Genomic DNA, 121,896 nt, shown 5'->3' on the forward strand with positions numbered 1-121,896 from the left:
ACTGGAAAAAAAAAAAAAAGCAGCTCCATGGCATTATGTATTCTCTCTTTCATGGGCAGTCATTCTTAAAAAGAATTGCCCACTTCTTTCTGTGGCCTACAGAAAGTACCTAAATTACTGATCTGGACTATACTTACAGAATTGAACTTCAAAACAGATCAGAATTTCCCTCTAGGGTAAAGCACATGACAGATTTCTTCTACTCCAGATATTCTAAACCAATAACTAGTATATCTCATTCCACAAAGTTTGTGTCCTTTAAAGGATGAGAGAGCCATTTAAATGACCAGCTGTGCTTCATGGTATTAAGTCACTTTCCTGTTTATCCATCCCTAAAGATAGGCTAAACTTTTGAAATCACTGATTTGCAGTAATTGCTGCTCCAAAAAACAGTGTGGCCTTTTTAATAATTAAGCAGTACAAAAGTTAAGAGCCGTGACAAAGGGCATTATATCTTGCTTTGTAAGGGGAAACAAGCATGTGGAAACAAGCATGTTGCTCAATGTACAAAGTGTACTCCTTAAACGTTCGTGTTTATCACAGAATTTTACAAGTCATTTATCTTTAGCTTCATATTGTGAGATTTTACTTATGTTTATTTTATGTGTTAGATCTCTACAGTTTTAATTCTAGCAAGAATCTTGAAACCTGGGCATTAGCTCTGGCTCTTCTTTACTGTAGTGCAGGCACACTGACTTACCATAGCTTCAAAGAAGGCTTCCCTGGATGATCCGAGCCCATTCCATAATTACTCTTTTGATGCAAGTGAGAACATACCTGGCTGTTTCTGGATCCTTTTAGATGTATCTTCTCAATTTATCATAAACTTTGCCTTATTTGATGAGCATACATAACGGATATATCTTGTTAGGCATATCCTTCCAGAACTACTAAAAAAGAAGATTTTTACATTATAGAGTATTAAAAAAAAATTCAAACTAATTTTTTATATGCACCAAAATTAGTCAGTTACTTTGAAGATGTGTATGTATTGTTAGGTCATATTCTAAAAGTTGTGGAGGACATGGATAAAAGCTAGTTAAAAGACAGTGGTAATATCCAGAAAGCTTGAAGAAAACGGTACAAACAATGTACCTTCCAGTGAGACCTTTGTGACACAGGTGATCACAACAGTGATAGAAAAGATACTGCGTTAGACACACTTCCTTCTTCATGCCATTTAAGCCTTTAGATCCCTTTTAATTCGTCTCTAAAGAAAATTAGCAGTATTACCTACAACACTTTTTTCTTGCACTGGTTTCCCATAGGTTCTATTGGGCTCTACGCGCACTTGAATTATTAAACCAAGAAGTCATGGATTGAATGCTAAAAAGAAAAGAGAAAAATCTTTGATTTCCCAGTGTTTTGTCTGTAGATCTAGTGGTTTTCCTTTATTAGTTTGATTCAGTGATTATTTGGCAGGGAACCGATCAATTCATAAACTCTTAGTTAGCAAATCTGCTTGTAGAAGCACCAATACTTTTAAGTAGACCATTATAGATATGTTTTCTCTCATGTTTTCTGAATATGCTGGTTCTTCCCCCTGTTGTGGGAACAATAATCATTTATTTTATTTCGAGGTGATCTAGAGTACATTTCTTTAACAAGCTATTTTTGTTACTTAGTTTCTCCGTGAAAACCTTACCAATATAATAATCAGATCTACCAGACATGGGAATTTAAATCTCTTCTATTCAGGTAACTAGCAATTATACAAATAACATTCCCAAGAGGCAGAAATTTGCCACAGCTAGAGAAAGAGAAACTCAGACCCAAGAGCAAACTAGAAAGCAGAGATAAGAATTTCTGCAAAGCAACTAAGTATCTAAAACAGATAACCCTGCATTTAACTTGTTCCTGGTTCTTTAACCTGTCAAGGGCTGAAACTATTCCCCTACCACCCCACCAGCTAAGCACTTCCAACTCAAATGAACAAATTCACTCTAGATCTATCTTTAAATGCCCAATGACATCTTCCCTCCCATCCCTTAAAAATCAGAACACTAGTGAATAATTTACCATTTCTAGAGTGTTACTTTAAATACATTAAATTTAACCTAAATTTAAACCAAAAATCAAAGGAGATTTCTCAAAATACAGAAGCTAACGTTTTCCTGACTATTCATTGCTGTTATTTAAAAGGATATGGCGAACACACGTATTTAGAACAAGCCATACAAGATACCAGAATGAGTCTTGTACTAACGCAATGTGAAACCCTGCAATCCAAGTTCCATCTTGTGGATGCTGACAGACAACCCTAAAAAATAGTAAGACATCTATTTCACCAAGACATTATCTTATCCCTTTTTAAGTACTTCAAACAAAACAGGTCAGACAGTTACATCCCACATAAATGATTCATGTACCAAACACATAATAAACTGAGAAATAAAATTTATTCTACAAATGAAAAATATGAGCCCTGAATATCTGTAAACAGTTCAAACTAAAGCTGAAAACTGGACATATTGTCCAAAGTCACTGGAACATTAAGCAAAGTTACAAAGAATCCTGCAGTTTACTGCACATTTGTTTAACATTTCTAATCTCATACAAAATCTAAAATGTTCAGAAAAATTTAAATGAAATTACAACATTTCTGACAAGCATAAGATTCAGTTTCCAGAATTATTAAGCTAATATCTAACCTACATGCAATCTCCATAGGTCAATGAGTCCATCTATATGAATTCGTATGTAAATGTAATACACATACTCTCTACTTCACTCTACTAACTTTATATATACACACACAAGAAGTCCAAAGATTGAGCCACCAAAATATGTTTTAGTGAAAATATTTTGATATAAAATACTTTGTTTTATACCAAATTGAAATTAAATATGTATATTTTGACTTAAACTTCCTTTTTTTTTGGTTTAAAAATTGAAAAATCACTTTCGATTCAACCAGAATTCATTCACAAGTAATGAGAAAATAAAATTTCAGTATTTTTAATGACTTTTTATTTCCAAATTAATAAAGAGGAAAGGAAGAGGTATGTGTATTTTCTCATAAACTTCAGCACATACAAAAATATAATGCACAACTTCAGGTGAAAAATTCAGGCCTAGAAAAAATGGTTTCAATGACACTTAGGTGATAGCAAGTCTGAACCGACTCTTCCAAGATACATTTTTCTACTACAAATATGAGAACCACCTAAATGTATTTTGTTTCTGTAATGAAAACAGCCACATTCATAACATGAACACGTATAAATGGACAATATGGGCCTAGAATTGGCTACATATTTACAGATTGAGAGCATCTGTAGTAAAATCAATCTATGTGGATTCACATCATTGTATCGGAGAGCAAATTAGAGTCATTCATTGCTACTGGCCTGCTCACTGAATATTTGATTGACCTGTTAGAAATGGCTTTAAAATGTTACAGGTCGTAACGGCATTTTCTCAATAGCTACTTCAGTTCACTTTACATGTGTGGACACTACGTTGCATGATGCACTGTAATACTGAAATAAAGCACTTTTTTTTGTTGTAGTGATTTATCTTGGTAAGCTACAAAACATGCTGTTATAACCCATCTACACTATTTCTTTTCATTAATTTCTAATTCAGCTTCCAGAGGAACAAGCGTTTCCTGCCGAGGTGAGGACACAACGGAGAACAGTGCTACTATATACTACTACCATCAGCAAAAGGTGAGTCTCAAAAGAATCATAAACGAGTTGTTGCAGAGTTTGTACACCCTCGTCTCAGACGACAGGATGGATTGGCATGAGAATTGGTACCATGCCTACACCTGGGACATTAATTTTGATTTTCTGTTTTTAAAGACTGCTTGGCAGCACTGAAAGAAAAACTGCTTAAAAGCACAGTCTTCTGATCTCCAACTGCACCCAAATGATATTCTTCTGCTATGTTTTATTCTGCTCTGAATTTTATATATATATAAATAAAAAGATATATATTTAATCTTGCTATCATCTCAAGGTTGAGCTGCACTTCTAAGGACCAAGAAGTTAGGTCTTTTGCCTTGAGAAGGCTGAAGTTTCCCTGGTTTTACTTATCAATCTGATCTAGGAGCAACAGCTATCCAACAGTCTGATTCAGTCCATGCTCCCTTTCCACAAAAGAGACTGTTCCATTCGTGCTAACGTGATGCTGATATAGTCCACTGCCATTTTACTGAGTAATTTTAGTATCATTTGATATTCGGATCCCCTAATTTTTGCATGCAACTATTTTTAGTGCTCATAAAAATATTCCATTGTCTTGATGATGAGATCAAGAGACCTCCAATTTATTTTTTTTTTCAATAAGATTTTAATTTTACCTATTATGGGATAAACCCTACCCCATCTACAAACAAATATCTCTGGTGTTGCAGCCGACAGAACAAGGTTCGGTACAGCACATTCAAAACAGAATTCGATGTGTTGTATTCTATTGGGGATTATCACGCTATCAGCATGATACCAATAGGACCTTTTCGAGTTAATTTTTTATGAGATTTCGGAGTTCATTGCTTACACCAAGAGCCTTGATTTTACCATGTAAAGGATCCATGGTTCATACACACATTTCTGCTTAGTGAGGAAAGTGTTAAAGTTTGTCACTTGTATAATATTTTTAAAGCTGTGTAGGATGATATATCTTAACAATCTTGGAAGTTTAAGAAGCTGTCTCCAAGCAAGCAAACAAAGCAGAATTCATCTCTGCTTTTACTACAAAATTACATCTGTGAAACATCTGATTCAATGCTTATCTTTGAGTAGTTGCTTATGACAGAGGTCATTGTATGTTTTCTAATGTTTTAAAACTTCAGCCAAGATAGAGCTCATAGTTAAATGAAGAGATCACAAGGAAGAAATATTAAGGCAGAGACTTCTTAATCCATATACTCACGGGGAGAAGAAAGTAGCCACCATTTATCACTGCCTGAAGCAGGACAGATTTCTCAGACACAGAAAACGCAGAAGGCAATCACAGCTTAGCAATTTCCTGGTGCCTTTCATCTAAACACCACATAATACTAAATAAACATTAATGAATTAAGCTGCTTAATGTATCTACAAAGTAAGTACAGTAAAGAAGGAAGGTACTTACTTTTTTGGCAGATGTCCTAGTACCCTAAACTTGCTGATCATAAAATGATCCAGAGAAATAGTTGCAAGCCATCAAGAAAAAAAATTCATATAATTCATAATCTATGAAGTGTTTTGTGAGAAGTTGGGGGAAAAACACTCTCAAGATATTGCTGGTCGAGTAATTTTAAATTTGTATGGTTTCTTCATGAAAAGAAAAAGGCAAATTTTAAAAGGAATGTTCATGAAAAAAAATATCTGGTTTAGAATCAATTCTGTTCTTTGTTATCCATTTGTAAAATCTCCTTTGGTCAGCTCCAAGAGCTCCTAAAAGTCCCATTTCACAGTTTTAGAAATATAGGACTAGTTAGGAAAGCAAAAAAAAAGGAAATTCAAGTTACAATTAATTTATTTGTTCTGATTATTTAGTGTATGCATGAAGAAATTTCAGAAAAGTAGTAGTTTGAATATTTAAAGTATGTCTGGACATGCTTGCTTCCTGTCTTGGAAAGGAAGGACAATTGTCAGTGTAATGATTCTAAATCTTATGTGGATACCTTCACATTGATGACGTGTTTGATTTCATAAAGATTTTTCTAGAAGTCTCTCAATTTCTTCAGGAAATTTCAGTACAGGTAAATAAAAGAAGAGTTGTCTGCAAGCGTGTATCCTCTAATGGAAAACATCTCCATACTATTTCAGAACGTCCTCTAACATCATTCCAAGCCAGTATGTGAAAATTTTCTAAAAAAATTTTGTCAGCTAATCACAATTACACATAATTATATTAAAAAATAGCAACAGTTAAGAACTGGACTCAGATTGTAACATCCCTTTCATTTCAAACTATATACTTACACCTATAAGGATTATTTTTCTTCTAATACAACAAACGCATGAAACTAAAGCATTTCTTAAAAAAACCTACAAAACGTTCTAACTGTAGAAAAATACCAGTGATAAAATATTATTAGAAGTATTTAAAATCAGAGCACCAAATTCTTGGCTTCGTTACCTTGCTTCAACTCTATTAAACAAGACAACAACATTTGGTTAGATCGCAGTGATAAGGTCTGTTGATGTGTCTTGGTATGGCATGAAAACAAAATTGAAAAATTACCTTTGCAAACCACTGAAACAAGTTTGCTCACTCTGCTTCTTTGCTCCTACAAACCACATGGTCATGATTTTAAAAAATAAATAAGTCATAAATAACAATAGGACCCAAACTAAATAAAACTATGTATGTGTATCTTATTGTATAACTATCATCTTGATTATTTCTCAAAGGTTTTTGGCTCACATTTATACAAAGCTCTCTTCCATATTTGTGCATAGCAGAAAGGAATCCACAAGTCTGGGCTTCACTAGCTGCTGAAAATCTGAATCTTCAAGTCCATCAGGACTCATAACTGCTAGTCTTCGTAAGGCTGCCTAGAAAAACAAAACAACATAATATTAATACTGTTAAGGTTTGAAAAAATCTTCATTGCAGGAATCCATTATAATTATCTCTAAATAATAGCCAAGTCTCAAAACCGAACCGTGCAGGTCTACAGACTCTTGCACCTGGCTAATTGCTCGCTACTGCCTTCCTCTGTGAAACGAATCTCCCCTCAAATGCAGCTATTAACTGACAATTCCTTGGGGGCACATAACTCTTAGACCTGAGCAGCAGGGACAGTGTGATATTAAAGAAAAGAACAGAGAGGTGAGAGTCAGAGCACTGTGATTGTACACCTATCTCTGATCTGTTGCACACCTCACACTGCCTCTTTTGTATCTCCACTATCAGCTTTGGTCTTATTTATGAGAACTTTAAGCCATCTGATTCAGAAAATGTCTACTACTGAAGTTTTATGCTATGCCCATAACAGAGATCTTTTAAATATGAAGATATTCGAAAGAAGCTGTACATTTTAAAACCATTTGGGAACAAATAAAAATGTCAGTTGTTACGACTATGAGGCTGCACAATTCAAATTGCATTGATGATACTAACATCTCCCCTTCTAAGAAGTTACTTGTTTTTCTCACTGGAGAAAAATATACAACAATTATATACCTTCTAGCAACCTGACAAAACAGATGCAACTGAAAAGCAGACTGGCTTTCCTCAAGAACAAAAATCGTCTTCTATTAGGAAGGTCTGATAGTTGTCATCAGCTTTTATCTGTGCTGTTTGTCAATGCAGCACTAAAACAAGAGTTAATTTCCTGCTTCAAAATACACAAAAAGTAAATACCAAAATACCAAACAGTACAAGCCCTCAGACTTTAGTGACAACACCTATCAGAGCCTGAAGAAGCTTACATCTCAAGAACAATATTTTTGCCACATATTTATGAGAAAGTGGCATCAGCCATTTGCTAAAATATCAGGAGGAGCAGAATTGCTGAGACAAGCAGGCAGGTATCTCAAGGGATAGGCATGAATTCAAGAAATGTGCAGCAAAAACTTCAATGAGACAGAGCACCAGAAAAATCACAGTCTGGTTCGCGGCCATCGCTCCGTGACCTCTGCTCTAGCCATACAAGATTAACAAGCCTTCTCGGCACGTACGAAGGATAACCACAGCATTTCTTATGCCCACATTCATACCCTCTTCATCCTGCATGAGTCCTGCTTAAATGAACAAAACTTCGGGTACAAAGCAAGTACTTTTGTGCTGGTACAAAGCAAGCTGTTTATCAAAGCTGCAACAACCAAGTTTTATGTTTAAAATAACATTAACACTAAAAAGCACTGTCTAACAATATTCTTGTCTTCATTCATCAAAACCTATCTCCTAACCCTAGATCACCCATGTCCCCAGAGCACTGTCCTCTCACAGAATGATAGGCAAGATCACTCAACTCCGACATTTGGCTGTGGCTCACAGCCCATGCAGCACAGGGCCAGCAGCCAGGATCCTTCTCCTCAGCAGAGAAAATGTTAACCTTCTGTTAGCCACCCCTTGACTGGACTCTATATTGTTTTGGAGACTCAAAGAGAAACAAATGGACTGTAGTGAAAGCAAGACATCTCCTTTCCTCTTCTCAGCCACTTTACATAAATATTTCCATACCTATGTGTGTGTGCAAATAAAGGGCTGCTACTCCTGATTCAAGGCTCGTTTCGGCAAATCGAGCATCATTAGAGAAGGGAATTTAAGCATTACTGAAACCTTAAATTCTGAAGCATTCTAGTGAAATTTTTTAGTGTGCAATAATATGAAGCTGCAGCCATTATTTCTTATGTGTCTAAATCTTCAATCAAAGGATAAATAATTGACACTGTACAGGATAATGCTTAAGGGGAAAAGCAGGAGACCTGGCAGGAATTTAAAACATTCCTTCAATACTTACGCATTTTGAAATCTAAAGGACTGCTTTTTTCTACATTTTTCAGGATAAACATGAAAGAAAGATTAAAATGTACCTACCAGACATGCCACTAAAACAGAATCACTGTTGTTTCTTTCAGTTGGTGATCTGCAAAGTTTAATTAGGCGAGGAATACCTGAGTGCACAAAAAAATATTGGGAGAAATAATTTAGAAAAACAATCTCCTTATTTTGAGATGAGGTCTCTTTTTAGATATTTCATATTTATCTTCCTTAGTAGATACGATCTCTAATGCAAAGATGATATGTAAACACTTAAGGAACTGTACATGGAGCTATGCATTCAGAGCAGTCATAATTAATAGTTGTAAAGCATAAACAAATGCATTGTTTTTATCCACTATTGCTCTTTCAGAGTGGAAATTGTGACCTTCATTTCTTCCCATCAATCCTCCCACACTCCCTTAAAAAACTCCCTCCAAAAGAACACGTTGCTTCCCGTTACATTTATCACATCTAAACCTGCAGGGCTCCAAATTTTCTGTCCACCGACAGATCCTGCACAAGGGTTTAAGTAAAGGAATGGAGGAGGCAGCACTGTCAGTTGGCACAGTTTGCCACAGCTATGTGTTGAGTGGATGCTGCACCTCAGGTTCCTCTGGGAAATGAGCCAGAGTTCATTTAGCACAACCTCCTTACTCACTCTCTGGACGGACTGTATGGGGAATCTATTCCATAAAGTGTCCCAAGGGAGGCTAAAAATTGAAAAGAGCTATGACTGGCAGTTCCCCTCTCTTTTTCAGCCTGTCATTAAGCTAGTGATACATCCTTACAGCTGAGTTTTACAGCTGCGTCTGCCACTTCAGGATCTCGGCTGAGTCGTGCCAGAGTAACTGCAGATTTCTGTTGGACTCGCTCACAAGCAGCAACTTCTGCTGAATTTCCTGAAGATGATCTTTCAAAGAGCATTTCCATTAGAAGCTGAACACCTAGAAGGATGTAAGAGCCATTGTTATCCTCTCTCCAAAAAAAAATTCATTGCAAAAAAAGCAAAGGGAAAAAGCAAGCTAGATAAATACAGACCAATCACTGCTCAAACAGGGCATGAAGAATGCATAAATGTGGACTGCGATTTGGCCGTCAGCATTCAGGCACATCTGATCTGTGCATAAGTTTGTCTTCACTAGGAAGCTACAGAACTTCTGGAACTAGAAAATGAAATAACTCTTCCCTCCTCCAACTTCTTGACTCCTCTACAAGTTACTATTTCAGATTCCACAAATTTATTTCAGTCAAAGTAAACGTAATTCTTTATTTACTTCTAAACTAACCTGAAGGTAATCACTAACCTACAAACCTGTAGTGACATATTTCAGGCCTCTGCTTGAACTTTTATTTTGAAATAAAGGAAAGTAAAACTTTATTTTTTTCAGTTTATGTATTTTTAAACAAGCCTTCAAAAGTTCCCACCTCAAACTGTTGAAGAGTATTTTAGAATGGGGAATTCTTTAATGACAGAAATGATGAAATTCTGCCTCTTGAAGTTTACTGTGTGACTAACCCTTCACTTCAGAAGAGACAATGTCATCCATGTCAAAATGATTTCATCAACTTGTTGCCTGTAGGAATTGATATTCTTACTGTAGCAGCACAAAACCAGATGAGACTGCATTGATTTTTATTTTCTAGATTATCTTAAATCTAAGGACAATTAAGTGCTATTAGACTCCATATGTTATTAGGCTTTCAGATTACTTCATGTAGCATCAGAGGACTTTAACTGTTAGAACATTTGCATAAATAAAGAAGAGAATTACCATCAGAATCACACGGCTAGATGATAATCAATAGACATATAAAAAAAGTCAAAGCTAGGAAGAAAATGGATCTAAACTCTCCAGGATTCAAACACCCTTCTCAGTTTGTGAATCTGGCTTCTGAGCAGCATCTGATTATTACAATGTTAGCCAGCCACAAAAACCCTTAACGCACAAGAGGAGTGTCAACTCTTCTGAAAAGTTGGGGGTCAAATGCTTCTGTGTGAACTTCCAGTACTAGAAAAGACTCTGGGTAGGGAAGCCCCATGTGCCTGCACCAAGGGGTTCAGGACCACCTCTCCAACTTCTAGGAGCACAGGGATCTTGGACCAAGAGCATGGCAGGAACTGTCACATGGACCTGATCAACCTTTCTCTGGGGCTGTCTCATCCCTCTGATGCAAGAAGGAGGTCATATAAGAAACCATGACGCTAACTTGGCTTGCTCATTGCCCTCACTGCACTGTCTTCTGCACAGGACAAGGTAGTCAGGTAATATGTAAAATTGCGTATATCTGTGATTAAATTGCTTCAGTATCCAGATCCATTCAACCTTCACATTGCCATTTGTCAATTCTATTTCAAGACCTGCTTCTATGTAGATCCTTTCTGAAATCCCTTCTCCTACCTACAATCAACAATGTCTGAGATTCAAATGGATCCAAACTCAAACGATTTCTATCCAAATCCTAATTTAAAAAGTCTGGAAGGGATATTCCTAGGACAGAAAAAGCAGTAAATGTGAAGCTTCACTGTAATTTAATTTCTCCCACAGCAACAACAACAAAAAAAGGCATCTTACTATATTACTTAGCCACAAATTTGCTGGCAGGTGTATTAATAAGGCAGTTATGTCTTCCTATACTCTTATCCACTGAGTTATTAACCTAACTTCTCAGACTTCTGGTGAACCTGTAACACCTAGGGTTTTTTTCAACATAATGAATTTCTCGTAATATGATATTTAAAGAAGTGGGGAAAAAAATGGCAACTGCAGTATAGCAATAAAAACATAATGCTTAAAAATTCATATTACTTCCGAATATCTGTGAAAAAAGTGACACAAAATGCAGGTACGCATGGCTCAGTATCAGATGATGTCTTTCAATGTGTAAGAATTGCCACCTTATACAGTGTAATTACTAGAGTAAAGGTTGTTGAAACACTTTGTACTGTCTTGCTTTGTATCTATGAATGTCACACACACAGAGAACATCAGTAATATGGTCATACATGTGAAGTTTTCTAAAGCACTGGTAATTTATTTCAGTTACATAGAACCATCCAAGAACTCACTTTGCACCCTGCAGTAGTATGTAATATCCATTAGAAACAGGATGCAAAATGAAGTGTCATTAGTGAAGCCTGTCTCCTTTACCTTGCAAACCACTTCTTTCCCATCCAGCCACATTCTCCACAAACACAGAATATAATTCAACTAAAATACATACCATTTCCTTGAATGATTTCTGAAGCACACTGGTCCAAGACAGACATGTTTGCCAATATTGTTACCACCTGTTGTTAAAAAGAGAAGGAAGTATGAAGTATAGCCCTACAATTCAGTAATATTAAACAGCATTGTGGTTTGTAAAATTAGTATGGCAGAAATATGGCAAACTCGATAAAATTAAAAGCATTCTTGTAGTTGAACAGTCTATTCCTGCCTTTGTGATTTTCAAGGGTCTCTATTTTACACGTCTGCTAACTGAAATCTAGACAAGCAGAAAAGTAAAAGCTTTTATTCTCACATTTCTATACTCGTGCATAAAAGTCTATCATATAGAGCCTATGCAGCAGATTTGGTCAGCAGTCAAATTGGTAGAAAGAGGAAGATAAAAATTTATAAAACCCAACCAACCAAAAAAACCTTGGAGTCCTACAAAGAATTTAGCCAAGAGCTGCACACCCTCAGGAACCAATCCTGTAGTCACATTCCAGCTCAGGTGGAGCTCACAGTGAAGGCTAAGAACCAGCACATAATGTAGGTTCAGTAGCACTAAGTTACTGCTACCTTTCTGCTTCAGGGTTCAGCTAAAACGATAAATCCTTGCAACAGATTTTGAGTTTTGAGCCTTGATTCAAGGGAATATGTAAGGATTACTTTTCAGTTTTATTGAAGTCGTAAGCTGTTTGCATGTCAAAGCAATGTCTCAAAATGAGCTGGATTTAAAAAACTGTTTATATCTTTCCTGAGCTAAGGCCAAGATTAGGTTTTGTATCAACAGAGGCACATTTTGAGATCCTGATTTACAGAATTTCTTATTCAAAATAGCACTGTTTTCAAGATTAGCTGTAAAACTCAGCTTGTTTAAAGTGATGCAGCAAGCCATTGACAGAGGCTGGATCACGTGGAGCTTTCGATGACCCATTCCCTCATTGATATCATATACTTTCTCTCATACATCCTGCAAGATATTCTTTTTCACTGTATCCTTCAAATAACTTGCTTCCTGCATGTAAACACATCTCAATATTAACAGCATATATGAGAGACCAAATAATAAATGTTATAGATCATTAGAATAAAAAATAGGAATAATATTCTTTCTGAAGAGGTTTGAATTTTCTCTATTCTAGTTGAGAAAAACTGATCAGCCTCAAAAATAACGATCAATTTGAGAACTGGTTATCAGCTTTTAACAGTACAGTGTCAGTTCACAAACAAGTAAACTTCTTAGATGTAAGTAGGCATGAGATCAAATCCCCGTTCTGATCTCACTTTGCCATTTTAATAACAAGGATGACTCATCTTCAATGCTGTGACATAAAGGTCTTCCACTGTGGAAAGTAGTGTTACAGTGTCATCTCTCTGAATAAATATACTTACTTAGGATGTAAATGAGTTGCTGAAACTCTAAAGAGTGACAGGTAGAAATATGGTAACTCAGTCTATGTCTGTGTATTTATTCCATATTAATTATTAACTGTGTTTCAGGCAGAGTGTGTATGTTTTCTCATTCTAAATTACATCCTGTTAATGAAAATTGCTTCCTCTATGCAGAATCTGTACTCCATGTGGCTTTCTAAGCCACAGACGAAGAATTCAATTAACCACGATTTGAATACGTGCCAATTATTCCACTGCTTCAAGTTATTTTGTCTAATAATTATTTTCATACATAAAAATGCTTCGTGTGTATCTCTTGACACCAAAAGTTATTTAAGGTTATATCTATACTTCCTTTGCGTTGATTATGTGGCCCTGTATATTTTCCAATGGATTTATGAACTAGCCCAACAGGTTTATATGTAATCTTCTCTAGAGGGGTTTACAGAAGATCCTAATCATTACTAACTGCCAAGTTCTAACCATATTATCTTTTAAAACCTTAGTAGGACTTGAAAGGCAGTTAAAATATAGATTAGTTCACTCTATATGAATAGATTTTTCTTTCCCCAAAAAGTCACATTTTCCTGTGATGTAAACAATGTAACATGAAATAGCATAATGTAAACACATAATAGGCAAGCTGAATGAAGAGTTGGCTTGAAATGTTATATTTATCCTATACTTGCCTATTTTAAAATTCAGTATACATGCAGCTAACACAAAAATTTCCTCTGCAATACAGACCAAAGTTCAAGGAAGTTCAATACTAAAGATGAACTCTCCAGAGGAAAACACAAACTTGAATATAGACTCAATTTGCTTTGAAAAGCAACACTTCCATGAGCACTGGTATTAATGAAGGCTTTTTTTTATTATTTAGAGTTGATCAAAAACCATAAAGAAAACTTTTCCAGTGGCATCTCTTTCACTGTAGATTTTTTTGTCTAATGATATAGGCTCACACTGCAGTCTTTATCTTAGCATCTCTTTTCCTATTATTTGTCTACAAATTTCATAAAGCCTTAGGCAGTCTCTCAAAAATAACTGTGAAGTTCTGTTGAATCAGCAGACTAGTTAAGATGTTATTCTGAGACATGGAACACACAAACAGATATAGATAAAAGTGACTGCCTAAACCTCATTTCCACCAGGAAAATAGATGAAAATTACTTGAAAAAAAATAGATAACAAAACCTCTTTCAGAATTGAAATAATTTTGAGAGAATTGAAAGACTTGAAAAACATTTAACATGGAATCTCTATTGTTCAACTGTAATATTTAGTATCAATTTCATTAATTGTTCAAGACATTTCTTCTAAAAGACTCTAAGCTTATAAAGGACTGGCAGCTGAGATCATTTATGATTCTTGCATTTTTTTCTGGATTCTTAAGCCATGTAATGAACTTGAAGTCAGCTCAAAGTATAAAAAAGAAAGCTTTCTGAAGACAGAACACATGAGCTCTGATCAGCTGCTAGTGCTACCATACCATGCAGTATGATACAAGTCTCTTCTGGAGACATCCACAAATTCCAGTACCCTAGTGATATCTTGATATGTGGGATCTGTAGATGTGCTATTAAGCAAACACTGTCAGAGATTTTCCAAAGAAAAAAAGTTGCTTCATCATATGTGGAATTTTTTAATGAAACATCTGATCTCACATTCCACTGCCAAATCTAATGCAGGGTTGTAGTGGACTGCCTGAGAAATCATGTGCTGCAAGAACCGATCCCATCCAGCATAATTCCCTGCCTCAGTTTCTGTATGTTTGCTAGGCAGCTCTGTGAACAGCTTTCTCTGCAGGAACTGGTAGCCCTAAAACCACTGTACACTGAACACCACAGAAAAATAGACTTGATCAACAAATAATGAACTAGTACATTTGTTTGCCACCAGATGAAAGGTAAATTATTCAAGTCAGTGTCACATGATTTACACCACTAAAAACAACCAGAGGAACAGGTCTCTGGGATTTATCTCTGCGTTCAACACCTACCTGTTAATATGTGTTATGTTCTACACACCTAAACCACGTAGTAGTGAGACAGTAAAACACAAAATGCCAGGAAGAGACTTCTCGGACCAGCTCATATTTTAGCACCTTTTGAAGAGGCACCGACTTATCAAAATATTAACATGCAGATAGTTCCACTGGAGCGAGTAAGATTTTTTAAAAGACTAAGAGACTAAGGAGTTAACTTTCTGAACTTAAAAAACCATACCCAAAATCAAGATGCTTTGAAAGTTCACCTTTAAATGATTCATTGGTGAACTAAGTATGCAGGCATATTTGGGGAGGAGGGAGCTCCTCTTTAAGACCATGGAAAATTTCCTTATTTAATAAATAAATTTAAAAATAATTGAAATATTTCATAATTTTCAAATATCAGTATAGCATCATGTTGCTAGTCTTGCAGTTGCCCTGGAAATTAATCTAAAACCTAACTAAAAATATTTGTTTCTATAGGCAAAAGAAGTACACAGATAGTAAACACAGATACCTCTCTGTAGTGACAATATCATCCATTATTATTAAAATTGGCAATGTTGATCTTGTTGGTTACTCTAGTAAACAAAATCCATTTTTATAATTTGAAAAGTGGTTTTAGTTCCACATAGTTTTCTTCCACTCACCCAGCCTTTCACATATACTGATTTTATAAATGATGAACCTTCCTTTTCAGTTCTGTAGTCTGATTTGCACTGAATCAGAGGAATTTCAGTTGTCAAGCGTGATTTACATTTGAGAAACCATGGTTAATTAACAACCTTTGAAATAGTTTTGTTCAAACTCTTTTGAAGAACAGGAGTCATCTCGGAAATTCTCTTGCTAAAAAAATGTAATCACTAACACTGTAATAAAACTTTTCCTTCTAAACAACTAATAGTGACTAATGCTCATTAACCAGTGCACAAAGGTAATGAATGTTTGTTGCAAAAGTGAAAACTAGATGAAAACTAAGATACATACACCGAGAGCGCAAATCTCAAATGCTTTAGTTAAGAAAGAGATTTAAACCTAGAGCACAGAAGAAACACAGAAGGGGGCTTTGATAACTTTCCCTCAATGGGAGATTTAAGATGATCTAAAAGTGTTTCTCATTATTGTGAAACCAGCTACTCAGGAAGAAAGATGGAATAGGATTTGGAAGATGAAAGCACACATTTTAGCCAGTTAAAGGAGCAATGTCTTCCACATTTGACGGTCACTTACCTCACTTAGGGGAAGGGAAGGTGTCTACAGAGGTGGAAGATGTGATGCTAATGTACCTTTATTGATAATAAAGACACACTGTTCATTAAGCTTTTATTGATAGTCCCAACATAAATAGACACAAGCTCAAAATGAGAATTAGCAAGTAATTTAATTGAGTGGCAAAGTAGATCAATATAGAATCGTTAGTTCTCTTAGTTAATTACTCCTTTAAGGCTGATTCATCACTAAGTAAAATTAATTTTTCTATATATTACTAGAGTATTTTGTAATTTGTTCAAATAAATGACATAAGAATAAATCAGAATGTGTCTGCAAGTTCCAGATACTCATCTTCAGAAACAAAGGGACATCTGACAACTAAACAGAAGCAAGATGGAGTCTTTGCTTCTGAATGTAAATTGAAAACATCTGAATGTCATGATTCAAGATCAATCCACAAGGAGATCACAAAAAAGTACATACAGCAGGGCTCAAGAACATGCATTACATCAAGTCTAGGTAGAAAAACCTTTCAGGATACTATTTGTTGGGAGAAAAAGCTTTGCTAAGAAATCTCTAGAAATTTTCTCTGAGACATTGTATTGCTTAAAGAAGAAAATTTAATTCCCATTGCGTCTGATAGCTGTTTTTGTGGTTGGGAATTCAGTTTTCTTCCTGAAAACAGAGAAATAAACATACGCAGATAAAAACATCAATAGGTCCTTCCGTCACCTGATTGGAAGAGGCAAGCACCCCCATAAAATAATAACAGCAGTTAGAGACAGGATCTGCTTGTGAAGTCTAGGTCTACTCTGAGACTGTGTCAGGAAACTATAATCTTGGAAAGCTGAGACAGAGCAACAGAGACTAAAACTAAAGGAATCTTACTCTTTGGAATGAAGGTTGTCTTTACTATATTTTTATTTAATTTACTTCATTTCATATTACTGACTAAGGAATAGGCAGAATAACCAGATTCTCACTTTTTTTTGTTTTAAAGAAGCACATAGGAATGCCTCCTGCATGGGTCACATGGTGAATGGGAACGTCCCATAAACTAAGTCATATGACTCTAGAATAGTAATGGAGCGAGAGTGTCTCTGCTCCTTCACTTCTGAGGCCAAAGCTTTCTGTCTTTCAGATGAAAATCCAGGGGGATGGAGAATAATTATCTGTCAGATTTCCTTCATGGTATTAGAAAGCTTCTTAGATTTTGAAACTAACTCAATCAAGTGAAGACACCAAAGACACCTGGTCTCCCTAAAGCAGTGCACGATTTCGTCTAAGCAAATGCACAGTTGTAGGAAACAACTTGGCTTGTCTATTTAGTCTACTTGGAATCAGGTTTAAGTATGAGAGAGGAAACTTCTGTTTTAGAGGCAGAAAGTACAGAGAACTAGTTCAACTTCCACTAACTCAAGCGGAGTGGTCAGGAAGTAATTTCTGGTGCCTTAGAAGGTAATAGTTTTCTACTTGAGGAGGAAAAAGAAACAAGAAACTGTAATCCCTAGAAACACAGTTTATGAGCTCACCTGCTCAGAACCAAGACTGAAATCACAACCGTCACTGAGGCAGCGATACTGTTTTGGGAAAAAAGATCAGTGGCAAAACTCAGACACTGTTTGAAATCTGCTATCTCATTTCCTGACAGACTGAAGACAAAAAGACAACAAACGCAGCAGAACGCGTACATAACCATCTCTGGTTTACACCTTTATGACTGGTACAGCCTGCAAAAAAGTCTCTTTTTCGCAGTTTCTGCAGTAAACAGCCCTACTCCAGTGCCAGCCTGATTGTACTGTGAACCTGGCAGGCAAGGGCAGAAAATAAAAACTGCAATGAATAGTGCTGACATAGTATGGTTCCTCTAGAGAGACTTTACACTAAGTGCAATGTCTCCCAACTTTACAGATGATTAAACAAAAATGCAGAGAAGTTAAATTGCTTCTTCCAAATCAGAGCAGCAGCAATATTAGAAACTGATCCCAGGCTTAAAAACTTCACTACGCTATGCCAGCAAAGAATAGCAAATATTTCTTCAACTGAGCTGAGATTTTACTGTTCCAACTGAACTTCCTGCTTTCCAGTTGTAGCACATTGTCTTATCCTGCATCAAATCTAAATGTGAAAAGCAGATTTGCAACTAAACAGGCATTTTGTCTCAAAAAGATCTAGTATTTAAGAGAGTCGGTGCTGGACCCCTGAAATATAACAATCTATAACATTGACCACATAATGCCAGTCAGTACCATTACTTACATTTTTATATTTTTCAAATGTATTTGCAAAGACAGAGATAACCATTTAAAAAGAAAGAAAGGACACCAGGGAAGTAATTAGTCTTACACAGAAAACTAAGAAATCAATGATATAATGTCATGGTTAAAGTTCACATAGAGTCATGTGACTTTTGATCTAATTTTCATTTTTGCATCTGTTACTGGCAGTCTTGTTTCTTGTTTAATTTCTCAAGGTTTTTTAAATAACTTAGTTATGTATTTTATCACCTCTGTTTCTAGTTATATTTTAGTGGAAAACATGTTTTCTTAGTGTGATCTAGTCAATACTGGAAAGGATCACACAATTTTAGTCCAACTACAGTTCACAGCCAGAACACTGAGAGGGAAAGCAATTGTAACCAAACATCTAGTCATCATTATACTAACGTCAGAGCTGGATATTAAGGGAGATCTGTGCAAAAAAAAAGTGTGCAGATACCCTTTTATGACCTAGTTGTCCTTGTATAAAAGCTTTGTGTTGCATTTCTACTCACAGCATATAAATCTTCAAAAGAGTGTTGAACTGCAGAAAGGATGTGTGAGCATGCAATTAAACCATTAGAGACTGTTAAATATTACTTGCAACTGATCTTGAAAATAATTTTGAAGAGCTAGACAGGAAGCTTAGGTCTACTGAAGTCAGACTTGAGAAAAGCAGACCACCAAGCTTTGCTCCTAACCCTGTCACTGGCTGCTTTTGTAACATGCCATAGGTGATTGAGTCCCAGGGTACCACATGCATTTATTCTCTGGGAAAGACCAGTTGATGGCTCAGCAGTGGAAGGGGTAGTCGTCTTCTGATTCAACTGAGAGAGGGAGCCCCTCCTTCCACACTCCTTTTGCTCCAAGAAGAGAGCTTTAAAAACCATAAATGAGGACTCTTCATCAACCGCCTTCCCCCTGAATGGCAATGATTTTGTCTGGTACTTCTTGTCAGGTGTAAGGAAGATGGGCATCTAACATGGGCTGCACTACTCAAACTCTACTTCAAGCTCCCTGTTCTTGTTAGCCTATACTGGCTTCATTACATATGAACGTAATGAATGGAAAATCTTGACAGCAATTTAACAAAATGGAATCAGGAATCCTACAGTCTTCGTGACAACAAACAGAGAAAAAGAAAAAAAAAAAGAAGTTGGCAGGAGTAATAAATTCCCCAACATTCAAGAAACTCAGATTGAGTAGTACTGCAAGTTCCTTTCATGCAGGCAGGGATTTTCAAAAAAAAGTCTAAAAGACCTCTTAATATTCTTCTCTTAAAAACATTGCTCTTAAAGTCTTTCACTGGATGTTAGGCAACATTTAAAAACCAAAACTTCTTTGCCTGGACACATTCTTGTGTGATCTAATCTAGGTGGTCCTGCTCTGGCAGGGGGATTGGACTAGATGATCCTTTGAGGTCCCTTCCAATCCCTAACATTCTGTGATTCTGTGATGTTAAAGTAACATCTGTCTCTGTGTCATATTTTAGCCTGGCCGCCACACAGCCACTCACTCACCCTTCCCTATCCCCAGGGGATGGGGAAGAGAATTATAGGGGAAAAGGGAAGGAGACCCATGGGTTGAGATAAGAACAATTTAATACTAATAATAATATATTAGTGTGTATATATATGTATAATGATAATAATACATACCAACAAATGATGTACAGTGTAATTGCTCACCACCTGGTGACCAAGGCCTGGCCCATCCCAGCTAACGATCCTGAAACAGCTAAATCCTGGTACCCGAAGAGAGAGAGAGAGCACTCCCTGAGTCTGAGAGTGAGAGTCCCTGGAAGAGTAGAGGCCCTTCTTTCCAGTTAACTCTCATTTTTATACTGGACATGGTGTTGCATGATATGGAATACTTCATTGGCCAATTTAGCCCTGAATTCTAAATCTAAGTTCAAATTGTAAGGGGAGTTGTGGACCCTTATGCTCTCCCTTCAGCCTGCCATCCATCCTCACACTGGCAAAACACAAGAAGTTGAAAAGTCCTTGAGGCCTCAGTGCCAACTATAAACATCAGTGTGTTATCAACATTCTTCTCATAATGAATGAAAAACCAAAACCACAGAGCCCTTCTACTTGCTAAAAAAAAGAACTCTATCACAACTGAAACCAGGACACTCTGCTCTCCTTTTGACCCTGCAATCTTCCATATAAGAGAAAAAAGGGGTAAAAGGCAACAAAAAGGAAACACAAATGCCCTGAAAAAAAAATGGAAGAGCAGAGAAAAGGATCTGGAACCTAAAGGAAGAATAGTATTAATAGTTTCAAATCTTAAACGAGACAGAAGGTCTCAGATTCAAAGATGGCAGCATTTCCCAAACACCAAGAAAACAGGAAAGAATTTATCAGGAAAAAAGCAGCAATTGTTTCCATTTTCTCCTTCCAACTTAAAAGCCTTCCTCCACCTCAAACTTTTTTGAAACATAAGTCACTGATTTTAGACCTAGAAATAACCACTTTAAAATTGATGTCTTCACTGCACATTAATTCTTTGTCTGCCTGCATAACAGAAGGTCAGAAGCTGTTAGACTGTACCTCCACGGCTTCACAGGTAAGGTGAGAATACTAGCAACACTGAAGAGACAAGTGGGAATGCAGAGAGAAAAATTTTATTATACGTAAACGTACTGTGCACAAACATACATATTTCATATTTTTCTATGTAGAATCTATGATGATGGTTAAAATCAAGAAGGCTCTGAACGGTAAGGGTTTTGGCTAAACCCTTCTTCTGACAGTGCTTGAACTCCATTAAGACGTCTGACTGTATATATTATACTGCTGAATTTAGACATGAACTGTTCTGAAAGGATATTTTGATGTTCCTTTGAAGTAAAAAACCTGCTATCCAGAAAATAAGTATCTGCAGCAAGAAAAAGAATGTGGAACATTCATATCCGTTTTGACCCATAACTAGAGGCTGAGGTGTCTGGAAATTATTGCTTTATCTGATGACTTATACAAAGCATTTTATTATAAAACTAAGCAATCTCAATGTAAAACTGCTGGTTACAGAAGTAATACATGCTTCTATAAAGTGGACAATGATTATCTTGTTTATCATTAAGTCCAGCACTCATTTCTAGAATTCTTACCTGACCTAATGTAACACTGACTGGGAAATAAAAGAGGAAGAAGGTTGGTTTTCAAATAGTGAAAGCAGGAAAAGTTTGTTATCATTTGCACACAAAAACTTTTCAGGAGTCAGAAGACAGAACACTTTTAGAGGTGCTTGAGTAGGAAAATACTTTCTGCAGGAAATACAGAATTCATCCAACAACCAACTCCTGGGCTGAATGTTATTTATTTATACCATCATGGAGGGTGCTAACTAATCAGTCCTAGCTGTTCGTAGAAAGGCTGTGTCGTGGGTTAGGCTGCTCCGGCAGCTAAACCCTACACAGTCCCTCTCTCATCCTCCTCCACCCCCAGGGATGAGGGAGAAAATCAAAGAATAAAAAGAAAAGAGACCCGTGGGTTGAGATAAGAACAATTTACTACTACCGCTACCAATATATATATATGTACGGATATGCACAAGGATAAACATATACAAACAGGTGATGTACGGTGTAATTGCTCGCCACCCCTTGACCGAGGCCCATCTCTTCCCAAAGCTGCAATCCCGAAATGGATAAAACTCGATACCGCGATCCCGGATGAACGGGAGGCCCCGAGACAGAGCGAGAGAGAGAGAAAACACTCTGAGAGCCCGAAAGTGAGAGTCCCGGCAGGGCAAAAAGCCCTTCTTTCCGGCTGACCCTCACTCTTATACTGGGCATGACGCTGCATGATATGGAATACTAATTGGCCAGTTTGGCCCTCAATCTTAAGTTCAAGTACAAATCGTAAGGAGAGTCGTGGACCCCTTGTCCCAGCTATGCTCCCCCCTATCCTGTTGTGCTCCTGCACTCTGGCAAGAACCCGGCAAGCTGAAAAGTCCTGGAGACCTCGGTGCCAACTATAAACATCAGCTTGCTATCACCGTCCTTCTCAGAGCGAGCCTCTGAGTGAAACCAAAACACGGAGCTCTTCTAGCTGCTAAAAAGAAGAGCTAACTGTCCCAGCTAAAACCAGGACAGGCTGTATAGAAGGACATACTGTGACTTTAAGATGAGGTAAAATGGCACAAATGAAAACAAAACTCACTGTTCCTTTCTTGCATTTCAGCCATCTTTCTCCCATATTTGGCTTGTGGAGACCATGCTTCAGTCTATTTTAGCAAATTACAATTTTCTTAAATCAGCAGTAATGCTGAAGTAGTAATGTATTTAGAAATACTGGGTAGTTTGCTACAGAATAATTGTGTTTCTTAAATTAAAGCTCTGTGTGAAAACCAGGACTTTTAAATTTGAGGGGTTCTTTTATGATAATTACACTATATTTTGCTGTATTTGCTATGAATCTTATTCTTATGTTGTTTGGTTATTTCAACATTTAGTATAGCTTAATTCTAAGTCATCTATTTGACTGAACAGGACAACTTGATAATTCAGAATGGACATTAGTCCATAAAAATGTATTCCACAGTGGCTGCATATTCCAAAATAAAACCTTGAATCAGAAGATTTACAAACCTTCTCAACATTGATTTACATGTCCTTAGGCAAATGTCTACTGGCTGGGACATAATAATATATAAAATGGGAAAAGTTAGTAACTATATTAGATACCTAAAAGAAATTTAAAAATAGATATCAAAAGCCAAAATTGTAATTTAGAATACACTTATAAAATATGGTATTGTAGTGTTGCTTTTCTCTCCTGCTGAGTGTGTTTTACTCATTGCAGCAACTAGGCACAGAGCAAACTAAAAAGCAAAATATTCTGTAAAACTGTCATAACTGGCAGACACCCTTCTCCCCTCCAATATAACACTGAAACAACTACCTTTCTGAAAGGTGATCAATCTACTCAAATGCACACTTATTCAGGAATTCAAAGGAACGCTTCTCTTAAGGCTGTTGCATTACCAAAACTCCTTGACTAGCAACACTGACAGCTCTTAAAGACAAGATGAGCAACACTCATATTCCACCTGAGCATCAGGTGCTCAGTAACAGAACAACACAAGGCAGGATTTTAGAGTCCCCATTGCTGCAGAAATAACAAGGAGTAAGCTCAGAAACTTACTGCAGCACTCCACAGGAAACATCACACCTTTCAGATGTAGTTTTCCATTCCAAGAAGCAATGTAAGGGGTTATTGGGGATGAAATCTCCTCAATTCTTGGAATGAGGCCATTCAGTTCTCTGTTCCTCTAGCTAATGAGATGTCCTGCAAGCTGCAAAAAGCTTGGAACTAGTCTGTTACCTAATAAAGTCATATATATTTCTTCAAATGTCTGCTTTCCTCACACGAAGAACAGGCTTGCTATGCGACCCATAGAGCAAACTGCAGACTTGCAGCTGACAGTGGAATTAAGATTAAGTCATGAATAAATAAGGAAACCAAAACTAGGAGACCATACAGGAGGAATTCAAAAGAACATGAAGAATTGTACATGTGTAATAATAGTATACAGCCATATCAAACGCCACAGCTGATGTCCTTTACTTTGTTCAAAGAGCAATATAGTAATTATGGTTTATCTCCATCTTTTCATAAAGAGTCCTGAGCTGGAAAACTAATGAGTGCTCTTAGTATAAGCTAAAGCAGCCCTAGTAACCCCTTTAGAGCACCAATAATCAGTTTCTAAGGTTCCTTGTACCTTGATCTCTATGGCCTGAGTGCTGCTGAAGGGTACACAGAGTTTTCTGTGGCAGTGCGGTTCCCAAGTCTACCATAAGTCATCTTTTGGCTGCTTCAGAGGTGGGAAGGGGACAGGCTTGTGGGGCTTGAATTATGAACTTCTAGTTATATTCACAATGTCTTATAAAAAGAAGTAGGTTAACAGAGCCGACTAGAAACCTCCATCCCTTAGTAATAGCTACTGAAACCCTTGAGCCTCATACGTGTTACTTCGCTGAGCCAAAATTCATCGCTGAGAAGCCAAATAAGCATGCCTCTGTTATTGCATGGCAGTAACTGAGAGGAACAAAAGTATTCACTTTGACTTCATCTATGCATTAGCACAAGCCTTTAATTTTCTATGTCTCTTTACAAAAAAAAAAAAAAAAAAAATGAAGAAAGAGAAAGGGAAATGTAAAAGTACATCAGCAGTATTTGCCAGTGAAACTTGCAAACCACCTACCATGCAGTTAGGACTTGATCCAAAGCCCACCAATGTCAATGGGCTGAGGAACAGATCCTTACTCAGCTTCTGGAGCTAATTCATCTTTGAACTAACAATTGTATATTTAGGCTGCAGTTTCCATATATATCTTATTAATCTCGAAGCTCTGTCCAGTTAAGTTTTGAAAACCTCCAAAGATGGAGATTCCACAGCCTCTCTGGGTCTCTGTGTCACTGTTTGACCATCTTCACGATGAAAAAAAAAAATATTCTAGTATCTTAGAAATACAGAACTTCACCTTTTTTTAATTTATTTTGCAAAATCACATTAAAAGCCATCATATTTCATAATGCTTATAACAAAAAGGAACTGAAGATAAAGAAAAAGCCATATTTTGAAAGGAATCGAGAACAGAAGACATGAAGGCAACTTAGATTTGACTAGATTCAGACATAGAGCTGAAACCTGTTGACTTTTACACAAATGTACTTAGGAAGCATCTTACTGAGAAACCGCTCACCTGATCTCGGGAATATGGAGTATCCACTATGTGTTTGTCCGAACATGCTGCTAGAAGAATCTTCATTGCATTTAACTGGAGCAATATCTCACAAGACATGGTATCAAAGAAAGTAATATTGGCAAGAGCTGCTGAAGCCAACAGGAAAACTTCACCAGATGAGGCTTCTTGGCACAGCTCTAGGAATGCAGAAAATAAGTTGAATAAAAGTCATTCTTTCATTCCAAAAAAAAACATGGTTAGGTGTTTCAAAGCAATTTTTATGAATCTGCAACTTGCATTAGTAATCTTAGTATCTAAGATGAAGTTCATAGTCATCAAGATAATAAACAAAACAAAATCCTCTTAATTTGATCAATTATATAGTATGCCATATTGTTAAGGTGCTTTATAAGTGATATTAACATCAGGCACCTTCATTTGAATCACAAAAGCAGGGAAAGATGGTAAACATGAATCTAGACACCAAGTGTTTCTAGCGTTCATCTAATTAATGAGATCATCTACCTAGTATACCATTCTACAAATGGTACAAATGGTACAAATGGTACAAATATTCCACTGGAAGTTTTTCAACATAAAGATTGATATAACTAAATAAAATGAAACAGAAGAGGCAGAAGGCTAACAGTAACAGATCCATAAAAGAATAATTCTACTATATATCTTATTCTTTAAAACAAGATACACATACATGTTGCCTATCTCTAAACCTATTTCTCTATAGTCAAAGATCATCCTGCATATTTTCCAGCTTCAATAAGAGGTGCTGAAGCTACAGCTTCCTTTTAATTCTTTGCATACATGTATTTTAACTAAGATCTGAATCACCTGCCAATTGGATTTCGGCATGGTTTAAAAATTAAACATGTTACAGTAATTCAATTACTGAGTTATAAATATTATAAGGAGACTGGTGTGTGATTACTGAAAGGGCTCTTCCAAAGTTATGTGTGTCCTATTTTTAACACTCACATTTCTTGGGCAAAGTATGTACTACTAAAATTCCCATGGAACTTAAACATTGACAATCAGGAAAACGCTTCACCTGCTAATAGCTTCTGGATAGGCTATTCAGATTGTCTCTTGACTGTGGTACACTGTAATAACCTGGAAAATCATCTTAAATAAGTCAGGTCAGATGCCTCTAGCAGTCTAGCTACAGCAGAACCAAGCTAAGCACAGGTTAATTCCACCTACTGGATTCAGGGCAGGTTCAGTGCAGAACCTTCAATATTTGTTGCTGGACAATCTGGTCATTAGGAATAAACTGTTTCCTTGATTTCTGCAGCACTAGTTCTTTTGGGACATACCAAAGAAGTCCTAAATACATCTCAGATAATTCCTAGCCACTGCAGAATCCTCAAGTACTGGCACTACTATGCTCTTTTCCTGTTCTATTTTTAACAAAAAAAAAAAAAAAAAAAAAAAATGCGCATGAAAACGGAAGTACTGGAGTTTAACTGTAGCCATTGGGCTCAGTAGAGAAATACCCAGATGTATTGATCTATTATTATACATGAGAAATTAAACTAGATTATCCAAACTACTTTCTGACATAAAGCTCTGGGAAACTGAATTTCCAGATCAGAGAGAAGAAAGAGCTTGACTGAAAGCTTCTGGTATTTGACAGGGAGTGAGCACAGTACCAGAAAGAAGAGATTCCTTTCTTTAAAAAGTAATGAGAAATATAATCTTATTTTTCTGAAGTGTCCTCACTGATCCAGGTCAAGTAAAAGCTTGCTGTTACCTTTGCCTCATCTTACCATAGATCTGAGGCCTAGACAAGAAAGACAGATCTTTTATTTTCTTGTAACAACGCCCATAGATTATACTATACAGTACTTTTCCTCTGAAGTACGATACAAACGTAGACGCAGTGGTGAACTTGAGTTCTAGCAAGTTTAGAAAATACAACAGGCATAAAGGTTAGCAACTATTAGAAACAGTTCTTTTACAGACAAATATGGCACAGGAGGACACTTTGCTGTCTTTTCTGTGGCTCTAACAATAAAATTTCACCCAGACACTGTTTTGACATATATGGATAAATTCCGTTCAAATATAGACTGGAGTAAAAGATATTATGTAATTGCGGCACACCCTGATTCAGAAGTAAAAACGGCTGAGTTCTTTTATCTGTTATGGAAAGAATAGCAAACAGTATTTAGAGAATATTTGCAATGAAAGACAGTCCTACCCCAACTTGTCATTTTAACTGGAAAGACTCCCATAAAGAACTTACTGACAAGTGCTGTTACAATTTCTTCCATATTTTCCAGAAAGCTGCTGAGATGCTGAGTGAACGTGAGATGTGGAGATGTGATCTGCGCAATTACTGCCGCTGCTTCTGCATGAGTAGCTTCGGAATGGGTGTTATCGGTAAGAATGTCAGCCAGGCACAGTATCCCATCAACCTACGGAAAAACAATAGGTGTAGGTTGGAAATACTCTAGGAAATATTTCTGCAACCAAAGGCAGGGTTACAGTTCTCTTTTCTTGGCTGTGGCTAAACTACTCATTTTATTTTCAAAAATGACTTAAACTCGGTGGCATTTATGACATAAGAAGTTTCAATTTAGCAAATACAAATGAGTTCAGCATCAAAGTTCGTTGGCCAGCAAAAAGTCTTGCATTTCCTTCTCCCTCAATGCTTCTGCTGAATTGATTTTGGTCAAAAAAACAAATCTTCTCTAACAGACGTCTCAAGTTAAACATTAATCCAAAAATAGGCATTGATAAGCAGATGCTAAGTGCTACTATGCCACAGTCTCATTTAAGCTCTTGTCTCAGTGTGTCCCACTGCGAGACTGAAGCTTGAGGGTGCAGTAAGTTCTTCAGAGATAATTTTTTTTTTGCCTCTTTTTCCTGAATTTGTCACAAAGCCAATGCAGGATCAAAAAATACTATTAAGGAGACACCCTGGCCAAACTGCACCTGATGAGCTTGTACAGCTCTCACATTAAAGCTAAGTCCGTATATCCCTTGCTTACTTAGAAGAAAAACAGAAGAATAAGTAAAATGTACACAAGTTTATGCCTTTAGAGCATCTGAAGTGTTTTAAGCTCATTCCTTAGATAGTTTAAGCAGATGCCTCATATATGCACACTTTGCTCTGGATTATAGGAGACCCATTGACACAATGAAAGACTGCAACAGAGCATAGCTGTGGGACAGATTAAAGAGCAGAAACGTGTCATCTGTTAACGACCAAACCCAGCAAAGGGAGGCTCTCTATAGACAAAGACATAATCCGTGAACTTTCAAATTAACAGGACTATTTTTCTCCCCGTTTAACATATCCTTGAATAATTCATCACATTGTCAAGCAGGTAGGTAGATGTGCTTAGAGGTGACAGAGCATGAAGATTTATGTAATTTAATTAAGGACATGTTTATGTCAAATCCACATAAATTCACTAATTAAAATCTTTATATAAATGAAACTAATGCAACTATAGGAACAGTTTACAAATGATTAGAGATTTTACTAACTTGACTGAGTAACTGTTTTAAAAAATGACCTTATTTATTTATTTGAAGTTCTGAAAAAGTGTGGGGTCAATTGACTTGTATGTTATTTGGACACTATATAGACACAAAGAGGAGTATGAAGGCTTAGCACTGAAATATACTTTAACTTTAGTCAAACAAAAACAAACACACATTTGTGTTGCACACTCACCAAGACTCTATCTTAGGTCTCTTTTTCAGACTGCATGCCCTTTCTATTCAAAGCTTTCTCAGAGCATGCACATTAAGTCCTATCTGTTATTTCCACAAAGGGTATTTAGCAAATCTCTTATTCACATTTTTGTTATTTATTAATACAGGATGTTGAGTTATCTTAATTACTTATTCTGCAATGGGCATGAATTAAATTGTTTGATAAGCACTGGCAGTTACTGTATTTTACAAGAAAAGCTCTCAGATTGATGGGAGCGAAAATTACCCTCTGGAAGATCATTCATTGGGATGCACTTTTTAATAGGCAATAGACTATATCATTGAAACTCTAATAACATAGATAAATACAAAAGAAATTATATCTCTATTTTTCCTCAGATTACAAATGAGATTTAGTATAGAAACTCAAGTACTGGCAAGAAGAGGAAGAATAAATTTTCAACATTAAACTTTTTCTTGACAAGCTTTCAACATTAATCTACCTACAGCAAAATATTTCCTCCTAGTTATGGCAGAATTCTACAGCTTCAAACAGCAGATTCACATAATTCACTTGGCTTCAAGGTATATTAATAGATCTCAGTGTCAAGATTTAATATATGTCCTCACAAGATGATTTAGTAGCCAAAGTGTGCTAGACAATATCATATGCAAAAACCCCCAACTTTGTCACCTTGAAACCTCTCCAGATCACACCTTGTCTGGGCTCTGAAGGACACTAATAACAACAGTCAGTATAAAAAGTTAAATATATTCCAAGGCATTCAAAAAATACTTCACAAGAAACTTCTAAGATCTGGTAACAGGATACAGCACCCTTCAGCTCTAAATTTACTCCTTAAAATTCACTTGGCCAAATCTTATTCAATGACCTTGTCAAAATGACTTTACGGTAGTTTTATGCTATTTCAGAACAAGTAATGGTTTATGAAAGACCGGTACAAGCACATGGTTAGATTTTTTCCATCACCACTTATTGTTTACACTATAAAATACAAGCTTCTAACAATACAGGAGCTGTATTTAACTTCTAAAATTACGTATTTGATTTTTTAATTTACTAAGTAATTGTTTTTAGAAACTGGGAGTTGCTGAATTTTAAATAGAAGTGAATATATGTTTTTATTCAGCATAAAGATAAAATACATATTTTGGATCCATGAAAGCCAGCCCTAATTATTATTTCTCCTTTCTATTCAGAATCATGTAAAATACTAACAAATTCAGTCTAAAATTTGCTCTATACACTTTTGTCTCCCATCTTAAATATAGAAAAGAAAATAAAATAATTCTACTCCAGCAGGCAACACCATTTATATGTGTCTAGCAATAAATTTTAAAATGACAGGGGAACAATCTAATAAAAGCACTTTAACATCCAAAAAGAAATTGCTGCTCGAAGCATTTTTATAATTAGCTTTCACACTGAAAGGAACTTTGGATGGCTGCCCTGTTTTCTGTTTAATTTTGGTGAAGTAATCAGCTAAATGTCAAATCTGTTCATCACCTTGGCAATACAAAAGAACCAGTTAGCCAGATAATGCAAACAAATGAATTCCATGAATGCAACAAGATGTTGTGGAGATCCTGCATTTGAGGAATGGCATTCAGTAAATGCTTGATCACTAATATTTCAATATTGATAACTGGAAAAATGCCATGAACTCACATCCGTATGATCATAGCCCTGTTACAGAAACTTAATCCAAGTGACAAAATAAATATGCGACTGCTTTACTGCATAGATCAAGTCTTCTGGAAGGAAATAATTTCTTTTCTCAGCAACAGGAACCAATGAGTTCTGGGGTAGCCCTCTCTTCAGTATACCTGCTCTTCCTCCTAAAAAAATTTTAAAAAGCCTCTAGGCATCTGTTATTCATCCCAATACAGAACTTGGGATGAATTACGTTAGTGACTTCATGATTTGAAATATTACACACAACAAAAGTCTTAACTCTCTGCTTTCCACAAGGGGTATTCAAGGCAGGTTTTCCATGCTAGTCTGGGGACCAAGACATTATTTTTAATAATGTCTGTCTTCATTTGCATAAAATGCTGCCGAAGGCCTTTTCTAATACTATGACTTTCTCTAACATTTCTATTTGCCCACTCTTAACACTCAGACGATCTCTACACATTGGTAAATTTTCTTAAAGAGTTTTTTTTTGTGTTCTCTAAATTAATCTCCCAAGTCATCTTGCTGAGACTGGAAAGCCTTGCAGGCTGTCAGCTGATTTCCCTCTGTCAACTCCACGGATAACACAGTCTACAACTGGGTTCTTCTTGTAAGCAGCACCAGCAGGTTCCAAAGTAATTTTAAAGGAAAAATGGAAGAGAGATGTTGAGATCCAGATAAAAGCAAATGTGGAAACAAAATCACAAAGGGGATCACCTTAAACATTGTCTCAACCTTCCCAGGAGAGTAGAGGAGAATTTCAAAAGCAGAGGCTTCATCAAACAGTCAAGAACTGACAGATCAGAGTTGTGTTTGGTTTATACTTTCACACATGCTGTGTGTTAACACCTCCAACTTGAAGCTAGGACATTAACTATATAGGTGAAGACATGAACATTAGCAGACTAAATAGAAACTGCATACCTGGATAAAAACCGAAACACATTAAAATTTATGGGATGAGGAAGAGGGAGACAGAGTAGGAAGAAAGGAAAAATTATTGTATTCAGAAAACATTTGAATCCCCTGCCGAGCATTCTTTGAACACAATCTACTTCACTCCTCAGATCATTGCATGAACAATGAAGTCACTTCACTATTCTGAAACTCCACTGAAAATCTCATCCAGCAGAATCTATATACTGTTATTTTGATGCCTTTTCACTCATGAAATGAATTCCTGATCATCAAGGCTGAGGTATATCCTATGTCAACTTCTGTGACTTATTCTGCACCTATAGAAACACTACAAGTCTAGTTTAGTTTCTATGTTAAAAGGAAGGAAGGGGAAAGGAGAAAAGTATTCTCCCTTGCACACAATGATCTTTCATATTTGAACAGCTGCCCTGCCAAGTGCTCTGCAGATAAAAACTGCCTTAGCTCCACCAACTGAGAACTATGCTGATTTATACCAGTTGAAGATTTGGTCAGCTATTTTTAAAGTGAGATCATATATTAATAGAGTGATGACATTAAAACGTCCACAAATACTATTCCAAGTAATCAAAACTACTGCAGCAATTCTACAGCAGCAGCAATGACCAGTGAACAAAACAGTAATGATTTTTATAACTACTGCTGTACAGCAGTGGCCATGGAACCTAATTTATAAGCCATGTTATATGCACTACAGAATAGCATGAGGATGAATAAACATTGAATAGTTTCCTACTCAGTAGTTTTAAAACTGTTGTCAGTAATCTTACCTTTGTATCTACATTGGCTGTGAGTGGGTGCTTTGGTTTATGGCAACTTCAACTACAGCTTCCCTTTTAAACTTCCCTCCTTCAGAATGTGGTCAAGCTAATGAAGAGGTATTTGTTCTTCTTTGTGCTTAGCCATCAAGGGGCAGTGTGAAGAAAAACTGATCTATATAAGGAATATTGTTATATGGTGTGAAAAAAAACAACAGCTCAACTTTCCTTCAAAAGAAAAAAAAAAAAAAGGAGACAGTAGGCCGTATCAGCTTGAAGGATGCATTAAATGTGACAATGCCTAAGTAGCAACCTTGCAGCCATGCTGCAGGAAGAAACAAATTGCAGAGCAAGATGAAATAACAAGTTCCTTATTCTGGGCTGACTAGGAGTGAAAAAAGGATAAATAGTATGTAAACCTTTTCTCCCTATGAAACCTAGGGAAAGCAGTCAAGCAACCACCTCACAGTGCGTATCCTTTGGCACTCAGAGATGCTCTAAGCTTGTTGCAGACAGAAAGTACAACTGTTTGTCAAAGAGGTAATAAAGTTCTTTTACAGAGAGAATGCACAAAATCAGTAAGATCAAATCCAGACTTCTTTCTTGTCTTCAATTCAAGTATAAGGGAATAGCTGGCTTTGAACTTCCTCAATTTTGAGGACTGATATGAAGGGTAAGACAGTCTTTTAAAGCATTATTTCTGTAGCTGATTAAAGAAACTAGGAACTGCACTGCTATTAGCCTAGCAACTCACGTATTCCCACTCCCATAAATCACAGATTACATTGCTTCAAACTACCCTCTACAAACATAGGTGAAACACCCAAGGATACATCCAACTTTCCTGATCTAGTCCTCACATGCATCCAATTCTACAGGGTAGATGCAGAGTGGCTACAAAGGGTAGAAGGAGAAGAGATTGCAGATTAATTCACTTGCTGTTACGTAGAAGTCATCTGTAGTACAGATCCTTCTACTCAACCATTGTTGGTGCTTATAGAATTGGGATGCACTGATAAAACAGAAGGAAAACAACTAAGTCCAAATGAGTACAGTGGCGTGGAAAAAACAAACACATTTGCAAAGGCCTTTGTATTCAGCATTTGTTATATTCTCTTTCTCCTACTCTGTCACAGTTAAGATAATCACAATAATCACCCTGTTATCTGTAATCTCAGGAGCATATAAGAACAGAGGAGAACTATTTGTGTTCACATATGATAAAGTTAGAGATTAAATTCTTCAAGTTATGTGACACATGACAAAAGCCAAAGGTTTCTCAAATTATTTTGCCCCACATTTTGGTGGGCTGGGTATACTGGCTTGTTTTTAAGTTGCAGGAATCTATTCCTATTTGTAGGATTTTCTTGATATTTTCTGCATTACAAATTCCAGAAAGTATATGTTTGTTTCTTTTAAATAATGGATAAGGCTTTATATATCATACTTTGGGGTCTGAATTTCATTAAAATGAAGCCACATAGACAGAAAAGGTCTCGGCAACAAGATGAGAGGAACTGTCATGTGTTATGTAAGAATGCTGAACAAGACACTGGGACCTCAAGTCTGAACTAGGTAAAGACCATACATTAGTAGTTTTCACATAGCCCTCATTTTTATTTACCCTGGGGGATCATAGTTGGAGAAAAAGAAAAAAAAAACACCTCAACTATTCCTATAAACAAACAGGGGCTCCAGGGTTATGCATAGCAGGGCACTCCAGAAAATGAGATGTGCTTACTGAAAAAAACATGCTCCGATCATGTAGTTTTAAATAAATAATGTCATGGACACTTCATTGCATGAGGGCATATTCTCAAACACCTGGTATATGTCATTTAAAAACAAGAACACTCTTTCAACGTGTTTCATTACTTTGTGTTATTTAGGTTTCAGTGTGACAACATGGATTTTATTTTCAAGAAGTGTCTGTTAGTGTACCTCTTCATGAGAAAAAAAAAATTCCCATGAACGCCACATTTTTAGAGGACTCTCTTCATCTATTACAATAATGAGAAAGTGCCTCTATCCAAAAAGAGCAGCATGGAGGTCACAGTCAGAGAATCAGCCATTATCAGCTAATCTAACTCTTCACAGTGTCTTTCTTTTCACAGAGAAAATATCTGATAATCTTCTTGCTTGAATTCTGGATGTGTTTAAGTCGATACTTTCAAACATTAACATGATTATGCTAAAGAATTAACAAAAGGGCTTATTATTATTATTATTACTGTATTTTCGCATACAACTTCTCCTCTCATCAGATTAAGATTCTTGAACAGGTCATTATACCATGAAGTTAGAAACAAACGTAACTCTACCCTATGCTCAAAGTATGACAATGAAAACACTGCAGCAGAAAGTAGAGAATTACATTAGAAAGGTAGAGAGAGTGAAGGAGCAATGGAGATAGCATAGGACATCACTTTTTTTACTGTTACTTTAAATATGAGATTCTGCAAATGCATTCAGAGACAGATCCTTATGTAAACAATTTTCCTGCAAATATTTTTCATTTCAATGGCATCAGTTCCTTTAGCCTAAAAAATATCCAGAGTCTCTGAAATGCAAGGCCCCTACAATATTTGAATCATTTAGACACTAAATGCACCATAACAGTAGGACATTTATCTCATAGAATGTATTAAACGTATACAGCAACTTGTTAAGAAAAAATGTTTTTATGTCTAAATTCACATAATTGCCAAAGCCAACTCAGTGCTTCACCCATGTTCTTTTGAAAACTTTTTTTGCTTTTATGAAAAGCACTATGAGGCACCAAACATTAATATAATTGTTTGCTACATTCATTACTTCACAATGACTGTTCAATTATTTTAATAAATTAATTTAAATAAATTAGCTCCAGAACCGACCTTGTAAGTGCCAGATTTTTATTGCCGCAGAATTTTTACAAGCAAGTTATAGGGCTTTATGATAGCCATTTATAATGAAAACACTTACAGCACTTTAGCTATAAAACTTTTAGTGAGCAACTCAATAGGACTCCATTCGTGTTGTAATAACAACAGAGGAAATTGCTACCCTTATTCAAACAAGAATTTCAAAAAAGTAAAAAAGTAGTTTTCGTCTGGTGAAAAGTGATGGAACTTTACTGGCTGCAGCAGACTTTACCTATTTGGTCCTAAGATTCTTCTCCTGACAGTTAGGAAAATTTCCTTGGGTCTCCTACAAACATTGACTTATTTCTATGACTGCAGTGGCAATAAAATAATTTCAGAATTGCTTAAAGCATAAGAAATTCATGTTTAAGACCAGTTGTTTGCGTGGAATCTTTATAAGCTGTCATAGGTCTGCTATAAGCCATCGGGTAAAATGATCTCAGAGGTTTTTCTCTCCATTAACACCTCCAATACCACTCTTTGGTCAAATATAGTTGCTATATTGATTCTATGTTAGAAGAAATAAGGACAATGTTAAGAGGATGAGAAAATGGAATATTTTAATCAGTTGAATTTTGGTTTTTCTTCTACTCAATATTGTTTGCTGCCTTACCAGGTCTCAACATAAATAAGCATCCTTATTGAGGATAAGAAACATGTGTAAAGTTAAGCTAGTGTTTGAACACTGCATTGAAGGAGGAACGAAACCACAAATTCGGTTACACTTTCAGTAGAGATTATTTTTTCAGCAAGGAGAGGTAACTACAACATAGCACTTTGACACAGGGGCAGTTCCAATCTGCATTCAAAATAATATTTGCAAGTCAAGCTTATTTTCATAAACTGATCTCACATCAGAAAGCCATGTCAGAACTCACTGAAATTGAACGTACCTAATGAGCAGATTCCAGCTTCAATAGCCCCAGATCTTCTCCAGTTATTTCAGATGGAAAAATGTGTAAGCATTATGTTACGACAAACATAAGACCTCAATTTGTCATATTTTAACTAAGAAGCTGCATAGACCTCGGAAAATAAGCATGTTTTTGAGGAAAGTCCCAAATACCATTCTGATTGTGTCATCCAACCACTGCCTGTTTTCCAATAGTGTCCCTAATCTGCGAGCCAGTTTGTTCACTCTTTGAATAATACTCACAAGAGATGTTATGACAGAAGAAACCTAAAAACTAGTGAGTACTAAATATTAGAATTCCCCAATAACATTCAAAGTTCACTTCACATAAGCAGTAAAAACTCTCATTCCATATTCCAAATCGACCTAATCCTCCAGATCTCTAAAGCTCTGCACTAGAGATTTCATGTGGTCAGGCTTCATTCTCCCACCTGCCAGTCTGTAAATAGGAGAAGAAGATCCATTGCAGCTCTCCATAGACTGGTACAGGGCTTCCCCCGGCTCCAGGAGAGGCTCCCGGGGTTAGGACCTATTCTATTCTGTTTCCAAAGGACGTGCAGATAATGTCATGGGACATCTAGAAGAGATACCAGAAAAGCGTGACGACTAGACAACAGGGGTATAAATATGTCACTCCGAAATCAGAACTACCAAACACTTGCGGCCACAGATTGCAACTTGAGATCAAAGTATGCCAAACTTTTAGAAAGAGTTCAAATTCTGCTAAAGATCAAAGAGTCTGGGAGAAATAAAATGCTATTTTGAAGAACAGTGCCTTACTAGACACTAGAATGAAATAGCAGCCTAGTGGATTCTCTCCTGAGCCTTGCCTGAGTGCACTCTCCCATTCCACAGCACAAACAAACAGAGTAAATGTCATTTGCTTGGGAATACATTTTAGAATAATTCAGATTGTAAATAAAATACTAGAACGGAAATGTTTTTACATTTCTGCTATACAGCTGACAAAGAACAAAAGGAAGAAATAACTGTTAATGTATTTCTACTTATATTAAGATAGGAAGCTCATTCAGCCACCTCGCTCTGCACAGCTGTGTCCAGCTTCATTGGGCAGCAGGTAAATCCCTGTCCACATTTTTCTCACCCTTGAGAAAGTGTTGCAACGGGACTGGATAGCTCTATAAGCAATGATAGCAACTGCTATGGAAAAGCCAGCTCAAAGTCTGTGTTATATTACTTCCACTACTTTTTACCGGAGATGAATTCAGCATATTTTTGAAATTTACTTTGACTGATATCTGATGAAGAAAGTAAGCTATACAAAGCAAGACTCAATATAAATGAATTACGTCAGATTCAAAGCCAACAACTGTTCTAGGGGGAAAAAGATTTATCAGTGAAAATAATTTTTTTAAACAAGCCACACATTTTATTCTTGCTTGTTACTAGATTAGGAGCCTCTCAACAAAAAGTTCAGGCCAGTATCTCTAACAAATCTTCTGCTCTCTACATATAACTTATTTCGAAGGAGAGATGTTCTAGTAAAGATCATTCAAAACTTTTTCTTGGACTGAGTGTCTGTGCGCTAAGAACCACTGTCTGTCTCACTTTCCATGAAGAAAAAGCACACAAAAGTCTTAGTTTCAGACAAAACGTGTCAAATGTGCCTTGCAATTCAGGCACATTAATCATATGACAAACAAAAGTCTTATTGTTCCCCAGTGAAGTTAGAAGCCATCAATAAAAGTCTTTCCACAGGTTCAAGACCTAGTTGAGCTAAGAACTGTTTCACATCCCATATTGTCCCAAATTTCACTACAGGTCTTTACAGTTATGAATACTCTCAGACTGCCTAGACACCTAGATGTTCTGTTCACAGTGTCTGTTCTGAAGCTCTGTTTAATAACCTAAGCAACAGTTGTTACATTGAACAAGTGAGCTTTTGTTTTCAAAATATTTACAGAATTGTCAGTTCTTGAAGAGGGTTTGTGTGTGTGTGTACATACAATAGTGAACATCATGGGGTTTTAGTCTGTGACTATGCTTTTTCCTAATACCCAAATCAAATACCAATAGCATTTATTTCCATATTGCTCTCCAACAAAATAATTTCCATATTGTCAATAGCAAAGATAGCAGAAACATTGTTGGAGTACTCTAATTAAATGCTTTCACTCAATGCCTTCAAGCAGTTCTTCCTGCAAGTTGATGGACAAAAGTTTGTCACAATAATGTGAAATTTTGTTAACTGTGAGATCTATTAAACGACAGTATGTTTACTAGATGTGCCTCCACAGTCCCAAACCAGCTAGGTTACCATTTGTATGTACATGATATTGCACTTGAATATATACACATTTTAAATGAGTTTCCACTTTGCTTTTGTTTCCTGGCACTGCTATGTCATTCTTGGAAGTTACAATGACTGGTTGACAACTTTACAGAGCACAACTTTGACATTTATCATTTAGACCCTAAACCGAACGTGTATGTTTATGATAGCACTCTGGCTTCAGCAGAGCAATCTAGAGGCGGGGTTTAAATCTTTTTCTAAAATACTTTTTAAACTGCATTGTAAACTTTTAGTATGCATATGTCATGGTTTGATGTGGAGGGGGGGTGGTTCTGGTGGCAGGAGAGGGGTTTTGCTCCCTGTGACCTCCCCGGTTTTGGAACCGGGTTAGGCTTGGTTCTGGCCACCAGATCAGACTGCCATCCCCCTCGGGATTGAGCCAATAGGGCACCTCTGCGAATTGCCCTATTTAAGTCAGGACAAAGGGACTGGAAAAGGTGCTTCGCCCAGGATCGCGCAGAGAAGGGAGGAGGGCACTGCCCCCGCTCCCTGGCTCCCGGCCGGGCAGCTGCCTGCGTCGGGCCGGCGCCGCCCACGGAGAATGGCGGCGGCGGAGCCAGCTGGGGAACTCGGGGGCACCCCACTCCCGGGGTGCCCACTGGGCTGAGTTCACCTGGAGAGGACTGAGATCTGAGAGAAACAGCTGCATCGACACCAGGTCAGTGAGGATGGAGCGGGAGGAGGTGTGCCGGAGCCGAGTTTCCCCTGCGGCTGATGGTGAGATAGCAGGCGGCCCCCTGCAACCAGGACGGCCTCGGTGGAGCAGAGACCCACTCGCAGCCCGTGGGGAGAAGATGCCTGAGCCTGAGGATGGTCGTGTTGGGGTGCACGACAAGGCAGAGAGGCATCTGGAGTCTTCGTGACAACCCACGCCGGAGCGAGTGGCTACAGCTCCCTAAGTATCCGAGACTGTGGTAAAGCCCACACCGGAGCAATCTGTGGGGAAGGATTGTTTCCAGTGGGCTGGACTCACGCTGGAGAAGTTTGTGGATTTTTCCTCGTGGGTTGGGGATCCATTGGAGCAGGGGAAAAGGGTGTAAGGACTCCTTCTCCTTTAAGAAAGAAGCAGCAGTAACAGCACGGAACGAACTGACCTGCACTCCCCCAGTCCCTGCCCCCTGTGCTGCTGGGGGGAGGAGGTAGAGCCGGGAGGAAAAGGAAGGGGGGGGGGGGAGGTGTCGGTTTTAAGATCTGGTTTTGTTTCTTTCTGTCCTCTCTCAAGTAATCGGTTTTTGTTTCCCTTTGTCCTTCTAAGTAATCATTAATAAACTGTTTTGCTTTGAGAAAAGCTCTGCCTGTTTTGCCCAGGACCATGGTTGGTGGGTGCTCCGTCTGTTCTTGTCTCAACCCTCAGTCCCTTTGTTTTTTTTTTCTCTCCTCTCTACTTTACTGGAGAAGGAGAGACTGTGTGAGTTTTAGTTGCTGGATCAGCCTAAAACCACTACAGCATCCAAAATTTTAAAAACAACACATTTATTTCTAACTAACTGTCAATTTCTACTTAGATCTTCTCAGGTCCAAAAATCCAGTCACCATGAACTCTGAAGATTCACTAGTCACATCGCAGAGCAAAGTACTTTTAGAGCAAAGTAGATCCAAACTACCTTCTAGATGGTCCTTGTCATGTCAGAAAGCTAAGGCTTCCCACTCCTTCCACACAAAGCCTGCAGGGTGTCTCTTTGTCATCTACACTACTAGCCATTATGGACTAGTTGTCCAGCTGCAACAGAGATATTGGCAGGGCTTTTATTGATGCCTATGGCTTAGATCCTTTGTTGTCTTACTGAAGAGCACCATTAACCAGAGGTAAAATACAGAAGTCATTACAAACCAAGAAGAGTGGCCAAAGTAAATGCAAGACAGTACTTAATCCAAAGCCTGAAGGATTTTAAGAGAAAGCAGAATCACGTTTCTGTTCAGAACAGCTGGCCACAAACCATTCTGCTTAAAAAAAGAAAGAAAAAAAAAAAATCTAATCGGTCATCTTTTAATGAGCTTGAACAACCAATCTTTCTTAATTCAATTGTAAATCTTAATCTATGTTACTGAAAAGGTCTTTGACTGTTATATCCTTCCCCATCTCTCTCTCTTTTTGTTATTTTCTGTTTCCCACAACTCTGAAATGCCATTTATTGATATAGGCTTACCCTGACCGGCTGCTTAGGATTAGACGTCAGCACCCAGGTTTTTTAAAGAAACTAAGAGGGAAAAGGAAAGAAAAAAGCCAGCATCATGTCTACATAAAAATTACTTCCTTTTCCATTACCACTTTCAGCAATTGCCATACTCTGTGTCTTTTTTTTCTTTCCGTGAGAAAAATCAATTGTAATTACATGAGTATGTCTCAATTACCCGTCCTTTTTTGGGATTAAAGTCTTCATCTGATTAATTGGACTTCTCTGTCCTAATGCCTTCTCCAATGCCCTAGATCCTAGATGCCTTACCTTCTTTATACATTTTGTGGCAAGTCCTTCATTTTGACTAGTTCATACAAGACAGAAAACGTAGCAAAGAAGTGGTAAAACTTTGCCAAAAATTAGATGCAAGTGTGTTATTTCATGCACATGAAATAATGCACACAGGGGAACAGCGCACAGAATTTTTACTCAGAGTAACGTCAATATCATTGGCAATACAACTTAGATGGCAAAGCCAGTAAAGGTGCAGAGTGTGCTTCTCAACATAATCTCACGCAGTAGCACAGAAGTGCCACGGGCTGCGGAATTCAAACACTACCAGTTCCCTGGGGCACAGTTCCTCAAAAATCCTCGTCTGAGTAAGGGGAAAAGCAATTTGTTACAGCCTTTAAACACGTACAACAAAATCCTCTAACAGGAACAGGAAATCAGGAGACATATGGTTTCATCCATGAGTATTTCCTAGGTGAGATCCTGTGACTTGTAACTCAGTTCTTCTTTCAGGATACAAGATGAGATGGGAGCAATCTTTAGAGAGTAAGAAAAAAAGGTGGTTTATGGCTTTTAATAATCTTGCTAAGAACAAAACAAGTAACCAGCTCAAAAACAAAAATTGCAAACCTATTCTAACAGCTCTGATTTGCTTTTCCTGTCATTATAATTCCTTTCTCAATCTAGGCAGTAGCACAACATCATGTTCGGATCAGCCACGAAGTTCATGTCAAACATTTGAGGCAGCTTCTTTTGAGTAATTTAATTTTGCACTCACACCCTGTGCTATAAAATGAAGATAAAGATCTACTTACCTCCTGCCACATAATGCTTGGATAAATGCCATTGTAATGATGCTATCTATTATCATTAAAATAAGCAGTCATTTCTCCAGAAATTTTGAGACTGCATCTTACACTGATTAGTAACCTAATCAACAGAAAGTCCTAGTGACTTAATGGGATCACTTGCAAAATGTAGTACTGCAACAGCGACAGAGCATGTACTTAATAAGCAGACTCTTCTGCCTAATGACTTTTGCGCCTATGAAAACAAGTCCAAAGATTGTAAATAAACTGGTCCAACTTCTCGTTCTGCCTTTCTTAAACTCTTGACTGCAAAACAACAATTACTTCAACATGCTTTCCTGCATCCAGCCTCTCCTTGCAGATCTATAATAATTCCAGCATGGCCAAAATGCCAAAGCATCCAATGCTTACAATGAAATGTTAAAATAAATACAAAAAAGAAAGGGGAAGAAGGTGCTAAACTAGATAAAGATGAAAATTTGCTAGGAACTCAGATCATCCTCCTCATTAATCACATTTTTCTGATAATATCAGACACCGAGTAGGCACGCAACCTGGAACTGAAATCTGAGCTCAGTAGTACTAGGTGCACAGGAACATTATTCTAATTCATTCAATTCATTTTGGCACTACAAGTCAGTTACTCCTAAATCCCTGTTTGCCACAACTTTTGGCAAATGTAGCTCCTGAGAAAACAATAAGCAGAAGACAACACACATAGCCTCATTCCCCATGGAGCAGTATGTTGACCAGCCTCATAGTAAATAATATATTCCTAAGAAAAATCTGATATTCCATGCACATTGTAACATATCAAGGACTCCATGTTATGGGGGGTTTGATCTGCTTACAGCTTATTATTCATGTCCATTGATTTTTGGTGGTGCTACTGTTAGCTTTGCCTAAATTTAAAACATTGAAATATGCTTCCTAGAGAATTTCTTCCCACCAACATGACACACGTCTGGTATTCATAGATTCATAGATTTCTAGGTTGGAAAAGACCTTAGAGATCATCGAGTCCAACCGTCCCTAATCCCCATTAAACCATATCGCTAAGTAGATCATCCACCCTATTCTTAAACACATCCAGGGATGGGGACTCAACCACCTCCCTGGGCAGCCTATTCCAGTGGCTGACAACCCTTTCAGAGAAGAAATACTTTCTAACATCCAACCTGAATCTCCCCTGACTAAGCTTATACCCATTTCCTCTTGTTCTATCACCCAACACTAATGTAAAGAGCCCTTCTCCTACCTCCCCACCATCTTTTCTCAAGTATTTGTAGGCTGTAATCAGGTCTCCCCTCAGCCTCCTCTTCTCCAGGCTAAACAGCCCCAACTCCCTCAGCCGCTCCTCATAAGTTTTATTTTCCAGCCCCTTGACCAGTTTAGTCGCCCTTCTTTGGACTCGCTCCAGGAGCTCAATATCTCTCTTAAAGCGAGGGGCCCAAAACTGGACACAATATTCCAGGTGCGGCCTCACCAGTGCCGAGTACAGGGGCAGGATCACTTCCCTATTCCTGCTGGTTACACTATTCTTGATACACACCAGTATCCCATTGGCCTTTTTGGCCACCTGGGCACACTGCTGGCTCATATCAAGCCAGTAGTCAACCAACACCCCCAGGTCCTTCACCGCCAGGCAGCTCTCCAGCCACTCTTCCCCGAGCCTATAGCGATGCTTGGGGTTTTTATACCCCAAGTGAAGGACTCTGCACTTGGCCTTGTTAAAGCTCATGCCATTGGCCTCAGCCCAACGATCCAGTCTGTTCAAATCCCTCCTGTTCTCACTCCTCTCTTACACACCTTACAGCCTACTCAGATTATTGCATCTAAGCCCAGATTGCGACTGAATCAGGAGCCACGCTTGCTTCCTGTTCCCCCTTGCCCCTGTGCACACATGCTGCTCTGAACTTTCTCTCTGAGCCTTTGAGGCTGGTCGCTATTGAAGCAGTACTTTCAGGGTGGTAGGAGTAGAGGTCATTTTTCCCCCACTCACCAGGATGGTCTTGCATTACATGTTGCTTAACTTTTTGAACTAATAGTTAAGCAGAGGGTCTGTCCTGTAGGAAAGAGGTCCTCACGCTATCCAGAGTTTGTTGTAAACAGATAGATAAATGCTCAGGTAGTTTAAATGTTTCAAATTAAAAGTCCTCTTGACAGGTAAAAGTTTTTGATTTAGGAGAACGCTTAAGTTGTGCATACTTTTAGTCCTCATAGACCTACCCTTCCTAATCAGCGTCTGCAGTCCTAAACTCGAGGTAGATTTAGGCAAGTCTTACCCAGCAGCAACGGAAACTTTGCTATAATTCCAGCCTCCACTGGGTGCCACTATTGCACAACGCAACGTGTGGATTACACTGCAGGAGTCAACAAATTGGCAAAAAAACGACTTTCAACTTGCACTTCATTCTCATGAAATTTTCAAACTGTATTCAGAGAGTTATCACTCATTGTTTTTGTCATTAAAATACCATATGATAATCCTTTTAGAGATAGAAATACAAGGAGGATTTAATTCCTCCTAGATCACTACAGCTAAAAGGCTCGAACGCAAAAACGCTCAGATTCTTTCCTGATTTTGTACTTGAATAAGCCTTTTAGCCCCATAAGTGGATCCATTCCTCCATGCTGACTGATAGTCAACTTAGCACCTTATGTTGACCTATCTTTTTTAACCTCTGAAGTGACAATAACCAGGTCTCCATCTAAAGTGATTTGATGACAGCTTCAGTACCACAGGGTAAAAACTTACCACAAACCCATAGGTGACCTTAGCAACAGTCATTTAGTGAGTGCTCTTAAACTGCGTGCAAATCAGAAGGATGGCAGTAACACTGAAAAGACATTCTCAGCCAACTTTAATTTCATAGTAATTTAAGTATTAGTTTTATGGAATGGATGCAATCTCCATTTGATGGTTAGTGGATATCCAGGACTTTCACCAAATTTCATTCTGGTCACTTAATCTAGAATACAGAAATAGTGAAGTTTAATGCTATGGATCACTCTCAAAAGTTCTGACCAGACAATGTATTCACCTTTAGTCTGCCCATTTCACAGCATCCCCTGTTTTATTTCCTTTTCCCAGGCCTCCAATAAATAAATAAGTAAATAAAATCAAGATTTAATTTCAGTCTTACCTAATGGAAGGTTTTGAGAGCTTACACTAGACATGAAAAATTCTTACAGGCAAAAGCTTGTTACGAGGAGATTTCGTGTTATCCTTCCATACTCGAATCATTGGTGATACTATTCATTTGAGAGAACTGACATAACCACAGATGTTTCAAGTTGCCGAAGACAGGGGAAGCAGTGTCTCAGCATTTATGAAGCCTACCTTTACAACTCCTGGTCACTTTACAACTTTCCTCTCATTCTTCTCAACACTCTTGTCTAGTATACAGTGGCATCACTAAGTAGAGAAATTTCTATAGCCATTGATCTTTGAAAGGATCTTAGCATTTTTCTAGCAGAAATCCAAAATACTTTCTTGAAATTCTGCTGTTTTCTGACACAGATTTTCCTGCAAATAGAGGCTTATGTGACTCTGCCAATATCGGTTGTATGATCACAGAGATGGGCAAAAAAGAACGTGTAAACAGTTGTCTGGCAGTACAGACTCCTACAGGAAGAGAGAAAGAAAGAGACTATATGACAAAGCAGGGAAATCAACAAAAGCAAACAGTAAGCAGACTGAATCTTCATCTGACCCCACAGTTTTTTCACAACCAGTTAAATCATCAGAACCATGCAGCAAAACAAATCTGTGGTGCGGGTCTGAGGCAACAGACAAGCCCAACACCCTGAAGTCTGGTCGTTCCTGCATCGCTGAGAAACTCACAAGTGGCTGTTTGTGGCTAAGAAGAAGCAGTGATTCATTCAGCAAACAGCTAAGTTCAAGAAATTTACCCAGGGCAGGAAACAGAAGTACTTGCAAAAGAAGATTGAGACAGAGGCAGTGTTTCACTTTACTACAACAGGCCTGTTAGGGCTCTCTTCTCAGCATGCAGGCTGTTGTTCACCAGACATGGCAAACTTTGCAGGAATGACTATCACCCACGTAGTTGCTCCCATTATGTCTACTTATCGAATCATATTAAAAACAGCAACAAGATAAAACAACTATCTACCTGCTCTTTAAATTGATATGTGGCTATTAAACATGCATGTGCAGACGTAAAGGAAACGTCACAGATGGGAAGATCAGGTTTATAAATCAATTTGTGCTATCATTAAACTAGAAAATCCCTGTCTTTCCAGTAAGAGCTGAACTGAAAATTTCTCAATAGAAGAAAGGCCCAGTTCTACTTCCAGGAATCTAGAAAATGTGTGTTCTTTCCTACCTCACCAAGGGCTAGGGAAACTGCTTGTTCGCAGCCACAAGAAATACTTTCCAAAGGGGTCTTGTTCTGCCATCAGAGTTCTTCAGAGCAATGGTAAAGCTACTTCAACCTCAGCATTGCTGTCTTCTTTTACTTATAGAATCATAGAATGGTTAGGGCTGGAAGGGACCTTCAAAGGTCATCTAGTCCAATCCCCCTGCAAGAAACAGGGATATCTCCAACTAGATCAGGTTGCTCAGGGCCTCGTCCAACCTGGCCTTGAATGTCTCCAGGGATGGAGCATCCACCACCTCTCTGGGCAACCTGTTCCAGTGTTCTACAACTCTCATGGTAAAAAACTTTTTCCTAATATCCAACCTGAATCTACCTCCCTCTATTTTAAAACCATTACCCCTTGTCCTATCACAACTGGCCCTCCTGAACAGCCTCTCCCCATCTTTCTTGTAGGCCCCCTTGAGGTACTGGAAGACCGCTATAAGGTCACCCCGGAGCCTCCTCTTCTCCAGGCTGAACAGCCCCAACTCTTTCAGCCTGTCCTCATAGGAAAGGTGCTCCAGCCCTCTTATCATCTTCGTGGCCCTCCTCTGGACGCTCTCCAGTTGGTCCATGTCCTTCTTGTGTTGGGGGCTCCAGAACTGGACGCAGTACTCCAGGTGAGGTCTCACAAGGGCAGAGTAGAGGGGGAGAATCACCTCTCTCGACCTGCTGGCCACGCTCCTCTTGATGCAGCCCAGGATGCGGTTGGCCTTCTGGGCCGCAAGAGCACATTGCCGGCTCATATTGAGCTTCTCGCCCACCAGTACTCCCAAGTCCTTCTCCTCAGGGCTGCTCTCGATCCATTCTCCGCCCAGTCTGTATTTGTGCCTGGGATTGCCATGACCCAGATGTAGGACCTTGCACTTGGCCATGTTGAACTTCATGAGGTTGACACGGGCCCACCTCTCCAGCCTGTCGAGGTCCCTCTGGATGGCATCCCTCCCTTCCAGCATGTCAACGGCACCACACAGCTTGGTGTCATCAGCGAACTTGCTGAGGGTGCACTCCATGCCACTGTCCACGTCACCGACAAAGACATTGAAGAGGGCCGGGCCCAACATAGACCCCTGAGGGACGCCACTCGTGACCGGTCTCCACTTGGACATCGAGCCGTTGACCACTACTCTCTGAGTGCGGCCATTGAGCCAATTCCTTATCCACCGAGTGGTCCATCCATCAAACCCATGCCTCTCTAGTTTAGAGAGAAGAATGTCGTGCAGGACAGTGTCAAAAGCTTTGCACAAGTCCAGGTAGGTGATATCCATTGGTCGACCCTTGTCCACCAATGCTGTCACCCCATCATAAAAGGCCACCAAGTTGGTCAGGCACGATCTGCCTTTGGTGAAGCCATGCTGGCTGTCACTCACCACCTCCTTGCTCTCCATGTGCCTTAGCATGCTTCCCAGGAGAATCTGCTCCATGACCTTGGCAGGCACAGAGGTGAGGCTGACCGGCCTGTAGTTGCCCGGGTCCTCCTTGTTCCCTTTTTTAAAGATGGGGGTTATGTTCCCTCTCTTCCAGTCATCGGGGACCTCGCCAGACCGTCCCTTATGTGATAGGGATTTTTTTTTTTTTCTGTTCTTTTAGTTTTCATTTCTTTACATTATTTCGTAAACATTAGCTAATCAAGGACTCTGGTCATAAATGAAAGGACACTAAATGAATTTTATCTCAGCTAGACATGACAGACCACAGCATTACTCAGCAATAGATGAGGATTTGTAGACAATAGGTTGACCAGGGAATGATTTCATCATGTGCAGATGGATCCACTGGAAGATTAAGAAGAACCAGTGGAAGGGGATCCGCCTCCAACATGAACGATGAATTTAAGCTTCCTGACAACAGTGTGGTTTCTTCTTTGGATTTTGTGGATGCCAGGGATCTGCTAAAAGCAACTGCTTTACTAGTGCAGCAGAGCTTGACATCAGGAGCATGGTGTAAATTATGCCAGTGTAACTAGGTTTATTTTTAGAGTGCTCATCAGAGATATGCTTGTTTCTTGGAAAATAATCTTCCTTTCTCTTTTTCTTCTTCATTTATATCTGCCTGGATCTGGAGGATGAGAGCCCCTTTTAGCATTCATGCAAGCAGCCACCATATAAGAAAAACACACACAACAGGTTTATTACGGACGGGTTTATCACTAAGCAATGCAACTGTGCCATGCTTGCTGTCATCTGCTATGCAACAGTGCATGTTTTTCCCCGTGTGCTGTTTCCCACCCTGTGTGCTTGTCGCCAGCCAGAGGACAAAGCTGCAAAGACATGCGCGGAACCTTAGCAAAGTACCTGCAGAACCAAAGCCATTAAGATACAGCTCTCCTAACGCTGAAGAAAGAGCTCCTCCTGAAGGCAAAACCTGGACCTGAGGCTCTTTCAATTATTTGAACTTTTCATGTGTTTGCACTGCATATAAGAAGATGATGCTTTTTTATTATACTTGCCCGATAGTGAGCCCTAAGCCCAGAAAAAGGAACACACAATCCAAGGAGTGCAGTTACAGAGAAGCAAACAAAAGCGCAAACAAGCTCCATTTGCAGATGTGGAGGAACTCCAGCGTGCCAGCAAGGCAGTGGTATGTGCTGGGGAATGACAGTAGCCTGCTTTCCTGCCAGAGAATTGGCACACTGCTTGGCATAGCTTAGAGCGAGTAGTGGATTTCAGTATTCACTGATGGACTGTGGTGGTCACTGCTTATGTTGCATTGTGTTGGTAAGAACTCTGCCCACACCATTTGTTTCTCTCCTAAACAGCTTGATTTATGTGCAGATTTCTTCATGCTGATGACATTTTCACCCATTTATTTCTATTTTTGGTCTAATCCAAAGTCTTCTGGTGTAACTGAACCTTTCTTTCTAACTTCTGTTGTGTCTCGATAATGTCACACTTGCGTGTCTCTGCAAGAGTCCTAATGTCTTCTTGTTTTTGTTTAAAAGTGGTCTTATTTGGATCTCAAAATTTGGGCATTACTGGCATGAATACTCCCGAAAATTGGTTTTAGAAGAGAAGTCAAATTTTGCTCTTACATACGTCCCATGAAGCCTTGTTGGGGCTCAAAGAGGGGATATAAAACATCTATCAGTGAAGAAGTTGACCTTTTCTGTTAAAAGAGCCATCAAATTCTATGATGCCATTACTGCAACTAAACAGGGCATTTAGAAAAACAAAATGTTGCTAATAGTTGCCCGTTTTAAGGAATAATACTGGATAACTGGCTCTGCACAAGAATTAGCAAGTCACCCAGGGAGTTTCCCTAAGGTCTTACAAGAAACAAACCTCCTACAGTGGGCTACTATAAAACGTACGAAAAAGACAAATATTGGGGCTTTGTTAATTTTGTTGGTATCTTACAATTGCAAATTTCTTCTCTTGTGATTCAAACAGTTTATTTCAAATAAAAAATTTTGTACTTGGTGACAGGAAAATAAGATCAGCTGGCAGTGATATACAAAGTATAAAGAGAGTGCACATACACATCCAGTACGGCAGGATACGCAGTATTATGAGATTGTGTCAAATGCCTTACAGAAGCCTAGACAGATGACATCAGGAGCTCTTTTCTTGTCCACAGATGTAGTTACTCTATCATAGAAGGTCATTAGGTTGGTCGGGCAAGACTTGCCCTTGGTGAAAGCCAAGTTATTGAGGAGCCTTTCCCACACCTTGCTTGTGAGAACAAAGTGACAAAGATGAGCTCTTATAAAAACTGGAAGGACTTCTACCTTCTTAATTTCACCTGCTGGTCCCATAAGGATTCCTTCAGCAGGACCTCATCTCAGCTGAAGATCCTTGTCAGATCAAACTTTTACTTGAAGTCTAAGAGCTAGTTCAGTTAAGAAAACTATCTAAGCACAACAAGGTGTAAGAGACTCTTCAGGACTCCAGATCACTTCCAAATTGAAGAATAACACTAAACACCCAGCTCAGGTTTCCAGGTTTATGTCAGCCCTGATTAACCTGTGGACTTTACCTACCAAGATGCAAGCTGGAGGGGGAAGCCTGCCATTCTATGACATGCAGCAAAGTGTCTCTGAAAATTGAGACTGGTTTTTGCATGTCAGTATGCCCTAATCTATACAAAAGCTTGCTTGCCCATTCCCAGGGGCAGCAAGTAAACAAACTGAAAGCCTTCTGAAAAAGAAATCTCTAGACAGTACTGGCAAGGGAAGGAAAGAGCTATTGTCTGGGAACTTAGTGATAGGCAAAAGAAGTAAGATATAATAAATATATGAGCAATGCTGTTAGATGTTTAGTTTTTCAAAGATAGGATTATTATCTTAAACGGATGACATTGTTTTTCCAACAGCTCTTTAAATGTTTTCAAAAGATGCTTTATGAAACATGAAAGTTTTAGTATAAATCAGGCAGAGTGCCAAATCTAAGTGGTTTCCTGCAAAAAAGCCTAAGCAAAAAGACATTATACTGATACACAAACCTGTCTCTGCATCACCTGCCATTAATTATTATATAACCTTTACTTCTTAAGAAACTAGGAGACTCATCCATATCATGGGTGAGCTTCAGCTAAGCCACATGGCAGCTCTTAGCTCATTACAAACATCAGGTAAGAAAAAAACTTCTACAATTAACTTCCCTTGTTTTTGTTACGAGTACATGCAGGATATTTTACCTGAGTAATTCAATACTTCCAACTCTGACTTAAAATGCATGTCACAAGGAAAAGATACTGAGTTTCAGCTAATTAGTCAATCAGCTTACACTGTGTTTTATTTCCTCTGTTTCTATTTTACAACCAGCTCTGGGAAAAAAAAACAAACTCAGCTCCAGCAAGAGCTAGCATTTGGCCCATGCAACAGTCAGAATACTGGTTTGTGTTTGTATAATGCTGTTTGGGTGAGAAAGTTAAACTGCTAAGCACTCATTTAAACCAAGCAAATCTAATGGTAGAAAGTTTAAGTAATAGTGGCCAGCACTGGAACTGGTCAAAGCTGTTATCATAAAAATGTTTCCTCCATGTACCTTTTCCCTGCTTTGTAAAGCATTTTCTCACACTGTTGCAGTGATAGGTACTTGAGAGGAGGAAAGAGAAAAGAGATTTGGAACCGTGCGTTTTGAACATAATTTTGGCAAACATCGGGTGAAAACAAACAAAAACCACAAGCAATTGTACATGTATAAAATGAGATTTTGCAAAACACAAACCTGTGAATTTCTCTCTCAGTAACAATATCCATAGTTTGCATATTTTGAGAGCACTGCTGGAACCCAATTTGCAAAGAAAGGTTCCTTAGTACCTGCAGCTAGAAAAGATTCCTAGCTTACACCTGCGCTGAAGCCCATGTCACAGCAGGACTCTTGCAGCCTCACTTGTCTGAGCAAGTGTGAATTCACAGGGATAAGTGCTGTGATGCAAGAAGCTTGTTAACCCCACGTTGAACCCAATGAAGGGCAGTAACACTCATGGGAGCGCAAGAATTACATAAGTGGTTTTGGAAAACAGCCAAGGTCTAAATTAGGCGTAAGCTGAGGTTTAAGTGTTTTGCTACTTTGAATACTACTGAAAAACAAGCCCAGGGAAGTGGTCAAACTGAGAAGCTAGCTCAGAATACAGATGCTCTTGTAGGGAAAAAGAGTTTTCTGCAGCGCAGTCAAGTCCCAACTCACCCCAATAGATAATAAATATTCATTATCAGATCAAAGTAAGCCAGTCACTTTGTCTAGAAGACTCCATCATGTTATCCTCAGGTATGACTGAGACCAGCCTATTTACGAATGAGTTAAAAACTCCAGCAGATAGAACCTACAGAGCTATCTGCTTCCAATTGGCATGCCCCAAAAGAAATATAAATCAGCTGGAACCAAGAGAAATTAGTGGGTTTTTTTGATAGGTTTGGTCATTCAGTACTTCTATAACTGTAGTTTTATACTAGTGAGGAATTCCATGGCTGCAATTAGATGAAGGAAGAAAGGGTTTTCTCCTTTTGCTCTTCAGTAACGTGCATCTGTGAGAATTCGGTCCTTGAAAATTAAACGTGTGTAAAAATTTTGAAAGCCAATGTTATGTAAGCAAGAATAATGTGCAAGAAACCACACAGAGCACTAGAAAGCTCCAAGAATCATAGTTAATCCAGGCAGGAAAATAAACATAGCCTTAGAAGGGAAAATAATGCTGGTATCGAATTTTCAAGCCCTGAAGACATTTAAATCACTGTTGTATAACCAAATCTATGTAGGTATGCTTTTCTTCCTGCAGGGGTCTCTGAAACCAACGGAGTTTTAGGCAAACTCAAAGGTCAGCCAAACAAGATGGAGGCTCTGAGCAGTAAACTCTTCAGACATTTCTAATGAGTCACAAAAATCATCAACAATACCGAGTCATGAAGTCCATAGCAGGATAGGTCAGACTAACACATCTCATTTCAGCAGAGATTTTGTGAGGGGGGTGCTATCTAACATGTCTGTCTCATTTAATAGGTATTTTCACCTCTCCTCACGCTTTATCGTGGCTACAGCTAAGCTACTTAATGCATACAGCGCAAGCAAATTCAGTATATGTGTTTCCATATGGATACAAATGCAGATATGCAATGCAATGTTTTCCTGCTGAGTGAGAAGAAAAGAAGAATTATGAAAGCTACTCATCTGATAGGTCTTTCTGTAAGGCCAAGTCTTTCCAGTTTCTCTTCTGCCTCTGTTAGGGACAGGAGGAATACTTGAGGTCCAAAATAGCTCTCTCCCTGCACTCTTTTTAAATGCTTCAATTGATTCTCATTAATCTCTGCCTTCAGTTTAGGAGCTGAGTAAGCTGCTTCTTTCATCTTAAAATTAAATTTGCTTGATAGATTATTATTATTATTATTAGGTAGGAAAAACCCACCTGTCATTTGATGTGTTGGCTTCTGCTCCTTCAGACGTCATTCGTGGATCATTTGCTGCCCTGATCATTGTCATTGCTTTAAGCAATATTTTAAATCATTACAGAAAAATCATCATCTGGTGATTTCCAAATTATTTTTCATTTATAAAATTCTCTTAACATCCTGACTTTTGGAACATAAATTTAGAGCTATTTGGAGTGCCTTAAATAAAATACTTAGTGAAATATAAAATCAATAGATAGCATAAAATACCAACATAACTGACTGCAAAAATCATGTGTAAATTATATGGAAGCCAAACAAGTGCAGAGTGGTAACCTGGCACCAGCCCAAGTTTTCAAAATGAAGTTGGAGGGAATGGCAATATACAGGCACTGCTCCAGTTCGATCCTGCACATTGAGGTGTATACCTCAGTAACCTGGCATAGTCTGAGGACTTTTCAGCTTTCAAAATCTATTTTAATGAAACTTATCTTTTTAAAACAATAAGAAAAAATTCCAAAGACACTCTCTCTTCTACACCTCTGCTAAAAAAAGAAAATAGAAGTGTATAAACAGACAGATTTGAGGGATAGATGAGAAGAGAGCTTGTTCCTCCTACAGTGACTGCTTCATCTAGGGGGACTAAATGCCAAAGTACACCTAATTTTGTCAGTTCTCACTCTGCATGAACACTGCTCTGGAGTCATAATAGAAATACAACAAAGCAGTGGCAAGATTTACTCTCAGCACATCATTGATAACACATGAATGCCACTGCAATGCCTTCTCCCGATCAGGTCTTACTGAAACATGACAAAACTTGAATAAAACAAAGCTGCTTTGACCATTCAAAATTTTCGCTCATGGACATGTTGTCACAGATACATGCTTTAGCAATATGCCGCTTGAAGCACAGGACAAAGGGAAGCAAAGCCTAAATATGTGGGTGACGTGGAAGGACTCACACTAAAAGCAAAAGACTTAACATGGTCATCGTTGGGTTATAAGACAGCTCACACTTTTGTTATCAATTTATAGATAGATTTATATATAAATTCATAGATTGCCTGCTGTGCCTCTTATTGAAAAGACAGACAAGGCTTATCAAAAAGGTCTTGTACCTATTTGATTTGGCTCTGAAAGTGTTGCTTTGTTCCATGGCACTATGTGTTCAGTGATCACCAAATGAGTATTTACTCTATGAAATGTATTTCAGTCTGAAACCTCAATCATGAACAGATCAACCAACATGCATATCTGTTGACATTTTTAACAGGCAGTGGTTCTCTTGTTTTTAAAAGAAATTATTCACATGCTTCAGGCTAAGTGCATGTGTACATGTTTGCAGAGTCTGGGCCAGGTCTGATATCTAAATGAGGATCTGCTGGTAAACAACAATCCATATCCTCCAAATGACAGCTACTCACCAACTCCTTAGCTAAGTCTCACATTGTCCTACTTTACCAGTATTATCAAAATGTTTATCTTTAGTGCCTCACTTGCTGGCTTCTTTCTCTTCTAAAATCTGTAATATGATTACAGTGAAGCAGGATTTGTAAGGAGAGGTAATATCTTTTATTAGAGCAACTGATACATATCTCTTTAGACCATCAGTGCTACAACACCACAACCACTATAATTTAATTAGTCATTTTAACAGAATTGGAATAATGGCAGTGACCTCAGCCAAAGCATTTTGTGTATACTTTTTTCCTACAGAGATCTGGCAATGCCCCATGATCTTGCACTAACATGTCTGTCTTTATTCGAACAAATTCCATGTCTCTTGAATGATAAGTCCATCCAAAAAAAAAAAAAAAACCTTGCTTTTTTCTTTGGATGATAAAGTAGGTACTACCATAAAGCAAAATTTTAATCTGCTGTGTAACTGGCAGAAGGTTTCCAACAGATCAAACAATACTGCAGAGATTAATCGCCAGTTGGTTATGGGGTGGTGGTGGTTGTTGTTGGGGAGTCTTTTTTTTTTTTTTTGGGGGGGGGAGGGTCGTGGCTTGGGTTTTTTTTAAATATGTTTTCATACCAGTTTTCAGTATTCAGAAACATGTCCCTTCCATGACTTCCAAAGCATTTTGCCCTAGAACTGCAGCCTGTCACATCTGAAGATGGTCGAATTCTGCAACGTAAGAAGTCTTGCTGCACTGGCCTGGGATTGTGCTGAAAGAAGCTGCATTTACTAATTATGTATACGTAGCTGTGTAACCAGGAGGTTAAACTTCAAAGACCACCTAGTAGATACAAAGCCAGCAGTTGAGGAAGGGAAGTTTCTGCACTCTCAGATATGATTTAATGAATCTTGCAGGGTCTTTGACAGAAATGTAATTTGCCAAACCCAGCACATTTTTCACTGCCAATTAATTAAACAGGCTTACTGAGAAGAAGTGTCCAGTAAATTAAAGAGCTGCAAGCCTAAAACTTTACATTATCTAATTGTACCACAAACTCAGCTACTGAAATAGATTTGCCTGGTTATCAAAAAGGTTATGTAAAAATAAAGCAGCTTTCAAAAATGTTGTTCCCCACGCTGTTTCTTAAGATTGACTTATATTTCTGACTCATTATACCTCTTCATTCTCCTGTGACCTATACAATTACCCAGTGACAACAGCAAGATAGAGTTCCCCACTCCAGCTGTCAATGACACCAAGTTTCAGTGTGCTCTGAGCTATGTGTCAGAAGTTGCCTGTATTAGTCTTTAAAGGTTATCCTCCCCTCTCAAAATTTAGAACAACAGAAATCTCTTTATCCATTCCTGCATACTGTTTGTAACTTCACAAGTGTGATTTCAAAGCCTGGCTACAAACAGCCATGGAAGATGAGCTAAAATAACATTCTTGGACGGAAAAGAGTGCATTATGCAAACCAGAAGAGTTGACTTTTCAGCCAAAGGGTTGTGAAAGGAACGCATCACTTGAACTCTCTCCATCTAAATCGTGTCACATGCTCTTAGCACACAAGCCAGTGTTCTGTGGTTTTAAGCACGCAGAAAGTTTCCAGTCCCTTCCCATGCATGAAGCTTCACAAGCACTGTTTTGGAGAACAAACAAGAGTGATATTCCCCTTCATAAGATAGTGTTGAGAATGCGCTTGTCAACACGACCCATGAAAAACTCAGAAAGTATTATAACTTTGCATGCTACCTGTTTTTGTGGAAAATAGACAAGAGAAGAGTCCCTGAACAACTTATCCCCTTCTGTTGACTTATAAAAGTCCATTATTTTGCTGTTAATACTCAGCTTTGCCCTATCTTACTCAGGAGATGGAATAATATGAAATTTGACTTTCTACAAATTAAAACTAACTGGTTTTCTTCAAAATATTTTCCTTTAAAAAAAATAAATACCTAATCTTTTAAACTCTAGAATTTAACTAGTTTTAGAATAAAATATCTACGCAATTTTTATGATCTTATAGGCCCATCTAATCCCTTGTCCTGAAACTAACTGGGTTCAAAACTACTGAAACAGGCCATATGAAGAATTCTTCATATATTAACCAGAAAAAAAAAAAAGAAAAAGAAAGAAAAAAAGAAATTTTAGCACAGAGTTCTTCTCTGAGGAGCAAGAGGCGCTAACGGGCTCAGACAGATCTCTGCACCTCCTGAGATCTTCTCCTTGCTAGAAGTCCTGTAAGGAAGCCACTACTTACCATAATAAAAATCAACACGCTACTCTGCACTTCTTAAAAGACGCAACTAACTTGCAGACACTTCTAAATGTAGCCATCTATGGATCTCATGCTTCTCTCACACACCTTTTCTAGGAGACCACGACTAGTATTTTGCTTCCTCTGATATTTTCCAACTGAAACATTCAAATATGAAGACAGCTATACAGTTCATTCAGATCAGGCAAATTTGCAGCCTCTTGTATGGTATAAAGTTATTTCCATCATATATCAGGGTACTACAGAAACAAAAATATTCCTGAATGTGGAGCATTCACAATGAAAGTCAGGGGCCATCAGCTAACTTTTGTGTTCAGATTTTAGAAGTGGTTACCTTCACGCCAAGTCATCCAAACCCTCATAATCAAAGCCCTCTCCGTAATTCTCCCTTCTGTCTCTCTGTACATGAACCTTACTGGTTTTAGTGACTGAGGTTCAAGGCCACACATATACTTCATCTGAAACAAAGTTACTCCTTGGTTTTGACTGAGGTTAATGTTTGAGACTGAAAGTTCAAGGTGATTAGAGCTGAATGAAGAAATCAACTCACATTCAGCCAAAAGCTGTGAATAAATCGTAGTTGCACGTTTCATAATAAACATTTTACTTAAATCTCACCAAAAGCTTGTTTCTTGTATCTATCATTGACAGATTACATCCCCATCATGCAGAAATTATTGTTGTGTATAAGATCAGGGTTGTTCTTAAAAATCAGGCTGGATTCACAGTGAACAATAGATTTCAGGTCGCTCATGTTTAAGAATTCTTCATGAAATTCATACAGTTTCCCAACCACAAAAATTGTACATTTTTTACTTGCTTCCTCATTCAGATTCTTTTTCTGAAGGTAAGTAATTTGATATAATGTGCTTGAAATGAAAGATTCAAAGCAATTTATAATTTATAATATCTAGGCAATTTTGCTTAAAGCACAATGATAAAAGCTGTGTAATTTGTTAAAAAGGTTTAAGTAATGAAAGTAACAACTGTTGTCACCAGTCTCTGTGGAGTATCTTTTCTCAATGAGTTGATTCCAGGTGTCTTGCATTCTGGAGTAGTTTAAATAGTGTAAGCAAACATACATTGCACAGTGTTAATATTTAGGCAGCTGCTTCAATGACTATTTGTATAAATCATTATGTTTTTGTGGCATTGAAGCCTTGATCTAGGTCCCAGCTGAGCTGCAATTTTTAATGTAATCATGTTTCACATACGTGGTAAAAATTGCAGTACATTGCACTTTTTGCTATTTATTTCTGAACTAACTTTGCAGTTCTTTTATTGCAACAGAAAGTTTGCCTCAGTGAAAAATCACCCAACTGATCTCCAGTGTAGGGCAAAAATTGGAAAGCTGTGCCTTCTAGCACCAGTCAACAACAAACATTGTATGGACGGACCTGAGGCAGAGAAACTGCCTCAGTCTTCAGACTTTAATGAGTCTGCATGTCAACATGTAGGCAGGAGATACTGTTCAGAGAGTTCTGCAAACAAGGACCTAATGCAGCCTCAGGAAGGGAAAGGGCTGAAGAACCATTTTAGGCAAACAATGTGCTAAAGATGTACGATTGTATTCAAATACAAACCCTTTTTCCAGGCAAGGTTGCTTCATGTTGAAGACATCATCTTCTAAATTTTCTGTGTGTCTTGACAATTAAAATGGTATTTGAAGTACAGTTATTCCTAATGTAATTTACAGGATATACATGTCAGACAATCAAGGTCACAATTTTTTCTTTTCCTTAAGTTTCGTGAAATGCACATTAACCTTTCCCAACTCTGTGTCTTCAGCAGTTCTTCCTACATGAGAACCCTTGAGGTGAATTAAGTTTTCAAAGCACACTCATGAAGATTAAGACATTATTTCCTCTAGAACCCTCAACAAATATCTATGTTGAGAACCAGTCTCCCTCTACATCATTGTATTGTGTCTTAAACCTCAGGGCTAGGTACACAAACAAGCCTGCGTGTGCAGCGCTAACACTGTTCTTCAGTTTCCAGTCATGCTTACGTCCCTCCATACTCCTTTCTGGTTTCCCAAAAACTTTCCTTCTAGTTTTAGCAATTTTAGCTATTTTCTGTATTAGCTATTACCTGTGTTTCATATTGTCTCTGCATAAACTCTGAAATGCTTAGACCAAGAATAACCATCCTTTCTAACGCAGTGAGCTTTCTCCTAAAAACTTTGCATGCTCGAGTGCCGCAAGACACAGATGACAAAGCTCTCTTTGGTACAAGGACAGGCAGCTACAGGAATAATGCAAAGGAGGAAAATTCTGATTGCACTTCCTGTCTGAAGTGGGACTGGTTGGGAAGTTGGACCAAAGAACGGTCTCAAGCCTGCTAGTGTCACAGTGGATTATGAAGTTGAAGTTTACCAAACAACCAGATATCCATAAGCAGCTTGAAGCACCAAGATTACTGCTTGTGGAGCATGGGTTACATAGAACAACATTGATTTACACGAAGTCTTCAGTCACAAAATGAGACTATTTCTTCCCTATCTACTTTAATTGCCTGACAAATTTGTTACTGTTGAGTTTCTGGAGCTCTGTAGTTCAATGTACAGCAATGTACTCAAAAGTCAGTAAAGTACTTGCAAGTGAAATAATAGCTATTATAAACTGGCGTTTTAACCCACAGATTTTGCAATATTGTACATACAGCCTAAAAGAGTAAAAGTTAGTCATTGCAACAACTACTTGGTCACTAATTATAGAGATCATCTTGTTTATCAAGATGATGAAAAAGTAATAATGGCTTTTTCAAGTGTGCTGGTTAGAGAATAGTGCATACAGATTTAAAGATGCATGACTGGGAAGAACAAGAATTATTTTTTTTTTTTAAATAAGGAAAATCTTTTTGCTTAAAATAGGCAATTTTATCCATCCTGGAGCGGGTCCAAAGAAGGGCGACTAAACTGGTCAAGGGGCTGGAAAATAAAACTTATGGGGAGCGGCTGAGGGAGTTGGGGCTGTTTAGCCTGGAGAAGAGGAGGCTGAGGGGAGACCTGATTATGGCCTACAAATACTTGAGAAAGGATGGTGGGGAGGTGGGGGAAGGGCTCTTTACATTGGTGATGGGTGATAGAATAAGAGGAAATGGGTATAAGCTTAGTCAGGGGAGGTTCAGGTTGGATGTTTGAAAGAATTTCTTCTCTGAAAGGGTTGTCAGCCACTGGAATAGGCTGCCCAGGGAGGTGGTTGAGTCCCCATCCCTGGATGTGTTTAAGAAAAGGGTGGATGAACTACTTAGGGATATGGTTTAATGGGGAATTAGGGACAGTTGGACTGGATGATCTCTAAGGTCTTTTTCCAACCTAGAAATCTATGAAATCTATGAAATCTTTAGAAATGAGCACTGAATGAGCTCCTTCATAAGTAAACGAGGACAGTATTTCCACATTGCAATCAAAAAACTGTCTCAAGACAAATGGTTTAAACCCAGTACAGCATTACTTACATTAAATTTGCACTAATTATAAAGAAAGTCTAATATTCAGGTATCTTAAAACCCAACAAAAAAATGTTAAAATACTCTCTAGTTGGATTGTTTCCTGTGAACTACTGACTTCCTTTCTTGCTTTCTAAATAACCATCTACATAAACACAGATGTTCTTGTTACCTTCTTGTATTGCTACTGAATTGGCAAGATCAGAAAGTGTTGGATAAATAAATAAAATTCCAAACTTCTTCAGTAAATTAAGCATTGCAATTACTGCAGAACACATACAGTGAACCCTTTTAGTTCATGTCTCAGACAAATGTTCCATTGGAAATGATAGCTCTTATTGCTGTAAGTGATGTTTTAAACATCTTAATGGTTGTGAAATATAATCGAAAAATAAAGAAGGTGGGGTTTGTTTGGATTTTGGGGGTTTATAATTATTTTTTATCTTGAATTACCTAATCTGAATTGTTTGGAAGCCAAGCTTTATTTGTTTGAAATGAAGTTTCTGTCATTAAAAATCAAGTTCAAATTGTACTGATGTTTTAATGCACTAGGTGGCATAATGATATTCACATTAGAGCAAATTAAATGCTTCGCCACCACACGGGTACTTAGTTGGATAATAGAAGCTGCCCTTTCTGTAATGATAGGAATGCTAATATTGTTAACCCTCTTTTTTGTTCTTTGCAAGAGTACTTCAGATTTTAAAAGGAAAAAAACCATTCTTATTTAAAGAAGACAGTATAAAAAAAAATGAAGTGCTGTTTACACCAAAATACTGATCATCTGATCCATGCCCTTTCCATCGCTTCCTTATAGTCAGAATATCTTATTGCTTCTAAAAAGGCGTACAAGAAGGATGAAAAGAGTGTACAAAAGTAGTAAAACTTTCTTGTTTACTATCCTTCCTTAGCTCTATAAACTAACAAACCTGGGCTGTTACCAGCTGATAGATCGTTTACAGATGACAAGGCATTGTACCAGCCTGTGTCGTTTAACCTCTATTAGTGCTTGAAGGGACATTAACCTCCTTGCAGAGAAAACGTCTTTGTTTCTTTTGATATATGAAATATCTCATTCTCTCCCACCAGAAAGCCAGGCATGTACTGGACCCACATAACACATGGATCCTCAGCAACACAATTTTAGGCAAAGAAGTTGACAAAGTGATAACCAAATACTTCTGTCAAACCTGTCTGTTCGGTCAGGTGAGACGGATTAACGTCCAGCCCCTCATGTTGCAGCCTTAGGTTCTGCTAAGATGTGATTTAAGAATTGAAGGTCAAGGTGAAAAATGAGCTACTGAAAGCAGTGGTAGAAATGTCAGTTAAGTCCTTTAAACCCTACTCCAACCCTAACTGTGACAAAGTTTACCCTAAGCAATTTTACTTGTGACCAATATTAAAGTAGATCAACAACATATGAGCTTCACAATTATCACTTTTTCTAGGACTCCTGTTTCACCAGCTGTGACACAGGCCACATTAAATGCATGTTGACATTGCCAGGAATCGGACCAGGTGAGTTGAATCAATCTTTTTCATTTCTAACTCTATTAATTCCACTGTTACAGTGGACATAATGGAAGATCCTTTTAGACTGATTCTGGTGTCATTTTGAACCAGCATTATGTCAAAAAAAATTTAAGTCATCTTCATTTACTGTAAGCTCAGACTCGTTTTTTGCTGCAGATGTTCTGTCACAGTTTGCTTGAATTCTGGGCAGTAAATTACAAGATACGTCAATATAAAGTGGCAGTGAAATCATTTATCATTAACTTGAAGAGGCTATTATTCAGCTGTGGAAGATGACCGTTTTATGAAATACAAAGGATGAGATCATGATTTAGTGACCAGAAGTGTTCATTTTCCAAAACACAGCAGTACGTAGTAAGAGTGAGAAAGGAATGGAGCCTAAGCAGTTGATATAATTTTGACTGGATAATGTTTTGATATTTTCCATCCCAGTTAAAATTGGCTTTTATGAGACCTGTCGCCGATTAGCAGACACGTTTTTCTATTAGCTAGCTGCTGTATCTATCTCAGTTCTTTCTGTGCACTTAGAACTCTCGTAAGTTACTGCAGTACCACAAGCAGGTGCCCTACCTGAGCGTCAGGAAAGGACTTAAAGAGGTATAAAGCTTTCTACCTTTTAAGGATCATTTAAAATATTGGAGTTTCTAAACAAACACTTCAGAGTCCAGAAAATATAATTTCCCTACGTTTTTTGACGTAGTCACTAACGCATTTACATGCTTCATGAAAATTATCCCCACTTAGAAAGCTTATTTGTGCAAACAACTGATTAGGATTACGTTATTGCTAGGACTAATTTTATAAAGACTGAAGACGTGTTCAGCACAGGAAAAGTGAGCATATTGTGGAGCACAGTATCAACCACCAAGTTATCAATTCCCAGAAGAGATTAAAGACAGGACTTCTGTGTTTTATGATGCAGTTGGTAAAGGATACTGAAATGCCTACCTTTTCCAGCTGATGCATCCCTTCCTCTACACAGCAAATGGATGCCAATGTTCTCAGCGTCTGGGGATAAAGGCACCTGAAAGAATCCTGGCGACAGATCTTAAAGAGAGCAACTACACCTCCTTCCTGCAAAGTAAAAGCAAAAATCAGAAAAGCAGCACTGAATGTTTCCCTAGTACTTAAATGAGGTGGGGATGGGGGGCAGATTCCTTTAGTAATTTATCCAAATTACCTATCATCACAACACCAACAAAGAAGATGTTAAGCTCACACAGAGAACTCAAGTTGATTAATGCTTATACACTAAGTGATGAAAAAGTAATATAGCCTCAGTGGGAGGTGTACTTAAGCGATTGGCTTTTACCAATTACAAGCACAATTTACATTAAACTTGACATTCATGTGAAAATTACAAAGTATTATCAATAGGCAGCACTTGGAATGACATTTAAGTGACAGTTCAACCATATGCTATTAGTTTAAAACAGATTTTTGTTAGTATATATTTCCCATTTGTCTACATTTCTGAGCTCCATACAATATTTACTTAATGCGAAAACATGAAAGAGAATCATATGGTTGAAGAGCTACTGAAAATAACGTAGAAACAGGAGTCAAGTCCTATGCAGATACAATCTATATCTTCATCCTCTAATACGTAAAATTTGTGTTCTTACGTTTTTTTCTTTAAATGTGGCAATAATGAAAAAGATTTGGTGACTATGCATCCTTACAGTAGCTATCCATAATAGTTTCCAACAAAGCTTGTAAACAGATAAGTGTTAGCAATGTTCCCATAATAAAAGGAAAGACATAAATAAATACAGACAATATATGCACTTCATGTGATGGGTTTTTGGTTTTTTTTTGGATTGTCCTACATTTCAAAATGTTATGCCAACAGGTAGACTACAGATGCCTCATATTATGTAAAAGCAGACATATAATGAAGAGGAAAGCATTTAAAATACTAATCTCAGACTAAAGTATTCAGATTATAGTAGTAAATTAAAAATAGTTGAAATCGTGGACCAAGTGTAATATACACCCTTCTTTTTTAAGCCTGTTTCAGTAGCCTCTATATAAAAATATTTTTCAGATTCACAGAAATGATATTTTTCTCCTCAATCATTTGTAGTATTTGAAAGCTCAACAGGTTTGTCGGGGTTTTATAATAAAAGGAACTGAGAGTCGAGACAAGAACCGAGAGGGAGCACCCACCAACCATGGGCTCAGGCAAAACATGACTCAGGCTTTTTCTTAAAACAAAACAACTTATTAACAGTTGCTTAAACAAAGACAAAAGGGAACAAAACTGGTTACTTGAGAGGATAAAGAGTAAAGAAGGCCAGATCTTAAAACAACACCTCCCCACCTCCTTTCTCCTTTCGTTCCTGGCTCTACCTCCCCCCCACGGCACAGGGGGACAGGGAATGGGGAGTGCAGGTCAGTTCATCCATGTTGTTACTGCCGCTCCTTTCTTAAAGGAGGAGGAGGAATCTTTACACCATTTTTCCCTTGCTCCAGTGGATCCCCTACTCACGAGGAAAATCCACAAACTTCTCTCAGGCTGAGTCCTACCCGCAGGATGCAACCCTTCCCCATCGGATTACTCCAATGCGGGCTTCACCACAGTCTCGGATTCTTAGGGAGCTGTAGCCACTCACTCCGGCGTGGGTCGTCCCACGAACTCTAGATGCCTCACAACCTCGTCGTGCATCCCATGCCCCATTATTAACAGTACCTGGTCATGCATCCCCATGCTCCACAACCTCTCCTAGGCTCAGGCATCTCTTTCCCCAACGTGGGCTTCTCCACGGGCCGCGAGTGGGTCTCTGCTCCGCCGAGTCTATCTTGGTTGCAGGGGGGCCGCCTGCCAGCTCACTACTGATTGCAGGGAAACTTCAGCTCCAGCACACCTCCTCCTGCTCCATCTTGACTGACCTGGTGTAGGTGTGGCCGTTTCTCTTAGATCTTAGTCCTCTCTGGGGGAACTCGACCCAGCGAGCACCCCGGGAGCGGGGCGCTTCCCGAGTCCCCCATGCGGCCCTGTCGGCGCCATCTTGAACACGTGGCACCAGCCCAGCCCAGGCAGCCGCCCAGCCGAGAGCGAGGGCAGCGCCCTCCTCCCTTCTCCTCGCTCCTGGGCAAAAGGAACCTTTTCCCGTCCCTTTGTCTCAGCTTAAATAGGGCAATTCGCAGAGGCGCCAATTTGGCTCAACCCCCCCCCCCGAGGGGGATGGGACTCAGATCTGGTGGCACAGGGAGCAAATCCCCTCTCCTGCCACCAGAACACCCCCCCACACATCAAACTATCACAAGGTTCTACTTGCATAAAACCTCTGGACTACAATTCAGACTTCACTCATTTTCAGAATTCTGTATTTTTATACTAGTTCTGCTGGAATAGAACAGAGAATAATAGAGCAAGCAAAGCTATCTGTTCAGTCTAACAAAAATATGTGCCAATTTATAAGAAAATTAGAATTAAAATTAACAACTCAATATATTTTCAAGATAGAAGTTTTATATAATGTCTTTGCACATGTATATGTAGTTTCTGTGGCATCAGTGAAAACAGCAGGCTTACTGAGAGAAAAATTTATTTCTGGAATTTTAAGAATTGCACATATATCTGTATGAGTTATTTTATATCGTACTACTATAGATAGTCAAATGCAGAAAGACATTTCTGAACCTTTAAAATAAAAAAGACGCAGTACACCAACAAAAAAAAGTTTCAGTTGTATTTTTCCTTCCACAAAAGGATATTGATATTTCACCCAAGCAGTAACTAAATTATCTATGAAAAAATACAGGAAAAAAAGCTATTACAGTGTTGTCCCCAAACCTAAGGTAAATGGGATTTTTTTATTTTATTATCGGTTTGAAATTCCCCACAGTTCAGCAGAATTGGAGATGATCCAATGCTCTGCTTCAGTCATAATACGCAGAAGTTTATGAACAACACTAGTCGAGCTCAAGTAAAGCTGGCACATATACGACAGATAGGTGCCCTGCTTTTTCCTCTGACGGACAGGAGGTGATTTATCACTGCATTTGTCAGGAGGAGATCCGAACTCTTTATTTTGTGCCCTGTGTGCCATTACCAAGCTGTAAAATATTGATCATGAGTAATGAACTTAGAGACCTGTAAGTGAAATATGGAATAAGTAGGAAATACTGAGTCTTATTCTGTGGGTTGTCAAAAACATGCCTCTCACTAGAATCTCAGCATTCCTCAGAATTTATTCACCTTTTTCAAGATTTGTCCCCTTTATCTTTTGCAATGATGACAAAACTGTCTAACAGGGATGCACATAAATTGGTCAAATGAGTAAACAGTACCATTCAGTCAAAGAAACTTAACAGCACTTGCTTTGGAGATGAACTTGCACCTTTCCAAAAGCTCCCAATATGTCTAAAGCGTGCTTTTATTTATCCTTTGTAGATTTTTTTTTTCATTTCCAGTTTTTGACCAAACAACACACGAAACGCTGCTCTTACTGTAATTCAAGTTTCATCTGGGACAAGCTTCACATACTCTGTGAAGCAGTATCTGAAAGAGAGGAGAACTTCCTTTACTACTTGATGACCTACTTCTCTCCTATGTTGAACTAACAGGAATTCAATTTTGTGGAGATATCCCTGAGATGTTGTTCAGAAGGGCTAGCAGTAGATAACAAAATCACCTGAAATAAAATCACAAAAAGCATGTGAAGGAGGTCATAAGTATAAAAAGCCCCACTGTGCACAGTGATTTGAACGAATAAAGAGGGGAGAGAAAAGGCACCCGACTCTAAGGTGTAATATTTTTCAGTTTCAGCCTGAAACGACTCAAAGTGCAGTGAATTCTCATCAAGGCTTTCCTCATGATGGAGGAGAACTTTTATAATTAGCTTGAAAGATGATCTCCAAATAAATCTTCATAATAAATACTTGCTGGAAATGGAACTGATATACAAAGACGGTAAGGCCAAGATATACCAGATGTATCTTCATTATCTTCATTTTTGCCTCTCTCTTTTGGGAGACTATTATTATAGCACCTAGTTCAATACAGTTGGTATTTATTATCAGTGAAATGAATTTATTCACAAAGACTTTTTTTCTTTATCACTCTATGTCCCAGCATTTATCTATTGTAACTCTGGAACTGATTTTTACTGATTCTTCTTGTTGTTATAAAGCCAAGTCAATTTAGAACTAGTCTACTTCAAGTAATGCTAATTTTTGACAGTTGCTCAAGTCCACTCAAAATTTGTAGTTTCTGGTTTTTAGTGTCTCCTTATGCTCTCGGAACACAAAGGCAGAGTTTTAACAACAAAGACTAATTTACAACATTTAATATGAATGATCCCAGGATCAAAATAATAAATATAATGTAATAAAAGAAAACTTTTGTGAATGCATCCCTGCAATGCAACCCCAGACAATGATACAGCAACTTAGTCCTATTGTTGGATGCTGAAGTATGTATCATTAGACTTGACAGAGGAGTATTTTAGCAACATTTGGTTCCAAATGTAGGAAACTGATCTGCAGACAGAAACGTGACTGAAACATTTCCTTTGTAGTTGCAACAAATACTCCACTTTGCTCATTCTTTCCTCATTTTCCTTTTTGCTTTTAACATTATCTAAACTGGTGAATTTTCCATTAAGTTGCACCAGCCTAGATACTGGTAGATGAACACTATATATTATGGTTCAAAACTCATTCAAAGCTCAACATTGCTTATTCTATTAGCTCAGAATTCAATAATAATAATAATAATTATTATTATTTAGGCTTTCTCTCTTCATTTCTTATCTTGTCCTTACTACTACTCACTTGTGTTAAAGATCTTAGTCTTCATACTTCTGACAGCTAGTGAGAACGACTAGCTGGTTGCCAGGGTGAGTCAGCAACATGACTCTTTCACAACAGATTTGCAAAGTTACATGCTAAAAAAAAAAACCCCAAAAAGTAGAAGAATGCCTCCAGGTAGAATAAAATTATAGGTGACACTTCAACATGGCAGGTTGGCATTTCAAAACCTTTTTAAATTTTGGTGAAGTATTAGCAATGGAGGAGAGAGACGGAGATAAAAGACAAACTCTTATCAGAACAGAAAGTGAGAAACCAATTCCTGCAACATTGTAAGCTTTACAACATTACTATGGTTCTCTTTTTGCATGTCCAAGATTTTGGTGTGCTTTACAGTAGTAATTTATAACTTGTGACAGGAAAAATGCTGTGTTCCACAAGATCACATGTGGTCATGGAGAGTAAGACTTCAAGATAACGTGAAGAAATTTGTTGAGTTTTGCTTTAACTAAGAACAAACATTCCAATTCTCTGGCTAGTTTTTACCAAGTATAACACGACAACTCTCAAGAGAACTTCTTTATCTGTCAGAGGTTTTGAGATCTTTGCAAAAATTGAATCAATTCTCACCCTCTTAATGAGTAAGTGCAGTTCCACGATTTTAGGAGAGGGAGTTGGTGGGGTTTTTTCCCCTCAAATCTCCCTGGACTTTCACTGCCATAGCTAACTACTCAAGAGACTGAAATCAAAATTGTGGTCTGTTATGATTCCTCTGCCACCTTGCTCACTGATGCAGATAACTGTGGCCATACAGAGGGTGAAGGATGACGGCAAGTCGGGACAAATGTATTTCACAGTGCACAGAGGAAAGAGACACATAGGACAGGTGATGCAATCACCAATGTAATTTGGCAATCAAATGCCACTTAAGGTTCTTTGCATAAGGGGATACATTTCCTCAGCTGTAAACCTATGACACATTCAGGTTTTAGCAATAAATTAATTTAGTGATTTATGGAAGGTCAGACTTCATTTTCACTAAATTAATCTGTTACAGAATTCACACAGTAATAAAAAGCACAAGACCAATTTTCCTCAATTTGTTAGTTCTGCACCTTCCTCGATACTCAAAATTTTAACATTGTTTTTGGATACCACTGAGTGGAGCTCAAATACTAATTTAGAAAAAAAATCAAAACTCTCAAGCTGTTGCCAGGATCTACTACATATTTATCAGTCTACTTCATTCACAGCCTTCAGAACAAAGCAGTAGCTTTTACGGTGCAAACATCCATTTAAAGGCAGATCAGAAGTTAAATGAATTAAATGCTTGTGTTTAACCTCATCTCTGAGTAGGACAAGGGATTGGCACAACACTCCAGAAGCTGAAAGTGGGAAAGGACGTTTTCTTCTTTCTATATACACTGCAGTTGTGATTATTCTATCCTAACCTCACATAATGCCCTGCCTTTCTCACTTTTTCAAGATCCAAGAGCCCTCAAAGATGCAAACTCTGCAGAGATTGCCTGTATCATTGATCTTGGCAGAATGATTCATTTCTACCAAAAGTTAGCATCAACTACTCAGTAAATGAGAACACAAACTCTCAGAAGTAACTGTAATGAAGTTCCTCTGTAAAAGGAAAACAGTGGATGCAAAGTCTTTCTAAAATTACATCTTTAATAATATCTCTAACCTCCTCTGTACACACAGCTGAAGAGGTCTTGCTGTTTCTCTGCATAATCAGTCATATGCATGGCCAGTTGTAAAGTTTCTCTCCACTTATGTGGCTTGTACTTAAAAAGCACTGTCAGGAAAGACACTAAAAAGATGCCCAGGATGCTGAAGGGAATAGTAATGCATCAGGTGGCACAAAGACAACTGTAGTTGAATCAGTGCCCAGAAGCCTGTTGGAGCATACTATCCTACTGCAGTTGCTTTCACAGGCATTGAGCTTTATTAAATTACAGATTTGGGGGGTTGCAGCCCTTTTTTTAAAAAAAAAATCTAATAGGATAATTGTGGTAATAAACTCTGCAGAGCAAGGCTTGCAAAAGCAGCAAAAGATAAAAACAGTTTCTCAGAGTAAATTTTTTTGTTCTTTAACCTAGATTATTTGCCTCCTGAAATACACAATTTCATCTCATATGGTACATTTCAAAACTCACAACCACTACTGTGTTAAGTTAAGTAAAATAACTCACTTGTATTACTAGTTTACTTTGGATTAATTCATACATCCCCTTACCTTAGCTATGATACGGCACAGATGAGCACCTTCCTGGGTAAGGCTGAATAAACTACTAATTGCTGACTCAGTGATGCACACACTATCCGACAATTCTATTTGTCTCAGCAGGTTCTGTGTGACATAAGATAATAAACATAATTTACTTTCAATGAAAAACATTAATGTTATATTTAAAGATAAGACGGACTAGAAAGTCTGGTTCATTTAATCCATAACATCGTGTTTCTAACCCAGAGAAAGGAAAAAAAACATGGGCAGGAGTCATGCTTATAACATTGTAACATATTTATTATTGCATTTTAATAGATAAATATAAATAGAGTAAAAAAAACAGGTAGGTGTGTGAGAATATTCGATGAAGAACTCTTCAGCTATTGAGTAGATGAGTAATGTGTTTGGCCTGGGACTGAACTAAAATTTTCAGAAGGTAACTTAATTGTCTTAGTGTAGAAGCTGTATCATAAGGTGATACAAGATTCCCGCTTTATTTATAAGGAATGTTGCTATATCCTTTCTAACACTACTTTCTAAGGCTCTGGATTCATCACTGTTCCCAGTCTACACAGAAAATGTCATTGACTAATACAGGGAATAGAGAAATATTTATTCCTATTTCTTACAGAGAAATATAGTTGATTTCTCCAATGTACGAAGTAGGTTAAGTATTTTTATCTTTGTAAGCAGTTATCTTGCTTTTGCATGTGTGTCATTGCACATTGACAGAATTCCTGAATAAAATCCTGATACACTGATTAGAAAAGAGAGTTCTTGAGTACACCACTCAAGCTGAGAGTTCTAGCCTCTCACACAGACACTCGGTCTATTCCAGAGCACTAAGCTACCCACAGACAACTTGGTTGTATGGCAGAAGTGGGCACGCAGTCCGACTGCATGGCTCAGAAAACTGTTATTCAAAATGTTTTTATTAATGACCTCTAATCCAAGTCTTCAGCCACACAAGTACACACAAGATGATGCAGAGCAATTAATTCTGCTCCCTTAAAAAAAAAAAAAGATACTAGGATTTCAGGTGTATCATATTAGCAATAAGAAATTGCTCTTCAGATTATAAATTATATCAAAACAACCACAACCTACTCACTGAATTTGCAATATGCAAGATTATTTACACTCTTCAACTCATCTGGCATTTCCTGTAGTTCTCATAAATCCTAACCAAAGTGCTTTAGCAAGTAGCTTTTTAGTTTGACTGTAATTCTGCAAATGTATTCTGAAGATTCTACCTCTTAGAAATAATCTTTTGAAACTATAAGGGATGTTTCTCAAAGAGTCACAACATTTTTTTGCTATCTTAATGCATCAAGGAATATTAGAATTTAACCAATACCACGCATTAATTTTGTTTTAGCACTATAGTAAATACTAGTTAAGTATTTCCTCTTCACTACGCCCTAATTCCTTCTTTTTCTGCAGGGACAACACAAAATTTCAGCATAACATCACCTCTAAAATATGCACAAATTAACTGAGCATAATTATATTTGGGATTTTTTTATTTGAGGAAGATTAGAGGATGCAAAGGGATTTCTAATGAGATGTCAAGAAAGAAACCAGTGTAAATAAAGATAGATTGGTCAGACTTGCAAGTTGCTACTATTTCAAGAATGGTCTAATGGAAAAAAAATCACTACATGTATAGTATCAACCTAATTACTCAGTGTATTTGTCTACATTTAATCACCACTGAAAAACGTACATCATTCCTGCAATGATACAGCAGTGTTTCTGGAAGATTACACACACGTATAACCTGTACAAAACACTGTATTTTATCATTACTTCCTAGAGTCTAAGACATACACTGGTTAAAATGTGTGCTATAATGATATACTTGCTATGTGTACATCTTCTAAAAACTTCAGCTTTTAGTGAGAATCATTGAAAGAAAGAGAGACTTTTTTCAAGGTTTCTAAAGGAAAGCAGTCTATATGAAAGGAAGACAAAACGTGTCCAAAGGTCTCATTAACAAGACATTGTCCAGAAATCAGATGCCTTGCAATGAAGGAGGTCTATAGGAAAAGTAACTTAGTGAGCCAGAAGATCATTTTGTTTGAGATTTGAGGTTATTGCAGAGTTTGACAATACAAACATCTAAGTCTCTGCAAAATCTTTGAATTACTGATCATAAGTTCACTGAAAATTGAGAGCTGTAATTCTAATTCTCCTCTTAATGGATGGTCTCCCTCAAGATTCAAAAATTTTTAAAGACTCTTTTTAAAAACAAACAAACAAACACACACACTGTAAACTAACCTGTGCCTCATGTGTTAAAACCAGCTCTATCAGCTGGCCAAAATACTGAGCAATGGTAGTGAGCGTTTCATTAACACAGGATTTCATGGACTTCAGTATCTCTTCATCTTCAGTTTGTACACATCTGAAAAGAAAGAGAAAGGAAAGGGATGAAGGAAAAAAGATGCAACAGACAACTATTGTTTGATCAAGCTGATTGCCAATAGATGAGCTCTGTGTTAATAATGAGGATATAATGGGAATTCAACTGTTCGCAAGGACACTGTCTTTATGCCATTAGCATCATACCAGACTTTAATCAAAGCTTTGTCTACACATAGGAAGTATAACATCAAAGAATCACAATTCACTTCACAGACTGCAAGACAAATTTTGCTGCAAATGCTGCTTGCTTATACCAGTGTAACTCTGCCATTTTACACTTATGCTAATAGTTACAGTTGCTCTGGAATGCCTGCATTTTGACTGCTGCTGTGTATATCCATCCATCTTTCATGATCGAAGCGTTTTCAATAATTTTCATTTCTTTACCTTCTTTACCATAGTTTAATGATAGCAAGGTAAGGACCCAAAAGGAATTTGTGTCCAGATGAGTAAAGTTCATTTAAATTTAAACAGCATACTTAAACGTAACATTCAGCCTTCTATGCAGAAAGATTGCATACAGCAGCTTTACAGAGTTTGTATAACTATCCTGTAACCAGTGATATTTGGCTGTAACTGAAGAAATGAGATAAAGATGGAAAAATTCATACAATTCAAATGAAATAACTAATACTTCCTCACAGAAATGCATTGATTTTAAACACTTGCAGGCCACTGTTATGGAAGATACAGTTTGGTTGATCAGTGTCTCCACCTACAAGGAGACACTTTTTAATCAAAAAGACAAGGAGAGAGAGGGCTGATTTGGGGCAGACGCTATGAGATCAGAGCTCTCATTAAATCAGTGTGTCTCATAGTAGAATATAAAAGTAATGTCTGAGCTGTGTGAGTTTGGCAAAAAGCAATAGTGCTCAAGAAACGGTCTTTCCTTGTAACTAGATGGTACCTTTTTCCCTTATGATCCCCCAAGCAGAATGACTCCCACAGTGTTTAAAGTAAATTGAAGAAGATGGATTGAACTGTGCTGGAGAAAACGGTTCCTAACTTACGTTAGGCAGGGGAAATATAAGAAGAAGAATTATAAAAGGATTCCCGTTTTCCAGTCTCAGCGTTCTGGAGTGCATGGAGCTGAGTAAACCTACAACTGCAATTTAAAGGAATGTGTATTTATTTTGATTTGATTTACTAATACACGGACACATACATATAAGAACATGTAGTACGACAGCCTCACAACATGCAAGTTTTCACAACAGCTGAAATCTTGGCTCCACAGAACTTGAAGGGAATTCTGTCACTGATATCATTAGAGCCAGACTTTCTCCCTTGATGTCTAAAAGCTCTCAAAACTGCACTTGCCTACAGCTTTGTGTCTATGTCAGGCTCTTTGTGTGACAGCAGATCTCATCTTTCATTAGGACGCAGTTTAGATAAAAGCAACTCCGTTCACCCACCAGAGGCTAACATTTAGAAAGCCTTTCAGAGCTGCAGGGACCTGGTTCAAACATTTGAAGGTGTTAGTGGATTTGTGCTTCTCATTAGAAATTCTACACATAATGAAACAGCCAAATGAATATTTCAACTAGAAAATTTAAATTACCTTTCTGTGAATGCTGTAAATTCTGAACACTTGTCTATTAAAAGTTTTTCAAACTGCAAAGAAAGAAAGAGAAATCAGTTTTAAAGCAATATCCATACACACAATTGCTTTTTAAAAACAAATAATGTTTATGATAATTTGGTGAAAATCCTCCAGAAATATATTTCTTATGGACACCCTTTTTGTGCTTTCCTGAACGAGAAGAGTAAAGATAAAACTGAAGTCAAAATAAAAGTAGTATTTTCTACATCTTAAGCGCAAAGGAACTCACAGGTGGGGTATCTAATTACTTTAGTCCAGTAGTGTTCAAAACCAAAACTTTTTTTAATGTAATTTGTCAACATTATTAACATTCAGAATCAGGGCTATGATAAAATAAGACTCAAAATGAGTCAGGCATATTTCCATCACTGAAAAGGCATTAGAAAGTCTTAAACAAGGGACCAGTATCAGTACATAAGAATTTCTTACAGATTGTTTAAAGTAAGTTTTAATTATTATAATTAAAATATTAAGCAAGACAAACTTGGCATCAAGTAAGGCATCTACCTGATGCGTTTCTTCTGAGGAATTCCTGGTGAACGTATTGTATTCATTTATCATTGAACGCACGTGGCAGTTGACTCTTACTGTCATGCTGTGGACTCTCTGCCATCTGTTCTTCTCCAGCTTTTGAGCAATCTTGGTCAACTCTGTGCTTATGATCCAAGCTCTTTTTAATAGCAGCTGCAAATTATCACACGCACTATATTGTGAGGAAAGGATAAGTTCACTTTGTTCATCCTTCTCAATGCTGATTGGCTTGGACTGGAGAATACACATACATTCACAGTCTGTCATCAACTTCAAATCTTCCATCCATCGCTGAACAGAGTCCACCTGAATTAAGTGCATGCTACAAGGCAGAGAAAGAGAAGGAAGAATGAGGTAAAGCAAAACAACCTTAGAATAACCACCAGCAATACCATACTGTTGCATCCACCTACCAGGTTGCAATTGATTGACAAAAGGCAACTAACTGAACTAACAGTTTGCTTGTAGTAACACAGTGACACGCTTAGCTTTCTATTCCAAACACAGGTTTTGGTTTTCTAATCACCTTTACACCAGATACCTTGCTATAAAATTACTTGTGAAAAATCAGTAGAGATTAGAAATAAATCAACAGGAGAGGTTTAGAGTACTCTTCTGGGGGAAAATGTTTTTTGTACGTTCAGAGTTTAATACGATGAAGGAGCAAAGTTATGGATGTGTTTGCTTGTTGTTTATAGACTGTACTGTCGGCTTTTTCTAGACACTTCGCCTGTTAGACACTTAGCAGAAAAAGTTTTACCTTGCAGCACCTCTCCAAAGCCTTTCCACTCACACTGACACAGTCAAACCAAGACAGTGAACAATACATTCAGCAATATCTGTTTCTGCCATATCATAATCCCTTCAACCTCAGCTGGATTCTATTTCCCAGTCAGTCCTTTACCTTCCCCCTTATTTCTCGCTGCTCTCTGTACAATTTGCATGTCTGAGTTCCAAAGCACATTTTTGCACTGCAGCAAATATGCTGTGAATGAACGAGGCTGAAACTCCTTGATGACCACACCCTGATACAAGGGCAATTGGCCCACATTTTGTGCCTTTGCACCCTCCAGCTGGTCAAATACGGCATCCGAGACAGCAGCTGTACCGAGCTGTTCTCAGCTCATCTTTGTGAGGGATCCCGAGAATTTTTTCTTGTAATGAGGTGCACACATCCTAATTAAAAGACCTTAATCCTCACCCCAACCATATACACATACAGAGTCAGGTTTTATTAGACATGACTAGTGTTATTAATGTCGTATCTAACAGTGCATAAAGGTCAGGTATAGGAACCTAGGTCAGACAGAGCAAAGTTTGTACAACTGCACTCATCCTTACCCACTTCATCTTTGCAGCAGGCTGTGGCTCCTGGTTTTGTTTCATTTAGCTGAAATCTAGCTCAATTCCTTACTGGCAGCACCATGATCCCTTTGCCTGGAAATTTGCTCTCTCTTGCAGCCTGCCAGGTCCGTTGCTGCCTCCTACAGTGTCTCAGACCATCCACACAAAACGCAGGCTCCCGGCTTTATATTTTGACTCTAATCTACCACACCTAAGGCTGGACCTCTGTTTCCCTTTGCAGGAGGGAACTCCCCAAGGAAAGTGCATCGTCTCTGCCAAGGTGTCTCATCTGACCCTCGCTTCCAAACCAAGGACAGAACACACACTGTCCATCTCCAGAAATCATCCATCCAAAATTTTTTTCAGATTTAACAGTAGGTCCGGATTATTTCAGGTTACATTTCCCCTCCCCAATCGTCACAAGAGACCAGTTCCTCTGGTTAATATATACATATATAAAAACATTTTTAATATCTATAGTAGATCTATAAGTATATATAGATATATGTATAAATATATACGTAAATATAAGGGAAAGTTACATCGAGGTAAGGGAAAAAGACAAGAGCTATTGTTACAAAGCAAGCCATAATGTATTTTCAAATTACTTGAAATTTTCCTTATCTTTATGCAAAAGCTTAAAAGATTCTCAATGATGGTTGCTGAAATTAGCCATGGTTGCAATAGTAAAGACTGACTTTATCAATATTCGTCCTCCACTAGACTTATCGTGTCCTCTCTCAACACAACATCATTCACTGGTAATAAAGCAAAGCAGGAGGCCAAGAATTCAAAGAATCACTGCAAGTGTCCACGGCACAGGAGATTTTGATTTTTATACGCCTAAAACAGTTCCTGTTTATAAACACAAGCATGAACGATAATATTCATATACACAACACACTTCCAAAAGGGTTACTTTACTCAGCAAGAATTTCAGATTTCTGATCTACAACAAACACAGCAATTTTTCTGACAGTTTTCATCAGCTGAAGGCTCAGTCTTAATTATTTTGCAAGTCTTCTTAAGATGAAAAACTTCAAAAACTTAATATCTCTTCTTCTAGTGAAAGATGGATTGATACTAAAGGATTCTGAAGAAGCAAAGAAGAGGTAAAGATGAAATATAATTTAGTGAAAGCGAGAGAGACTTGGCTTAATTATTTTTTCAAACTTCTATTGCTATCTTACAGCTAGTATGACAGTGTCGTGAATTGTTGTCTACCTTCTGGACACGTGCAGCAGTTTTATAAGATGCTAAACCAGAAGAGACAAAAAGAAAGCTCGTATCATAGTCCCCATTCTTTTAATCTGGATACTGATTTGTTGCAACTCAGCATCACAGCAGTAATGCTCTGTGCTGTTATATAAAGCCTTATTGTTAGAACAAAATCTGCAATTACATTAGCCAAGCTAAGAATGACCAAGTAGAAGACTTTTTTAATTCTTGTGCTTCCATTTATACACTGACACCAGCTGAACTCAAGAACTATCCTTCCAGACCACTGAAGTAATATTCCACAAACAACTACAATTTTCTAACACGCATATGAAAAGGAGGTTCACCTCAGGTCTAATTTCATATAAATCAACAGCAAATGAGATACAAAAGATGAGTTTCATTGATCCAATCTCCCTTTTCACCACATACGATGAAACTACTTTTAATTTTAAACTTTACAGGCTACTGCTATTTAAGGTCTTTATTTCACTCAGCTTTGAATATTGTGTAATTGTGTTTCATGATCGATTGTGGCTCGCGTTCTTCTTGCTATGTGTAGTCTCCTTATTGCCTTTTTGGATCTGAAGCAAGGTTTCCTAATAAACAAAAATAACAACTTCAGAAGTTTGAGACCATGATTTATAACGACATGCATAGTTTGCATGCACTACTGGACAAACTCATTTGACACAGAGTAATGTATTTTTCATTTCTAAAGTGCACTATGATAATTGATGAAATCTCTGTTTACTAAGTACAAATAAACTACATTATAAATTCACATGGAAAAAAAAAATAGACTACAAGTTTAGTCAGGGAAAAAAAAAAAACCACAAACACAAACCAAAAAATCATTCAGATTTCCTTTAACCCCAAAAGCCAATCTTCACTCTGAGTAAAGGTTGATAGAGTTGTACAAAAAAGGTATCGATGTTAAAGAAACTCTGCTTGTTTGCCTCTGTTCCTACTAATTGTCAGAAGTACAAGTGTAGAATTTAGGATATTCTGTCATCGAAGCTTAGTATTCCTTAACTCACAACAACGGCAAAAATCATACCATTCACCTCCTTTCAGACAGAACCACAGAAAACTCACCCTGCTCACTACATCAGCTTTTCTGACATGTTATCCCTTAAAATGCACATATATCATGATTTCTCATATGAAATAGGTAAATGATTCACTTTCATCCACATTTCCCCATATTTAGAAAAAACCTTCCTAAGCATTCAGCAGATTAATTTGTAGACTAATTTTTTTTATATTAAAATAAGGAAAGCAAAAAGTGTGATCATTCCTAATTAGCTATTAAGGATCATATTCCAGACAGCATTTACTGAACTCCAAAAACAAGCTGAAAATTTCCATTTTGTCTCCCCATTACTGAAAAAAAATCTATGCCTACAAAATAAAAACAGCCATAATGGGTTAGACCAAAAAAAAAAATCTGTCTAGCCCATTATCCTGTTCCCAACATGGCCATTAGGAGATGCATAACGAAAGATTATAAGAGGCATGGCGAGAGCTGAGCAAATCCTCTTTCCCATCTTCTGGCAATTAGTGGTTTAGGAACTTCCTAAGGCAGAAGTTGTGTCTGAACAGGATGTTTTTGCAATTCATGAAACAAAAGTAGCCATTAATCCCTATTTGAACTCAGCTAAACTTTCGGCCTTTACAACATCTAGTGGCAGTGTCTCACACATTGTTTGATTATTTTTTTGTACGAAAAAGTGTTTCTTACTGTTTGTTTTAAACTTGCTGTCTGGACATATTAACACCAGCTCTTTAGTTCTTGTTTGCTAAGAGATACTGAAATGATAGGTCTACATTCACTCTCTTCATGCAATTCATTATTTTATTTGCTCTATCTTCTCTCAGTTATCTCGTTTCCAAGATAAACTCAGTCTATCTAATCTGTCACTATACAGAAGTGATTCCACTCCTCTTAGTCATCCACTTTTTCTCCCCAGCTTTTCAAAAAGCCTTTTCCAATTTTCCCATGTTCCAAGATGCGATTGCAAGAACAGCACACAATATCCAAGATTCAAGTAAGTTATGCATTTATACATTTGAATTATATTTTCTGCACTGTCCATGTTTTTTAAGAATTCCCAAAATTAAATTTCATTTTTACGTTCCAGAAAATCTATTTATTTTGATTTCAGAATCTTTTCTGTGAATGATAATACATACTTTAGAGTTCACTATTCTATCTGTAGGATGAAAGAGATTCTTCTTCAGTTCCCTTCCCCTCCTCATATGCACTATTTTATGTTCATTAACATGTGATTTCTTTTGTCATTTTACATTTCAATGATTGAGTATTGTAAGGTTTTTTGTGTTCACACGTTATTTTAAATTAACCTGAACAGTTTTGCATCAGCAGGAAGTGTTGTTGTCCTGCTGTTATAACTATTTTTCAGATTGTTAAATACGTTAAGCAAGATTGGCTCAAGCATAAAGGACCTTACTGGTGTGACTTTCCCCAGTTCTGGTTCATTGAGCAACAGTAGCTGGGTAACTGGCAGAGATCCTGATGTATATAGATAGTAGTTCCCCACCAGTTAGAATTTCTGAAATTAGTATGTCATGGCATATTGACAAAAAAGCAATTTATCTAGACTCCACACTATAAAAGTAGCATTTCATGTAAAAATAGCAGTAAAAATAATTCAGTGCAAAATAAAAATTCAAAAGAAAGTCTCCAGCATTTCTTCAAAGTCATTCTATTTTAATTGAGGTTGTAAAATATTTGATGAAGTTTTCAAGAGCACTCAACTGAACTTGAGTAACTAGTTATTTGAATACTCTGAATTCTAGTGTGCTTGCCAAAAAACAGTCTTTTAAAAATTGTATTTTGACAAAATAATTTGGCGTCACTGGCTGAGACCAACTTAGAGCAACAGCATGTTAAAAGTATATTGCTTCAAAAGATGCTCAGACCTTGTTTCATACAGAGGTTTCTGCACTACATAACACATTGCAGGCAAATTTTATCCTGGAGAAAAAAAAACACTAATCCCATTTTAAATTTCTAAAAAGCAGCACATCGTATTCAGAGTTCTGTTACCAGCATGTATCTTCTTTTTTGCTATTTTCATCTAGTAAGTAGTTTGTTAACTAATGAATCACAAGATCTGTAGGATAGACAAAATGGACTGACAACTAAAGGATTGCTCTATCTCATATTGGTTCTATATGAATATAGAAGTGAAGAATTAATAACTACATCATTTGTTTAAAACTTCCAGTCTGGAGCTCTTTACTACAATTTTACTGGCAGCACATACTCTTCTTTTCTAAATTGCAAATGTTATAATGAAAAAGAGTTATACCTCCATTTTAGCACTGAGTTTCATTAAGTGCAAAAGTTTCATGTTTTATAACATTGTGTTGAAGTCTGAGCTGATCAATTCACGTGAATAATTCCAGTGGTCATATTTATAAAGTGTAAAGGGCTCTGCTCAGTTGAACCGTTTTTGAGGCTTCTGAGCCTTTTTATTCATTTTCACCTATTATGACAGATTTATTACCAATCCTTGTGATAGCATTTAGCACAGCTTCCAGATAAACCTATGGTGAAAGTCAATGCCAAGTCTTAGAACTGCACTTAAATTTATTATTCTAATTAGCAGTAGGTAATTAATTGGCAACAAACAACTTCTTGAATGAATTTAGCCTCCTTTTTGAACATAAATCATCTCTAATTTTTTTCTAATTAATCTTTTCAAAATTATTCATAGGTATGCAACATACCCAGGGCCAGTTTCTACATCAATACAATGGACAGCAGAACTCAAATCTCAGGGGAAGGATTTAATGAAAAGCCAGAGACCACTCTTATTTATCCTCAAGTTGCTTTACACAATATTAATTGCATAAAAGAGCCTTGTAGATCCATGATATTGTATTTATTTGCACTGATTTCAGCAAAAAATTCATAGAGCTAGATAGAGAGCTATCTTAGAAGAGATAGAACAGCTTTAAGGTAATTCAGAATTAGATTCTTGATTTTTAAGTGAACATTTGCTTTTCCTAAATCATTCCTAATTTAACAGAGGGTCTATGAACATTTGTTATTTGTAATTGATGTAGCAAGTTAAAAGATTAGCCAGGTGATTTACACTGTGTTCTTTTTTCTCCTTGATTTTACGGGGTTCTTTTCTACTAGAATACCTGCAAACCAACTTCACTAGGATAAAAGATGAGTTTAGTATTAATTACTTAAACCTTTAGAAAACACTGATGAAAACAAGTTAGTTCCTAGTTTTCAAAAAAGTTAACAGGCTATATCAAAATGGTATTTTGATTTGCCTCAATGATTACTTAAACCTTACAGTTACTAAAGTCTAACAATTTCCCCAAATGAAGTCAGTAACAGATAATGCAAACTAAGCCCTGAAACATTCCTCAAAACAAAACCACTTCAGGAAAGGTGCACTGTAGTCAGCCAGATATCCTGAAGGCAGAACTCTGTTAGCCAGCATTGATCACCCTTCTACACTTTAACAGTTCCATTTAATTTAGAAGTAGGTTTAAACCACAAAGAAACGCAGCAGAAGTAATAGAGGCATTACCACTAGTTTCAGGAAGCAGCATGCCAACGGGCAGAATAAATAGATATTGATAACAAAACCAGAATTACTCAAAGATCACAACTAAAATACAAATGTATTACAATACCGGTAATTTAACTGTTTTCTTGACCAGAGACTTTTCTGGTACCTGATATCTATGAGTCTCTTCGCTTGACCCAAAACCAACAATGGTCCCTCCTTGCCGTTTTCTGAAACTTCAGTACCACCAAATTCAGTTTGGCATCTGCACTCTGGGATGATGGAGTTACTCAAACTACCAGCCTTCTCAAAATCAGTGCTACTGTGGAGAAAACATGTTAAAACCACAAACAGCTTGTGCCTTGTTAAGCCTCCATCCAACTTCTGCAGGCAGATCAAATGGAGACCAGCCTGCGAGACTTATAACTAAAGATTTGTGGTTGGGCTGCTGCATTTTGTGAAATCTTGTGTGTTCACGAATACAGAAACTTCTATAAGGAAAGTAAAAACACTATAAACACTTGTAATATATAAGGTATGACATGTAAATTAACTACAGCTTCATCCCACCTATTTAAAAGGCCACATAAATCATTTACTGTTAAGTGCTGCACCAATGTTCTTCTCAGATCTTTATGTTTTTCTGAGAAATCCTCACTGTAAGTTGTCCCTCTAAAAATGTCTGGAAATATTATAGCATCCCAGAATTACTGGCACACTACAGAACATAAGGAAGACGCAATATAAAATCACAGACCCTGATTAGCTTATGTAAAATCTAGGATAAACTTATCATATATTAATTTTCTTTACATTGTTAGAATTTAAGTAGGGCCAGGTTCTTCCCAGTCTCTGTTAATTGAAGTGACAGTCAGAAGCCAAAAGTAGTTCAAACTGGTTTTGTGGATTTTTGCTTTGTGCCTGGTACATTAAATCACTAAAACAGCAGCTGTCTCGACAAGCACATAAGCCTTTGAGTTCACAGAAAGTAGGCAGAGGTAAAAGAGAATACAATTTCCTGACAGAAAGGAGGAAAATGCTAAATAAACCCTGCTATCAGTAAGTTAACGACAGCATGAGGCTGCTAATAGGCCTGCTTACAGGCAAAGCTGAACAAACGGTATGCTAATATTGTCACGATGATCACCAAATAAAATTTGTCTGTTGAATTTATATTTGTATAGTATTATTAATTCATACTTGCAATGAATGCTATTGCACTTGTAGTGTATTATAAACTGCTAAACTGACTAAAATTTCCGAAACCAATTAGCTTGGTGAGCCATGTGATACTGGCATACTCAGACTTGGAAAACTGTTATGGACTCAGGTTAGACTTAATGGACTTTGATCCAACTTGAGCAATCTACTAGACTTAGAAGCAGGCAATTTTAGCCACTCTACAATTTGTACGACATGGTAGATGGGGAAAAAAATGCTCTCCCACTGGCCCTGTTGCTTGAGAGTCCATTCATGCTGAAGTGGGAGTGGGGGACTGCCAATATAAACCTACTGTTTGTAGATCCCTTCACTCAAATGTGTCAATATGAGTTAGTTTTGTGGTTTAACTCAAATGTTAAATAATGCCACACGGTTGTTCACTCACCCTTCCCCACCTCTGGGGTATGAAGAAGAGAATTAAAAGGGAAAAAGGAAGACGACTGATGGATCGAGATAAGAACGATTTAATAATTGAAATAAAATAAAATTCAAAGCAAAATGATGAAAATAATAATAAAAATTGTAATAATATATACAAAAGAGCGATGCACAGTGCAATTGGTCACCACTTGCTGGCCAACACCCAGCCTGTCCTCAGCTAGTGATCCTGAAACCACATTCCCAGAAGAGAGAGAGCCTCGAAGAGAGATCTAAAGAGAGAAGAGTGCTTCCTGGTCAACCCTCACCTATATACTGAACATGACATTGCATGATATGGAATATTCCATTAGGCCAATTTGGGCCTCAATCCTAAACCCAAGCTCAAATCCTAAACTAGGAGCTGTGGGTTCATTGCTTTGGCCATGGTCCCTCCCAGCTTGTGGTGCACCTGCACACTGGCAAAACATGAGAAGCTGAAAAGTCTTTGATTTCCTTAGCAACAACTAAAAACATCAGTATGTTATCAACTTTCTTCTCATACCAAATCCCACACTAAATCCAAACACAGCACTGTTCTAGCTACTAAGAAAACTAACTCTATCCCAGCTGAAACCAGGACAGTTACTGACATGCTTATATTTTTTTAATCACCATTTGACCACTGGTAAAACTAGAAATGATGGTAAACTTACCAAATTCTGCAAGTGAAGCTCTCTGATGGAGAACTTTTTTCTTTTTCTTTCTTTTTTTTTTAATATTGGTCTTTCTTATTCTATGTGTGAGAGAGTCTGTTACTCATTGAAGGTCAGAGATAACCCATTTGCAACAGGACACTGATCATCAGCTAAAATCTGTTTTCCTCTAAGTTCATTTCAGCAGTAGCATGCAGTCCACCAGGTACACTGGCCTGGATGTTCTCTGGGCAGAGATTTCTCACTTAGCCAAACCTGCCAAACCATATAGTTCTGTGCTCTGCACAAAAGAAAATTAGGATAAGACCATCCAATGAATTCTCTCTTGGATCAGCTCTTGCCCATTTTTAATGATAATAACAGAATATCAGCATGAGAGAGAGTTATATATGAAGGAAAATAATAAAAAAAAAAAAATCCACTGACCAAGCTTTGTGAAGGATATTGGTTCTTTTGTTCAGCATTTTACTCGATCAATTATTCTGCAGTAAGCAGGTTCCATTCACTCCTCACACAACTGCTCTTGATGAACCGGATGAAGTAGCTATTCCCTCCATTTGAGTTTAAGTCCTGAAATAAGACTATTCTCCAAAGCACAGACAAAAGAAGTGCTGAAGAGGCAAAATCCCACCTCTCTTGTCCTCTTTGCAAATGACAGCCTGGGTCTTGCAAAAACATGAAACAGTTATAGTTTATCTGAAAAATGAGATACCAGGACTGAGCAGTCTTAGCTTTGTGCACAAGGACAGAATCCATGACTCTGAACAATATTTAGCCCAATGTAAGCAGAGAGGCATAGCCTGGTGGAATATCGCAAGACAGATGTACTCAGAACATTTTTACAACTTTTTTCAGGACTTTAGGTCCGACTTGGTGGCTGAAGTATGTTGATGTTAGGATGTTGTCATCAGCATACATTTAAATTGCTAATTACTGAGTACACACAAAGTTCTCACTCCTATAAATAGCTGGGCCTGTTTCCTGCATTGTGTGACAGAAAAGGCCACAAGGCCATCAGCAGGTGAGAATGTGCTCAAGATATTAACTAGAGAGTTCATCCCAGTTCAGTTCACTGCTTCCTAATGCTCAGGCTACACTTGCAACTGCAGAGGACAATATTCCTCATAGCCTTGAATGTGAAGAACAATGTGCTGTAAGAGGGAAGCCCTTGTAAACACCTAGCTGGCAGGGAGAAATAGAAATGAAAGAGAGGAGAAAAACAACACTGGAAATAATTTGAGGCCATGGAAATGCTCAGACACATCACAAGCAAGGACTAATTTGGAGACCAACATAAGAGCCCATGAAAATAGTGTCAGTACCGCACTGAACTTTTATTTCCCTTCCTCCAAACCTGCCTTAATTTGTAGGTTAGTAACAAACAGTACAGCTCTCTGTTCCTTTTTCAAAGGAGTTATGACATGCATTATGAGCAGCACCATTAGCCTTTCACCTTTTACTATTTGCCAATTTAAGGTCCTGACCCTACTGATTAAGTAAAGCCTGGATTACTTAATGAAGGAAGCAACAATCATTTTATAGGGAGTTATGAGGTCAGCATCACTCAGGAGACTACAGAAATTTGGGGACCCTTGGTCACATCTATCGCATAGCAACTCTAGCTAAAACTGACAAAAAAGGGTAAGAAAAGGATAGCCTGGTGTTGGCTTTTCTAAGATTCACAGTAGAGCATTAACCCTTCAACAGATGAGTTAAAAGATGAAAACTAGCAAGACAGCATCACAAATAATGGAATAAGTTGGTAAAAATACCTTAAGTAGTCTCATTCAAATAAGTAGGCAGGTCCTAGTCAAACAAATTTGATATTTAAGCACATGTTTATACACTTCTGTAGAGGTAGAGGACTGAAAATGAAGTCTTACATCATCCAATTCACTCTTCTGATACTAGAAGCAGCCAGATCAGATAACTTCTTCTGTTAAATGTCTTAAAAATCAACTCTAAAAATAATTTATTATGGGCTCAAAAGTGTTCTATTAAGTGGTTATTCTAGAATTGCACTGCTCTGATGGTTAGAAATGTCTTATTTCTGGATCTAAATTTCTTAAAAGCCAGTTCATTCCCATTTCATCTTCCTTATTTTGAATAAGAATTTATCTTCCAATGCATTGCTAAAAAGCAAACACATGCTCTCAGCTTCTCGTTTTGCAAGACTTAATAAGCAAAATTCTTTAGGTTTCTTTTATGAAACTATTTCACTTTCCACTCCCCCTGCCCTAAAAGCAGTCTGGTAAATCTGTAGCTGCTGCATTTTTTATTGAAAGACTCAATATAATACTTGATTGCAAGTGAAGTCTCACAGTAACTTGCACGGTGACATTAATACACCCTTATCTCCACTAGAAATATCTCAATACACTCTAGGAGTGATCTTGCTGCCTTTGTCACCACATCTTACTGTCAAATTCAGTCACGGTTATCTCATTATCCACTAGTATATATAAGTCCTTCTCCTAATTTTTTTTCAATTGAAAATTGTTGCAGACTTTCTTGTTCTCAGCCCCTAAATGCATAACTTCGAGATTTCAGTTACTCATCCTTTTTCTTCAATACTTGAACTGTACTGCTAATTCTCCGCTTTCAAAAATAACCCTTTCTCATTTTATCCTTTGTCTAGTAGTTACTGTTTTCTGTATTTGTTAGTAAATTACCATGTGTATAATCTCCACTGGATTTCCTTTGTTGAAAAGGAAAATAGGGAAAACAAAGTTACCTTATCAGAGAACAATAGCAGGTTATTCAGTATAATGCATCTTTGGCAGGTTCATGCTCTGTCATCACATTTCCCATTTAATCCCAAACCTTCAGCTACTCTTTAATAGAATTTTTTCCTTAATTTACCCTCTCTTCCTTTTCCTTTCCAGTTATTTCTTACTCCACAGCCTCTCACTTCTTAGGTATAAGCATTATATTTTGCTACTTTCCACTCATACACTGCAAAATTTTGCTAGCAAGTTCACTAGCCTAAACAGTCATTTTTTTGCCTTTTGTAGAATGAGTTGTGTTTTGATTTTCCCTCAGATACACTTTTTTCTCTTTTTGTGCACTTGACAGAGTCAAATCTGGATGATTAGTGTTCCTGTCTGCACTGAAAATTAAGTCTTTGTCCAGTACTATGACTGTATTTAATATCTACTCCTTACTAAATACATAAAGGACGCATTTCTTACCTCCTTCTCTTTTAGCCTGCAGAGTTATTGAATTCAGATAGCATTCATACATATTAAATTGCTTTCCCAAACAAAAGTCTCACTGAAAAAAGTATAACTGATAGCATATACTAGTCTAGAGTCCTTGATAGTCAAATCACCTCTTAAAAGGCTATTTAATAAGCATAGACCTGCTGTGATAGTCTCTCCACCTGGACTGTTCCTTATGCCCCAAAATAAGATACAATAACACCAATTATGTATGTTTGTGTATACACAGATATGCATATGACATTTCCCTTTTCTAGGCACTGCATCCCTCCCAAACAACAGATGTCTAAGGCTCTGATCTAATTGGAAAAGACCCTGTTTCACTCCTGTCTTTTGAATGTACTTCAAAATTCTGATTTCTCTTCCCTTTCTCTCCTCCTGCTGATGCCACTGTTTTATTCTTTCTGCTTATGTATCTCCACTGTTCAGTTGCCAGAGAGAGACCTCTGAGCCAAGCAGAAGCAGGAGATACTTGCAGTCCGTTTGCTGTATGCAGCCAGACTTGTATTTTCTGGATTACTTAAAGCTTGTGTGGCCCTCCAGCCACAATGACTTTACTCAGAGCAGCAGAGTTATGTAGTGGACAGACTCCTTGAGCAGAAATTCTAAAAGCTGGGCTCCACTCTGCTTTCCTACAAATATTCTGACAAGTTTTGTCACCTCCTGCCATCCTTCTCTCCTGCTAGACTTTCTCCTCTACTTAGCGTATGAAGTGACACTTACTTTCTTTTGCACTGAGCATTGTGCACAGCATTCTGATCTTGATTGGAGCTTCCAGATACCACTGCAGAGAAAGGCAAAAATCTAAGTTTTTCAAAGCAATTCTGAGAGGAGTTCTGAAGTCTAAATAGCCAAAGGAGAAAGGAAATGAATGGTTATTTTTACTACCATAAGGTTGCTTTTGAATGAGGGACGACAGCTGAAGCATGAAGAATGCCTGAGCTAGAACAGCCTCAAAAATCCTAAGCAATTGGATTCCAAGACCTGAAAAAGACAAGACTTCAGGAGGGTGCTTCAAAATACTGAGTGAGGTGAGGAAACAGCCACTTTCCTGGTGAAAGTAAAGAGTGGGTCAGGAGTTCCGCAGATTGCTCATTCCTTGGAAATAATTCATTAGTGAGGACTTTTCACTTTACTGCTGTTCACAGCAACTCTGGTAATCTCAGATGTAAAGAGGAGCAAAGGAGAGAACAAATCTTGCTGACAAGAGCCCCATTGCACAGGTGTCAATCTCCATCTTCAGAGGGGAAAGGGTGAAAACAATTACATAGCTTGGAGAATAGAACTGGGTGGCTTTTATGGGGACTGAGAATATTACAAATGATGACAAGAAGAGAAGACAGAAAAAAGATCTCTTCTTTTCCCCCCTTCTTAGTGAGTAGGATGAAACAGCATATCTATTTATTCCTTTTCATTTGTGAGAGCAGGGTTTGGGTCACTGTCAGTGAATCTCTGGCACAAATGAGTTATCCATGATTCATAAGAGTATGCAGGCTCCACATTCTGCAGTGCATTAAAAACAGAACAATGATGTTTTCCAGAAAAAAAGGCATCATTCTGGTATAATTGCATAAAAATAAGTCAATTATCCCTTATTAATTATTTATTTAGCACTAATAAACCCTTACTGTCCATGAAAGGAACCTGGGAAACAGCTAACAGGAGAAAAAAAGTGTAGTGAACACCATTGTTTTGCAATAATACATCCCAGGTTCAATGAGGATGCTGGCACCAAATATAAATAAATGGGTATTTTATATGAGTACAATATTTTGTATTAAAAACAATTAAAGGATAAGTGGAAGTAGGTTTTTGTCCTGCTATAATGCTTTATGATACCTCACAGTAGAGCAAGTAAATCGGATGTGAAAATGTATCAGAAATGGAAGCAAGGAAATATTCCATAATAAGTCTGTTATAGACACTAGCCTTAGCTAAAGAAATTTGCTTCATTAAATTACTGTAGAATAACACAACTTCTTCACAAATAGGAAATACGTGTCTGATACTCAAAAAAATAAGTGGCTTATTCATTGAATATTCTCTTTTACTTTCACTTTGTCAGCCTCTATTATGAGAGTAAAGTCTTCAGAGGAAGGAAAAAAAGCTCTGTGTATTTGTGAAGTATCTGATTAACAATCCTTTCCTGCTGACATCATATGGACAGAAAATAACTGACTTCACTGTATAGAGAAGCAAATGCAAGTAGATCCAGTTTTCTAAGTGCTTTCCATGTTCTACTGTTTTCCAGAGCACAAAAATAAGTCAATATGGTTTTATTAAGGGATTTTCATCACTTCACAAAATTTTCAAAGTACATGCTCAATAGTTTCTCAAAGTCCATCAGTTCTCAAGCAGAAGGTACTTTTCTATAACTGCCATTGATAAAAAAAAAAAAAAAATCAGGCAGGAATTTCAGCACTAAGTTGGCACACTGACTGCAAGTCTGTGTCATTCAGATTACATCTCTCACCTATTTCTGGAAAGACTCAAGCCATGTCCTCCAATCCAGATCCTAAATCTGAAAACATTTGAAAGAGAAACAAAACTGTGCATTTTATGCCATCTCTAACTTGAAGAGAGATGGAGTTTCTCTCTCCAGTGTCCCTCTCCCGCAATAATTTCATTTAACTAAATTCATTATTAGACTGGAAATTATATATAGAAAATAAGGCAACTGAACTTCCTCCTGAAATCAGGAGACAAGAACCAATTATGAAATCCATTTTGGGGAATACACAGCATTTCTCTTCAATATATTTAAGAAATTAATAATTTAAATAGATGTGCACTTCAAAAGGCACTGACAAGTACTTCTGTTGCCAACAAAACATGCAGTAAAAACGCCATGCACACAACAAACCAAACAAGAAAGTGTCCCTGCTTTCCTGCTTCTCACTGCTGCTATGCGCAAAAGCTGAAGACAACCTACTTCTACTAGACAGTAGAAAAGAAATGCCAGTGAATCTATTTAAGCCTGATCAAAAACCAGGCATTAGAAACAGTGTGATACAAGGCACAAGCAAAAGAATAATAGCTCATCATGATTTCCCACCTTTAAATTATACTCAATTCTCTATGTAGAAGGAGTATCCAAAAAAAAAAAAAATCAACGCTACATAGCGCAAACTTACTCCTATAATTGAATCAGTGAAAACAACATTAAGTATCTTCTGTCTGTATTTTGCCAGACGTGTACTGACAACAAAAGTTGTGTGCTTGTGTCTTTGCTTTTCTCTTCCTTCCCCACCTTTTCCCATCACTTCAACCCTCGAGACATCTGACTGGAACTCAGAAGTTCTGAAGACTTGAGATACTCCAGGACTGCACTATTCAGGTCAAAGTATGATAGCGAGGCTTTGAAGAACAATACTGATAGAAGTGTCATTGGTCCTACTGAGAGTGGGGAGAGATGGGACCATATCCTCTTCCTGCAGTCAGGGCATATCATCTTTGATCTGTTAAGTATATGGTTGGATTTTCCATCAAGCATAACCTTACTGGAACTAAGTCACTTTCCTGTACTTCACAGTTGCCTGGAAAGACGGCTGGTGATAACAAGTGAAACTATGATGAGGCATATGCCAATTAAGTCATTATCTTACTTTTGTCTATACCATATGAATACTCGCACTTGTAGAAACACACACAGTTTAAATCAAATACCATAATACTTCATATGAAAAAACAGCAAGTGTTACATCCATGAGACTACAGATCAAATATCAAAATGCTGTTTGACACATTAGACCTAGTAGTGGCTTGCCATTTTCTGAGCAATTTTTTTTGTTTCTTTCTCTCCTCTCTCCCTTTTTTTTTTCCTGTCAATCGGTTTTTATGTATTAGACTTAACTTGCAGTCAGAATGAAGAGTGCATATACAGACAATCCATGTTAGTCAAAAACCCACCTGTGCGTTGATAAAAGGCCAAATATCTCCTGGCTCAGACCACAAAGTGGTTCCTTTAACACATTTCAACTTCGTATTCCATCTGCTAACTATTTGCTGTTTTAATGTTAGCCTTATGCAATAGATTCTACTTGAAACATTTGCCTATCAATACATATACAATGTTTATCCAGAAAGATACGGGGTATTTATACTGAACTTGGGCTCAAGTCCCCAATTGAAGGGATAATTTCAGGAAATAGAAGTTATCTGAGAGAAGGGAAGATCTTTCTCTGCTAGTTTCAAATACTTCATTGGAATAGACAAGAAACACTATCTTTATACAGAGGCAAAACAAAAACATTTGAAATATTCAAATAGAAGAACCATTTCTCAGCCAATTGTACTCAGAATTCCTGTCAATTTGTTGCACAACTTCAGCTTCGAGAAAAAGAAATACAAAGACTTGATAAACAGTCCTACAACATCATCATCTATTCCCTTCATTTTATTTGCAGACCTAAGCTCTTGTGAAATACACCTGCATACAAGATTCATTCAATTTTCTACCTGCATATTTTTTGAGAACACTACAGAAGAGAGGTTCCCAAAGGAATTCTCTAGGCCATGCTGAGTAACCTCTGGGTTATCCCTCTATTAGCTGGGATACCCTTTGACTGCCTCTTCACCAGTATGCAGCTCAGTGTACCACTTGCCTGCCTCTTGCACAGGTGCCTAATAGTGACAACATTCTGGGCACCACAGCTTCACAGACATCCACAGAGAAAAGTTTGGAAAATAGTGTTAAGGCAAATATCAGCAGCACTTTGCTGCCTATTAGTAAAAAGTTCAGCTATTTCTCACATAAAAGAATGCCTGAAACCCTTCTCTTATGTAACCATAATAAATTAGCTAATGTGTACCACCTTTATCTGCTTGAAGTAGGAAAACTTGTCCTAACAAGCACCAGGGATGTATACAGACCTCTGATGATAATGGGCTGTTTTCTCTGTTAAAGTGCTTTGAGATATAAAACATAACTGAGCTCACTTCTGGTTATAGACGACTTAAGGACCTAATTTGGCAAGCAGGGCTGCTGTACTCCAGCACAAGAATGACTGGAGACTGTATATATGTACAAATAAAGATAAGGTTAATATAACTGCAGAAAACATGTATAATTCCTGTTTTCTGCTTGTGAAATATTATGCATGTTCCGGTTTATCAGTTTTATCTTTCCTGATCTATTTAATGCTTACAAGGTAATTGTTTGCCAAAGGCATTTCTTTGGAGTATGAAACAGGTAATGAGTGGAGAAGCATACAAAAAGTGTCACGGGTGTAAGCATACTTTTAACTCCATGTAAGCATATTTAAAAAAAAAACAGAGACACATATCCATGTACAAACACACATTGAGGAGGGTCCAGATGAAACGCTGAGTAAGGGAAAAAAAAGAGTGACATGACACCAAGTATGTACAAAGCTAATACAAACAGAGAGATGACCTGCTGGCATAGTTTTGGTTTTCTTTGTCACCTGTCATTGCAAGGAATTCAGATAAAGCTCAGTTCAAGCGCCATTGTCAAAAGCATTGCATATAATGAAATGGAAAGGGCAACGATGGAAAAGCATTCCTTGAGACGCACTGGGGGGACAGTAGGAGATGTAGTTGTATGGAAAAAACAAATTACAATTCTCAAAGAGAATGGATCACTCAAAAAATGCCCACAGAAGAGCGAAGTAGAGAGGATAGTCAGAGAATGGCTAAAAGTATCTTGAAATATATGGAGCCTTTTTATTTCTTCCAAATGCAGTTTTAAGCTGCTTTCTGGAGCCATGAGATCCTGGCACATATTTGCTAGAAGAATAAACTGAAATCAGGTTTTCTGTGTTATTGCATTATCAATAGAATGTGTACTGAATGTATATCATACATATCTCTATGTTGTGTCAAATTAAAAAGCAGACAGACAAATACAGTCCTAAATTTTAATTGGAAAAGAGCATCAAACTGTCTAAAGATCTTCCCCTGTGTCTCCCACAAGCACACACACTGAAATTCAGTTTGTAAGCAGAGAGCAGTATCATTTTTAGATGCTGGAGAGTTTCACAAAGATAATAGGAGAAATGGCTTAAACTCTTGTCTGCCATTATGAAGACAGTAATAAAGCTTTATTACTCCAGTTTCTCACCTCTTGAAGGCATGGGGTGGAGCCTGATTCATTCTACCTGACACTAGCAAAGGCTGAGAGTAAGTGTAAGTGCAGTAAAGATCTGACCCTACTGCAGACAAAGCAACTGTCAGTCTGCTTTAGCTTTCACCTCTGTTTCTATAGTCCTCATAACACACATACAGCACTGGTGATGCTATGTGCCTGCAAACTTCCTCCATACATTGTCTTCTGGCACATCTATACCTGGATGCTACACTGCACTTAACAGTCCTAGGAGGCTGGTGTCCTGCTGGCTTAAAGACCCTCTGTGTGGAAGGTGTTCAGTGGGTGGGCTGTGGATGACTGATTCATGCAACCCAAACTAAGGAGCTGGAGCAAAGTCTTTGCTTCTCATATCACAGCAGTCATTTAAATTAAAAATCCAAGTTCTACTTTTTTTTTGGTTGTGGGATCAGTTAAAGAGATGTGTAAATTAATATTGAGGTATCAATTCAAAAGTAAAAAATGCTCAATTTGAGCATTTACTGAAGGTCTTGCCTTTGCAGCAACTGGAACTACAGTAGAACAATGCTTAGTCTGATACACACTTTTCAATACTCCCTTCTTTCACAACCAGGTAGCTGTGTAGCAGTTTACTCGGTTGGACCGTCTTCACACTTTAGCAAGAAAAAGTTACTTTTTCAAAATTACTGAGGTCAACCTCTCACTAAGCTCTTGAACCACAGAGAACTTTCAGTGCGATTCCAGCCCTTGGGAGGAGAAAAAAAACACTTGGGGAAAAATATATCTTCTTTTCCCCTGGCAGTAGCAGACTGATTTCTGTCCAGATTGTTTCTGGTACTTTAGCCAAGAGCAATATGGGGCTAGACTCTCTACCCAGCAAAACTACTACTGTTCTGATCTAATCTCTTCCCGATTCACTCTTACAAAATAAACACAGCCTTTACCTCTCCACATCATGACTGTGCCACAGGAAGTTCTGACAGGCTTAAGAAAAGTTTCTTTGCTTTTAAATGAGGTGGAAAAATTAGCTTTATGCCTCAATTGTTATTGAGAGAAGTTTCTGTCAAAAGAATCCAAAAAAAAGTTTATGAAGAGACATTGCTCTGCCATATTTCTCCATCCTGACTTCTCACTAGGTGCACTGAACTATAAGAAGATGTTAAACAACAGTAGCATACAAATATTGGTACTTGAAATCTGGAAGCCTGAGGACTTCAATGATATTCTCAAGATTGGGAACCCAACTTAAAAACTTGTAAATAAAGGACTCGACTGCTGCAAGCTGGATGCTTGTAATATTCACTAGGTCATTGTCAAGGTCTCATCCTTTAAGCCTTGAAGACAGGCCAGAATGTCAAATTTTAGACTGAAAACGGTAGCTTTAGTAATTTGATTTAAGTGCATTAGTTTTGAAAGTGGCAATTTTTAAAAGTTCACAAAATAAAGGAAAAAGCGTCATTTCACATCAATGGCCCACAACATAGAAACCTCTAATCTTGAATTCTGAAGCCACTGGTTCAGAGTTCAAGCCTGACATATAAGTCAGCCTGCAGACAACTATGGCCCCTTTACTTGGGGATCCTGACAAATAAGAATAACAATCAGAACGGATATCCCAATTCCAGTATTTTCTTGCTCTTTGCTTTTATTCCCCATTCCACCCTCCAGTTTATCCCAGATTCGAATTGGCTAACACATAATACATCAAAATCAAATTGACCGAAGTTTGGAAAACCACTCTGTGTGTCTATATATATATATATGTATGACAGGTATTAACATTGAAAAAAAAAAAAAAGAAGATATAGAAAGAGACAGCCTGCTGCAAGTCACAAATGAAATTATATTTCATGAGATTCTTTCCAAACTGAATTATTCCTCGATTTTATGATTCATCTAAGTCTCAAATCAAAATTGAACTAGTGAACAGCCATCGAAACAGTAATGTCATACCTCTTCACATATAAACTGTTTCCCCTCAATGAAGATGGTATAATTCTAATGCCAATCTAAAAAAAAAAAATCTAATTCTAATGATAAATTTTTCTTTATTGTGAATATACCAAAAGGGCAACATTCTGGCTACTTTTCCAAAACTTCTCAGCTACACTACAAAGGTAAAGAAGATAGAAATCTCCTATAATGAGAATATCTGAGGCTCTCTGGCCATAAGCTGACAGCACTCTCAGATAAGTCAGACTACTCTGTTCATTGCCAGTGTAGTGACTCTACTGGTAGGCCTGGATGTTCGGAGACAACAGGCATGGTTAAAAGCTACCATTTCCTTCTCCCAGTTATCAGTACACTTTGTATATGAACTCAGCAGAATATTTTTAAAATTAAAAATTTTATGAAATATCACACTGTGAATGTTTGCTTCCTGGCTAGTTAGAAACTATAGATTCATAATCATGTAACTTTCTTTACCTTTCAATTTATTTAAACTATATATAATTCAGATTAATTTGTCCTTCTTACATAAGTAGTATCAAAAATAATTTTTCATTGCTGTAGCAAAGTAACTTACTTCCTGCATCATGTGCTTCAAACTAAATCTACAAAGTTCATTTCAGAATGCAAAACAGGTAAATTCCAAAATTAAACACTTACGTGTGCACAGCTGATACCAAACAAGACATTTTTGCTCTGTGGCACTTCCCAAACGGTTGCTTTCGGCTGTCTTGCCATCCATTGAATAACGTCAATCTACTTTGATACCATTTCCTGGTTCTCCCCTTTTCCCCTGGTATTTTATTTTCTCAGCTTTCCCTTGTTTTGTTCCTGTCTAATCTTTATTCTATGCTCAGTCCTGTTGCCATTTAAGATAGTAGAAAAATATTTCTATTAACTTTAGTTAGACAAAATATTATGTTCTAGAGGTTTTCTGTATTTCCATTGCACTCCTGGAATAGCTTCAACAATAAAGTATCCACAAAAGGCAAGATACAAAATTAAAATACCTGAATCGTAGTCTATACATGCAACTTAATGAAAAGTTTTTTCTTTGAAAACAAGTAAAAGATTGCATATCTATGGACCTTTAGGCATATTGCCCTGAATAAAATAGTGTGTATATATATGTATACATACAGACACTTCATCACATTCTCTAAAGTACTATAAGGCGCAAAAAGAATCAACCGGCACTGCTAACAGTCACATTTTAGTTTAATGTTAAACTCCAGTATGCATTTCACTCCATCACTGCAAAACCCTCAGGATTAATACGAACTCAGAAATCCAACCGCTAACACTCACTAGCAAATTTAATGAGACTAGAAACGGGGTCAGACCAGCACATTTCTTAAGATCACTATACTATTTGTCAAGAAGGGAAAAAAAATAGAAAAAAAAAATTATAAAGTTGTAGCATTGTTCTGCTAGCCTTTTTAAATTTGCTCGTTACAGGTTACTGAACAACTGATTACAAGATCCTCCCACCATCCCCAGGCAGCAGTGAACCAGATTAAGAGAAACCAGGCAATTAAGTAAGGAAGAAATTCCCAGGAAATGGGAACTGAAGTGGCAAATATTGTATTTAACACAATATGGTAGTAGCATTTCTAATAAATAGCTGATCAAATCATGGTAAGATCACTGAAATATCCCTAACAAAGTGAGTTATTTTTTTAAAAATCGAATGGTGGGAAAACACCTCAGAAATCACAATGTATGGGTAATTAATGATCATCCTCTGTCAGAGCCACAGTCATAAAAAGAGTTTAGTGAACTCACTTGCCAGGTAACACCACTGTAAAAATGATGGTAAAATATAACCCATGGAAGGAACAAGTCAGTTTTGTGAATAGAAACATGCTCTTCACATTTACTGAAAGCAGCTGCTAGGTAGCATTCGACATTACCAACCTGCAACAGTGAGATAGGATGATGCACACATATCAGCCATAACAAGGCATATGAGGTCATAATATGCCGAGTGCTACATAAATATCATTAGAATAGTGATCTTGTGGAGATGGCTAATAAGGATTTCCATTGTGTTTACCCAGCTGAGGTGAACACAGGAAAGACAGAGAACAGTTAAGTGGTTTGCCTAAAGCAAGAATATTAATCAGCAGTCTAACCAGGGTAGAATCAGAAGGAAAGCTTTATAACACTCAAATCAAAATTAAAGCTTCAACAAACCTTACTGCCCTTTTGAAGACAGGTGGCAACACTGTCTTACAATAAGACAAAAACAAATTCAGTGAATCTGCTTTCTTGAGCATTTGAATCTCTTCAGTAGTTTGATCTCTGCTTTCAAGTTGCATGAGAAGCTGTATTCTCACTAAAGAGAGCCACCTGGTTCTTTTCCATCTTGGTCGGCACAATGAAGGTGAATGTCCATGGAACACTTTAACAAAGCTTGTGTTTTATACAGGAAAGATATTTTGGATATTCTGAAGGTAACAGACAGAATTTCATCATTAAACGCCTTTCAGGGCTAACAAGAACAATTCCAGCTACACTACTAACATGGTAACAACAATAATATGGTCTAGCTGCTAAAATGAGAGACAAAAGTATGGATCTTTATTCTTGCCAGTAGATTACTAAATTCAGATTGCTTCATATGCATAAAATTGCATAGAAAGTCAGGGTGTCTCAGTAGTTTTGCAAAACAGATAACTTCTAACCCCATTTTGTAAAGGGAAAAACAAAGACAGTCTTTACTGTAATTTGTCAAAATTCAGAAAGACCTGCAAAGTAATCAAGTCAAAGATTAAACATTGCAGGCTCTATGTTTTCCTTGTAAGCTGTACTGTTTACAGCTAATACTACTTTACTTGCCTTCCTGAAGACTCCTTATAACTTGTAAACTCTTCTGCACATGACCAAATCCAAACTAAAATAAAATTGTAAGATGCACACCAAAAAACTGCAGCGAGTGCAGCAAAAAAGTTCTCTGTACAGTCCCACAGACATGGTTTGAGGCACTCCTAGCTTCTTGTGGAGCAGAACAGGTACAAGGATGCAGTTAGTGTCAGGATGACCTGACAATACCAGCTCTGCCCTTTCTGATTCACTGCTTCTTACACCCAGCAGACAGTGCCTGAGAGCAGCCTCAATCCCTTGGACACAGCATCACTGCCAGGCACACAGCATTGCTCTGTGACCAGGAGACATGATTGCAAGATAACAGGCCTGAGTTCTATGAGATATAGCCCTCTAAGTTCCTCCACTCTTAAGTGCAAGTTTGACTCCTCCTTATCTTGCATGTCACAAGACATACCAAGTTATCATGATGGTCTAATCCTGTCACACTCTACTGTTTCTTACTTTGTTGGTTTTTTTTTTCCTTGTTAGCCATACAATTGCTGGTTCCTTCTGCACATCCCTCCCCCACAGCTAATGCACTGGGTTCAGAAAGAGCATGCTTGCAGTTCAGGCTTAGTGTTCTTTGATGCCAGGAAGCAAATACAGACAATTCAAAAGCCACGAATGTGGCTCCTATGAGCTACCCACAGCTGAAACATTATTACATAATAACATAACACTATAGCACAACAACTCTTAAATTAAGAGAGCTATTTAGCTTTTACAGTAGGTTTTTCCTAAGTCTTTGTAGCAAATAAGCAACATGCTAAATAAGCTAGATGTCTAGATACTTTACTTAAGATTGTACCAAAAGTAAACAGTTTCAGGTTTTGAATTTTGTCATGAGGGTGTGGGGAGCATATGGGACACCACTTGTGAACTAAAAGGGAAGACCGCTAATGCTAAAACAGATCTAAAGTGTAAATCATTATAAAAATAGGCAGACAATGCTGAAAGAAAATTTTGAGTTGAAGATCTAAAATTACAATATAAATACAATTGCTTTACAATTAAAAAAATCCAGAAGCTTCTCATGGTACAGCTAATATATCCCAATCTTCCAAGAATCCATCCGCATTACTAGTAGACTTCACAAAGCTGACAAGTATCAAACCGCAGTAGAAACAGTTGGTAGACTAAAAGAAATCAAAGCATTTATGTCAATTAATGCACCATTCACACTGTTAGATTCACAAATAAGAAAGAAGAATCCCACATGCAAGATAAAACCTTAAACACAGAAATAACTAGCAAGACTGTCTTCTGAAAACAGAGCACAGACTTCCAACAGGAATGGTAGAATATGTGTAAACCTGATCAGCACGCAAGTAAACGTAACCAACCACAAACACCATACAAATTTTTGTAAAAGGTCTTGCTAGTACCAGAGAACGTTTGCAGAGCAGCACAAATCAGAAAGTCAAAGCCATAATATAATGGCTAGAAGAGCTAGCTACAGGGTGTAAAGTTGACAGGATTACTAATTTGATGTCACAATAAAAATTTCATGCAATACTTGTGAAGATACAGGCAGAAAGCATCATCTATGTCTGGCAGATAAGGTAACTTAACATTCAGGCAGCTTCTGTCATTGTTATTTCAAAGATACTAATTTGAGAGTCCTTCCTGAAAAGGATATCAAGTCCCAAACACAAGATATGGATTGGGCAGATGAGGACTGCTGTTTCTCTAATACACAAAAAGAGTCTTTTCTACAGACTCCCACATTTCAAAAATATACATTCTGAAAAAATCAGCCAAACTTCTACGATAAAGGCTTGACCCTTTTACAGTGCTTACGTATCACATACTGTGAAACGTGCTACTGATCCTGACAAGAGGGATTCAGGGTAAATTCTTAACTGTCTTTAAGGATGAAAGATGGTGCTCAATTGCTTAAAAAAGTTCCCAACTGACAGCAAGCTACAAATATGAAATACCAACTTTAATGAAAAAAGGTCTAGCGAGGCCAGTTGAACAGATTGTGTAAATTCATCAATTTGGTCGCATTTTTAAGTCACCATAACTTCACAACCGTTACAATGGACAAACTCAAATTTTCTTCCAGTTAAAAGCCAAAATTCTTTTGTGACTTCTACATTTCAACATAAAATATTTTACATCCTAGCTCTGGGAAGTAATATATGTTTCTACAGCATGTTATACAGCTGAATACAAAGAGATAGTGATAAAACTATCAGAATGAAAAGGTTAGGCAAAATCTTGCATTCTGGCAGACTTGCACACCCAAAAAATGCATAAAGTACAAGCGAAAAGCAATTATTTTTACTGCCTGTGAACTAAACTGCTGACCTACATTTTAACATCCTGAATATGGGAACAGAGATATTTTACCCAGGAATTCAAAGAAAAAAATAAAAATCTGTTGAGTTCATATTCCTCATGAATGCCACCACATGTTGGCAAAACAATAATCACCACTTTACTAACATTACCCTTTGGATCTAGTCAACTAGCATATCTGAAAATCCTTCCCAGAAGGATCACATGGATACACAAATCTGTTTTAACTACCACCATCAAAACCCCCACAAACAATCCAGCTTTCAGTTTGGTTACAGGTGGAATATAAAACACTAAAATCAGAAATACTTCATAGTAAGGTAAGTTCCCTTTCTGAAGCTATAAAATCCTTTACTGAATTGTTATAGTGTGAGTGAGCCGAAAAAAATACAAGGTCATTAAATGAGGCATCATTAGTGCCTTGAGCTATGGAATAACTGAATTTATTCCTTGTCACCAGACAGTAACTTTATTGCGTTATTGGCAGAGCAGCTTCCTTTCTTCTATAGTGCTCTATTCCTACAACTTACTGCAAAAAGAGGTTTTTCAAAAAAACTCTTTCAACTCCTCAGCAAGCATTCCATTCTTGAATGGTTTTTTAAAATTCATAGAGCAGCAATTCAGAGAGCTGTGTAAGCACACTGAACTTTGAACTCTGAAAATCTTCAACTCTAGCTCTTGTATTACAGATAACACGTCTTTTTTTCTCTCTAGAGTTTCTTACAGTCCTTATCTGAATGCTTTAAAGAGCCACAACGTACAAGTTCCTGCCATCATCCAAATAAAACTGGTATCGAAAACGTAGGATTCAAATTAGCAGGGTAAGATCTATGCACAGTAAGTAGCCCGTAAAATAAAAACAGGAAATACAAGTGTTGTTTTCTAGTTCGCATGGAGTGTTTGTCAGACAGGAAGTTCTATTTGCAGACATAGGTGGGAAAAGCCAGAAATACAGAGCAACCCCTAGCTTATCAGCAGCAGACCCTATAGGAAACCATGAAATAGAATTCAGCACTTATAGAAGATCTCTAAAAACTGTAAGGACCTAACTAATCACTGATTAGACAAAGTATTTAAAGTAGTTATACTTAAACACGATTTTATGATTAATTATGAACTTGAGCACAGTCTTAGAGTTGTATATACTTACAAATGGATTGCTGATTCTTGAAGAGTCAAGGTGCCATAAAAAAATGGAAAAGGTGAGGCAAACCTTGTGAGGACAGGCACTAATAACAGAAACAGTAACAAAGTGTAGAAGTCATACAGATATGAAGTCGAAAGATAACAAGAACTAAGATGGTTAAAAAAAGGCTAAACCACAATGAGAGAAAAGCAAATAACCTATATTCAGGTTAATTCACAGAAATTACATTCCTAGGAATCATTCACTTGAGGGATTCATATCTAAGAAAATAAGCAGATAACCAAACAGGGAATGATTCAATGAACTGATGTGCAATCAAACAACTTGCTGTCCAAAATTCAATCAAAACCAGAACTTCACTTGAACTTAAGGCCGGAGGAACAGATTGTATCAAAATCTACAGATTCCCATCACCTACAGAATACAAGGGGCAAGAGATCATAGGCTAGCTGAATAAAAAGGAACATACCCATGCAATTTGGGCCAAGACTCATTTTTTATGACTGTATAATATAACTTCCCTACCTTCAACTGAGGACTAAATCACCGAGTATTTGTGTAATTTTAGACACTCTAGGGATAGAAATGCAATAGGTGGATCCATTCTTTTCCTAACAGCTCTATTTGGGATTCTATTTCTTAATAAAGAACATCCAAACACAATATTAAACATGATGAAAGGCTCTTTGCCTGTCTTGCATCTCAAACTCAATCTTCTCAAAACACCTATTCTCAGATGCACAAAGTCCATATGAAGGTCTAGAAATAACATTTGATTTGAACAGTCCTTGAAATAATTCAGTCCCGAACAGGTAGAATTGCATCTTACTTTACGAAGATTTTCTTACACATCATCTTTACTAAGAATATTTTGCAAAGTGTTGGGTTTTCTTTGAATGAGAAAGGCAATTTCCATTATAAAAAAAAAATCCGTTATAGACTTCCATATTTTTCATCTCATATGTCTTTATGTTCATAAAGTTCTGTGTATTTGTCATCCTGATTTGGCAGAGAAACAAGTAGAATCGATGCAGTTTCTGTAGTATAAGAATTCTGGATTTCTCTTGCTTCTATTTCAAGTCTCAGCTTTCAACTTTTGGCAAACATCATCTGTCAAAATACCAATTAATCCCAAACAATTTTTTTCCTTCTAGTTCCATAAAGGTTTTAGCATCATTTCAATCAATGCCTTTTTCCCTACTGGACAGGCAGCATAGTACTGGGCAGAGTTGTGAAAGACAACATGGTGCCCAACATTTCATGAGTGGAAGGCATTGGTCCTAGAGCTCTGGAGGTAACCTTAGAAGTGTTTGCTTTCTCTTCACTTACTGAAAACCTCCAAGTCATTTTGAACAATTCATAGAATTCATAGAATTGTTTGGGTTGGAAAGGACCTTAAAGATCATGTAGTTCCAATCCTCCTGCCATAGGCAGGGACACCTTCCACTAGACCGGGTTGCTCAAAGCCCCATCCAACCCAGCCTTGAACACTCTCAGGGATGGGACATTCACAATTGCTCTGGATAGCCTGTTCCAGTGCCTCAGCACCCTCACAGTAAAGAATTTCTTCCTTAGATCTAATCTAAATCTACCTTCTTTCAGTTTAAAGACGTTACCCCTCATCCTACCACTAGACTTCCTGATAAAGAGACTCTCCCCATCTTTCTTGTAGTTTTCCTTTCAGTACTGGAAGGCTGCTAGAACACCATCCCCAAAGCCTTCTCTTCTCTAGGCTAAACAACCTCAACTCTCTCAGCCTGTCCTCATAGAGGAGGTGCAGCAGCCTTCTGATCATTTTTGTGGTCCTCCTCTAGGCCCGCTTGAGCAGGTTCATGTCTTTCTTATGCTGGGGCCCCAGAGCTCAACATCGTACTCTAGGTGGGATCTCATGAGAGCAGACTTAAGGAGAGAATCACCTCCCTCAACGTGTTGGCCACACTTCTTTTGATGCAGCCCAGGATATGATTGGCTTTCCGGGTAGCAAGCACACATTGCTGTCTTGTATTCAGTTTTTCATCCACCAGTACCCCCAAGTCCTTCTCCTCAGGCCTGCCCTCAATCCACTCATCGCCCAGCCTGCATTTGAGCTTGGGATTGCCCCGACCCAGTGCCCCTTGCACTTGGCCTTGTTGATCTTCATGATATTTACACAGGCCCACCTCTCCAGCCTGTTGAGGTCCCTCTGGATGGCAATTCATCTAGAATTCCCTGTAGTCTGCAACAAGACAGCACTCCAGTTCATATCATGAGCTGAGAAAATAAAGTTTCGGGTTCTCTCCTACTGTGGATTCCTTAAGTCTTTCAGTATTGTCCTTGGATTTTGAACCTAATCAACAAATTCTTCTCTTTTTTCACTGCAAGTCCTCGCTCTTTAACCTATCTCAAGTCATCTCCAATTCTTTCAGATCGCAGGGGACAAAGACATTATAGATTTCCAAATATCAATTTAAACTGTCTTTATACACAGTCAGAGAAGGAAACACAGTGCAGAACAATATTTTTCCTCATAGTAAAGTCAAAGCTGACTTCAAATTTTTATACTATGAAATTCAGTGTCTCCTCCACTTTAGCTCTCCATGCTTTAAGCTGCTTCAAGGGCCATCACACTGTGGGTCTTTCAGTAGTTCTTTTGCTATATTGCTATCTCAGCTATGTGGGGGCTTCTTACACAGACCCTTCTAAAGCCCTGCTCTTGCTGCACGTTCGGGAAGCACATTCCTCAGCATGAATTACTACTTAGGAAAAGGTTTCAAGCCAGAACTTAAAGAACACATTGATTTTTGTGTGTGACTCTGGCAAATACCGACTTCCAGGTTTTGTTTAACTTCTCCATTTTTTTCAGTAAACTTGAGTTTGGGACAAGATGATTACAATTCTACCTAGACTTCAAAGGCATACTTTTCTTCCATTAACCATGTTCTTGCTTCCATTGTAAAGTTATGGCTATAACAGGATTTTTTCTGGAGTCCTATAATGAATCTCCTTCCTTCAGTAATTTCCATCATATCTTACATAGTGTACAGATCGGATCTAGTCACTACAGCTTGTACAGTTCCTTTCACCAGAAAAAACGTGCACACAGAGTGAACAGATCTCCTGCTACCACATTGTCTAACATGTAGAAATACAGAAATAACACTGTAAGAAATAAATTTTAAAAATTACTTAAGATAAATAAAAAGTGGGCTAAAAAACCCCAAAAGGCACAGTGGAAGAAATGGAGATTTCTTAAGAGCTGATAGATACTCTAACACTGATATTCTTAATAACAAAGGGCATGTTAATCTCAATTTATATAACAGGACACCTAAGCAGATCCTCTAGAGAAGTTACCGGAACACCTGCAGATACGTTTTAGAGAGCAATGCAAGGCTATAAATACACGTGGCATGACCTCATTCATATTGTTCTTTCATACGTCTCAGATATTTAGTCCAACAAAAAAAGGAAGAAAGTAACAAAAAGAGGAAGGACTGTCTTTTGGTTAAGAACTGGGAGACAGGAAACCTGGATTCTATTTTTGGCTCTGCCACAGAGGTCTCTTATGGCAAACTTTTCCAGCTTTGGGGTGTCAAATTAAGGAAATGATTTTTGAGAGATGAAATGCTACAAAGGACAATCACAAGTACCTAGATTTGAAAGGCTTGTCTATTTTCTTGACCTCACCTCCTTCATCTGAACCAGTGATAAAAATTCTCATCTATACCCCAATGATGATGTAAACTTCCACCAGAAAACAATGCAATATTAGTATTAAAATCAGGAAAAGGAAACTAAATATAGACACTTACTAGGTTTATCTTCCTGGTCCTCATAGTCAAAACATTCACCTTTTATAAACAACAAACAAACAACAAAAAACACACGCACACAAAAAAAACATCTTTAAGCAATCAACACTGCCCTTTGTTTGCCTGAGAGTTGAAATCATAACCTCCAGTATCATCTTTCATTTTTGAAGCTGTAGGGATGTTTAGACAACATACTAAACAGTCCAGCAGAATTGCATTTCTGAAGATTGCGAAGACAGATTCTTTCTGCCCCCACCTCCATTTCATTTTCAAGAGTACCTCCAAGGTACATAGCCCAGATTTCAACATCTTTCAGCAAGATGAATTTTTTTTTTTCAGATTTTTTTTTTTTTTTGCTTTTGTTTGATTGATTTGGGTTTTGTTTGCAGGTTTTATTTCATGGTGGTAGTGGTGGTGGTCTTTTTATCTAATTTCCATAGAAAACTTTCCTGTGTTCCGTTTTTAAAAATATGTCTAATCATACTATATATCTCACAATTGCAACACTAAACTGAACATATAAACCAAGAAGCAAAAACAGTGTCTTATTTCACTTTTTGTTATGAGTACTCTTTCTTTAACTGAATGACATCAGATTCAGCACTCCAAACATTAAGTTTAGTTTACTATACAATATGGACAGCACAAGAAACCATGACTACAATATACAAAGCCTGAGTAAATTACAATTTTAACTTACAGAAAAAAAAATAGCCAATGAACTTTCATTACACAGGAGGTGAGGGGAGGGATAGAAGAGAAAGGCAGCTTCTTTTACATTGACTTTCCCATCTGGAAAAACTAGTCAGAAATATGGAAAAATAATCCCAATAGAAAGATGCAAGGAAAGGGTCATAACAACTTTCAAAGGTATACTAAAATAACTCCACTGCAGAACAGGGGTATATGCAGCTCAAAGGAATATATACACACTTTACATGCTATAGTGAACTGACCATCACTGATGGCAACAGATTATTTTTTACGGTCCTTTAAAGCACTTTACGTAGGACTGCTGACAGTTTTTGGAGAGTAACTAGATCAATTCTTTATAACAGCGATGTATTTCCAACTGTTTTCTCTCCTAAGAGACAAAGCTATCACTAATTGTAAGTTCCTAACCATTGAAACAGAAAAAGTCTCTGTAACAATAATTTGGTTTTTTCTCAGGATACCATACAGTTTTAGACACTGTATCCATAGCAGTCTAGCTGTCAATTCCAGAAAGCAGGTCTGACAGTACATTAGGAAACCACTGGCATAGTGAGTGACTCAATACTGTAGAGACTTTCCAATACAAGCCATGATTTCCCACAAAATCTGAGGAGAGAGAAAAGTGTAAACAACAAATCATGCAGCACAGAGACTTGGTTTAAGGCCCCAGTTCTAAATTCCTTATTCAGCCAAGATAACTATTGACTTTAATGGCTGCTGTGGAAACACTTGAACTCAGTTTGTATGTGTACGGTACACTTTTCCTATGGAGACAGATATTCTTACTTTGGAATTGGTCTGCATTTACTTCTGAAAGATTCTGACCTAAACATAAAGAAAGTCATGGTCGTGGTGCTACATAGGACTAACCTTGGTTGGATTTGTGTTACCTTTTCCCTCTGACAGAACACAACAGCACATACCTTTAAGTTAATTCAAGTCTCTCACAAAAAAAAAAAACACCACAGGAGCATGAGCTGGAATCCTGATACAGGTATACATCCTAGGCTTGGTTACAGGAAAAATAAAGAATAAATAATTCTTCAATCTTGATAGTTGCTTTGAAACCTGCCTTAATCCTTTTAAATTCCCTATAGGATCTATACAACCTCTTTTCTCTAACCCAGAGAAACAACTTAATCTCCCATAAATTCCATTTCTTTGCAAAAGCTATTATGTTGAGGGTTTTTTTTAAAAAAAAATAATCAAGAAAAGCATTTTGTACAATTCTAGGACTTTAATGATCTAGTCTATATTGTGTTCTTTCTACAAAATTCTTAGGGTAAAAACACATTTCCTTACTTTCAGTTCCAGCCTTCCTTGTGCCCTCAGCTGTCTGACCACTGACAACTTCAGTCTGCCCATTTCATTACAGAGGTTTTCTCTGAAATAACCCTCATCAAAAGGAAAAAGGATTCTCTCTCAAAATAAACATGGAAAATAAGAGATTTATGTTTACTTGAAGGTGGGGGACAGTATTTATGTATTTTTAAATTTCATTACATATAGAATTGCTCTGCTGAGCCAAGAAGTTTGCCAGAACATAGTGCTTGCTATATGGGACTTCTCCAGATCACCACGTCTGCTAAGATACACCGTAGTGCCGAGCCAATGTAAGACAGCATGGTTTTGTTCACGCAGCATGGCAGAGTTCTGCTTCCCTGAACGCAGTAGAAATGACCTGTGAGCAATTCTGTTTTCTAGAAATGTCTAGCCTACAAAATTCAATGCTTTTCAGTCCTGTGCTGCTGTTACCTCTGAGTGCCGCATGCATTATTCCTACCCCACATTTCCAGTTGTTAGTGCAGAGAGTCTGCAGCTAATTTCCCTGTTTATGCATTTGCAAACAAAACTCACTACCACCAACCTGGATCAGCCCTTGCCATCCACACGACCTACTGCCTTTGGTTCTGCTTGCAGCTACATTAATACTAGAATAAGAGGCTTCACTGGCCCGTTTTGCAACCTAAGTTCTTGACACAGCAGTCGACTTTAAGAATTTCTTTGACTTTTGATGCAGGATTTAGCTTCTGAAACCCATTAGTTACCATCAAGCGATTAACCTGGATATCTGCCACCTTATCTGACCATTGGGTTAGCCTGAGCATTTCCATAGTAAAGCCATTAGTCTGTCTTCACTACTGTTTGCATCTGAAGGGACAATCCATGGCTCCATCCCATGGAAGAATATTAAACTAACAAGTGAGGCAGGACACTTCATTGCTGTTTATAATAGTCCACTCCATGCTTGGCTATTCGGGGCTTCTAGAACTCATTAATTTCCAGTGCAAGTTTTGGCTAGAATCTAATGAACATTACCAGTTACCTCAGCACCTGGGATCCTCAAATTATGTTCCTCCACATAGCATTTCTTCTAGAAAACAATATATTCAAATGATCTTGCTGTGGCAGTGAGCTTAATGACATTATCAAAGTATCTGCTGGAAGATTCCAGTATGGAAAAGCAGAGAAATATCAAATTCCTCATGAAGAAAAAAAGCATTGCATTTTGAGATTGCATGTCAGCAGTCGGTTAATTACAATAAAAAATTACGGACTGACTTGAAAAAAAGACTAGGAGAAGGACTGACATTTCAATCCTTTTTATTTCTGATTTTATTCCTGCATTCAGCATACCCCATCCCCACCTCCCCCCAACCAACCAAAAAAAAAAAATTAAATATAATCAGTTGTGCCACATACCGAGATTGTAGTTCAATGAGATGCAGAAGGTTATTGTATTTATTATATTCATTATTCATTGTTCTATTTTCATGGAATGTCCATTATGCTAGAAGTAAAACTATACTACACAGATATAGTTACTAGACGCCAACCAAAAGCCAGATTTTAAAAAACTGTTGATTAGTTGTCCTGGTTTTGGCTGAAAGTGAGTTGTTTTTTCCTTTTTAGCAACTAGAATAGCTCTGTGGTTTGGGTGTAGTATAGGATTTGTTATGAGAAACAGGTTGAGTGCATATTGATGTTTATAGTTGGTGCTGAGACATCAAGGACCTTTCAGTTTATCATGTTCTGTCAGTGCAGGAGCACAACGGGCTGGGGGAGAGCTGTGGGACAAACGGGCCACAACTCCCCTTATGATTTGAACTTCAATTTAGGATTGATGACATTCCATATCATGCAATGTCATGCCCAGTATTGTAGATGAGAGTTGATCAGGAAGTTTGGAATTATCTTCTGAGGGTTCTCTCAGACATCTCTCTCACTCTCTGTTGCTCTCTTTTCGAGCCTCTCACTTGTCCTGGACTGCAGCATCACAATTTATCTGTTTCAGGATGGCTTGCCAGGACGGGACAGGCATTTTTCACGGGGTGGTGAGCAATTACACTGTGCATCACTTGTTTATATACATTATATATACTCATAAAATATTAATATTTTATTATTTTATCCCCATTAATTTTATTTTCATTATATTACTATTATTAAACTGTTCTTATCTCAACCAATGAGTCTGCTTTCCTTTTCCCCTTTAAATCTCTTCCCCATTTCCCAGGGGGTGGAGGAGGGCGAGCGAGCGGCGACACGGCATTTAGTTGCTGGCCGGGTTAAACCACGACATCAGTAAAGTCATTAATGTCTCCAGTCCCACCAGGACATCACAGACTGTAGAGATTATACTATAACCTTCATATTATTACCATAGCTACACCTGAAAAAAGTCAATCAGGTTAACAAAATGTATATTTATAGTTTTCAGCAGTCTTCAGAGCGCAGCAAGTTCCAGTGATTCCATCATGACAAAAAACTGATCCAGTAAATAGTCCCATCTTTACTGCAAACTTGTTCGTTCATTTAAAATGCTGACCGCATATTCACTGTCATGATTTACCAGACTGCAGGTATACAAATTTGCAAATGCCTTGAGAAATGCATCTCAGACTTCCACATTCATTCTCAACATTTTTTATGAACATTACCTAAAACTGAGTTTAAAAATGAGGTTTTAGGCATCTTTGGATCCTCAAAGGAAAAACGCAGCTGCAGCCTTAGAGGCATTTAATCACTCAAGTCTGGATGACAGAGTGCACCACTTACCGCTGGACAGGTAAGGAAAGGGAATCTAGGTGGTCCTCACCCTTAAAAGCCATATTTATCCTATTCTTATGTGCGCTTCTCCATGGGCTGGAATCTAGAAAGAAAACAAACAGTTGCTTAGTAAACCTAGGAGAACTGAAGCCTCTTCGGGCCAGGGTGGCCTGGCAATCTCCTACTGATCTGTGGAGCTAACTTAAAAACAATTCAAAAGGCTTTTCCTCAGGCTACTACACAACTCCAACAGATAACCAAGGCCATCAAGTACATTTCATGCCACAAGCAACAAAAAGTTTGCAAATTCCTGAACTTCCTGAACTACTGCAGAGGTCTGAGCCATCTGGGTTGAGCATTTCTCAGTTAATATCAAGTTATTATTTAGCCTAATTTATTTTGAATTAACTTGAACTCTAGAGGAAATCGATTCAGTATGATTGTAATTTTTCAGGTTATTGTGAGAAAGATTGCAAAAGAAAGCAAGTATATGCTCATATGATTTCAGGATCATTTAGTACTACATTTACAGAAAGGCTCTTGATGTCTAAGTTACTGAAGTATCACATCCTTCCATGTTAAATATTATCATTTTTCCAACAGTTTGAAACGCTGTATACATCTTTTTCCTCTACGTTTTTCCTTTATACCTGGTGATCAACAGACACATCCAAACATTAGTGTACTAGAAAGAGGCAAGAGATAAGGAGAAAGAGTGTCTCCTCATTTTCACAAAAACGAGGGGTGCTGTCCCTCTCCCTCTTCTTTTAATTAGCCCCATCTTACATTAGCACATTACCTACTATAGATCAACATATATTCTCAACAAATATTTGGTAGGATTTACCCTACCAAAAAGATGAAGTCATTCCCGCTCCCCGACATGGGTAGAGGAAAACTAATGCAAAATATTTGAAGGAAAATATTAATCCATGACTCAAGAACAAGGAGGAGATGAATGGATTTGGAGGCGGAGACAGGAACAGTGAGGAAATTATGCTTTCTTAGAGAAGAAGAAAAACCTGGGATCAATGGATCTCACTCTTTGAGAAAATACTTTACACAGGAAATGAATGGTGTTTGTGTCACCAGCTGAGGCAGAATGTTTTTGATGTAGCCAATTGTGAAATTCTGCCATTTGGTTATTGGCTACATTATGCAAGCTGAGTCAGCCAGCATTTAAGATATTTGCCACTCCAAATTGCTCTTAATTGACACAGAGTGATCCTCAGTATCTTTCCTAGCAAACTGATCTCATTGCTAATGCATGTCCTTGTGTTTTTCCCCCAAGATCTCACCAACATTGTCCTGAGTACATAAAAGCATCACAACCGAAATAATGTATTCACATGCTCTGTCCACTATTAACACCAGATTGCTTTGGTAATGGTGTCATCCTGTGTTCCTCCCTACCCCCCGAATTTTCCTGGAAGTAACAAACTCAATCTTCAGTGCATGCATCTAATTAAATAGTATATTGAAATATGGGAGAAGAATCTGTTTAGGGAAAAAAAAAAAAAATTAACAAATAGGCAGTTTAAGTGTTACTGAATTCTCTGATTTGAAAAGATTGTAGATATTTGATAGACTGTGCGTGAAAATTCATATGCCCAAGTATGAAAATATTAGTATGTATCCTTCTGCTCCCATGACACAAAGATTTAAAAAACGAGCTTCCTGTTGTCAGGTTTTTTTAAAAGCATTTAGCATATGATGCACAGACTTCACTAACTGGAATAAATCAGCTATCTTCATTTCTTTTTACTAGTAGAAATCGTCCGTCTCTGTCAAAAACATTTAATATTACCAAATACAAATAAGCATATAATCAGATTTACTTGAAATAGCCAATTATCATGATTATCATTATCTTCATTTGGAGAAGATACCCTTAATCAAAGATGAATACATCCACATAAAATCTTAATCTCCAAGATGAAGTTTCCTCTCCTAAATTCTATCACGTAAAGGACTGAGAAAATAGTCTTGTGAGCCTGCAGAAGTACAGATTTCGTGGACACTAGCCATCTCCTTCTGCTCAGGATCAGGCATAGGATTTACCTTCTGCTACCAACACAAAATCAACAGCTTCCCTCTTGCAAGCTAAAGCTACTTCACCATTAGCTCAGCCCACTAACCATTTCTGTACGTACAAATCAAAGGATCTGCTTGTACTCCATTACCTGTGATCAGTGACATAATGTACACAGACATAAATTAGATTATTGCATGTCATTGTTCCTATAAATTAGAAGCCTGACAAAAATGCAGCTTTTTATACGCTGTCTTCCCACAAAACACACATTTATATCATGGCTGAGAGCCTTTAAAGACATGATCAACTCCTACTTAGAGGTCACTCATGCTTCAGGAACAATAACAAAATGCCACACCAATATCTTAACCAAACAGTCTGTCTCAAGACCGTGATTAGATATTAGCTCAAATCTTTAAGTCCAAGTTAATGATGACATGAGGAAATGCTCTCCTCAAGCACCTGGCAGTCTGCCAGAGGACCAGCTATACCCCCAGGACAGCAAAATATCACACTAGGCTACCTAAACCCACGACTACAAGAGAGGTTGAAGACCCGGTGTTTGATAACCTACAGGCTTCTGGTCCTGCTCAGAATAGCTCCTCCACGTGCTGGGCAATGATGGTGCTCCATGGCAGACGTTCAGTTTTTGGTGTTGTTCTTCACCTTTCTGGGTAAGATCAAGACAACTGTACTTCCTAGTAAAAAACATTACAGGACTGATGAATCCTTCTGTTTAGTTGATGGTGCTTTTTATTAAAGGCCACAACACAGTGTTGAGCTCTAGTCAGCATTCCTAAAATGAAGGTCTCCTACTATAGCTGACTAGGTAGATGATTGCCTAAGCATCACCTCAAGTCAAAACAAGAAACTTCCAGAGTATCAAATCCCAGAGAAGTTGTGGATGCCCCATCCCTGGAAATATTCAGGATCAGGTTTGATGAGGCTTTGGGCAGCCTGGTGTAGTGGAAGGCGTTCCTGCCCATGGCAGGGGGGTTGGAACTAGATCATATTTGAGGTCCCTTCCAACCCAAACCATTCTATGATTCTATAACATCCCACTCAGGGTCAAAGGCTTTTTTGACTCTGGCAAATACAGGACACATACATGGAAGAACAGAAACATGCTGTTACTAACAGAAACACATATGATAGTAGCCTGTCGTGACAACATCTCCAAGGCTTTTTCTCTGAGGGACTGAAACATGGGTAGGGCAATGTGCACCACTTCTGCTGCAACTGCTACTTGAGCTTCTGTGCAGAGGCATCAAGAAGTTCAATAGCTTTCCCACCATGGCTATAAACAAGTAAAACAGGTGACGTGTACATGAGCACATGCACTCAAGGATACACAAACTGTAAGCACATGTCCATGTGCCTCAATCCTTTCCGCCAGGTGCTTCCTCACAGATAGTGGAGACAGTGTGGGAGCAAGCAGAGTGACAGATCTGAAACCGCGCCTGAAGTCAGACACCTTTCTTCTAATGACTGTTTAAAAGATGTCCCTCTGACTTAAAATTTCATAAAAACATATATATCTGTTATGCATGTCTATATATATGCACAGACTCACATTTATTAAGTATATACATATTAATAGGTAACATCAGCAGAGTTGTGCAGCAGAAGCTAATGTTATTTTTCACTGGCTTCAGTGGCCACGGGTCAGGCCCATAGCTGGTCACAGATGCTGCCTAGCTAAACTTCTACCAAAAAAATGCCACTACTTTTAGTTTGCAATACTGGTTATTTTGGTACAAGCCAGAGTGATGCTTATGCTGAAATAATAAAATTGTCATTCTTGGACTTCTATAAGGCCAAATTTTAATATCTGACATAGGGTTTTACATAAATAAACGTCTGCACATAAACTTGCATCACAATTCTAAATGACAACTTATAATCAGTTTAGTTCTGGTAGATAGTGTGTGTACATGGAATTAGATGTATTCAAGGCAGCAGTCTCTCACTGTGTTCTTCATCTTTCTCTTTGTCATGTCAACACTGAATTAGATTTTAAGATGTTATTTCCTCATGTTTACTAGATAGATGTAGATAAGCAGACCACAAACCACATTTCATTCCCACTGAAGACAGTCAGCCAAAAGCTTCTTTCAGACAACTGCTACACAAGAAGAAAACAAAGTGTCACACCTGGAATAACACATCAGCATTGCTCACAGAAAAAGTAATGCCCACAAAGGATTTGACCTTCATGACCAAAACCACACCAGCAGGAAGAGGTCACTTGCTTATATACAAGCACCAGGCCCTGATGCTGGCAACTGACATACAGAACTAAAAAGAGCTTAAAAAACCCCTGTCAAACTAGCCCACTCATACGTTGAAGGAGGAGTCTCATCCTAATTTACACCAGGCTTGGCAGCCCCTCTGAAACCAATGCAATGCCTCATTTGCACAGAAGTGCAGCTGGGAGCTGTCAAACCACTGGTTCCACAACAGCAGACTCCTCTTGCCTTACAGGAACTCCCCATCGGGACCCTCCTCTTTCAAGTCTGTTTAGCGTTGGAGAGCAGCTTCTACAATGCAACACAGCTCTTCAGCATCCTACAAAAGATGTTATTTCTGCTAGGAAAATAAATTGCACTTGTGAAATCTTGCCATTTAAATTTCTTCTCCCTCATTCAGTATGTTAGCTTATATTTAGCAAGCTAGAAATTAAGAGGATTATAGCAGTCAAGTATTCCGTTAGAAACACATCCACGTACAAAAGTATCACAGTAAAAGTACGTACTCAAGGTGAAATAAATGTGACTCATTTACTCCTACTACTGATGGCCCTAAGGAAGTTCTCCATCACAAAATTATGTCCCCAGTAATTAAGCCCTGAAACTCACACAATTAAATTCACATTTTTTAGTTCATTCACTGCACACATGTCCATCCTTATAAAGGCTTAATCAAAGAGCAAATCCACGAACTTTCGCCACCCCATTTTTAACCCCTAACATCATAATTTCAGCACTAAGAACATCTTAAAATAAGGTCAATCAAGAGCATTATTTCTCTTTCTGAAAGACAGAAATCCACGCATCTAGCCTTTGATTATTTATAATCCATCAGAAGAGCATGTTACCTATAAGTAATACGGTTAACCTGAGAATAAGAAGTCATTAGCTAAAAGTCATTTCAGACTAGAGATCATTTGATTAATATGAACAGTTCCTGTCTGTAGTAAAGTACAATTTCTGTTCTGCCAAACAGTGCCTGTCCTTATTTCACAATTCGGGAAGTCTGGAAATCATTAGTTATTATTCCCCCGGTACACAGTATAACTGTTAATGGAATGCCACAAATCAAATTAAGAGCAAAATTCTGACAGCATTTATGTGATAGGTCAGAAAGTAAATACATACACTCTGTCCTTCAGCAACACATCCGGTCCATCAGAAGTTTTTTCTACACTAAGCATTTGAGGACTCAGGATCCCGTTGTCATTTTACATTATAACAGGCTTATATAGACATGAATTAATTACAATAGTAAGAGCCAACTCAAAATTAAGCTGGATGTCACAAATCTAAGAAGCCATAAAACCAGAAGCAAGAAAGAATGAAGAGTCCTTCAAATGATGCATTAAAATGGGTTGTATTAGCATGGGATCATATACATAGATGTATGTACCACACTCCTAGAATGCAAGATTAAAACTGGAAGAGGGAGAGGTGGGAACTGGCACTACCTGTGGCATTTGTTCATGGTAGTCACTCTTGCAGAAACAATAATCAAAGAGGAAGCACTGCCGAGTAGTTTATGCCTTACGCTTCAAGTACAACCTGAAGCATAAACCCATTTTCGTAGGGCTTTATTTTTAATGCACATTTCTTCATATATTTTATCTCTTTTTTTTTTCTGCAGAGAGAGGATCTAATTATAAACAAGTCTCTCTCTTTGATAATATCCCTTTTTAGATGTATATACACACACAAAATATAAAATACATATTTTGCAAATATGTTCTATATTTATATTAGTTACATGCAATTATATTGTTTTAATATTTTTCTAAACCATTTTATATTTTATTATTTTTAAATTCTTTTATACTAATGATATATTAAAAATTTTAAAATATATTGTCATATATATGTATATTAAAAAATATAGGGAAAGGCATATCTCTCTCTAACACAGCTGTTCATGCAAACCAAAATCTGTGCTACTTCTTTTCTGTTCTGGATTTTTCTCAGCTTAGCCTTACTGTACACAGCTATATCTTAGAAATACAGGTGGGGGAAAGCCAGATAAAGATCTATCTCAGTTCAAATAGATCATCTTGAAAATTACAGACAAAGTGTATTATTCTGTAGATCTTAAGGTAGCACAAGTGCAGCATTGCCAACTGTAAATATCAAGGGCAGGAGTGCGGGGGAGAAAGACATCTGAAGTCAGGCCCTTGAGACATGGTCTCATTCATCTGCACGCAGAACTTGGTTCCTTCATTCGCCTTTCTGGTTTTAGAGCCTTGAGGATGTCCTCCTTGAACATATACAATTTTTAATTTGTGATCACTACAATGCAAAAATCTGTTTTTAAAGCAAGGGATGCTGGCTTGCTCATTCCTTTTCTTTATTTTAGCAAGTGGATCACATGGAAACACACTAAGTAGAATATCTGCAATGCAACCAGACGATCTGATTGCACTGAGAGGGGAAGCATACACCCACATTACCTAGGCAGTCCAGCTTTCTCCATGACAAACTGTACATATAACCACAGAGATTAAGAATGGAAGGGATCTGTCTTCACATGTACTACAGTCAGTCCTCTTGCCAAGGCAAGAGTTCTTTTACAAGGTATCTTTAGCAAATTTTCCCATTTAAATACAAAATCTCCAGAAAGATGGAGTTTACATCAACATGGATTACATTATGAAAATACTCAAAATAAGGAGAAAGAGCAGGGTGGAACAGATTTTAAGATTTCTCTTCCCACCCCTGCTTCTCCCCCCTCCCCCCAAAAAAAATTATTTTCTGCAAAAAGACCCTAGGCTAATCACTTAGTCGGCATCATTTTTTTTAATCTTATCAGTGAAAGCCTTTAAAATCTCCCCTTCTGGAAGGGGCACACCAATTTATATAGATGGCAGTATTATGGGAACAAACTGATTAGTGGTCACATTTCTAGCAATTAGCATTTTAGAGGCAGTTTTGCTGCAAAAGAATTTGCTTTTGAGGTTCAGGAACTGAATAATAGGTGGCAAGTTGGTGCACTCCAGAGCTATATTTTATCTTTTATGTGATGCAGAATAATGACCATATAAAAATGTTTATTGGTTCTCAGAGCGTTATTAATGCAACTTGCTACCATAAAACGCTGAGACGTACAACTCCGCCGTATTTACGCTTGCCTTGCTTTCCGACAGGCTGCCTAGCACTTTCCCCTTCCCTCCTTAAAATAAACCAAACGGCCAATTTGACACCACCTGCACCAGCCCAAGTCTCCATTGAAACACTCACAATAGGGGTATCCCTGTGCCTGGCCACAGCCTCTTGGTTTAAAAGGTGTTTTTGAAGAGAAACAGATAAACAGGCTTTAACCGTGTGGTGTTGCTGCTCACTGCTCATCGTCCTCAGCTGCGGCGGTGCCTGTGCCGATGGACCCCAAGGAGCCTGCAGCCACCGTGAGGAGGAACCCCAAGGTGCCTGCAGCCACCGTGAGGAAACCACTGCCAGCACCACCTCAACCTCCCAGCTCTCCGTGAAAATAACAGCAGTTGAGGGCTCCCCCACACCTCCCCCAAGATGTATATTAGAGATCAGAGGTTTGTGTTGATTGGTGATAAATTAATTCAAGTGAAACTCCCCTGCTTTGGTCTAATTTACCCTCAACACTACACCCACTTGCAAACAACATCCAGCCTAAAGGATTTCATCTTGTCTCCTCAACAAGATGTGGGACCTGGTGTCTTGCCATTCTCCTTGTGGAGAAGCCAGAAGTAAAAGGGCTGTAATTTCAACTAGCCATTGTGTAGAGCACAAAGGAAAATGGGAGATTTTTGCACCGTACCTTGTGCAAGCCTGTAAAAGTGTTGACTATACTGTTCAGAAGATATGTCTAGAGAAACGCCTTGCTGTTATTTGTTAACATGAGGCTTCTAGGTGTAATGAAATTACAGCTAAGATGCATTATTCTCCCTGAAAATATAAAAAAAAAAATCCAAAAAGAGCTTAAAATGAAAAGAGATAAAAGAAAATCATCTCCCTATTCAGGCAGGAAATAGAGAAACGGAAATTAAGTAATTTACCCAAAGTTAAACTTGAAACAAGTACAAATTGAAACTAAATATTCCAGAATGATTAGTTCTGTAAATAAGTACATAGAGAAGACAATAATGTTGCATTTAACAGCTTTGATAAAGGGAAAAGAATAAAGACTACACAAGTTATTCACTTGCTGCAAGAAAAGATGACAGTAATATCTTTGCACATCTCTGTATACAATCCCTTTTCTGTAATGAAAGGATTTCTTCTTTCTTAATATCCATTCCAGTTAGTGAGACAGGCAGTCTGAAAGACATCTTTACTTACATTGATATTCCTCTAAAGAAAAAAAAAATCTGACATTTTAACAGAGATGAGCAAAACAGTATTATTAATTCAGGCTACAGCCCACACTAACCAAGTCTTTATTGAAAGTATCATAAGGTATTAAATGGTAAACAGTGGTGGCATTTCACAATATTTGCCAGCAGCCATCAAGTTTTTAATTTTTCAGAGTTAATATCCAGTTGCTCTTTTTTTGTCATAACTCCAAAAACCTTAAAACCAGCTTTAAACCAATACAGATAAATACACATTTACCTAAAAGTTAACACAAAAGGCCAAAACCAGCTCTTCTCTAGTCATTGAGCAACTTGTCTATTTGAACTACCAATAAGCTTGTCACCTCTATGACTAAAGTTTATCATTTTTTTCCCCTTTTGTCTGCATATTGAGGGAAAGAAAGAAAAGGACATCAAAGACCTATAGAAAATTTAAAATGGAAGATAAATAGATGTCAAGGTTATTGCCTGCTAATAAGGTATCTCAACAGAGCACAAGAACAAGAGATCCAATTCAGCGACAAGCATGAGATGAGCCAACACACACCAAGGAAAGCGTAAAGCAAGTATACTTGAGCTATGCACTTTCAACGATCCCAGCTCCCTGAACAGTGATTATCCTCCACTAGGCTATGCTCATGCTAATTGTTTTCTCTGCCTCTAAGCATGTCTTTTCTAGATAGAGACAAGAAATCCAGTAGATGAACACAAACTTCTTCCAACAAGCTGAAAAAAAATAAAGTCAGACTGGGCTGCATCCAAAGAAGCGTGGCCAGCAGGTCGAGGGAGGTGATTCTGTCCCTCTGCTCTGCTCTCGTGAGACCCCACCTGGAATACTGTGTTCAGCTCTGGAGTCCCCAACACAAGAAGGACATGGAGCTACTGGAACGAGTCCAGAGGAGGGCCACGAAGATGATCCGAGGGCTGGAGCACCTCTGCTATGAAGACAGACTGAGAGAGTTGGGGCTGTTCAGCCTGGAGAAGAGAAGGCCCCAGGGTGATTTATTGCAGCCTTCCAGTACTTAAAGAGGGCCTACAGGAAAGCTGGAGAGGAACTTTTTACAAGGGTATGTAGTGATAGGACAGGGGCAATGGATTTAAACTTGAAGAGGGTAGATTTAGATTGGATATAAGAAAGAAATTTTTCACTCTGAGGGTGGTGAGGCACTGGAACAGGTTTCCCAGAGAAGTTGTAGATGCCCCATTCCCTGGGGGTGTTCAATGCCAGGTTGGATGAGGCTTTGGGCAACCTGGTGTAGTGGAGGGTTTCCCTGCCGATGGCAGGGGGGTTGGAACTGGATGATCTTGAAGGTCCCTTCCAACCCAAACCATTCTATGATTCTATGTTTGTGAAATTACCTACACACAAAGAAATATGAAAGTTTCAGTTACAGCAACACTGGAGTGTTGTTTCTATCTCTTGCTTTTTTCCTTAATAACTCCAATTAACACCTCCAGACAGCCTGTCAGCAGAACTATATTGCCTAGTCATTATAATTCCACACAAAGCTCAAGTAATAAAGCAGCAGTCGGCTTTTTTTCTTTTTAAAGAGAAAATACTGCATTTATATTTTTGAATCACTGCCAAAGAGTATCCAAACATCAGATATTTTCTTCTCCCTCTGTCTTTCACACAGAACAACATGAAGTATCCAAAAAGCTCTAAATAACTATGTAGATAAGGAATCCCCAGAAGGACCAGAGGCAGAACTGCTCTGTAGAATCATTCCGTATTTAGTGTCTCGGGGCAAGCGTAAGGTGACCAGAGCACATCAGGACATCCCTAGCAAATCTAAAGGCTCAGGGCGACTTTGCAGCCTGTACACGAGATTAGATTTACATCAGAGATCGTGTTGTGTCTTGGGAACAGCTTGGGGCAGAAAGTGCAAAGCTTACTTGAGGTCACAGTGCTGCACTCAGCTGTTGCATCAAGAGCAGTCCTGAGCCTCCTGCTGCAGAGCTCCAGAAGGCCAAGTGATGAGTTCATGTGGTATTATCTGACGTAATGGCACAGCTTTCGTGGGGTTTTGCAGTTTGCTTTAGGGGGGCAGGGGAGGTTTTGGGGGTTTTTAAGGTCTTCCCCCTGCCCTTTCTAATTCATAGGCTGAACTTTTAGTACGGAAGGGCCAAGGCAGGCACAGGCAACAAAACAATAGAAAGAGACACAAAGAGGGGAGCATTGTTTGTTAAGCAAGGAAAGCTCGTATGCTGGTGGATGTACGTACGAAGAACTATGCCGCGCCTGAGAGCTTATAATATTACTGACCCTGACAGAACAAAACTGGATGCCTTTTTCCAGAAAAGTGTCCATCAGTGAAAAGTTTGCATCACTAAGAATTCAGTGAAAACAGGAAAAAAAGACCTTCAGGGTTTGACACAGTCAGTAAAAGGACAAAAGCATCAGTGTGGAGCAGAGGGCTTTGTGCTAGGCCTTTTGGGTTTTTTCTTTTGTTTAAAATACAGCTGTGCTGTAGAGCCAACACAACGTTCTCTATCAGCTTAGAGCAATATTGAGTAATACACATCATAACTCTGTATTACACATTACACTTCCTGCAAATATTGTAGCTCAGTAGGGGCCTATGTAGTTTGGTTTTTAAAATGACTACCTGCATGTCACAGTACTTTTACTTAGTAACGCCCTGAATTTGGAAGGTGTACAAGTTATGGCCTAATCTCCGTTCTCATCGGTAACTCCTAGATACGTAGCAAGTTAAGGGAGTCCAGCAACTTCACACCTATCAGCTGAACTCCAGTAACTGGCTGTGCTCCTCAGCTGATGTTGGGTAACTTACCATGAGAGGAACTGGCACACAAGTTTTGAGTACACAATGAACTACCTCACAGTCTGTTCCAGGGCAGCTGTATTATTTGTTCTCATTATTTTCTACAAAGTGATATCAAAAGAAGAGAAAAATTCTCTTTTAAATAGTACGTCTCATTGCAGAATAGGGCTAACATTTTGATAAATATTTCTTCGTTATTATCACAAGTTTTTAACAGTTTGTGATGGCACAAGTAGACACACATACACCAGAATTAGTCAGAAGTAAAGGTCCCAGAGCTGAGCTTTTGCTATTAGCAGACAAATTCAATGAATTCCTTATCATTAGGCTTAGGAGTACTCAGATTCCAGACTATTTTTCCTCCTTGTAGAAAAACATAACTGTGACCTTGATTTTTTTATCTACACTTCTGGCTTGAGCGTTACAGATATTTGTGACTATGCCACAGAACTTGCTCATTCATGCTTCACTGAAAGTCAAACAGACAGATACACATCAGATCCACCTTTGGAAAGCAGTCCCGTTCACTCCATTCCAATGCAAGCCTGTACACTACTAACCCTCCAGGCACATGAGACTGGTAAGATCAACGAAACATTTAAGCATGAAAGTTCTCCATGAACTTCCATTCCCAGAAGTCTGATGTTGACCATTTCAGGTGCAAATGCACCAAAACTAAGCAGAGGTCGCAGAACTGACCCATTGCCCTGAAAACTTCAGTCTTCAGGCTTGTTTCTGTTGTTACTTGTGATACACAGGCACTCGGTTCTATTGTCATCATTTGCCAGGTGGAGCTCCATGCATTCTAGCTGTTCGTTGACATAGAGGGCAACACCCCCTCCTCGTCTCCCCTGCCTGTCCTTGCTGAACAGTTTATACCCCTCTAGTCCAACGCACCAATTGCAGGAGTCATTCCACCATGTCTCTGTGACGCCAATCAGGTCA

The 121,896-nt window shown here is 37.9% G+C and overlaps 1 protein-coding gene across 1 annotated transcript; it reads right to left on the reverse strand.

Annotated features, from left to right (window-relative positions):
• Positions 1 to 6,362: 6,362 nt before the first annotated feature.
• Positions 6,363 to 109,684, reverse strand: INSC (INSC spindle orientation adaptor protein). Its single transcript, XM_086613505.1, has 12 exons — positions 109,575 to 109,684; positions 74,015 to 74,360; positions 73,466 to 73,518; positions 71,761 to 71,884; positions 69,484 to 69,597; positions 62,427 to 62,552; positions 27,446 to 27,617; positions 25,201 to 25,379; positions 11,650 to 11,716; positions 9,216 to 9,371; positions 8,482 to 8,558; positions 6,363 to 6,491 (listed from the first exon to the last, which is right to left on the reverse strand). Exons 1-12 carry the CDS (start codon positions 109,625 to 109,627, stop codon positions 6,363 to 6,365), a joined length of 1,596 nt encoding a protein of 531 aa, XP_086469631.1. The 5' UTR covers positions 109,628 to 109,684.
• Between the last annotated feature and the right edge of the window lie 12,212 nt (positions 109,685 to 121,896).

This window comes from Tauraco erythrolophus, chromosome 6 (genome assembly GCF_009769465.1).
Source record: "Tauraco erythrolophus isolate bTauEry1 chromosome 6, bTauEry1.pri, whole genome shotgun sequence".
NCBI classification, from domain to species: domain Eukaryota; kingdom Metazoa; phylum Chordata; class Aves; order Musophagiformes; family Musophagidae; genus Tauraco; species Tauraco erythrolophus.

What these genes read in the sequence shown, in the direction of transcription:
- INSC (XM_086613505.1), bottom strand. Translation starts at nt 109,627, where the DNA reads ATGGCTTTTAAGGGTGAGGACCACCTAGATTCCCTTTCCTTACCTGTC. An exon ending in CTTTCCTTACCTGTCCAGCG is followed by an intron (nt 74,361 to 109,574) that starts GTAAGTGGTGCA and finishes TCTGCCTTGTAG; the next exon opens with CATGCACTTAATTCAGGTGG. An exon ending in CGCAGCTGTAAAACTCAGCT is followed by an intron (nt 8,559 to 9,215) that starts GTAAGGATGTAT and finishes TTGTGCACTCAG; the next exon opens with GTATTCCTCGCCTAATTAAA.